The sequence below is a fragment of the Armigeres subalbatus genome, chromosome 2 (assembly GCF_024139115.2).
Source record: "Armigeres subalbatus isolate Guangzhou_Male chromosome 2, GZ_Asu_2, whole genome shotgun sequence".
Lineage (NCBI taxonomy): Eukaryota > Metazoa > Arthropoda > Insecta > Diptera > Culicidae > Armigeres > Armigeres subalbatus.
The window spans coordinates 131,300,908-131,445,086 of record NC_085140.1 but is presented as its reverse complement, the minus strand read 5'-3'; the positions used below and the strand labels follow the sequence as shown (position 1 = coordinate 131,445,086).

General features: G+C 41.3%; 1 protein-coding gene across 5 annotated transcripts; it reads left to right on the top strand.

The window, feature by feature from the left end:
• The first annotated feature begins 59,777 nt into the window (after positions 1-59,777).
• On the top strand, positions 59,778-138,119 carry LOC134210852 (calcium-transporting ATPase sarcoplasmic/endoplasmic reticulum type). 5 transcript variants are annotated; one of them, XR_009978878.1, is made up of 12 exons: positions 75,515-75,700; positions 86,281-86,424; positions 100,985-101,002; positions 122,192-122,274; positions 123,295-123,396; positions 126,848-128,914; positions 128,990-129,105; positions 129,186-129,422; positions 129,490-129,607; positions 130,112-130,229; positions 136,041-136,752; positions 137,188-138,119. XR_009978878.1 is itself a non-coding variant. In XM_062687207.1 (11 exons), exons 2-11 carry the CDS (start codon positions 86,307-86,309, stop codon positions 137,211-137,213), a joined length of 3,003 nt encoding a protein of 1,000 aa, XP_062543191.1. In that variant the 5' UTR covers positions 59,778-59,921; positions 86,281-86,306; the 3' UTR covers positions 137,214-138,119. The 5 variants fall into 5 exon arrangements, 4 of the variants coding, with proteins under 4 accessions (XP_062543191.1, XP_062543194.1, XP_062543190.1 ...); XM_062687207.1 differs by lacking the exons at positions 75,515-75,700; positions 136,041-136,752 and adding an exon at positions 59,778-59,921; XM_062687210.1 differs by lacking the exons at positions 75,515-75,700; positions 136,041-136,752 and adding an exon at positions 59,920-59,980.
• Positions 138,120-144,179: the final 6,060 nt, after the last annotated feature.

Below are 144,179 nucleotides of genomic sequence, written 5' to 3'. Positions count from 1 at the left end.
TCGGAACAGTTCCCCTAAATAGAATTTTCTACAAAACAAACATAAATTAGCAATTATAAAAGGATATTTTTCCATAAAGAAATCAAAATGGTCCACAAAAAAATACAAAATTTCCATGCATAAATCAATGTTGGCAATAAACAATAACAAAATTTTCCACAAAATAAATCTTTTTTTCACAAAAAAAAAACTAAATTTTTCCGCAATGTGACCAGATGGACCAAATATCCTCAGAGCATATTCCTATGAACTTGTTTTGCTCAATCATGAAGTTTGACACATCGAAAGACGTGTTTCCGGCTTGATCAGGCAGCGGTCATATTGCCGGACCGGGAGGTTACCCCAGTACTCCCATCAATATCTCCAGAACCATGTCCATTTTTCAAAACGATGACCAATGGCCATGAAACTTTAGGAATTTAGTGATTGCAGAAAACAGATCGAAATTCCGATGCAAGACTGCTGAGAACCATCATTTTGAAAATTTAGTTTTCCGTGAAATTGGGGGTTAGGTTTTAGTGGCATCTCCCGTTACGCTGGGATATTGATACTCTGAAGTAGTACGTAATGGTGTAAATCTGGTCATATCGCCAGGCTCGGTACAACACTGAAGCTGACAATATGACGTCCCTAACCCCCAATCCCAAGGTGTCAGATAACGGAGCCATTTTACCTTGGTGCATTACAGAGTATGATCAACCATACTGTGCTCTTGTTCTTACTATTCTTGTTAATACGGTATTTGCTGCTTAAGCATCATGCAACCATTCCAGGGGCCTGTAGCATAATCGAAATTTTACTAATAATATTAGTAGAGTACACCCAGGTTTTTGACGTAGAACTACGTCTGTCTTTTCTATATTGGGGTACACTTTACGATTGCAAAAAATCGAAAAAAAAGTCACGAAAATATGATAGACTTTGATCGTTAATATCTCAGCCTTTTCCCGATGGATTTTCAATTTTCTTGGACCATTCGATAAAGGAAGAGTCAACGCTTCGTACTCGATGTACACTAAAGTCGTTTTTACGCGGTTTGTTTTACACGAATCGCTTTTTATGCGATTTTTTTTTCACTCGAATTTCGGGATTTCTGCGGTTTTATCAGACATATTTTGGGATTTACGCGGTTTTTAAGTTGTTTTAATTTACGCGGCCCATATCCTCGCGAATAAAACGACTCCAGTGTGTTACAATATTTATGTATAATAATATTTACCATTGAAAACATGCTAACAGTTTAGCAATCGGTTTCGGTCTATCTTCAATCTCGTAAGTGCATCGCAAGCTTCTTCTTCCATAGCACTACATACTAACTGGAACTTGGCCTGCTTTTCAACTTTGTAATCTATTAGCATTTCTTTAGTTATTATTTGGAAATTTTCTATGCCCGCCATTACATTAGTATGTGTCTTATGTGGAAAATACAATTGATACACTTTGCCCAGGGTATCGAGAAAGTTTCCAAACCGAAAACATCCTAGACCGGACCGAGAATCAAACTCACCATCTCCGGATTCTGTACCTTTGTTCGCAAGGCTAACTAGAAAAAATCAAGCCAGCATATACGTCAAATTAATGCAACATACAGGTCTTTAAGCGGCGCAGTTCGTTTCTGCTAAACTTACAGTCGCGTTTCCTCTCGGAAGCTTGGGGCGTTTGACGGCAGCCTATTGATGCAAGTAGATGGGCTTGGAATCTTCTTCGCAACTAATGCCTCGAATCGAGATACAATTATCGAATGATTCATACTGTCTAGCGAGTTTTTATCAATTTATAATTTGGATATGTGATCGCTTGAGAGTGTTGTTCATCTTCGATTATTTGAGAATTTTATTTTTATCATCCTTTTCAAATGGCCGGGGTTCTGCCAAGTCGCCCCAAGCGCCAACCAAAAATTTCCAATTTTTATGCCCAAGCCATCGCTTAGCAAATTCAATTGATCACAAATCGTATCGAATATCTCTCAATCTTATAACTGAGGATATCCTAAAACTAATGTAGGTATAAATTGACATGAAATGATTTCCCTTTTTCGTTTACAAACAAAATATCAGAAGTCAGTCAAAAAGCCGCTCAGTGCGGTTTGGCTGAACCCCGACCAAATGTTGGTCTAAAAATTATATACATCACCAGACCAGGGTTTGTAATGCTCACTCAATCTCAGAAGCACAGGATAAACAACAAAAACAGATTCGCTCTGGCTGGGCTTGAAAAACGCTTGCCATGGTCTCATCGAACAGAAAAGTCGAAAACCTGTGCATTACAAACAGCTACGTAGTTCAACGTCACCTTTGCGTACAACCCGATTGGGCTGCACCTTTGAGTTTTTTGACGTAGGACTACGTCTGTGTTTTCTATATTGGGATACACTTTACGATTGCGAAAATCTGGGACCGTCACGAAAATATGATAGACTTTAAACTTCAATATCTAAGCCGTTTCTCGATGGATTTTCATTTTTTTTGGACCATTCGATCAAGGATGAGTCAACGCTTATTCGTATTTATTTGAAAATACTGATTTTTAACTATTTATTATCGATAATCGATAAAAAGTTTGGAAATAGGTCAACCAACCAATCACGTACATGCATCACTAGCACAGACATCAAAAATCAATCACTTGCGGGTTTGGATCTAATCCTCAGTTTGAACAAGGTTTCACGCAGAGCAGACGCATCAAAGCGATCGCTGCGGAGCGGACACAGCATCACGGAGGCGCTAATAACATTTTCAAAGGAAATCCATCGCATTGGTGGTGGTGCTCGATGTGTTGCTGCAGATCATTCAACCTCAACGAACCAGCATTTCATATGAAGAAAGGGTTGACCATAAAAATAGCACTGTGGCGATCCCGCACCGCCAGTGCCGATGCTGAAAATTTATTTCAAATTGTGGTGTCAGTTAGTTGGAAAGGAGCATTGGGAAAAGAATATTGGTTCTTCTCAGGACCAACATTTTATGAAAAGATAGAGTTAATTGCGAAAATGGACTGTTTCGGTGGCATCGGGTTTGGCGTGGTAGCTTGGTTGCTGTTAGTGATTCCATCCATTAAAATTTACTTCATCATCTCCCTCTGACGCGCTATCCAATTCGCTATTTACGATTGAGTTTTGCACTTTGAAGAAAGTTTATTTCGGATAGTCGGATCGGTGGCTTTTGTATAATATCAATGAAGACGCCACCTCAGTGGAAACTATCTACAGAAACCACCTATCGGTGAACGTCGCTCGGACAGACAGATGCCAAGAGATAATGTTTTGTAATATGAAGAAACTTCGTCTTGAGTCAAATTTCTGTTATTATTCCTCGCAACAATACGCATCTTAGATAACCAACATCTCATAACCAAATTCAGAATCTTGCGAAAAAATTCATAGGATTTTCAGAATCTGTCATTCTCGGAACGGTCCGTTGTCTGCGGAATCCCGATCAAAAAGGCTCGCGCGCGACGAAAAGCAGCTTTTTTATATCTAATGAAGTAATTTCATTAGCCGCGGCCCTTCGTTAATCGTTATGAGTTCACATTATATTTACACCTATATCAGATCAAAAAGGGACGGAGCTAACGGGCTTAATTTTTTGAATACAAGAAAGCTGCTTTCCAGCGCGCGCGAGCCATTTTGATCGGGATTTCGCAGAGAGCGGTTGAACAAGATTTTACGCAGAGTGGTGCGAACACAGCAGCACGAAGGCGCTCTGGTAGCATTTTCAAAGGAAAATCATCGAATTGGTGGTGAAAGTCTGCGTTGGTGGTCGTCATTCAACCTCAACAACAAATCAAAATCTTATGAGGAAATTCCATTCGACTGCTACTGACGCCATCCATTTGAACAAACTCATTGCATCATCTCCCTCCGACGCGCGCTTGTGGTTGTGCTCAGTGCTGTCATGGCAAATCATGAGCTGGTTACTCATATATTTAAAATTTTGCGCCCCTTGGAAAATCCGCCCATCAAACTTTATTGATTTGAAAATTGCGCCCCACGCCTAAATGTGAATAAATTCATTCAAGCTATCATTTTACTCCGACAACGAACTTTTATAAAAGGCTCTTAGACCCATAGTATTGTATACCAATCGACTCAGCTCAACAAACTGAACAAATGTCTTTACGTCCGCGTCCGTTGAATTTCGCCTGCACCCGACATTTTTTTTTTTTTTTTAAGTTTCGTCTCCACAAATTTAGGTATCTTCATTGAACAAACATTCCATAAAAATGCTTGTTTTCACACTCCTAAACTTTACTTCATTAACAGTTTTACGCCCATGTGTTTTAGACGTTTAAAATGCTTCTGGGTAACTTCAATCGTCTAGTGGCATGTGCTGAGAAATGTCGGTTTGATTCCTACCCTAGTAAAAAGATTTTTTTTTCGGCATCGGAAAATTTATCACTAATCAACAAAAGTGTTACATGAGAGTGCTGTCCGTTGTCTAGGCCAAGACAAATTTGTTATCGTGGTGTGTCACGGTAAAATGAAAACTAATAAGGTGTACCGGCTTTAATTTTAATTTTAAATGTTCATCAATCGACCAAAATAAACTATTCACTATAAATGCCTTAGAGCAATTAAATTGTACTCCAATTGCTACTAAGGCCGCCCTCACATGACTCACAAGACCGCCCAACTCCCAATGAAGGTCTCAGAGTAACCATAATGTACTCAAATCGAATCTGTGTCTAACTTCATGGGTTTCAGACGTTCGCTGAGCTCATTATGGATGCCTCGAATCAAACATATTGTACTAAAATTGATTCTATGTCCGCACTACAAAACTCAAAGGATCTATCAACTTACTATGAAGGCCTCAGGGTAAATCAAATCTATGTCCGCCCACTCAAGGGACTCAGATGATCACTCATTTCACAATGAACACCTCAGGCTCAGAGTAATCAAATTGTACTCAAATCGAATCTGTGTCCGCCTTCATGGGACTCAGATGATCGCTCGATTCACTATGAAAGCCTCAGAGTAACCGAATTGTACTCAAATCAAATTCATGTCCACCCACATGGGACTTAGACGATCACTCATTTAACTATGAGCACCTACGAGTAACCAAATTGTAATCAAATCGAATCTGAGTCATCCCCTCATGGGACTCTAGCGAGGGCTCAAGACACTATGAACGTCTCAAGGCAACAGTTTTGAACTCAAACTCATGATGTATCCCCCCTTATGGGACTCTGGCAAGCGCTCAATTCACTATGAACGTCTCAGTGCAACAGATTTAGACTCAAACTTATGCTGTGTTCTCCCTCATGGGACTCTGATAAGCGCTCAAGTCACTATGAACGAATCAGAGTAACAATGCTGTGTCCGCCCTTATGGGACTTATCTGCTTTTGTAAATAAAGATTCAAACGCCGATTTGACGAATCTAATGGCACTCCCACACAAACCAACACCATAACAGGTAGCCGAAGCCTTCACTTACGTGTAGATGGTGATGGTTAGCGTGGGAGTGCCATCAGATTCGTCAAATCCACGTTTGGATCTTTATTTACAAAAGCAGATAAGTCGTTATGGAAATTAGGTATTGAATTCACTATGAACGTCTCAGAGTAATAATTTTGTACTTAAATTCATGCTGTGTCCGCTCTCATGGGACTCTGGCGAGCGCTCAAGTCACTATGATCGTCTCAGTGCAACATATTTAGACTCAAACTCGTGCTGTGTTTGCCATCATGGGGCTCTGGCAAGCGCTCAAGTCACTATGAACGCCGCGCCCACGCAAAGTATCCAGTAGACTCGCCCAGGAAACAAAAAGTTGTCGAATTCCACGCCCCTCCCCCCTTGGATTGTGTCTTATGGTAAGAATATCAATCCCTCAAAATTTCAGCTCAATCGCTTGTAGCATAAGCTGCGCATTTGATTAGATGTTTTCATGGGGCTTTGAGGAAAATACACCTCCGACATTCGACATTCGATTTGGAAATTGGTTCTGATCGCTCGATTGTTGGTATGTTACAGAACAATTTCACAGAACATTGTACGATGATTAAATGAACTTTGCTATTTTTAATATTTAATATAAAATGTTGGGTACTTAATCTGCCCATGATTTTATAGTTGATATTTGGAATTACTTGAAGACAAATATCGCAAATCTTAAACAATTTACCCGTAAAAACTTAAATGAGGTTTGAGACATGCAACTTATCGATGTTATAACGATTGAATTACCGTAGTAAATACGAAAGTAAGTTAAATTAGCTGAAATTTTGAAAGGTTATTACGTCAATCATGATATCATGGGCAGTACTGTTCACATTTTACATGTAATTGAATTTAAGAAAGATTTATTGGAGTCGAGCCAGCCTAGGACTGAAAGTCTTCTTAATAAAAATACAAAAATAAAGAAACAAAAAAAGGTTTTGTTTTCTTGTTAATAGATTTGTTCATTTTAAATTAACATTTCCAAAAGCAATATGATGAAATATGGTTATTATACACGGATCGATCAAACAACCTAAATTTTGAGTTGTTTTAGTTGTCTCATTCCACCCGATGATATCAGAATCAGAAAAGGTAAACCACCTAACGATAGCAGTTCGACGGGGAATTAAAAATTGGGTTGAAGGGGTTTATCTCAAACTTAGGTTTTTTTAACCTATTCAAACCTTTCGTTAGGTGGAAACAACTTAGAATTCAGATACTTTTCTACACATGATCAAACGCAAACTCAAATCAAATACTAAAGCTCAGGCTGACCCATTCGACTGAAATTTGGCTTCCCCCAGCAACGATCTAGAATTAAGGAAATTGAACTTAATTTTGACTTCATTTTGGGTAGATGAATTTAACCATGTGGCAATGAGAATTATCTTAGGGGGGTCTGGCATACCACGATGAAAATTGTGCCTTTTTTCGGAAGAAATGTAGAAAATATATACATGCTTGCTTGTACTGAATGTATCCGCATAACAATTTCATTGAAAATTTTCATAACTTCTTTAATCAAAAATAAATTATTTTTATGAAAGAATTAGTTCAATGGCTTATGTCTCTACTCATTACTAGAGCAATCCACATATTTTTTGTAGATTTTGACCCCCTCCTCCTATGTTCCCAACGTGTTTTTTCTTGAACAAAAAACCGTACTATCACACTTCACATATTTTTGGTAGTTTTCAACCAAGTGAAAATGTTTTGATGCCAATTCAGGATTCTGTTAGCATTGGTTCCACGATGTATGATTAAACTTTCAACTTTTGTATCTTCAAGTCCAGAAAACCTTTTAATATTCAATTAGAGGTAGAAATTCTTTTCAAATATGATTTTCCCAACTATAAAAAGTTTCTACGAAATCGCAAAGTCCTGCTGCTAATAGCTGAGGTCTTTACAATATCACTTTTTTTTTTAATTTTATCCGGGTTTCTAACAATCTACTTCTATTTATTGTGGATTAAAACTATGAGACGGTTAGTAAATGTTATTAAAAAGTAGTGTACGATTGCTGTAATAAGAAATAAGTTTTAGGTTTATTAAAATAATTGAATTGATCTCACATCGGCACTGGGACCATCCCCAAGGATTCAAACAAGCGCTCATTCTACTATCTCCTTAGAGAAACCTAAATGAACTCAAAATGCTACTGTGCCCGCCCTCATGGACTCAGACGAGCAGTACAACCAAATTGATCTCATACCGACACTGCGACCGCCCCAAGGATTCAAACGAGCGCTCAATCTGCTATCTCCTTAGAGAAAATAAAAAGGAACTCAAAATACTGCTGTGCCCCCCTTTATGGACTCAGACGAGCGCTCAATCCACTATCATCACATAAGTGCAACCAAATTGAAGTCATATCGACACAGCGCCCACCCTCATGGACTCAGACGAGCGCTCAATCCACTATCATCACATAAGTGCAACCAAATTGAACTCATATCGATACTGCGCCCACACTCAATGACTCAGACGAGCGCTCAATCCACTATCATCACATAAGTGCAACCAAATTGATCTCATATCGACACTGCGCCCGCCCTCATTGACTCAGACGTGCGCTCAATCCACTATCAACACATAAGTTTAACCAAATTGATCTCATATCGACACTGCGCCCGCCCTCATTGACTCAGACGAGCGCTCAATCCACTATTATCACATAAGTGTAAACAAATTGATCACATATCAACACTGCGACCGCCCCCAAGGATTCAAATGAGCGCTCATTCTACTATCTTCTAAGAGAAACCGAATTGAACTCAAAATGCTACTGTGCCCGCCCTCATGGACTCAGATGAGCAGTACAACCAAATTGATCTTATATCGACACTGCGACCGCCCCAAGGATTCAAACGAGCGCTCAATCTGCTATCTCCTTAGAGAAACCAAATTGAACTCAAAATACTACTGTTCCCGCTCTCATGGACTCAGACGAGCGCTCAATCCACTATAATCACGTAAGTGCAACCAAATTGAACTCATATCGACACTGCGCTCGCCCTCATTGACTCAGACGAGCGCTCAATCCACTATCATCGCATAAGTGCAACCAAATTGAACTCATATCGACACAGCGGCCACCCTCATGGACTCAGACGAACGCTCAATCCACTATCATCACATAAGTGCAACCAAATTGATCTCATATCGACACTGCGACCGCCCCCAAGGATTCAAACGAGCGCTCATTTTACTATCTCCTTAGAGAAACCTAATTGTACTCAAAATGCTACTGTGCCCACCCTCATGGACTCAAACGAGCTCTCAATCCACTATCATCACATAAGTGCAACCAAATTGAACTCATATCGACACTGCGACCGCCCTCATTGACTCAGACGAGCGCTCAATCCACTATCATCACATAAGTGCAACCAAATTGAACTCATATCGACACAGCGCCCACCCTCATGGACTCAGACGAGCGCTCAATCCACTATCATCACATAAGTGCAACCAAATTGAACTCATATCGATACTGCGCCAACACTCAATGACTCAAACGAGCGCTCAATCCACTATCAACACATAAGTTTAACCAAATTGTTCTCATATCGACACTGCGACCGCCCCCAAGGATTCAAACGAGCGCTCATTCTACTATCTCCTTAGAGAAACCAAATTTAATTCAAAATGCTACTGTGCCCGCCCTCATGGACTCAGACGAGCGCTCAATCCACTATCATCCCATGAGTGCAACCAAATTGAACTCATATTGACACTGCGACCGCCCCAAGGATTCAAACGAGCGCTCATTTTACTATCTCCTTAGAGAAACCAAATTAAATTCAAAATGCTACTGTGCCCACTATCCACAAATTGAAGTCATATCGACACAGCGCCCATCCACATTGACTCAAACAATCGCTCAATCCACTATCATCACATAAGTGCAACCAAATTGAACTCATATCGACAGAGCGCCCACCCTCATTGACTCAGACGAGCAATCAATCCACTATCATCACATAAGTGCAACCAAATTGAACTCATATCGACACTGCGCCCACCCTCATTGACTCAGGCGAGCACTCAATCCACTATCATCACATAAGTGCACCCAAATTGAACTCATATCGACACTGCGCCCACCCTCATTGACTCAGACGAGCACTCAATCCACTATCATCACATAAGTGCAACCAAATTGAACTCATATCGATACTGCGCCCACCCTCATTGACTCAGACGAGCGCCCAATCCATTATCATCACATAAGTGCAACCAAATTTAAGTCATATCGACACAGTGCCCACCCACATTGACTTAAACAATCGCTCAATCCACTATCATCACATAAGTGCAACCAATTTGAACTCATATCGACACAGCGCCCACCCTCATTGACTCAGACGAGCGCTCAATCCACTATCATCACATAAGTGCAACCAAATTGAACTCAGGTCGACACTGAACGCCCTTATTGACTCAGACGAGCGCTCAATCCACTATCATCACTTAGGTGCAACCAAATTGAACTCATATCGATACTGGGGCCGCCCTCATTGATTCAGACGAGCGCTCAATCCACTAACATAACATAAGTGCAACCAAATTGAACTCATGTCGATACTGCGCCCGCCCTCATTGACTCAGACGAGCGCTCAATCCACTATCATCACATAAGTGCAACCAAATTGAACTCATATCGATACTGCCTCATTGACTCAGACGAGCGCTCAATCCACTATCATCACATAAGTGCAACCAAATTGAACTCATATCGATGCTGCGCCCGCCCTCATTGACTCAGACGAGCAATCAATCCACTATCATCACATAAGTGCAACCAAATTGAACTCATATCGATACTGAGCCCGCCCTCATTGACTCAGACGAGCAATCAATCCACTATCATCACATAAGTGCAACCAAATTGAACTCATATCGATACTGCGCCCGCCCTCATTGACTCAGACGAGCGCTCAATCCACTATAATCACATAAGTGCAACCAAATTTAACTCATATCGACACTGCGCCAGCCCTCATTGACTCAGACGAGCACTCAATCCACTATCATCACATAAGTGCAACCAAATTGAACTCATATCGACACTGCGCCCGCCCTCATTGACTCAGACGAGCGCTCAATCCATTAACATAACATAAGTGCAACCAAATTGAACTCATATCGATACTGCGCCCGCCCTCATTGACTCAGACGAACGCTCAATCCACTATCAACACATAAGTGCAACCAAATTGAACTCATATCGATACTGCGCCCACCCTCATCGACTCAGACGAGCGCTCAATTCACTATCATCACATAAGTGCAACCAAATTGAACTCATATCGATACTGCGCCCGCCCTCATTGACTCAGACGAGCGCTCAATCCAATATCATCACATAAGTGCAACCAAATTGAACTCATATCAACACTGCGACCGCCCCCAAGGATTAAAACGAGCGCTCATTCTATAACCTCATTGGAGAAACCTAATTGAATTCAGAATGCTACTGCGCCCACCCTCATGGACTCAAACGAGCGCTCAAACCACCATCATCACATAAGTGCAACCAAATTGAACTCATATCGACACTGCGCCCGCCCTCATTGACTCAGACGAGCGCTCAATCCACTATCATCACATAAGTGCCACCAAATTGAACTCATATCGATACTGCGCCCGCCCTCATTGACTCAGACGAGCACTCAATCCACTATCATCACATAAGTGCCACCAAATTGAACTCATATCGATGCTGCGCCCGCCCTCATTGACTCAGACGAGCAATCAATCCACTATGATCACATAAGTGCAACCAAATTGAACTCATATCGATACTGAGCCCGCCCTCATTGACTCAGACAAGCGCTCAATCCACTATCATCACATAACCCTAGTAACATTTTGGTTTTATGCTGGTTCCATAACACTCTTGAAGAGTAAACAATGGTCTCCAAGAGCGTCATAAAACTTAAAATGTTACTTGGGGAGTGCAACCAAATTGAACTCATATCGATACTGCGCCCACCCTCATTGACTCAGACGAGCGCTCAATCCACTATCATCACATAAGTGCAACCAAATTGAACTCATATCGATACTGCGCCCACCCTCATTGACTCAGACGAGCGCTCAATCCACTATCATCACATAAGTGCAACCAAATTGAACTCATATCGACACTGCGCCCGCCCTCATTGACTCAGACGAGCACTTAATCCACTATCATCACATAAGTGCAACCAAATTGAACTCATATCGATACTGCGCCCGCCCTCATTGACTCAGACGAGCGCTCAATCCACTATCAACACATAAGTGCAACCAAATTGAACTCATATCGATATTGCGCCCGCCCTCATTGACTCAGACGACCGCTCAATCAACTATCATCACATAAGTGCAACCAAATTGAACTCATATCGATACTGCGCCCACCCTCATTGACTCAGACGAGCACTCAATCCACTATCATCACATAAGTGCAACCAAATTGAACTCATATCGATACTGCGCCCGCCCTCATTGACTCAGACGAGCGCTTAATCCACTATCATCTCATAAGTGCAACAAAATTGAACTCATATCGATACTGCGCCCGCCCCCATTGACTCAGACGAGCGCTCAATCCACTATCATCACATAAGTGCAACCAAATTGAACTCATATCGACACTGCGCCAGCCCTCATTGACTCAGACGAGCATTCAATCCACTATCATCACATGAGTGCAACCAAATTGAACTCATATCGACACTGCGCCCACCCTCATGGACTCAGACGAGCGCTCAAACCACCATCATCACATAAGTGCAACCAAATTGAACTCATATCGATACTGAGCCCGCCCTCATTGACTCAGACAAGCGCTCAATCCACTATCATCACATAACCCTAGTAACATTTTGGTTTTATGCTGGTTCCATAACACTCTTGAAGAGTAAACAATGGTCTCCAAGAGCGTCATAAAACTTAAAATGTTACTTGGGGAGTGCAACCAAATTGAACTCATATCGATACTGCGCCCACCCTCATTGACTCAGACGAGCGCTCAATCCACTATCATCACATAAGTGCAACCAAATTGAACTCATATCGATACTGCGCCCACCCTCATTGACTCAGACGAGCGCTCAATCCACTATCATCACATAAGTGCAACCAAATTGAACTCATATCGATACTGCGCCCGCCTTCATTAACTCAGACGAGCGCTCAATCCACTATCATCACATAAGTGCAACCAAATTGAACTCATATCGATGCTGCGCCCGCCCTCATTGACTCAGACGAGCACTTAATCCACTATCATCACATAAGTGCAACCAAATTGAACTCATATCGATACTGCGCCCGCCCTCATTGACTCAGACGAGCGCTCAATCCACTATCAACACATAAGTGCAACCAAATTGAACTCATATCGATACTGCGCCCGCCCTCATTGACTCAGACGACCGCTCAATCAACTATCATCACATAAGTGCAACCAAATTGAACTCATATCGATACTGCGCCCACCCTCATTGACTCAGACGAGCACTCAATCCACTATCATCACATAAGTGCAACCAAATTGAACTCATATCGACACTGCGCCCACCCTCATTGACTCAGACGAGCGCTTAATCCACTATCATCTCATAAGTGCAACAAAATTGAACTCATATCGATACTGCGCCCGCCCCCATTGACTCAGACGAGCGCTCAATCCACTATCATCACATAAGTGCAACCAAATTGAACTCATATCGACACTGCGCCAGCCCTCATTGACTCAGACGAGCACTCAATCCACTATCATCACATAAGTGCAACCAAATTGAACTCATATCGACACTGCGCCCACCCTGCGCCCACCCTCATGGACTCAGACGAGCGCTCAAACCACCATCATCACATAAGTGCAACCAAATTGAACTCATATCGATACTGAGTCCGCCCTCATTGACTCAGACAAGCGCTCAATCCACTATCATCACATAACCATAGTAACATTTTGGTTTTGTGTTGGTTCCATAACACTCTTGAAGAGTAACCAATGGTCTCCAAGAGCGTCATAAAACTTAAAATGTTACTTGGGAGTGCAACCAAATTGAACTCATATCGATACTGCGCCCACCCTCATTGACTCCAGACGAGCGCTCAATCCACTATCATCACATAAGTGCAACCAAATTGAACTCATATCGATACTGCGCCCACCCTCATTGACTCAGACGAGCGCTCAATCCACTATCATCACATAAGTGCAACCAAATTGAACTCATATCGATACTGCGCCCGCCCTCATTGACTCAGACGAGCGCTCAATCCACTATCATCACATAAGTGCAACCAAATTGAACTCATATCGACACTGCGACCGCCCCCAAGGATTAAAACGAGCGCTCATTCTATAACCTCATTGGAGAAACCTAATTGAATTCAGAATGCTACTGCGCCCACCCTCATGGACTCAGACGAGCGCTCAAACCACCATCATCACATAAGTGCAACCAAATAGAACTCATATCGACACTGCGCCCGCCCTCATTGACTCAGACGAGCACTCAATCCACTATCACCACATAAGTGCAACCAAATTGAACTCATATCGATGCTGCGCCCGCCCTCATTGACTCAGACGAGCAATCAATCCACTATCACCACATAAGTGCAACCAAATTGAACTCATATCGATACTGCGCCCGCCCTCATTGACTCAGACGAGCGCTCAATCCACTATCAACACATAAGTGCAACCAAATTGAACTCTTATCGATGCTGCGCCCGCCCTCATTGACTCAGACGAGCAATCAATCCACTATCATCACATAAGTGCAACCAAATTGAACTCATATCGATACTGCGCCCGCCCTCATTGACTCAGACGAGCGCTCAATCCACTATCAACACATAAGTGCAACCAAATTGAACTCATATCGATGCTGCGCCCGCCCTCATTGACTCAGACGAGCGCTCAATCCACTATCATCACATAAGTGCAACCAAATTGAACTCATATCGACACTGCGCCCGCCCTCATTGACTCAGACGAGCGCTCAATCCACTATCATCACATAAGTGCAACCAAATTGAACTCATATCGATGCTGCGCCCGCCCTCATTGACTCAGACGAGCAATCAATCCACTATCATCACATAAGTGCAACCAAATTGAACTCATATCGATGCTGCGCCCGCCCTCATTGACTCAGACGAGCAATCAATCCACTATCATCACATAAGTGCAACCAAATTGAACTCATATCGATACTGAGCCCGCCCTCATTGACTCAGACAAGCGCTCAATCCACTATCATCACATAAGTGCAACCAAATTGAACTCATATCGATGCTGCGCCCGCCCTCATTGACTCAGACGAGCAATCAATCCACTATCATCACATAAGTGCAACCAAATTGAACTCATATCGATACTGCGCCCGCCCTCATTGACTCAGACGAGCGCTCAATCCACTATCAACACATAAGTGCAACCAAATTGAACTCATATCGATGCTGCGCCCGCCCTCATTGACTCAGACGAGCGCTCAATCCACTATCATCACATAAGTGCAACCAAATTGAACTCATATCGACACTGCGCCCGCCCTCATTGACTCAGACAAGCGCTCAATCCACTATCATCACATAAGTGCAACCAAATTGAACTCATATCGATGCTGCGCCCGCCCTCATTGACTCAGACGAGCAATCAATCCACTATCATCACATAAGTGCAACCAAATTGAACTCATATCGATACTGCGCCCGCCCTCATTGACTCAGACGAGCGCTCAATCCACTATCAACACATAAGTGCAACCAAATTGAACTCATATCGATGCTGCGCCCGCCCTCATTGACTCCAGACGAGCGCTCAATCCACTATCATCACATAAGTGCAACCAAATTGAACTCATATCGATGCTGCGCCCGCCCTCATTGACTCAGACGAGCAATCAATCCACTATCATCACATAAGTGCAACCAAATTGAACTCATATCGATGCTGCGCCCGCCCTCATTGACTCAGACGAGCAATCAATCCACTATCATCACATAAGTGCAACCAAATTGAACTCATATCGATACTGAGCCCGCCCTCATTGACTCAGACGAGCGCTCAATCCACTATCATCACATAAGTGCAACCAAATTGAACTCATATCGATGCTGCGCCCGCCCTCATTGACTCAGACGAGCAATCAATCCACTATCATCACATAAGTGCAACCAAATTGAACTCATATCGATACTGCGCCCACCCTCATTGACTCAGACGAGCAATCAATCCACTATCATCACATAAGTGCAACCAAATTGAACTCATATCGATACTGAGCCCGCCCTCATTGACTCAGACAAGCGCTCAATCCACTATCATCACATAAGTGCAACCAAATTGAACTCATATCGATGCTGCGCCCGCCCTCATTGACTCAGACGAGCAATCAATCCACTATCATCACATAAGTGCAACCAAATTGAACTCATATCGATACTGAGCCCGCCCTCATTGACTCAGACGAGCGCTCAATCCACTATCATCACATAAGTGCAACCAAATTGAACTCATATCGATGCTGCGCCCGCCCTCATTGACTCAGACGAGCAATCAATCCACTATCATCACATAACCCTAGTAACATTTTGGTTTTATGCTGGTTCCATAACACTCTTGAAGAGTAAACAATGGTCTCCAAGAGCGTCATAAAACTTAAAATGTTACTTGGGGAGTGCAACCAAATTGTACTCATATCGATACTGCGCCCACCCTCATTGACTCAGACGAGCGCTCAATCCACTATCATCACATAAATGCAGCCAAATTGAACTCATATCGATACTGCGCCCGCCCTCATTGACTCAGACGAGCACTTAATCCACTATCATCACATAAATGCAGCCAAATTGAACTCATATCGATACTGCGGTCGCCCTCATTGACTCAGACGAGCACTCAATCCACTATCATCACATAAGTGCAACCAAATTGAACTCATATCGATGCTGTGCCCGCCCTCATTGACTCAGACGAGCACTTAATCCACTATCATCACATAAATGCAGCCAAATTGAACTCATATCGATACTGCGCCCGCCCTCATTGACTCAGACGAGCGCTCAATCCACTATCAACACATAAGTGCAACCAAATTGAACTCATATCGATACTGCGCCCGCCCTCATTGACTCAGACGACCGCTCAATCAACTATCATCACATAAGTGCAACCAAATTGAACTCATATCGATACTGCGTCCACCCTCATTGACTCAGACGAGCACTCAATCCACTATCATCACATAAGTGCAACCAAATTGAACTCATATCGACACTGCGCCCACGCTCATTGACTCAGACGAGCGCTTAATCCACTATCATCTCATAAGTGCAACAAAATTGAACTCATATCGATACTGCGCCCGCCCCCATTGACTCAGACGAGCGCTCAATCCACTATCATCACATAAGTGCAACCAAATTTAACTCATATCGACACTGCGCCAGCCCTCATTGACTCAGACGAGCACTCAATCCACTATCATCACATGAGTGCAACCAAATTGAACTCATATCGACACTGCGCCCACCCTGCGCCCACCCTCATGGACTCAGACGAGCGCTCAAACCACCATCATCACATAAGTGCAACCAAATTGAACTCATATCGATACTGAGTCCGCCCTCATTGACTCAGACAAGCGCTCAATCCACTATCATCACATAACCCTAGTAACATTTTGGTTTTGTGCTGGTTCCATAACACTCTTGAAGAGTAAACAATGGTCTCCAAGAGCGTCATAAAACTTAAAATGTTACTTGGGGAGTGCAACCAAATTGAACTCATATCGATACTGCGCCCACCCTCATTGACTCAGACGAGCGCTCAATCCACTATCATCACATAAGTGCAACCAAATTGAACTCATATCGATACTGCGCCCACCCTCATTGACTCAGACGAGCGCTCAATCCACTATCATCACATAAGTGCAACCAAATTGAACTCATATCGATACTGCGCCCGCCCTCATTGACTCAGACGAGCGCTCAATCCACTATCATCACATAAGTGCAACCAAATTGAACTCATATCGACACTGCGACCGCACCCAAGGATTAAAACGAGCGCTCATTCTATAACATCATTGGAGAAACCTAATTGAATTCAGAATGCTACTGCGCCCACCCTCATGGACTCAGACGAGCGCTCAAACCACCATCATCACATAAGTGCAACCAAATAGAACTCATATCGACACTGCGCCCGCCCTCATTGACTCAGACGAGCACTCAATCCACTATCACCACATAAGTGCAACCAAATTGAACTCATATCGATGCTGCGCCCGCCCTCATTGACTCAGACGAGCAATCAATCCACTATCATCACATAAGTGCAACCAAATTGAACTCATATCGATACTGCGCCCACCCTCATTGACTCAGACGAGCGCTCAATCCACTATCAACACATAAGTGCAACCAAATTGAACTCTTATCGATGCTGCGCCCGCCCTCATTGACTCAGACGAGCAATCAATCCACTATCATCACATAAGTGCAACCAAATTGAACTCATATCGATACTGCGCCCGCCCTCATTGACTCAGACGAGCGCTCAATCCACTATCAACACATAAGTGCAACCAAATTGAACTCATATCGATGCTGCGCCCGCCCTCATTGACTCAGACGAGCGCTCAATCCACTATCATCACATAAGTGCAACCAAATTGAACTCATATCGACACTGCGCCCTCCCTCATTGACTCAGACGAGCGCTCAATCCACTATCATCACATAAGTGCAACCAAATTGAACTCATATCGATGCTGCGCCCGCCCTCATTGACTCAGACGAGCAATCAATCCACTATCATCACATAAGTGCAACCAAATTGAACTCATATCGATGCTGCGCCCGCCCTCATTGACTCAGACGAGCAATCAATCCACTATCATCACATAAGTGCAACCAAATTGAACTCATATCGATACTGAGCCCGCCCTCATTGACTCCAGACAAGCGCTCAATCCACTATCATCACATAAGTGCAACCAAATTGAACTCATATCGATGCTGCGCCCGCCCTCATTGACTCAGACGAGCAATCAATCCACTATCATCACATAAGTGCAACCAAATTGAACTCATATCGATACTGAGCCCGCCCTCATTGACTCAGACGAGCGCTCAATCCACTATCATCACATAAGTGCAACCAAATTGAACTCATATCGATGCTGCGCCCGCCCTCATTGACTCAGACGAGCAATCAATCCACTATCATCACATAAGTGCAACCAAATTGAACTCATATCGATACTGAGCCCGCCCTCATTGACTCAGACAAGCGCTCAATTCACTATCATCACATAAGTGCAACCAAATTGAACTCATATCGATACTGCGCCCGCCCTCATTGACTCAGACGAGCACTCAATCCACTATCATCACATAAGTGCAACCAAATTGAACTCATATCGATACTGCGCCCGCCCTCATTGACTCAGACGAGCGCTCAATCCACTATCAACACATAAGTGCAACCAAATTGAACTCATATCGATGCTGCGCCCGCCCTCATTGACTCAGACGAGCAATCAATCCACTATCATCACATAAGTGCAACCAAATTGAACTCATATCGATACTGCGCCCACCCTCATTGACTCAGACGAGCGCTCAATCCACTATCATCACATAAGTGCAACCAAATTGAACTCATATCGATACTGCGCCCGCCCTCATTGACTCAGACGAGCGCTCAATCCACTATCATCACATAAGTGCAACCAAATTGAACTCATATCGACACTGCGCCCGCCCTCATTGACTCAGATGAGCGCTCAATCCACTATCATCACATAAGTGCAACCAAATTGAACTCATATCGATACTGCGCCCACCCTCATTGACTCAGACGAGCGCTCAATCCACTATCATCACATATGTGCAACCAAATTGAACTCATATCGATAAGGCGCCCGCCCTCATTGACTCAGACGAGCACTCAATCCACTATCATCACATAAGTGCAACCAAATTGAACCCATATCGATACTGCGCCCGCCCTCATTGACTCAGACGAGCAATCAATCCACTATAATCACATAAGTGCAAACAAATTGAACTCATATCGATACTGAGCCCGCCCTCATCGACTCAGACGAGCGCTCAATCCACTATCATCACATAAGTGCAACCAAATTGAACTCATATCGATACTGCGCCCGCCCTCATTGACTCAGACGAGCACTCAATCCACTATCACCACATAAGTGCAACCAAATTGAAGTCAAATCGATACTGCGCCCGCCCTCATTGACTCAGACGAGCAATCAATCCACTATCATCACATAAGTGCAACCAAATTGAACTCATATCGACACTGCGCCCGCCCTCATTGACTCAGACGAGCACTCAATCCACTATCACCACATAAGTGCAACCAAATTGAACTCATATCGATGCTGCGCCCGCCCTCATTGACTCAGACGAGCAATCAATCCACTATCATCACATAAGTGCAACCAAATTGAACTCATATCGACACTGCGCCCGCCCTCATTGACTCAGACGAGCGCTCAATCCACTATCATCACAAAAGTGCAACCAAATTGAACTCATATCGATACTGCGACCGCCCCCAAGGATCAAAACGAGCGCTCATTCTATAATCTCATTGAAGAAACCTAATTGAATTCAGAATGCTACTGCGCCCACCCTCATGGACTCAGACGAGCGCTCAAACCACTATCATCACATAAGTGCAACCAAATTGAGCTCATATCGACACTGCGCCCACCCTTATTGACTCAGACGAGCGCTCAATCCACTATCATCACATAAATGCAACCAAATTGAAGTAATTTCGACACTGCGCCCGCCCTCATTGACTCAGACGAGCACTCAATCTACTATCATCACATAAGTGCAACCAAATTGAAGTCATTTCGACACTGCGCCCGCCCTCATTGATTCAGACGAGCGCTCAATCCACTATCATCACATAAGTGCAACCAAATTGAACTCATATCGATACTGCGCCCGCCCCCATTGACTCAGACGAGCGCTCAATCCACTATCAACACATAAGTGCAACCAAATTGAACTCATATCGATACTGCGCCCGCCCTCATTGACTCAGACGAGCGCTCAATCCACTATCATCACATAAGTGCAACCAAATTGAACTCATATCGACACTGCGACCGCCCCCAAGCATTAAAACGAGCGCTCATACTATAATCTCATTGGAGAAACCTAATTGAATTCAGAATGCTACTGCGCCCACCCTCATGGACTCAGACGAGCGCTCAAACCACTATCATCACATAAGTGCAACCAAATTGAACTCATATCGACACTGCGCCCGCCCTCATTGACTCAGACGAGCGCTCAATCCACTATCATCACAAAAGTGCAACCAAATTGAACTCATATCGATACTGCGCCCGCCCTCATTGACTCAGACGAGCGCTCAATCCACTATCATCACATAAGTGCAACCAAATTGAACTCATATCTATACTGCGCCCACCCTCATTGACTCAGACGAGCGCTCAATCCACTATCAACACATAAGTGCAACCAAATTGAACTCATATCGATACTGCGCCCGCCCTCATTGACTCAGACGAGCGCTCAATCCACTATCATCACATAAGTGCAACCAAATTGAACTCATATCGACACTGCGACCGCCCCCAAGGATTAAAACGAGCGCTCATACTATAACCTCATTGGAGAAACCTAATTGAATTCAGAATGCTACTGCGCCCACCCTCATGGACTCAGACGAGCGCTCAATTCACTATCATCACATGAGTTCAACCATATTGAACTCATATCGACACTGCGCCCGTCCGCAGACGAGCGCTCATTCTACTATCTCGTTAAAACAATCAAATTGAGCTCAGAATGCTACTGCGCCCCCCCTCATGGACTCAGACGAGCGCTCATTCTATTATCGCGTTGAAGCAACCGAATTGAACTCAAAATGATACTGCGACCGCCCTCATGGAATCCGACGAGCGCTCAATCCAAAAATAATTAAACATAATTAAGCATTCCTGCTACTTTCCTCATGTTTCCCCAGTAATTTCTAAACTAAATCTTCCGAATGCATTTTTCGCTGATTTTCGCATCCCGGAACAAACATTTCGCTTGATTCCCGCATTGGAACAGCCTCTGAATGCTGAGGATCATTTATTCGAAGCGAACCATTATGAATCGAACGCGTCCGGAAGCATTCCCGCTGCTTTCTGGATATTTCCCCCGTAATTTGTAAACAAAATCTTCCGGATGAATTTTTCGCTGATTCTCGGATCCCGGAACAAACATTTCGCTTGGTTCCCGTATTGGAACAGCCTCTGAATGCTGGGGATTGTTGATTCGAAGCGTACCATCATGAAACGAATGCGTCCGGAAGCATTCCCGCTGCTTTCCGGATGTTTCCCCCTGTGATTTGTAAACAAAATCTTCCGGATGATTTTTCGCTGATTCTCGGATCCCGGAACAAACATTTCGCTTGGTTTCCGTATTGGAACAGCCTCTGAATGCTGGGTATTGTTGATTCAAAGCGTACCATTATGAAACGAACGCGTCCGGAAGCATTCCAGCTGCTTTCCGGATGTTTCCCCCGTAATTTGTAAACAATATCTTGAGAATGCATTTTTCGCTGAATCTCGCATCCCGGAACATACAGATCGCATGGTTCCCGCATTGGAATGGCCTATGAATGCTGGGGATTGTTGATTCGAAGCGTACCATCATGAAACGAATGCGTCCGGAAGCATTCCCGCTGCTTTCCGGATGTTTCCCCCGTAATTTGTAAACAAAATCTTCCGGATGCATTTTTCGCTGAATCTCGCACCCTGCAACACACAGATCGCATGGTTCCCGCATTGGAATGGCCTATGAATGCTGGGGATTGTTGGTTCGAAGCGTACCATCATGAAACGAACGCGTCCGGAAGCATTCCCGCTGCTTTCCGGATGTTTCCCCCGTAATTTGTAAACAAAATCTTCCGGATGCATTTTTCGATGAATCTCGCAGCCCGGAACACACAGATCGCATGGTTCCTGCATTGGAATGGCCTATGAATGCTGGGGATTGTTGATTCGAAGCGTACCATCATGAAACGAACGCGTCCGGAAGCATTCCCGCTGCTTTCCGGATGTTTCCCCCGTAATTTGTAAACAAAATCTTCCGAATGCATTTTTCGATGAATCTCGCAGCTCGGAACACACAGATCGCATGGTTTCCGCATTGGAATGGCCTATGAATGCTGGGGATTGTTGATTCGAAGCGTACCATCATGAAACGAACGCGTCCGGAAGCATTCCCGCTGCTTTCCGGATGTTTCCCCCGTAATTTGTAAACAAAATCTTCCGGATGCATTTTTCGCTGATTCTCGCATCCCGGAACAAACATTTCGCTTGGTTCCCGTATTGGAACAGCCTCTGAATGCTGGGGATTGTTGATTCGAAGCGTACCATTATGAAACGAACGCGTCCGGAAGCATTCCCGCTGCTTTCCGGATGTTTCCCGTAATTTGTAAACAAAATCTTCCGGATGCATTTTTCGCTGACTCTCGCAGCCCGGAACACACAGATCGCATGGTTCCTGCATTGGAATGGCCTATGAATGCTAGGGATTGTTGATTCAAAGCGTACCATTATGAAACGAACGCGTCCGGAAGCATTCCCGCTGCTTTCCGGCTGTTTCCCCCGTAATTTGTAAACAAAATCTTCCGGATGCATTTTTCGCTGAATCTCGCAGCTCGGAACACACAGATCGCATGGTTCCTGCATTGGAATGGCCTCTGAATGCTAGGGATTGATGATTCGAAGCGTACCATCATGAAACGAACGCGACCGGAAGCGTGTCCGCTGCGTTCCGGGTGTTTCCGTAATTTGTAAACAAAATCTTCCGGATGCATTTTCGCTGAATCTCGCAGCCCGGAACACACAGATCGCATGGTTCTCGCATTGGAATGGCCTATGAATGCTAGAGATTGTTGATTCGAAGCGTACCATCATGAAACGAACGCGTCCGGAAGCATTCCCACTGCTTTCCGGATGTTTCCCCGTAATTTGTAAACAAAACTTCCGGATGCATTTTCGCTGATTCTCGCATCCCGGAACAAACATTTCGCTTGGTTCCCGTATTGGAACAGCCTCTAAATGCTGAGGATTGTTGATTCGAAGCGTACCATTATGAAACGAACGCGTCCGGAAGCATTCCCGCTGCTTTCCGGATGTTTCCCCCGTAATTTGTAAACAAAATCTTCCGGATGCATTTTTCGCTGAATCTCGCAGCCCGGAACACACAGATCGCATGGTTCCTGCATTGGAATGGCCTATGAATGCTAGGGATTGTTGATTTGAAGCGTACCATTATGAAACGAACGCGTCCGGAAGCATTCCCGCTGCTTTCCGGATGTTTCCCCCGTAATTTGTAAACAAAATCTTCCGGATGCATTTTTCGCTGAATCTCGCAGCCCGGAACACACAGATCGCTTGGTTCCCGCATTGGAACAGCCTCTAAATGCTGGGGATTGTTGATTCGAAGCGTACCATTATGAAATGAACGCGTCCGGAAGCATTCCGCTGCTTTCCGGATGATTCCCCGTAATTTGTAAACAAAATCTTCCGGATGCATTTTTCGCTGAATCTTGCAGCCCGGAACACACAGATCGCATGGTTCCGCATTGGAATGGCCTATGAATGCTGGGGATTGTTGATTCGAAGCGTACCATCATGAAACGAACGCGTCCGGAAGCATTCCGCTGCTTTCCGGATGTTTCCCCGTAATTTGTAAACAAAATCTTCCGGATGCATTTTCGCTTATTCTCGAATCCCGGAACAAACATTTCGCTTGGTTCCCGTATTGGAACAGCCTCTGAGTGCTGGGGATTGTTGATTCGAAGCGTACCATTATAAAACGAACGCGTCCGGAAGCATTCCCGCTGCTTTCCGGATGTTTTCCCCTATGATTTGTAAACAAAATCTTCCGGATGCATTTTTCGCTGAATCTCGCAGCCCGGAACACACAGATCGCTTGGTTCCCGTATTGGAACAGCCTCTAAATGCTGGGGATTGTTGATTCGAAGCGTACCATTATGAAATGAACGCGTCCGGAAGCATTCCCGCTGCTTTCCGGATGATTCCCTCGTAATTTGTAAACAAAATCTTCCGGATGCATTTTTCGCTGAATTTCGCAGCCCGGAACACACAGATCGCATGGTTCCCGCATAGGAATGGCCTATGAATGCTGGGGATTGTTGATTCGAAGCGTACCATCATGAAACGAACGCGTCCGGAAGCATTCATGCTGCTTTCTGGATGTTTCCCCCGTAATTTGTAAACAAAATCTTCCGGATGCATTTTTCGCTGATTCTCGCATCCCGGAACAAACATTTCGCTTGGTTCCCGTATTGGAACAGCCTCTGAATGCTGGGGATTGTTGATTCGAAGCGTACCATTATGAAACGAACGCGTCCGGAAGCATTCCCGCTGCTTTCCGGATGTTTCCCCCGTAATTTGTAAACAAAATCTTCCGGATGCATTTTTCGCTGAATCTCGCAGCCCGGAACACACAGATCGCATGGTTCCTGCATTGGAATGGCCTATGAATGCTAGGGATTGTTGATTCGAAGCGTACCATCATGAAACGAACGCGTCCGGAAGCATTCCCGCTGCTTTCCGGATGTTTCCCCCGTAATTTGTAAACAAAATCTTCCGGATGCATTTTTCGCTGAATCTCGCAGCCCGGAACACACAGATCGCATGGTTCTCGCATTGGAATGGCCTATGAATGCTAGAGATTGTTGATTCGAAGCGTACCATCATGAAACGAACGCGTCCGGAAGCATTCCCACTGCTCTCCGGATGTTTCCCCGTAATGTGTAAACAAAATCTTCCGGATGCATTTTTCGCGGATGCTCGCATCCCGGAACAAACATTTCGCTTGGTTCCCGTATTGGAACAGCCTCTAAATGCGGAGGATTGTTGATTCGAAGCGTACCATTATGAAACGAACGCGTCCGGAAGCATTCCGCTGCTTTCCGGATGTTTCCCGTAATTTGTAAACAAAATCTTCCGGATGCATTTTTCGCTGAATCTCGCAGCCCGGAACACACAGATCGCATGGTTCCTGCATTGGAATGGCCTATGAATGCTAGGGATTGTTGATTTGAAGCGTACCATTATGAAACGAACGCGTCCGGAAGCATTCCCGCTGCTTTCCGGATGTTTCCCCCGTAATTTGTAAACAAAATCTTCCGGATGCATTTTTCGCTGAATCTCGCAGCCCGGAACACACAGATCGCTTGGTTCCCGCATTGGAACAGCCTCTAAATGCTGGGGATTGTTGATTCGAAGCGTACCATTATGAAATGAACGCGTCCGGAAGCATTCCCGCTGCTTTCCGGATGATTCCCCCGTAATTTGTAAACAAAATCTTCCGGATGCATTTTTCGCTGAATCTCGCAGCCCGGAACACACAGATCGCATCGTTCCCGCATTGGAATGGCCTATGAATGCTGGGGATTGTTGATTCGAAGCGTACCATCATGAAACGAACGCGTCCGGAAGCATTCCCGCTGCTTTCCGGATGTTTCCCCCGTAATTTGTAAACAAAATCTTCCGGATGCATTTTTCGCTTATTCTCGAATCCCGGAACAAACATTTCGCTTGGTTCCCGTATTGGAACAGCCTCTGAATGCTGGGGATTGTTGATTCGAAGCGTACCATTATAAAACGAACGCGTCCGGAAGCATTCCCGCTGCTTTCCGGATGTTTCCCCCGTAATTTGTAAACAAAATCTTCCGGATGCATTTTTCGCTGAATCTCGCAGCCCGGAACACACAGATCGCTTGGTTCCCGTATTGGAACAGCCTCTAAATGCTGGGGATTGTTGATTCGAAGCGTACCATTATGAAATGAACGCGTCCGGAAGCATTCCCGCTGCTTTCCGGATGATTCCCTCGTAATTTGTAAACAAAATCTTCCGGATGCATTTTTCGCTGAATTTCGCAGCCCGGAACACACAGATCGCATGGTTCCCGCATTGGAATGGCCTATGAATGCTGGGGATTGTTGATTCGAAGCGTACCATTATGAAACGAACGCGTCCGGAAGCATTCCCGCTGCTTTCCGGATGTTTCCCCCGTAATTTGTAAACAAAATCTTCCGGATGCATTTTTCGCTGAATCTCGCAGCCCGGAACATACAGATCGCATGGTTCCCGCATTGGAACAGCCTCTAAATGCTGGGGATTGTTGATTCGAAGCGTACCATTATGAAACGAACGCGTCCGGAAGCATTCCCGCTGCTTTCCGGATGTTTCCCCCGTAATTTGTAAACAAAATCTTCCGGATGCATTTTTCGCTGAATCTCGCAGCCCGGAACACACAGATCGCATGGTTCCCGCATTGGAATGGCCTATGAATGCCAGGGATTGTTGATTCGAAGCGTGCCATCATGAAACGAACGCGTCCGGAAGCATTCCCGCTGCTTTCCGGATGTTTCCCCCGTAATTTGTAAACAAAATCTTCCGGATGCATTTTTCGCTGAATCTCGCAGCCCGGAACACACAGATCGCATGGTTCTCGCATTGGAATGGCCTATGAATGCTAGAGATTGTTGATTCGAAGCGTACCATCATGAAACGAACGCGTCCGGAAGCATTCCCGCTGCTTTCCGGATGTTTCCCCCGTAATTTGTAAACAAAACTTCCGGATGCATTTTCGCTGATTCTCGCATCCCGGAACAAACATTTCGCTTGGTTCCCGTATTGGAACAGCCTCTAAATGCTGAGGATTGTTGATTCGAAGCGTACCATTATGAAACGAACGCGTCCGGAAGCATTCCTGCTGCTTTCCGGATGTTTCCCCATAATTTGTAAACAAAATCTTCCGGATGCATTTTTCGCTGAATCTCGCAGCCCGGAACACACAGATCGCATGGTTCCTGCATTGGAATGGCCTATGAATGCTAGGGGATTGTTGATTTGAAGCGTACCATTATGAAACGAACGCGTCCGGAAGCATTCCGCTGCTTTCCGGATGTTTCCCGTAATTTGTAAACAAAATCTTCCGGATGCATTTTCGCTGAATCTCGCAGCCCGGAACACACAGATCGCTTGGTTCCTGCATTGGAACAGCCTCTAAATGCTGGGGATTGTTGATTCGAAGCGTACCATTATGAAATGAACGCGTCCGGAAGCATTCCTGCTGCTTTCCGGATGATTCCCCGTAATTTGTAAACAAAATCTTCCGGATGCATTTTCGCTGAATCTCGCAGCCCGGAACACACAGATCGCATGGTTCCCGCATTGGAATGGCCTATGAATGCTGGGGATTGTTGATTCGAAGCGTACCATCATGAAACGAACGCGTCCGGAAGCATTCCCGCTGCTTTCCGGATGTTTCCCCCGTAATTTGTAAACAAAATCTTCCGGATGCATTTTTCGCTTATTCTCGAATCCCGGAACAAACATTTCGCTTGGTTCCCGTATTGGAACAGCCTCTGAATGCTGGGGATTGTTGATTCGAAGCGTACCATTATAAAACGAACGCGTCCGGAAGCATTCCCGCTGCTTTCCGGATGTTTCCCCCGTAATTTGTAAACAAAATCTTCCGGATGCATTTTTCGCTGAATCTCGCAGCCCGGAACACACAGATCGCTTGTTGATTCGAAGCGTACCATTATGAAACGAACGCGTCCGGAAGCATTCCCGCTGCTTTCCGGATGTTTCCCCCGTAATTTGTAAACAAAATCTTCCGGATGCATTTTTCGCTGATTCTTGCAGCCCAAAACATACGTATAGGAGATCCTGCAAAGGGTAATCCCATAGAGGACATATTTTTAAATCTAAGGAGGCGCAAGTTAGTTAGAGGAATACATATAGGGGGGCGGAGATCCTACAGAGGACATATTTCTAAATCCACGGGGGCTCAAAAAAGTTTGAATAATACGTTCCAGGGGGCGGAAATCCCGAAGCGGACATTTTTTTTAAATCTACAGGGGCGCAAAAAATTTAGAGGAATCCTGCAGAGGACATATTTCAAAATCTACGCAAAATGGAGGAATTCGTATAGGAGGGCGGAGATCCAGCAAAGGACATATTTCTAAATCAAAGAGGACGCAAAAAAGTTTGAATAATACGTTCTAGGGGAGCGCATGGTTCCCTATTGGTTTGAACATCTACGGAGGCGCAAAATAGAGGAATTCGTATAGGAGGGCGGAGATCCTATAGAGGAAATATTTCTAAATCCACGGGGGCGCAAAAGAAAGTTTGAATAATACGTTCTAGGGGAGCGGAAATCCCGTAGAGGACATATTTTTAAAACTAAGGGGAGCAAAAAAGTTAGAGGAATGCGTGTAGGAGGGCTAAAATTATTTTTCTGGTTTAAGGCATTTTTTTCAGCTAAATCTAATAAAAAGTCATAGAATAAGCCCTCTAACCATCTTAGTATCAATGACAAAGTGGTAGATAATAGTCTAAAGAATTTACAATGTTATGAAAACTCATATGTGAATATGTACGTTATGTGGAAGATATTGATTTGGAAAATGTATTGGAGGTAACCACTTTCCCTTCGATGGGACTCGAACCCATGACCCTACAGTACGCTAGACTGGTGCTTTAACCAACTAAGCTACGAAGGACCTCCGTCGGCCTTCGCATAACCTGGCAGCTACTGAACGAGCTCGAGATTCCCAAATTGGACGCATAGTCAAATCCTCGCAATCCATTTCTCAAGCCAATACTTCCACATGTGTATTGTACACGTCCACATTAGAGGAGCGTGAGTATTTAGAATGTCTGGCGGCTATACACATTCTTCATCAGCAAGCTGATGAGCTTGGTCTGAGCTTGACGACCGACTGGCAAATAGCTTACACAACCTCACTTGATCAGTACCGTTGCTGATGAAGAATGTGTATAGCCGCCAGACATTCTAAATACTCACGCTCCTCTAATGTGGACGTGTACAATACACATGTGGAAGTATTGGCTTGAGAAATGGATTGCGAGTGATTTGACTATGCGTCCAATTTGGGAATCTCGAGCTCGTTCAGTAGTTGCTAGGTTGCGAAGGCCGACGGAGGTCCTTCTTAGCTTAGTTGGTTAAAGCACCAGTCTAGCGTACTGTAGGGTCATGGGTTCGAGTCCCATCGAAGGGAAAGTGGTTACTTCCAATACATTTTCCAAATCAATATCTTCCACATAACGTACATATTCACATATGAGTTTTCATAACATTGTAAATTAACGTCCAAGTCGGGTGGTTTAATCCCCGGAAATAGGCAATTACCTTTGATTGAACCAGTCTAAAGAAGCTATCACCGACTAATCCTTTTATTATGTGGAGTTAAATTGATGCGTTCAGATGATATTTTTACGAAAATGTCTGAAAAATCACAAATCTCGTTTGATGCACCTCTGAATCTCCATGGATTTGGCTGAAAATTGATCAGGAGACTCCATTAAAGATACTCATTGAAATAGAGCGGTGGCACTTTGAATCTGAAATACTTTTGAAAATGGTGAACAGATCTAACGTATAGGAAGGTGGAGATCCTGCAGAGGACATTTTTCAAAATCTATGGGGGCGCAAAATAGAGGAATTCGTATAGGAGAGCGGAGATCTTATAGAGGACATATTTCTAAATCCAAGGGGGCGCAAAAAAGTTAGAATAATATTAAAAGACTATTATAGTCTTTTAACCTTGTAGCATTTCCCCTAAGACGCTCTAAAATAATAAAATAATTAATCATTAGAATAATATGTTGTAGGGGAGCGGAAATCCTCCAGAGAACCTTTTTTTTTAATCTACAGGGGCGCAAAAAAGTTAGAGGAATTCATATAGGAGGGCGGAGATCCTACAGAGGACATATTTCTAAATCCAGGGGGGCGCAAAAAAGTTTGAATAATACGTTCTAGGGGAGCGGAAATCCCGTAGAGGACATATTTTGAAATCTATGGGGGCGCAAAAAAGTTGAAGAAATTCGTATAGGAGGGCGGAGATCCTGCAGAGGACATATTTTCATATCTACGGGGGCGCAAAAAAGTTTGAATAATACGTTCTAGGGGGCGGAAATCCTGAAACGGAAAATTTTCTTAAAATCTACAGGGCGCGAAAAAGTAAGAGGAATACATATGGGAGGGCGGAGATCCAGCAGAGGGCATATTTCTAAATTAATGAGGGCGCAATAATGTTCGAATAATACATTTTATGGGGAGGAAATCCCGAAGCGGACAACTTTTTTAAATCTACAGGGGCGCAAAAAAAGTTAAAGGAATACGTATAGGAGGGCGGAGATCCTTCAGAGGACATATTTCTAAATCTACGGGGGCGCAAACAATTCGAATAATACGTTTAAGGGGAGCGGAAATCCCGTAGAGGACATATTTTGAAATCTACGGGGGCGCAAAAAGTTCGAATAATACGTTCTAGGGGGCGGATATCTCGAAGCTGACAATTTTTTCAAATCTACAGGGCGCAAAAAGTAAGAGGAATACATACAGGAGGGCAGAGATCATGCAGAGGACATATTTCTAAATCCACGGAGCGCAAAAAAGTTTGAATAATATGTTCTAGGGTAGCGGAAATCCCGTAGAGGACATATTTTGAAATTTACGGGGGCGCAAAAAAGTTGAAGAAATTCGTATAGGAGGGCGGAGATCCTGCAGAGGACATATTTTCATATCCACGGGGGCGCAAAAAAGTTCGAATAATACGTTCTAGGGGGCGAAATCCCGAAGCGAAAAATTTTCTTAAAATCTACAGGGCGCAAAAAAAGTAAGAGGAATACATATAGGAGGGCGGAGATCCAGCAGAGGGCATATTTCTAAATTAATGAGGGCGCAATAATGTTCGAATAATACATTTTATGGGGAGGAAATCCCGAAGCGGACAATTTTTTTTAATCTACAGGGGCGCAAAAAAAGTTAAAAGAACACGTATAGAAGGGCGGAGATCCTTCAGAGGACATATTTCTAAATCTACGGGGGGCGCAAATAGTTCGAATAATACGTTCTAGGGGAGCGGAAATCCCGTAGAGGACATATTTTGAAATCTATGGGGGCGCAAAAAAGTTGAAGAAATTCGTATAGGAGGGCGGAGTTCCTGCAGAGGACATATTTTCATATCCACGGGGGGCAAAAAAGTTCGAATAATACGTTCTAGGAGGCGGAAATCCCGAAACGGAAAATTTTCTTAAAATCTACAGGGCGCAAAAAAAGTAAGAGGAATACATATAGGAGGGCGGAGATCCAGCAGAGGGCATATTTCTATATTAATGAGGGCGCAATAATGTTCGAATAATACATTTTATGGGGCGGAGATCCCGAAACGGACATTTTTTTTAAATCTACAGGGGCGCAAAAAAAGTTAAAGGAACACGTATAGGAGGGCGAAGATCCTTCAGAGGACATATTTCTAAATCTACGGGGACGCAAACAGTTCGAATAATACGTTTTAGGGGAGCGGAAATCCCATAGAGGACATATTTTGAAATCTATGGGGGCGCAAAAAAGTTGAAGAAATTCGTATAGGAGGGCGGAGATCCTGCAGAGGACATATTTTCATATCCACGGGGGCGCAAAAAAGTTCGAATAATACGTTCTAGGGGCGGAAATCCTGAAGCGGAAAATTTTCAAAATCTACAGGGCGCAAAAAAGTAAGAGGAATCCATATAGGAGGGCGGAGATCCAGCAGAGGGCATATTTCTAAATTAATGAGGGCGCAATAATGTTCGAATAATACATTTTATGGGGAGGAAATCCCGAAGCGGACAATTTTTTTTAATCTACGGGGGCGCAAAAAAAGTTAAAAGAACACGTATAGAAGGGCGGAGATCCTTCAGAGGACATATTTCTAAATCTACGGGGGGCGCAAATAGTTCGAATAATACGTTCTAGGGGAGCGGAAATCCCGTAGAGGACACATTTTGAAATCTATGGGGGCGCAAAAAAGTTGAAGAAATTCGTATAGGAGGGCGGAGATCCTGCAGAGGACATATTTTCATATCCACGGGGGCGCAAAAAAGTTCGAATAATACGTTCTAGGGGGCGGAAATCCCGAAGCGGAAAATTTTCTTAAAATCTACAGGGCGCAAAAAAAGTAAGAGGAATACATATAGGAGGGCGGAGATCCAGCAGAGGGCATATTTCTAAATAAATGAGGGCGCAATAATGTTCGAATAATACATTTTATGGGGCGGAAATCCCGAAGCGGACAATTTTTTTTGATCTACAGGGGCGCAAAAAAAGTTAATGGAACACGTATAGGAGGGCGGAGATCCTTCAGAGTACATATTTCTAAATCTACGGGGGCGCAAACAGTTCGAATAATACGTTTTAGGGGAGCGGAAATCCCGTAGAGGACATATTTTGAAATCTACGGGGGCGCAAAAAAGTTCGAATAATACGTTCTAGGGGGCGGATATCCCGAAGCTGACAATTTTTTTAAAATCTACAGGGCGCAAAAAAGTAAGAGGAATACATATAGGAGGGCAGAGATCATGCAGACGTCATATTTCTAATTCTACGGGGGCGCAAAAAAGTTTGAATAATACGTTCTCGGGGGCGGAGATCCAAAAGCGGACAATTTTTTTTAATTCTACCAGGGCGCAAAAAAAAGTTAGAGGAACACCTATAGGAGGGTGGAGATCCTGCAGAGGACATATTTCTAAGTCCACGGGGGCGCAAAAAAGTTTGAATAATACGTTTCAGGGTAGCGGAAATCCCGTAGAGGACACATTTTGAAATCTACGGGGGCGCAAAAAAAGTAAGAGGAATACATATAGGAGGGCAGAGATCCAGCAGAGGGCATATTTTCATATCCACGGGGCGCAAAAAGTTCGAATAATACGTTTTAGGGCGGAAATCCCGAAGCGGAAAATTTTCTTAAAATCTACAGGGCGCAAAAAAGTAAGAGGAATACATATAGGAAGGCGGAGATCCAGCAGAGGGCATATTTCTAAATTAATGAGGGCGCAATAATGTTCGAATAATACATTTTATGGGGCGGAAATCCCGAAGCGGACATTTTTTTTTTAATTCACAGGGGCGAAAAAAAAGTTTAAGGAACACGTATAGGAGGGCGGAGATCCTTCAGAGGACATATTTCTAAATCTACGGGGGCGCAAAAAGTTCGAATAATACGTTTTAGGGGCGGAGATCCTACAGAGGACATATTTTGAAATCTACGGGGCGCAAAAAGTTCGAATAATACGTTCTAGGGGGCGGATATCCTGAAGCTCACAATTTTTAAAATCTACAGGGCGCAAAAAAGTAAGAGGAATACATATAGGAGGGCGGAGACCCTTCAGAGTACATATTTCTAAATGCACGGGGGCGCAAAAAAGTTTGAATGATACGTTCTAGGGGTGGAAATCCCGAAGCGGACAATTTTTTTAAATTCTACCAGGGCGCAAAAAAAGTTAGAGGAACACTTATAGGAGGATGGAGATCCTGCAGAGGACATATTTCTAAATCTACGGGGGCGCAAACAGTTCGAATAATACGTTTTAGGGGAGCGGAAATCCCGTGGAGGACATATTTTGAAATCTTAGGGGCGCAAAAAAGTTAGAGGAATACGTATAGGATGGCGGAGATTCTGCAGAGGATACATTTCTAAATCCTCGGGGGCGCAAAAAAGTTCGAACAATACGGAAATCGGAAGCGGATTTTTTTTTGTTTAAATCAACAGTTATGCAAAAAAAAGTTAGAGGAATACGTATAGGAGTACGGAGGACATATTTCTAATTCTATGGGGGCTTGAAAAGTTCGAAAATTACGTTCTAGGGGAGCGGAAATCCCGTAGAGGACATATTTTGAAATCTTAGGGGGTGCAAATAAATTAGAGGAATACGTATAGGAGGGCGGAGATCCTGCAGAGGACCTATTTCTAAATCCACGGGGGCGCAAAAAGTTTGAATGATACCTTCTATGAAGGCGGAAACCCTGAAGAGGATTTGTTTTCAATCTACAGGGGCGCAAAAAAGTTAGAGGAATACGTATAAAATTCCAAAATCTACTAGGGCGCAAAAAAAATAGAATAATACGTTCTAGGGGATGGGAATCGCGTAGAGAACTTTTTTTTAATCTACGGTGGCGCAAATCAGTTAGAGGAATACATATAGGAGGGCGGAGATCCTACAGAGGACATATTTCAAAATCTACAGGGGCACAAAATAGAGAAATTCGTATAGGAGGGCGGAGGTCCTTCAGAGTACATATTTCTAAATCCACGGGGGCGCAAAAAAGTTTGAATGATACGTTCTAGGGGAGCGGAAATTCCGTAGAGAACATATTTTGATTTCTAAGGGCCGCAAAAAAGTTAGAGAAATAAGTATAGGAGGGCGGAGATCCTGTAAGGAAATATTTCAAAATGTACGGGGGCGCAAACAGTTCGAAAAATACGTTTTAAGAGAGCAGAAATCCCATAGAGGACATATTTTGAAATCTAAGGGGGCGCAAAAAAGTTAGAGTAATACATATAGGGGTGGAAATCCTATAGAGGACATATTTCTAAATCCACGGGGGCGAAAAAAAGTTCTAATAATACGTTCTAGGAGAGCGGAAATCCCGTGGAAGACATGTTTTTAAATCTGCAGGGGCGCAAAAAAAGTTAGAGGATCACGTATGGGAGGGCGGAGATCCTACCGAGGACATATTTTTAAATCTACAGGGGCGCTAACAGTTCGAGTAATACGTTTTTGGGGAGCGGAAATCCCGTAGAGGACATATTTTGAAATCTACGGGGGCGCAAAAAAAGTTAGAGGAATACGTATAGGAGGGCGGAGATATTTAAATAAATAAATTCTACGGGGGCGCAAAAAAGTTCAAATAATACGTTCTAGATCCCGTAGAGGATTTTTTTTTTAATCTAAGGAGGCGCAAATCAGTTAGAGGGATTCGTATAGGAGGGCGGAGATCCTGCAGAGGACATATTTCAAAATCTACGGGGGTGCAAAATGTTCGAATAATACGTTCTAGGGGAGCGGGAATCCCGAATAGGATACATGGAGAATATAAGGGGGAACGATTTCAGAATGGTAGGAGCAGTAAAAGCGATCTTAGAGAGCGGACAATTTTTCAGAAGAAAATTATTTTTCGTTTCGGTGAAAAGAGGGCAAAAAAAAATTTTTTTTTTGATCCCGAGAGCTGGTTACTCAGTGAGTAACTTGGAGTAACCACCATGACAGCACTGGTTGTGCTACCAAAGGGCAACTTTCTGTCGTCGCCAAACGATGGTAACCCGGGAAAAATCGATATCATTTCTAATGACTAACGAAACAAAACCAAAGAATCTTGCCAGAAAATTTCACTTTTTCGTCGACGACGGCCAAATCGATGAAGACGCCATCTTAGTGAAAAATGTCGTTTAGCTGCCTTAGTTTTTCAAATGGCACATTATTAAAAACAATAAATCTTTCCAAAATCGTCATTGTAGTTTAAACAGCCGAACAGTCTGTTTGTCTGGGTAAACAATTTTTCCAACGGTCAAAACCTGTTTATAATTTATTCTTGAAGTCCCGCTCACTTGCCACCAACGCTATAGAAAACGATGCATGTACGCTTCCATCGCGTGCGGAAGTCGAACGTTGCAAATTAATATATTTGTGTTTGGTTTCGCGCCACCTCCGATTCTGCTTATTTTTCCTTTATTCCGGACATTTTTGAGCATAATGTCTTCTAGGATTCTGATGATATCCACTGAAAGATAGGCGAGTGGCTTCAGTGGCGACCGATGAGTCGTTCCTTTTCCATGGTTGGTTCATCCAACTGGGAGCTACTTTCAGTTTCTTGATTCGGTTGACCTCCGAGCAGTGTGCACAATGCTAATAAATTTACACAAACTATGATGAAAAATACCCTCCATTTCGTATAGCTACGTAGTTCAACGTCACCTTTGCGTACAACCCGATTGGGCTGCACCTTTGAGTTTTTTTTACACGGGTTGGTTTTAGTCGTTTGAGACCTTCAGCGTCAACAATGAAATAATGAGTTAACCCCACGAAAAAAATCACAAAAAATCAAAGAAAATTCAGGTGGTATTTAAAAAGCTGTGAAAGTTCGGGTTAACCGGGAAATTAATGAATTCCAACCGTGTGAAAAAACCTGGGTGTAGCTTGTAGCTTGTATTTTTTCCGTTGCATAATAAATCTACAAGTATGATTTTTTGTCGAAATTCCAATCAGTATAGCTTTGTTTAGAAAAAATCCGATTTTGATAAAACCGACTCTTTTACTATTCTGTCCCCTACCAAAATCGTAGATCGGTCCTTTGGCACCGGAGATGTACCGGGTTTTGTTAATATGTATGTATGTTATGTATGTTAATAATGATGCTGGGTCATTAGGCCGAATGGCCATTAGGCCGAATTAGAAGTACGAGGTAAGAAGTGAGAAATGACGAGTGAGACGTGAGAAGGGAGTAGTGAGAAGTGAAAAAGGAGAAGTTAAAAGAAGTGAGAAGTACGAAGTGAGAAATGAGAAGCGAGAAGTAATAAGTGAGAAGTGAGAAGTGATAAGTGAAAAGTGAAAAGTGAGATGTGAGAAGAGAGAAGTTAGAAGTAGGAAGTGAGAGGTCAGAAGTGAGAAGTGAGAAGTGAGAAGTGAAAAATGAGCAGTGAGGAGTGAGAAGTGAGAAGTGAGAGGTGAGAAGTGTGAGGTAAGAAGTGAGTAATGAGAAGAAAGAAGGAAGAAATATGAGAAAAGAAGAAAAAGAGATGGAAGAAAAAAAGGTGAGAAAAGGAAGAGAAAAGAGTGAAGGAAAAAAAGAAGATAAAATGTAGAAAGAAGGTAGAAAGGAAAAAAAGTAGAAAGAAGGAAGAAAACATGAAGAAAAAGAAAGAAAAAAGAAGCAACAATACAGAATGAAGAAAGAAAAAGAAAGAAAGAAAAAAGAGGAAAGAACGAAGGAAGAAATAAAAAAGAAAGAAGGATGAAAGAAGAAAAAAAATACAAGGAAGAAAATATGGAGCAAAAAAGAAGGAAGAAACAATGAAGAAATAAAGAAGAAAAAAGGAAGAAAAAAAGAAGAAAGAGGGAAGAAAGAAGGAAGAAAGAAAGGAAAAAGAAGCCTGAAAGAATAAAGAAGGAAGAAAGAAGAAAGAAAGAAGAGAGAATGAAGGAAGAAAGGGGGAAGAAAAAGGGAAGAAAGAAGGAAGAAAAAGGGAAGAAAAAATGAAGAAAGAAAGACAAAAAAGAAGAAATAAAGTGGAAAGAAGGAAAAAAGAAGGATGAAAGAAAGAACGAAGAAAGAAAGAAGGAAGAAAGAAGGAAGAACGAAGGGAGAAAGAAGGAAGAAAGAAAGAAAAAAGAAGGGAGAAAGGATGAAAGAAGGAAAACAGAAGGAAAAAAGAAGAAAGAAAGAAGAAAGAAGGAAAATAGGAAAAAACAAGAAAGAAAGACAGAAGAAAGAAGGAAGAAAGAAGCTGGAAAGAAAGAAGTAAGAGGGAAGAAAGAAGGAAGAAAGAAGCATGAAGGGATGAAGAAAGAAGTAAGAAAGAGGGAAAAATAAGGAAGAAAGAAGGAAGAAAGAAGTAAGAAGGATGAAAGAAGGAGGAAATAAAGAAGAAAGAGGGAAGAAAGAAAGAAGAAAGAAGGTAAAAGAAGGAAAAAAGAAGAAAGAAAGAAGAAAGAAAGAAAGAAGAGAGAAGGAAGAAATAAGGAAAAAAGCGAGAAGAAAGAAGGAAGAGGGATGAAGAAAGTAAAATAAACTAAGGAGGAAGAAAGAAGAATGGAGTAGGAAAAAATGAAGAACTGACTTCTTACTTCCTATTCGGCCTAATGGCCATTTGGCCTAATGACCTTCGGCCTAATAACCTTCGGCCTACCCAACTAACATTTAATGACAATGTAAATGTTATTTAAACTCGTCTATACATATGATCACATATGGTCAAGAACTTCAATTCAAGTCTTAAACCAGCAAATCTGGCGAATCTATTCAGCTGTTTTTGACGTGCATGCACAACTACTTTATAGCATGTTATACAATTTTTTCTCAATCTTTAGTAATATAATTAGTAATATAATTCGCTTCAATGGCGCTTATTCAGATTTTTTGAATCTGTTAAATAAGTTTTATACAGCCACTGAATTCAATTTGATTAAATATAATCTGAGAGAAGACTAAATTTCGGATTTTTTTTTTTTGTGAAAACTGAAATATCAATTTTGTTGCTACCTAGATTCGAACTCCGGATCTGCTGATTCAATGGCTGTTGCTCTGTCATCACCGTCACTTTGACATATGTAAATAACAAAGAAAATTATGGTTGTACCTCTTCGCATACCCAATAGGTTGTTATACTAACGCTATTTTCAGTTTCGTGCTGTATAAACGTTATAAAGAGTCCTACGTGCTGCTTTTAGCACATAAGCTTGAATATTATACTTTCAGCATAATTTCAACTATTATTCAAACATCTATCAGTATGTTCTGTTGGCTAGTTTTTATGCATCATCAATCGCTGAAATTGTTTTTAGACTAAATTTTCTCAACTTGCATACAGTATCATCCGCTGCTAACCGTCAACAGAAATATTGCTTCTAAATGGCTTGCTTTCTTACACTATCTGCTAGCATAAATGACAGCGCTTTGTCAGTTGCTATAAGAGCAGGTGAATACCTTTGAAGCTGCATTACAGAAATCAATAGTCCATACACAGCTCCGGCAACAAAAATCGAATGTAAACATTGCGGTTTTGACGTTCCATACTGATAAGCTATTGAAAGAAGCAGTATAAGGTTTATTTAAACGTTGTGCAATCTTCAAAGATACATAAGTTGCCTAAAAGCTTCGTTGGTTCATTTATAGCGCCATTACGCTATATTGTTGGTGCTATAAAAAGAGCGAAAACGTTTTCAATGTGAATGCTACTCATCGTAATATGGGAAGTTGCTAACAAGCAACACAAATGCATACATGAGCTCTTAACCGATAAGCTGGATTGCTAATTCAGACAGAGCTGTTTTATGACTATATCAAAGCTGCATAAACGATAAAAGATGAAATATATGTGGCACAAACTGACTAGCTGATAGATATTTGGGTAATAGTCGAGTTGAAGTTTAAGGGATTATTTGCGGAGGCTTTTCTTTTATTCAGTATTGGCTGCTTTTATTCGAATGTTATACAGCCTAAGGCTAGAAGTTGAAGCTTTTAGCACCAAAATTGTTAGTTGGGTAATAGCCTGATACCGGTAATAATCGGAATGTTAATAACGCATTTACGTTTACTTTCATATTTTTTTATGATTTTTCCAGAAACTAGAACTAATATACCAACCATTGCTGGCTGTAGATCTATAATCCATGAAAAATACGGAGAGATATGGCCATTTCCGTAAAAAAAACTGTTCTGGGAGCATGCTGAAATGATAACAGATCGGAATAAGGCGTATATGGGATTCTTCATGGCTTTACGAGACGATGATTTTATATTCTTCTCCTCCTCCTTCTTCTTCTCCTCTTCTTCTTCTCCTTCTTCTTGTATGTTTCTACGTTCCAACTGGAACTTGGCCTGCTTTTCAACTTAGTATTCTATTAGCAGTTCCTCAGTTATTAATTAAAAGCTTTATATGCTCGCCATTCCATGAGTATGTATCTTGTGTGGCAAGTACAATGGATACAGTATGCCCAGGGAGTCGAGAATGTTTCCCACTGAAAACATCCTAGGCCTGTCCGAGAATCGAACTCGCCATCTCCGGATTGGCAATCCTATGCCTTTGCTAGCAAGGTTACTGGATACCCAGACGATGATTACATTACATTACGATGAAACATTTCCAGAATGATAGTGTCCACTGCCACCCTTATAGCAGGTTTCAGTGCCTTTCGTGGAGGGCCGGTTTTGGAACCATCTGAACCATGCATATATGGGTGTCAAATTTCATGTTTTTCTAAGAGGATGAATGTAGAACCCATATAAAAGATACATTTTGAGGATTGTAAGACTCACTGGCCAATTTGTAACAGGTTCCGAAAGATCTGCGAAAGTGACATATGTTCAGGGTGTATGGACAATCCCTGACCGTTTTCACTGAAATGGCCACATTTCTGCGTATACCTGATGGATTTTCGATCTACAGCCAGCATTGGTCTGTATATTAGCTCTAGTTTCTGGGGCAAGCATAAAACATGATGGAAGTAAACGTCACATAAAATGACAAGCAGAAGTAGAAAAGCATTTTTAACACACCCTTGGAAAATCCGGAACATCTCCGGTTGCCAAGGGCAAATCTGAGGAGTTGTATAAAAACAGAATACTAGAAGAGCTTTTGTGTCCGATGGTCCCAGTTGTATCAACCTTTTTGTCTAACCCCTGTATTTGGGCTGAAACCCCCATACAAACTTCAAATCAAATCCGCCAGCTTATGCAACAAGCGATTGAGTTGAAATTTTCAGAGATTGATTTCCTCACCCAAAGGCATAATCCCCGTAGAATTCGACAACTTTTCCTATCCTGGGCCAGTCTACTGTATATTCATCACATTTGACATGCCTAAATCGAAAATCAGCATTTTGGTAGTTTTGGTCACTCCTTTGTATGGAGCTGTTGTATTGTGCAGTTCGACCTTTGTCGGCGAATATCAATCCGGGAATTTAACTTGCAGACTCATCATCTGTTTGTAGATTTCAAGGTAGCGTACGACTCAGTGAAACGGAACGAACTGTGTCATGTAATGCTAGAACATGGTTCGCCAGCAAAGCTTATTGGGCTGATTCGTGCGACGCTGAATGGATCCAAATCAAGCGTCAGAATATCTCCGATTCGTTCGTGACGTTAGATGGATTGAAGCAGAACGGTGCGCTCTCTAATCTGCTATTCAACATGCAATTCGAAGATCTGGTATGCAAAGAAACGGAATCATCATCAACAAGTCTAACATGCTCCTTGGTTTTGCGGATGGCATCGACATCTTTGGTGTAGATCGCAGAGCAGTGGAAGAGGCTCTCGTGCCTTTTAAACGGGAAACTGAAAGAACAGGATTGCTCATAAACTCTGTCAAAACTAAGTACTTGGTGGCTAGTGAAACCTCATAGTGGGTGAAATTTCAATACAGGAGTAAAGGCAAAGTACTCACCGCATTTTTCGCAATTTATTTACTTTTGACTACTTCCACGCAAGGACGGATTTGAGTGAAAGGAACCACAAAGTGAGTTGATTCGTAGTTCCGTGTGCGCATTTCGAACGGGCTTAAGGTCACTCCTGACGGAATCCTACTTTCAAAGTGCTCGCGTTTTCGGGGGCACACCACTCGATACGGAAGCAACGCACAACTGTCATTTTTATTTGTTTACGCATGCTGCGACGCAGCAAAACTAAATCAACAAAAATAACAGTTGTGCGTTGCTTCCGTATCGAGTGGTGTGCCCCCGAAAACGCGAGCACTTTGAAACTTGGATTCCGTCAGGAGTGACCTTAAAGATGCCCCCTAAACTCGAACTGCAATGTATTTTTGGGCGTAATAAACATTAGGCAGCTCATAGAACAGCCTATGACATGAAGTAGGCAGACTTATGCCTAACGTCCACTGTCCTACTTATGCTTAACGTTGCGAAACCGTTTTCAATAACAACATCTATATAAATTTAGGAGAAATAGCAGCATTGACTCAGAAAATAAATCTAATCTGAAACAATTTGCTCCCATGAGTAGTAATCAAGTCAAGGGAGTCAACTATACTGCCGGTAATCGCATATTTTCCCATAATTACTGAGTTTGCTTTTCATATGCTGCCATAATATGGCAAATTAACGTATACTCCAATTTACAACATACCTACGTGTTTTTCATTTTTCTGTTACAGAGCTCGTTGAATACTACTCGTTAATAATATTATTAGAAAATGGCGTATACGCCACCTTTTTAGATTACGGCAGTATGGGGCAAATATGCGATTACAGGCAGTATAGTGTAGAGCAAAACAATTCGTTTTCTAGATCTGCATTCAAATAATAAATGTCCAAAGTATGCATCATGATAAAACCACGTGTACTGTACTGGTCGAAGGGAAAAGAATCTTATCCAATCAACTTGACATTGTTGTCACAACATTCTGTACGCTGTTCGTTTTCGCTCATTGATCCAAAACCACGGCGCACTTATGGCATACTTCATTAGCAATGCTTACGAACGCAAGCCAAAGTACTGCTTATTTTATATTGTAATGCGTAACTTGTCATTCGATCAGAAATATTGACTTGGAAAATATAAAAATGCTGACCCCAATTAGTATCCATTGAATCATTTAATAATCGGAGATGGTACATTTTGCTACACAGTATACTTTCCTTTGTTAAAGAACACCACAAAACCAAGTCGTTGCGAAGTGCGATCTTTTGACGTAATTCTGCCATCTTTATCGCCCAAACAGCTTCCAACGGATATGGGTATGTACGCACATTGCACACAAGTGCCAACCAACATTCCGAAGCTGTCGTTCGTTTACGGGAAAACTGAGCCAAAACTGACCAGCCAGCGGGTCGGTTATTAAAAAGTGCTCAAAGTACCTTCTCTCCTGCATTTCAACTGCCGATCATCCACTGATTAATGGCCCGAAATGATCACTTGATTAATGACCCCTCACTGAAACGGCTTGTTTGCCGTTGGGTGTATTTTCCAACGCAGTTCATTGACAGTTGTTCTAAGAAAAGCCATCCGGCGCGGTGTGGTGCGGCGTCTTGACATTGCCATTGGGATCCGTTCGGTGTTGAGGTCAGCACAGGATGACTCAAGACTAATGATATACTTTTGACACGTGTTGTCTAACGACGAATAAGCAATTTCGAGCATGTTCATACACTTCGATATAGCGGCTCGGGTGCGCTTGCTTTTCCTGGGAGTTTTCAGTTTTGAAGTACATTGTTCACGTCATGGAGCTTCATAAATATAATAATTTAGACGCATATTTTAGACCGGATAAAATTAGAATTCTAAAATTACTATCTCTTTGGAGATCGTTGGGAAATATGCAATGAAAATCGTGTCCGTTCGTAGTCATCGCCTTCAAATCTATTGTCAAAATGATTCTTATTAGAGTGACGGTGAATCTATCAAATATGTTAGCATCAAATAAATCATAACGTTTTTTTTTATTATTCGAGTTTTTAGTAACACACTCGGTAACGATTTTTTTTTCTGCTGAATGATGCTACTCAAGGAATAACCTATGGAAAACAAATTACGAACTTGTATGCATGTTTTGAATAATGAAACAGATTTTAACCATATTTTCAAAGTTCATTACTCGAAAAACGATTTTTTTTTTCAATTTAACATTTATGAATCGATTTGTCCTGTTAGTTGATGATAGCAACTAACGTAGATCATCAGTGTGGATTAAACAACAGTACGGACGCGTTTTATTTTCCATCATAGCTCAACGTTGCTCTATGAAACGCCGGAAGTGACCGCTAAAAGGACAAACGGCCGAGGTCTACCCAAAAGAGCAGACAACGCCCCGCAAAGAAGAGCCGTAATTTATTATTTCACACTGACATAGGATCCACTTGGGATCAGCAGTTATCCGATTATTTTGAGCAACCGGTTAAATTCTTTTCCTGGATGCTTCAGTCTCAGATCTACACAATCAACTATTTTGCGTAGGCTAGCGATATTTTCGTCTGGTCGCAACGATCGCACGCATTAGTCGCTGCTCGCGTAGTAAATCCTTGGGAATAAACTCCTTACACGTGTTACAACGAGGCGTGGAAGCTAATCTGTCCAATCCCTTTAACCATTGTACCGCCCCGATTGTTACCGAAATTAACGTGATTGCATAGATGACGTAAAATATATTTAAATTTTTTGTTTTACATTAGTCAATGATTGTTTTTATATGAAGATATAAATAGTTTCAACTTTTTTTGGAGTATTTACTTTTTTAATGTCTGAAACCTGTACCGTTTGTCGTTGAGTGATTCGAAATAGATAGAAAAGTTTAACGGTTCATACGCCTCATATGCGATCATGGATAGTAAATGTGTGTAATAAAATCCTCCACTCAGGAGAAACATCAACGTGTTTAAAATATTTGGAATGTAGCCAAGCAGCTGACGGTGCAGCATGATTTCTAGTCACTGCAAACACGCTGTGAGAATATTTTGTGTAGTGATATTAGTCGAATACGAAATACCAAAGCCAAATGGATTTCTCACACACTACAAAAGTTGTAAAAAACTACTCCTGCGATAGTCAATAGCTCACTATTCACTATTATAAAACATTGAAGTCGCTTGACCTTATAAACGAAGTGTTATCAAGATGTGTAAGACGCAACACGTTTTGAATATTCCAAGTTAAAATGATACTTAAATTAAACTTTACTGATTGTTGGCATACATTCTCTACTGGAATATTTCCGCCTTGTAGCTTATTATTCCTGGAGCATTTCCACAGTTATTTACTGTACAGTTTCTAAACCAAGTTATTATTTTTGCATTAGAGACTAGCATGACGGTAATCTTGTTTAGAGGAAAGTAAAACAAGTTTTAAATTCGAAAATATTATAGGTTACTTCGGGAATCGAACCCAGCAACTTCAGCATGGTTAAGGGTGATCAATAAGTTCAGATACACTTTCAAAATATTTACAATGATATGAAAATGATAATATCATCGTTCAAACTTAGACGTACATTTTTTTATGTTTTTATTAGCGAGGCTGTCAGCCCAAGGCTGGCTCGTCTCTTCAAAGTCGTACATGTTCATGATTACATTAGAGGCGAACGTATAGATTTGATAGTTCCGTTAGGATACGGCAGGCATGAAGAATGTTGTTTATAGAAATCGAATTCTTTCTAGAATTTCTCCAAAAAATATTTTAAGAAATTGCTCTGGTACCGTCAACTGGGGGGAAGATGATCATTTTTAAGACAAAACATACAATAACAATGTGTGTTTACATTTTAAATCGAAACAAATATTTTCAAAACATGTACTGCTCTACGTTGCAATAATCAACAACTTCAGTTTTCTGAAATGCGTTCGCATTTATTAAAATAAATTAAATTATCACACATTTTTTTAGTAATCTGGTTTGGGGTGAAGTTGATCAAGACAGCTCTACTAAAATAATTATGACCTAGTAGTCAAAATACACTAGGTTATTTGTATGAATGTTGAATTTACTACGTAAAGAAGTCTACGAAGTCAATATTTGAAACAAAAATGGCGTCATTTATGACTATCTCTCTCTTTCTTCCACAAAATACATTTTCATGATTATAATCGAAAAACTGGGATTTCTGCCTAGCGGTAACATTACTTGAACGGAGAATATTGTTGACTACCGTTTCATAAGAAAATTTGGCACTTTTGACTGACACATCAAATGATCATCTTCACCTCAATGATCATCTTCCCCCCAGTTGACGGTACATTCTTTCTTAAATTTGATTTCACGAGCTTCTTCAAAAATTCTCCCCGAAATTTATCCAGGAATTGCCACGAAAATTACTTCAAGCATTGTTTTGAAAATACCTACCCTAAGTAATTTCTCCAAAACTAAATTTCCTCCGGAAATTCGTTTTCAAATTCCCCCATAAAATCCTCAAGGAGCTGCTTTGGGAAATTTCTCTCTCAGAAAGAGAATCCTCGATGGAATTATTATGGAATTATCGAAGAAGCTCAGGAGAAGCTCGTAAAATCCACTCGATTTTTTTTCCAAAATTTGTCAAATCAAAACTTGCGTATTTCTCCTGGAATTTTTTTAACAACTTTTCTGGATTTTTTCGACAGTTTCTCCTGGAAGTCCATTGGGAAGTTCACTCTAAGCTACGTTACTTCAAGAAGTCATCCGAAAATTCCTCATCAGTCAACTGAAGGACTTCTTGAGGCAATTCCTAGAGAATTTCTGGAATAAATTCCTGGTTTGAATCCCTGGATGAATCTTCGGATAACTTCTTGAAGTAATTTCCGATGTAATTTAGAGTGAACTTCCCAATGGACTCCGCAAAACACTCTGAACGAATATAGGTCGCCGCCGTTCCACATTGACTATTTAAACGCTCATCAGACCGGTACTTCTTAACGGACACGAGACCTGGACTATGCTTGTGAAGGACCAACGCGCAAAAAATTGATTTTGCTCCACAGCGCTCATCTGATTCTTTATCATGTTTTGAGTGTCTTCTGAAAATTATAGCTAATTTGGATTAAAACTGATTTAGCACAAGCCGTTTCAAGTTTACATGCAAACTTCAGATGAGTGCTGTGGAGCAAATTCGATTTTTTGAACCACCCTAGTGCTAATACATCAAAGCCACAAATCAGCCATCTTGGAAACCACGTGCTTTTTCTAGTGATTTTTCAAGAGCACGAATTGAGAGAACCACAACACCCATGGGGTTGAAAAATCCGCAGATCGTTTGCTTACTTTTGCTAAACAATCGACTTTATTTTCAGCACTATACGAAAATTGTTACGCTAAATTTGAACTTTTAATAATATGAGTAGAAATTTGAAATTCACCACATGGCTTGATTGTATAATCACCTTAAGTTTTCGAAAGGAAAGTGCTGCATACCATCTATGGTGAGGTGCAGATAAGGAACGGTACACGTTACCACAGATATTGATTTGGGACTAATCATTATTTCTTAGATGGGAGCAATGTACAATAGTCGAGATTTGTCCTGGCCACGTCTTTGCGAATGCTGGACGTTGTTAAGTTAGACGCCTACTTAAGAAAGATGCAGAGAACTCTACGACCTCTCATAGGTGCCACGGGAAGTTTTGGAATTATCATTGTGAAAGGTTATAACAGTAGGAATCGTTTTGGTAGAACGTGAAACACAGAAAGAACAAAGATAGAAATACAAAGTAGGAAAGGGACGAGTCTGGTTTTTATAAGTATCGATATGGAAATTCTTCTTCTTCTTCTCCTATATCTTCTTTTTTTATATACATAAAACTGAATTTCTGTCTGTCTGGCCCTTTTAGACTCGAAAACTACTGAACCGATCAGTTTGAAATTTTGTGTACAGCGGATTTTTTGACCAGGAAAGGTTCTTAAGACAGCTCAAGACCACTCCCCCTCTGAAAAGAGGGGCTCCCATACAAATGAAACACAAATTTCTACATAACTCAGGAACAAATCAAGCAAATGGAACCAAATTCGGCATGTGGCGGTTTTTGAAGACAAGAAATGTTTCTATGAAGGATCGAGACCCCTCCCAGCTCTAGAAGTGGGGGCTACCATGCAAATGAAACCAAAATTTCTGCATAACTTGAGAGTAGACCTCTTCATGTTTTCAAAAAGTATCAAAAATTCAACCGGTCAGCCAAGAATCACAATTCTTATGCTAAAATAAGTCTCCTGTCAAATTTTCAGCTAATTCGGATAAAATTTAGAGGTGGCTCAAGTCTATTTAGTGTTTTTGGGCTATTTTCAATTTTGGAAAAAAAAATCTAACAAGAAATATAAACGTCGAAAACTATCGCAACAACCTCTATACGGAAGCTTTTGGTGTGCTCTACAAGTCTTGTGAACATTGCGATTCGTTCCGTTCACGTTTTGTCCATGTTAAAGTGATTTTCAAGCTTTTAAGTGCATAAAAATACTGTTTCCCCCAAAAGTCGTTCTACAAAATTCTTGAGTTTATGACAAATGATTGTTAATTTATTATATTATAGTTCATCTTTTTTCCCTGGAAATTTGGGTAATATAATTGCCCATGTGCGATTTGCCGTTAAATTCTTAAAAATTAGAAGCTGAACATTTGTCATAAATTTGCACGCTGAGATTTCTCCAAACAAGTTGTTCAAATAAAAAAGCTTCGATTTCACTTGTTACTACAATGCGCTCAATGTTAAAAGCATGCAGACATATGATGAATTTAACAAAATTTGGAAGTCGTTTTTTGTAAGCATCAAATATCATACGATTTAATTTATGTTTTGTTTGAACAACTTGCTTGAAGAAATCCTAACGTGCAAATTTATTACAAATGTTCAGCATCTGATTTTTAAGAATTTAACGGTAAATCGCACATAGGCAATTATGTTACTCAAATTTCTAGGGAAAAAAGAGGAATAATAATATAGTAAATTAACAATCATTAGTCATAAACTCAAGAATTTTGTAGAACAACGACTTTTAGGGGAAACAGTATTTATGCACTTAATAGCTTGAAAATCGTTGTAACATGGACAAAACGTGAACGGAACGAATCGCAATGTTCACAAGACTTGTAGAGCACACCAAAAGCTTCCGTATAGAGGTTGTTGCCATAGTTTTCGACGTTTATATCTCTTGGTAGATTTTTTCCAAAATTGAAAATAGCCCAGAACACTAAATCGACTTGAGCCACCTCGAAATTTTATCCGAATTAGCTGAAAATTTGACAGGAGACTTATTTTAGCATAAGAATTGTGATGCTGGGCTGACCAATTGAATTTTTGATACTTTTTGAAAACATGAAGAGGTCTACTTGAGAGCTTATGAAACAAATGGAACCGAATTTGGCATGTGGAGGTTTTTGAAGACAATACATGTTTCTATGATAATTCGTGACTCCTCCCCGCTCTAGGAGGGAGGCTCTCATACAAATTATACACACGTTTCTGCATGACTCTGAAAATAATCAAGCAAATGGAACCAAATTTGGCATGTGCAGGTTTTTAAAGACAAGAAATACTTCTATGATAATTCGAAAGCCATCCCCGCTGTAGAATGCGGGGGGGGGCTCCTATACAAATTAAACACTAATTTCTATATAACTCGAGAATTAATCAAGCAAATGGAATCCAATATGACATGCGAGAAAAAAAGTTTTGACGTTTGCTCTGCCAAATGCTATCGAATCGCAGAACAAACATTAAAACTTAAGTTGTGAATACAAAATAAATGTTTATGCTAATTTATTAATTTTAAACGAGACGAAGTCTGCTAGTGTAAAAATAAGTTTTGCTTTCAAATAACAGCTCATGTTTAAAAGAAGGCATCAGCCTATACAAAAAATGCAAATTTCTTAATATTTAATATGTTGTTGGAGTTATGACAAATGACCGCATTAGGTTAAACGACTATTAGGTCAACCGACCATCAGGCCAAACTTCTTTAGGCCGAACAACCATTAGGCTAAACTACCTTAAACTAAACGGCATACTAACCATTCGGTTGAACCGGTCCCGTTGCGGCACCTGTGGAGACAGTTCGGTTTCCTTTGTTCGCAATAGTCAATTGTGCTTCATTGTTAGCTGGCTGCACTGGATTTGGTGCAGCGGTTGTGATAGGTGTGTGCAGAATGTTTAACCCGCACGTTGGACAAGTTTGCTGCAGCTGTAACACAATCACAATCACAAGCATGTGGTGTGGTATGGAAAGGGTGGCCACAAGGAAGTTTCTTCGAATTGCTAATCATATCTTCGGCACAAATAATGCAGATTTTGTCAGAAAGTTGCAGTTCCTCTGGAGTAGCGTAGGGGCAAAGAGTATTAATGTGGCAAATAGCTCTTCGCGATGAGAGAGATTTTCTGAGTTTTCTTCTTGTGTAGTACATAGGTCCGACAAGCTCAATCGTCTCTAATCCACAAACCCTATTATTAAACTACGTCCTATTTTCTTCTCCCAACTCTCTTCTATGAAATTCACCTAGAAATACATTTTGAAAATACGCACTCCTATATACAAAAACCCAGATTGATCCACCTAGCGGTGATGATGCCTTTCTCGCTCATTGTAAAATGTTTCGAGAAAATCGTGGATCGTGGAGAAACCATATCAAAACCGTCATAAAATCGGGTGTAGACGAAATCAGGGGCAGATAAAATTTTAACATGCTAAAAATCGAGTCATCACTGTATCTTGTACATATTCGTTCATGGAATGATGCTATGGCAGTTTCATTGCAAAGAATTGAAAATAGTAGTTTGTGCAACTAGTTGCAAAAAGATGATTTTTTCAGCACGAGTTGTACGTTTATCCAACGAGGCTTGCCGAGTTAGATAAATACTACTAGTGCTGAAAAAATTGAATTTTGCAACGAGTTGCACACGCTATTTTTTGCAATGACGAAAAATGGGCTTGAATATGATAAATCTGTACCAAAATGGTACAATTTTATTTACTTCACATGATCAATCTTGCCAAGAAATCATGTTGCTGCAGATAAATAGATTCCATGTTATCGTGCCACATTAGGTGCTCGACAGACCATTAAGCGATAAATAAACCTGCCTTTGGAGAATTTGATGTCATGCTCACCAAATTATTTAATTTATTACGTGACACAGAGAATACACTGTTTGAACACTCACCCAAGCCAATTGAGCTAAATGTGGTCATGTAACTATTGTTCTAATGCTGGTTTTCCATTATAGCACCCAAATGAGTGCTATAATGGATTTCATGCAACCCATTTGAGTTGCACAATGTTTATTAAAGCACCCATGTCATTGGTATGGAAAAGTAGGCCGTTTTATCACTCAAATGCCAACTGTAAACCAGGTATTATGATCAGAAATTGCAAAATATTTTTTTTTGAGTTAAATTGTAAACAAATAATTAATCGAATGCCTGAATGCGTCCATTTTTGAAAGAATTAAAACTAAAAATAGTGAACTATTCAAATTACACATGATCCAAAAACTAAAAAAAATCACGGCATCTTCGAAATATTGAGAATGTAGTTAAAACTATTTTGAGAGCCTATTCCGAGTACAAGCTTTATCAGGATAAAGCTATAATAAGAACGCTCTTGATGTCAAAATTGTCGTGTAACATCTCCTAATCTAAACAAACCAGTGGCGCCGGGAGTGGGTGGGACAAGAAGGACATGTCCTACGCATGAATGTTGCTGGGTAGGACAGTCAAGGCATTGTCCTACCCATGATTATGGTAAGCACATATCATCTAGATAATTATTTCAGTTGCAATACTGTCTGATAGGCCTTATTTTTAGGTCTACAAAAATGTCATCAAATATTATGCAGCTTGGCGTAAGTAGTTTTGTATGAAGTCATTACCTGACTATATCCATGCATTACCAATGAGGATATCAGAGTTCAAACACTCATAAAGGTTTCTGGGATCCTTAAGAATCATTCTGGAAATTACTTTCTACTCCAAGAAGTAAATTTTAATCTCAAAAGTGCTCAAAGATGTCCCAACGTTTTCAAGAGGCAAAAAAGAAGTTGTAGGAATCTGAAATTGTGAATATTTCAAAATTTACAAAATTTTTAGCAATTTATTATAATTATTTGAAGCATACAGGAAAAAGTTTTGCAGAAATAGGTATGGAATTGGAAATCTTAGGAAATACCTGCATAAAATCTCGTTTGCAGAAGTTCTGAACTCCCCAAAAGATTATTTGATGATCACACGATTCCCAGGTAGTTCGCTACGATCTATAAAAAAATCTGAAATATATTAAAAAGACTAAGAAGTGAGTAATTATTTCTAGCAACCATTAAACACTTCGAGAAAATTGTGAGATCCGTTCTGGGACCTTGTAAACATTTCCGAAAATCAGAAACGAGAATGGGCTGTAGGACACAAAGATCAAAGGGCAAACAATTAAAAACAAGATATCGAATGGATAGAAGGTGGAAGAGGGATTAGTTCGAATTTACAAAATTTAAAAATCTTGAGTTTTGTGTACTGATGATTAGGACAATATTTTCAGCAATGACTTTGGAAAGAAGCTTCGTCGCGCCATGTGTTTTTTTCATATAGTCGCAAGACAGTGAAGTTGAATAATTAGTGTTTGATGGTTCGTGCACTTTTAATATGCGTAGTTTCTGTCGAAATAAACTTTTCACAAGCAACTGGAGTGCGTGGGGTACGTGATGGAATATGCAATTGCTTATCAGGCGACGCGAAACACATTAAGTGCGCGCGTTATTTTTTTAGCGCATTGAGTTATTGAGTCGGTTTTTGTATTTATGTCTGTGAAGTAGCGCAGCCCAATGAAATTTTTTTAAGCTTTCCAAGGCGACTTCTTATACACTACCATCCCAGCTAAACTACTACCCTTCTCTCTCCTTATCTTACATTGTTTGTGAACATTATCGTTTCGATGAAAAGAGTAAGCACGAAATGCACATTCATTCTAGTTGGAAATGCAATAGTTCTAGATCAACATTTGAAAGGGGCGTAACAGCCAAAATTTATTCCTTCTGATTCTTCGTCTACATAATATATGTGGACGAAGAATGAGAAGGAATAAATTTTGGCTGTTACGCCCTTTTCAAATGTTGGTCTAGAAATGTCGTGAAAATCAATTTAAAAAATCACAAATTATGTGAGGTTTCTGCCCGGAAGATATTTTGAAGTACTAATATTTTTGATTTGCACGGATTTCTCAACATCTGATTTTTTACCCAAATCGGCGTTTCCCCTATTTGTCCTACCCACGACTTGGAATGTGGATGCGCCTCTGAAACAAACTATAAGCGTCACCTATTAGAAAACCAAGATTGTTCAAACATATGTAGCAAGCATTTTTGACAAACTACATCCTATTTAAATTATTATTACGACGTATTTCATCATTACCGGATAATAGTAAAAGAGTAAAAAATGGACTACCTGATAACTTTCCCTCAAAAACCACAAACGCTCATTAATAATGAAATTTATTTGTTTAACGATAATTCAATCTACGGACAAAATTAGCTCAAATCCTATTCTCGGTTACGTATGAGAAGCTTATGGTAGATAGAAGTGGGTTACTCAGGAAACTAACTGTAAGACTTGATACTTTGAATTTCCCTGATTAAAGAAGAACTCGTCATCTCCTAACTCACAAACCAATTGAGTTGCTTACTCTGATATATGTGTAATTAGTCCTACAAAGGATTTCAAAATTACATCAACCGAGCTAGCGATTTTGGGATTTCAAGGTTTTAATTATATCCACGGAAATCAAATTGAACATGAGTTATGAATGGTATTATTCGAATGATTTAAGATAAACGCAATCGAAAAATGCTCATTTCTATGAACATTGAACATTCTCTTTATGGAATATTTCTGTTCCAAAAAGCGTGATATGTGACAATTTTCAATCTGTATTTGTCGATGACATTTGACTTCAATAGCTACGAATTCATGTAAAAAACCTGACAGCAGAATAGAACTGCTATCGACTACGCGGCTTTTTCTACTCAGATCTCTCTTTGAACGTGCTCGAAAAGTAAGTTAGTTCTTAATACCTAATATTCAAGCAAAAATTTTTATGGTTAATTTAATACAAAACAATGGGCAAATAATGAAACAGGATTCGCCGTCCTATACAACTTGTTGTGAGTAAACAAGTTAAGACCAAGTGTCCCAAAACTAAGTGATGCATTTTACGAATAAAAAATTATTTCTTGGGCTTCTTATAAAAAGTTTTTTTTTTGTAAAAAAATATATTGGCTAAAACTTTCGAGCCCAGAGTCCGATCAACCCAATTTTCAATGGGAAACAATCGGAACACAATTTGTTGCGAGCAAATCGGCTGATGAAAACTGATTGAAAAGTTGGCCTGACTTTCCACGCCTTAAAAATGTATTTCGACCATAGTTTCTGAACTTTTGCGAAACAATCGGTAAAGGATAAGTGCCAAAACAGTGAGCTAGTTTTTTTCACTCGTCTTCGTCAAAAGAAAAAGTATTTTGATCATAAATTCTGAGCCCATAGTCAGATCTGGCCAGTTTTCAATAGGAAACAATGGAACAGGATTCTGCGTAGAATGCATTTTCGGTTAAGGGTAAATGTCTGAAAAATGGGCTAGACTTTCCACTTGTTGTTGCCCTTAAAAAAAGTATTTTGACCATAACTTCTGAGCCGGTTAACACCCTTAACTTAAGGGCAAGTGTCTGAAAAGTGGGCTAGACATACACACACACACACACACACACACACACACACACACACACACACACACACACACACACACACACACACACACACACACACACACACATACACACAGACATCACCTCGACTCGTCGAGCTGAGTCGATCGGTATATAACACTATGGGTCAAAAAGTTTGTTTTTGGAGCGAGCATACAGCCTTTACGTATACTTTGTATACGAGAGCGGCAAAAATGACTAGAAACTATTAATCTCGGTCCAAAATCAAAGCGCGAAAACAATGTTACAATGTTTTGGAAATTCTAATATCATCTTACAAACTTAGACTTATAGGGTAGGTATGCCAATCATCGCAGGTTTCCTTTCCTGCTCCCTAGAACAAATATAAAAACCGCATAAAAATTTGTTATGGTCCCCAAAATTGCTTAATCCATAATAGGAACGCACGTACCAGTAGTGGCACTCTCTTCATATTGGTTCCTTTTATGGGAAATCTCATTGCTTTCTTATAGGATTGGCCATAATGGGACCACTAGTCCAACAACTGGCGGAAAGAACGACAAAAAATAAACAAAATCAATTTTTACAATTATTCTTTATTTGTTTTGGAGTATTGGAGTATTAAATTGAAGGTGTTATCGTCTCATCTGAATACAGTTTACTGATCATAACATGTTTTGTGATGATATCTCGCTTAACTTTTCAAAAGGACCTAAGTAACATTTTTCATGAATTAATTTGAGTACTGCAATCAAAAACTTTCATGATGTCCTGTTGATTGCGCTATTCAAATTAATTCATAAAAAAATGTGGACTGTGGACTCGATCGAATCCAATTTTCATGATGTTTTGCTTAAAACCCCCAAATTTCCTCTCGTGTTAAACGTTTCGGTTTTCTCACATTGAATTATCATTATGTTTACCTTCATTAAATTAATTGCAAAGTTTTCGTCGATTTCGATTGCATTGTATAAATTAACCTACCGAATGTATAATTAATCCATGCCATTCACTTATATTGAATTCGTCGATATATTTAAAACGATACAAGAAAATCGAAATTTGCTTGAATTGAGCTATAATTAGTTTATCTATACGTGTACTCTCACGTCTACGCTCAAAATGTTCAAAACCTCTCTCAATGCAAAGGATATTTTTTGACAGCTTACTTTGGAGATTTTTTGACAGTCGTTTCCGCAGCCCATAGATTCTTAGTGATGAAATTTTACCACAGGACACCCTGAATATATTATACAAAAATAGTCAAAACAACAAACAACATGTAATATCGTCTGCATTTTATCTCCATAGTAGTTATCATACTATTCAAGAAGTTGAATGTCTAATTAAAGAAAAATATTTTCCAAATGTTAAGTAGTTCCGACTAATTAATTGACCTTTTCCTTCAAAAATTGTATCTCGTTTTATTGTTTCAGTCGGATCTATGGCTTATTTAGGGTCAATTTTCCAAAAGAACCCATATTTTTTAAAGGCTCTAACTATTTTAAAAATCGAAAACAAAAACCAAAAAAGTGTTGCACGTGTGAACCGGCCTGAAAAATTCAACCGATGTTCGTTCAAAATCAGGCCAATCTTAAAAAACAGCACTTTTTCGAGTTTTGTTTAATTTTTTTTTAAATACTTAGAGGCGTCAAAAAATATGGGTTCTTTGGAAAAGTTGACCGTATACAAATTTTTGACGAGAAAGGTCAATATTCTAGTTTCCCATAACGCTAGTAGATAACTTTTACGTTGTGTGCTACACAGTAAGATCTACCAAACCGAGCCCTAGCTTAAGGCAATAAGTTGTGGTAATAAGATTTCATCGTACTTAGTCCTCGCTACGAATTGCAATCTCTAAATTATCATTACCCTGCAGATGGTTGAAAGACTCGAATTCCCTTCGTTTGAGGCTAAACTGTATGAAGCAGAAGTAACTTTTCAAGCAATTAGTTAAATAACCTCGATGTACAGGCTGAACTGATTGCTAGAAAAAAAATCGAGTTAGGGGTTCAAATACGTACTAACTATTCATGAACTAGTGAACAATGGAACACACGAAAATTCTTGTTACTGAACAAATTCTTTAGCTAGAAATAGTTTTGTAGATAGAGATAAAAGCCGGGTTTGTAGCTTTACTGGTGATATTCTAGAAGCTAGGCAAGGATGTGGCTAGGGCTCCGATGCATGGCCAAATAACAGCATTCTTCTTCTTCTTATTGGCATTACATCCCCACACTGGGACAGAGCCGCCTCGCAGCTTAGTGTTCATTAAGCACTTCCACAGTTATTAACTGCGAGGTTTCTAAGTCAGGTTACCATTTTTGCATTTGTATATCATGAGGCTAACACGATGATACTTTTATGCCCAGGGAAGTCGAGACAATTTCCAATCCGAAAATTGCCTAGACCGGCACCGGAAATCGAACCCAGCCACCCTCAGCATGGTCTTGCTTTGTAGCCGCGCTTCTTACCGCACAGCTAAGGAGCATTACTGTTCTGTTTTCTCAACAAGTGATTAGCGCCTTTAAGGAGATTGTTCTCTCACGGTGCCCCGGTAGACCGTTATTATAAAATAAAAATGTCCATCAAAACCAAGTACATGGCTCGATTCCTATGGTAATTCTGCACCTCTGGACCAATTTTTAAAAAAATCCCTAGGAGGAATCTCAAGAAATCTTGATTTGAAGTTTTTAATTAAGAAATTTTAAAAGAATCTATATTTTAATTCAATAATATCCCCAAAATACCTTCAAAGCCGTCCAAAAAGTGATCCAAGTTGTTTTCAACCAGTTTGCATTTGTTGCCTTTATTACAATTATAAATTTATACAACTGATTAAGCTCACCTAACTGACTTAGGTATGTTTTTTGTATGGCTTGAAGCCGTCTATCTTCAAGAATGCTACCTCTCGTTTAGAACCATTCATGAATTCACGTGCAGGCTGCAGATTCTTTGTTGAATGCCATTCAGATTAAAGATTGTATTTTTTTATCGTATTCACAAATGTTTTCGAGCATCAGAAATAAAGATTGGAGTATGGAAAAAATTGATGAAAATACTAACAGCTTAAAGATTTGTTTAAAGTAGTGTAGTTGTTTAGCATTATATAACAGGTTAGATCTTCGTCAGATGCTGTAACAATTGAATTGACGTAGTTTTATCATATTCTGAGATTTCCCCGCAAAAGGATCATGGGACTGGTAAAGACTCCAAAGATGGCGGTAAGGAAAAGCTACGATTTTCAAGAGTGAGCTCGTGAGAGAACCATGGAAAACAACAGGAAAAATGCACAAGAGAAAGAAAAAAAAATTACAAGCTTTGTGCATATTCTTTTGGGTTTTTGGTTACGACGAAGATAAAATATTCAATTTTTGAACTTTTAAAAACACTTTAATAAAGAAACAAAATGAGCCTTTGCTTATCTCCGTCACTACACATCTAGTTCGGAATTGTTAATACGATTTTAAAGTTGCTCGAGAAGCGCCATGTTGAGAAAATTTATGCCCGAACCAAGTACAGATGAGGCATCAACAAATTGCATAAAGTTCACTAGAATCCCGATCTTTCGGATTACGTCTTTACTCTGCTTAAACATTAACAATTTTCTAATTAATATTTCAATCAGCAGGTTCTGAATGATTTCAAAAAAGTGTACGCAAGATACAGAAAAGCCGCAGCTTCCATTCACGTCAAAGTGCCATATCTTGAGTTCTGTAGAGGTACCGGAATAGGTTTTGGCTTACATATCAAACATGCTTTTTCTAGTCCGTTGATTAGAACTTTGACGAGATTTGGCAGCAAAGATCGGTTAATAAGTGCTGTGATCGAGTATAACAGCTTCTAACTACTATTATTCTACACGAACTCTGGTCTTACTTCTCTCCATTATGAACATAAACACTAAATTAAACTCAATTAAGAGTTTGGGGGGTTTTTGTCTCGGTTGAAAAGCAAATTTTGTTTTGTCTCATTTAAGAGCTTTGTTTTGTCCTGTGTACAGAGGAACAGGCCGTTTTACCTAGTATGGAAGCAGACTACCTATTACCTACCAGACTACTAATTAAAGTTAATTTTTACCTAAACATTGAAAGCAACACTTAACTCGAGCAAGTTAGCCATACAAAAACATACTTAAGTCAGTTAGGTAAGATACGTCAGTTGTAAATATTTATAGTTTTAATAACGGCAACGCGTGCTTGGGCCATCTTTGGCGTTGAGCAAGAGAATGGTGTGTGGCGGCGAAAGATGAAACAAGAGCTCGCCCAGCTCTACGGCGAACCCAGTACCCAGAAGGTAACTAAAGCTGGAAGGGTACGATGGGCAAGGCATATTTCAAGAATGCCGGACAGCAACCCTGCAAAGTTGATGATTACTTCCGACCGGCAGGTACAAGAAGAATTGAAGGACATCTATCTAGGTGGAATAATCAGGCTTTTTGGTGATATTTTTGGATTCTTATATGGATTCTTTTGAAATTTCTTGACTAAAAACTTCAAATCAAGATTTCTCGAGATTCCTCCTAGGGATTTTTTTAAAAATTGGTCCAGAGGTGCAGAATTACCACAGGAATCGAGCCCTGTACTTGGTTTTGATGGACATTTTTATTTTATAATAACGGTCTACCGGGGCACCGTGTCTCTGTGAAGGGTCTAAGTAGTGGGACCTCGTCATGACACTCTTGACAAAACAAAACAAAAACTGTATCGAAACCAAGATCGAAACTGCTACTGCATTGCTTCTCAATAGTAATGAAGTAATTCGACATGCACTTATACACTGAGGATTCGGGGAATGCTACAATAGATCTAATAACTGGTCGCAGTGGCACACCCGAACAGGAAAAAAAATCGGTTTTAAATCATTAGCTGGCAGGAATGTGTAATAATTATCCCTTACAGATATGTCCAAAACAGTAGTTTAAAAATGTTTATTATATTATTATATTTTGGCACTTTTATCATGCGATTTGCTCACAACAAATTGCGTTCGTTGAAGATTCTTGATTATAAGATTAACTAGATTAACCCTAACAAGATTGCTAGAACAAGTGGTACGAAAAAAATAATTGCCGTGAAATTCAATTTATTATAAATATTGAAATATTAGAATATTTAAACCTCTGATTTATCGAAAAGCAAGTTAATTAAGAGATTCTTTTGCGGGGCGTTACACAAACAATGTAATATGGAACAATGTTGTTTAAGGAGCAAAACAAGTTTTAGTATGTTATCTGAAATGCAATAAAACCGTTTCAAAACATTTACTGACCATTAAAATGGAGACACACACCTGTCCCCACAGTAACCCAGGATGAAAGCCGGAGTCGCAGTTAATCTCACAAGAAGAAGATCATCTTCAAGCCCGATGCTGCTTCCCGCTGCGCATATGAATGTGCTGGTGTGCGACCACAACCAATTCGAATCCCGAACCGGTGACGCTGAGGCAACCCGGCATCCAAGATTTTCCACCATGGTGGAAAATCTACCGCGCGCCGGTATTGGTGAATTCGCGACGCTACCCCACCGCGCGACGGCTCCTCCCGTGCGCCCCAGAGTCGCCGCCCCTTGGTGGGGTTCTCTCGAAGTCTCGACGCCGCCGGGCGGAAAATTTATAAAAGGACACGCAACATCCAAACCGTTGCCGATTGTCTCGACCTTTCAGAACAGGTCAGTTGCTTGGTTTGGTTTGCTCTGCTAGGTTCTGCCTCGATCACAGTGCTACTAGCGTGCGTGCGAGATCGCATAGGAGAAAATTGGAAACGTGATTTCTAGTGGTTGGTGCCGCTCCGGTAACGATCGGAGCACGTGGTGTGTGGTGGATCATTATTGCTCCGTTCGGGAGTTTGGTAGTGTTTATCGCTTGATGGATTATTGATGGGGGGCAATTAGTAGAAACAAGGAACAACATCAAAACACAGCTGGACGTGAGGAAGACTTTGTGGTTCGGAGAAGATGTTTGGGTTGGAAAGGAACAGAAAATTGGTCCCACAAGTGACATCGTCAAGTGACAGTGTGCAATACATGAACAGCTGAAGAGTTTGTGGAGAGGATTGTGACCAAATTTGAACATGGGAGTTGAAAAACGGTGCACACACATCAATAGCATATTGGGAGCAGATAATCCGAAAATAGAAGTCAGCAGGATCAACCAGCCCAAGTTGGGCATCTTCCGGTTATGAAATACCATAGATTTAGAAATCACTTCTCACCAAATCGTATGTATGGAAAAAAAATCACTGTCAACTCAATGAATTATTGCGACAAAGAATAAATGGGAAAAGGACTCTATTTTGTTGTAATCAGTGTTGGGCATTCGCATTAGTGTTAGCATGATTCGTAATCTGACATTGGATCAACCTCCAAAAGTAGTGAATAACCACAGATGTTAATGGTAAACTTTAATAGCCATTAGCATGTGAACAGGTGCAAAACGCGCAGTGAAATGCTCGAAGTTCACTAAAGCTAATCTTCTATTCATCAGTCCCCAACTGCTCGAACGATCATCACGAGTGTCCAAGGAAAATTCAGTGCGAACGAAATCATTTCCTCTCACAAGGAGAAAATGGACATTATGCAACGGTGGCCGTCCAACAGAGTCTCGCTGCTTGACAGCTACGTCTGTTCGCTGGCATCGAGTTTTCCGGTACCCCGCCACCTTCAAAGTGGTGACAGTCTCCAAGTGATGACTGCGGACGTAGAGGAAGCTCACTCAAAGTCACCCACGGTGGCAACCGTGAAAAATGAAAATTTTCTTCTTTTAATAAAAACACAACGGCTTGAGATAACAACAAGCTTAAAATATTTTCCCCGTTCGACGAATTTCTCCCGCAAGCGATCCCGCCGCGTCCGCTCGGAACGGTTCTGCCCCGCCGAGCCAAATGGGCAGAGAGCTCCGGTCAAGCGAACACTATGATCCATTTCGCGCGGTGCGCGGAGGTCTATTTTTAACCCCCGAGCAGAGCGCGGCAGGTCCTTTGTCAACTTCTTTCGGCGTTAGGCTGCCCCAAAGCGATGGCCGTCCCATGCGCGAACCGAACTCGGTAATGCCCTCTTCGAAGAAGGGGGGGGGGGTGCGATGGTCAGCTTATTCGGACAAATGCGACGCAACAAGAGAAATAAAAAAATGAAATGGAAGAAGACGCCACTCGGTGACCACGGTGGCGATGGCCAAATAGCGCGCAAAGAATGGCATAACGGCGTAATGTGTCTCGGCTTATTTTTAGCTATTTATTCACATCGTAAATTCGTTACGCAATGCCGGTGTGAATTTTGTACTGGCGTGTCCGAGTGATCAAAACCAGCGGGCCGACGTGGAACGGCAGGACAGAGTGATCAACCTTTGGGATAATGGCTATGATGTTTGGAATTGATTACATTCGAAAGGAAAAGGCTTTGTGACAATTTGTAACAAGATAGATTACTTTCGTAAATAATTCCAAAATCATGGAACTCGTTTCTGTGGATAGGTTTTCAAAACTTCGATATTTATCATTATGATGATCAATCAACGTGATACAAGTGTTGTCCTGATCGATGAAACAATCAGCCTTTAGTTAACTTATTCTGGTTAGTCAAAATATGTCCCACAATTTGTATAATTTTTAGGAAAAACTGTTAGATTTTTAAACAATTCTGTATAAGAGCATACCAAAACCTACATACGAACTGGGCAATGGGCATATGCGAAAATGCTAGATTCTTACATTCTATGAGATCTTATAATTTTGCAAGCTTTTCTTACAATATTTGTTTGTGACCGTAATTTTTTTGTATAAGAATCTAATAATATTGCATATGCCGAATTCTTATAGAGGTTTTGGTAGGTTCTTATACAGAATTGTTAGAAAATCTAACTATCGCTGGTTGGGTGTTTGTGCTACATGCAAATTGTCATAGTTTTACTCTTGAGCATACGAAATAAACGAAATTAACAATAATTTGTACTTTTATGGTCTAGCTAGAAATTACATCAAAATTTATCATAAAAGCACAAAACTAAAAACCTATGGCCTTTACGAAATAGTGATCGAGAAAGGCATCAAAAAATTTAGTCACATTAGATGATCTGTTAGTTTTTTTCTTACGACATCTAAGAATGTCTTTCTTATTAAATAATGAGGAATCGTCAATAAAAAAAAGCCTCTTTTTTGCTTACAGTTTTTAAAACTCAATTCAAACCCAATGAAGGATCCGGATTTATACAAACATTGTGCATTAATCAATTAATTAATTGTGAATTGATATTACCTGGTCATCAGTTAGCCTTGTGAGGAAAGGTGTAGAATTGCCAATCCAGAGATCTGGAGTCTAATTCTCGGTCCGGGGAAGGACCATATGTTATAGGCGACAGCGATCAAGACTTAAATCATTCCATTGCCGTAGGTTTTTTAAAATTCCATTCCACTTGTTAAGTTTTCCTTTCGACTACGAATTATTTGAAATTTCAGTATACATTTGAATCTAATTATGCAGTACCCTCCGTTTCCTAATAGGCGAATGCGTCCACCGCTTATATTTGATGGTAATTCAGATATTCGACAGAGTACCCAGCAGTTATCTTATCCTCCTTGCATATATGAGAAATCTATATACATAAAAATGAATTTCTGTCTGTCTGACCCTTATAGACTCGGAAACTACTGAACCGATCGGCGTGAAAATTTACATGCATAGGTTTTTGGGGTCGGGGAAGGTTCTTAAGATAGTTTGAGACCCCTCCCCCTTTTGGAAAGGGGGGCTCCCATACAAATGGAACACACATTTCTGCTTAACTCGAGAACTAATAAAAGAATAAATCAATTTTAGGCGAAACAAAGTTCGTCGGGTCTGCTAGTAAACAAATAAATTAATGAATAATTCTCAAAATATTTTCACCCTAAGAAATTAACGTTATGAAAACTAATTGTCCTTGTATATCAAAATAACATTAATTATGTAAAGCAATAGTTGTCACGGGCCAGGGTTTTTCGGCTACACTTTTTTGTGAACTATTTGAGTTTCCATGTTTCAATATAAACTGTATCAGAAAGAAGTTATTTTGACGTGGGGGTAGGACTGAAATACAATATGCAGCTCCGTAGCATGTGGTTGGCCAGGTTTGGCCCCCGCCAAAGGCGACAGGCCTTAGGGGGGGGGGGGGGCACCGAAATCCAGAATTGCACTATGGAAAATGATGTCAAATATCATCAAGTTCCATTTACGCGGTTGGATACAACTTCGATTGATTGTAAATTTTTTTTGAGGTTAAGTCATTGTTTTATTGCTGCTGAGGGTCTCAAACGCCTAAAATCTTTTCCGTCAGGTATCAGAACGTTGGCTCAGGTAGAATCTTCACTGATTTTTTTATCATTTACCTGATGTGAAAAATAGCCAGGAACAGGAAATACAAATGAAAAGAAGAATGGAACAAGTTTCTGGCGAAGAAGCCCTTGATGAGGACTTCAATACGCCAAAGGCGAAACACAGAGTAGACTATAAAAAACGCGTATAATGTTTGTTCGTGACTAAGAAATCTAAGTCGTTTTCAAATAATAATTCTCGGAAGAAGTGATAGGGAGTTTGTTTTGATATATTATTATAAATTCGGACCATAACGATCGCATTTGATCCAGTGACATTTTCGATTCCTTTAAACCAGACAATTGTATGAGGGTGAAAGAACAAGCAATCCCGTTGAATATTCGATGATATTTTGAATTTGATTTTTTTTTCTTTTGGGTCTATTAAATCTGGTAACGCTTTAAACGAGGAACCTATCTAAATTCATGCTGAATACGAGAATTTGCATCGGAGGATTTCAGTAATGATGGCAACTGATCTACTTCAAAGTTGAAATTTATTTACTTAACCAAGTCTACCAATGCCACCAAACTATCGGTAGACCCACTCTAGGAATTGATATATCATGATCCAAATACAGTCGCGATTCGCTGGTTGGGCCACGACCTCGGCCCAACTAACGAATTCGGTTTTTTAGTTGGGTCAACTGACAGCCATTTGAACACGTGTATTTCGACTTGAACATCACAAATGATGTCCAGTGACGCCCAATCCCGTTTTCCGTGTTTACATTGGCCCAACCAGCGGAGGCCCAACTAAAAAGTGACCCAAGTATTAAGATCCCAACCAGCGAATCCCGACTGTAGGTCTGTAATTGTTTTTTTCTTTATTCTACTTGGTCCAATCGCTATCCTATTTCTACCTGTTCTCACCAAAGTTTAATTTCATTCAAAGTCCAGTAGTTTTACTCAAAAGTTGGCTTTTTCAGTCTGAAGAATCTGGACAATGTTTTTTTTTACTTTCGCGATGTTGCAGTTGCTGTATGTTAACAAGCAAACCCAATCTTAAAATATTTTTTCCAAAATATTAGAAAAAAAAGCATGCTTGAACAGCACCCTCTCCACCACTGATCAAACGATAGACGATAGACTATATGAACCATGAAAAAGGTCGGCCAAAACGTTGGGCAAGTAAATAATACATTATCCTGATTCTTTAGACTGAGAAAGCCAACTTCCGATCATATCCAGTCGAAAACACCCTATCAAGTCCAGTACTTCTTTCAAATCACCGTCCATTATGGCGATGGCCTAGCTTGATCCACTAGCGCGTGAATTCACAACAAGGAAGTCTGGATTTTTGTATCAGTAACACATTCACTACCGGATCTAATTTTTCTTATTTACGTAGATTTATTTCACAAGACAGTTAGTTTCCACCAGACGAACTTTGCTAAAGACATCATCTTTACAAATTTCAAATTTAAAAATTTAAAAAAAAAACCCCATGTGTTGGAATATCTCAAGTAGTCTAAAATAATGATTTCATATATACCACCACCTAGCGGTCAAGTTATAAACTAACCAATGCCTCATGCCAAAGCACACGCCTTCCTTTTTGAGAAGATGCCGTTCAACATGGTCCTTCGAAATTTGTTTATTGTTTTATTTCATTTTTGATTTAGTTTTTAAACAAATGACTAATTTTAGCTGAGATTGTTTTGAATTTTAATGATTTTGTTGATTTTAAAACGGTTGTGTTCCTACAAATTTTATATAGATACTATTTTTAATCTCATGTCATTTTTTTCTAATTTAACATTTCTGTTGGGATCTTCTTCTTCTTCTGCTTCTTATTAGCATTACATCTTTTGGGATATTTGTAGAAAGATTTGAAATTATTTCGACAAATTTATCATTTTTTATTGTCGGTGAAACTCAATTGTTTTTTACCTAAACATATTTTCAAAATTTCATGTCCTTTGTTGTTAAAGTTGTACCGAAAGGCTATCATTTCATTCCAAAATCGAACTTTTTATAGAAGTCTCGGAGACCCATGATGTTATATACCAATCGACTCAGCTCGTCAAACTGAACAAATGTCTGTCTGTCCGTGTGTATGTGTGTGTGCACGAAAACCGAAAAACATTAGCCACGTTTTCATATAGTAATTCTTTACCGATTTTCTCGCAACAAGTTGCATTCGACAGGGGACAAAGCCTTATTGATCACTATTGAATTTGATAACGATCGACCATTGCGTTTAAAAGTTATTAAGAAAATGGAATCGAACTATATAAGCGCCATATAAGGTTGGTGTCTTGGCTAAATGCGAGAAAGGCAGTATCACCACTCGGTGAATTAAGTTGGGTTTTTATTAGCGATTTTATAATTTTTTGTAAAACTTTGATAAATCGATATTTTTAAAAAAAATTTAACCAAAGAACTGTTTTTGTTTCAAGTTTTAAGATAATTTATATTCTTACTTTCTACGATATTTGACGAAATTTTTCTATGTTTTACAAAAACTTCCGAAATTAAAATAACGTTAAACTACGTAGGGCAAAAGACCCAATAGTGGAGGAACTAAGCTAGTTGAACCACCATTTGTTCGTTCACACCAATTCTGTACTTTATTTCGCTTACCTTAAGTATGTATTCGAAAGCTTCTCAATTATATTTCAATCTAAAAATGGTCGAATCGCAGTAGAATCCATCGTTGTTACCTAAAATGATACCTCCAATTATTGGTGCAATGTTCCAATAGTTGCGGTATTTTTTAATTTGTGTTCCTATAGTTGCGAATCCCATTGTTTTCATATGATACTCGCAACTATGGGAACACTACCGCAATTATTGGTGCAAAGCAGAGACAAAGATAAGGTATTTTAGTGATACTTTACCGATTTTGATGCGATTTCCAACCTGTTTTATTTTATTTCACATAATGACAGGTCAACAAATTGAATATTCACATGGGTTGCTGCGTTTAATACGTAGATTATGTGAAAACAACACTACCGCAACTATAGGAGCACCCACGACTATGGGAACCTTTACCCTAGCTAGGTCTATAGTCTTAAAGTTTGTATGTCTTTGATCCATTAATATTTCACTCTTTCAAAATCTGAGTAGAAACCTTTTCTTGTTCTGCTACCGTCGTCATCGTTACGAATGAATTTTCTGCGTCGACCATCACCGATGACTGCATCCGATGCCGATGGTTCACCTACCTCTTCCTGGTTCTGCTACCGTAGCTATTGTTGCATTTTCTGCAGCCAGTTCCGCTCTGAGTTCGTAAATCTGAATTGAAACTGAGCGTCTGCACCTGAAGTCCCGCCTCTATAGTAAACGTTATGGTTGCAAATAATTCGATTGTGTGTGCTCCAAATTTTTGAATTGGGTAAATCCATTCTGTGCTCACTGATGGGTTGCGGCTAATGATTTTAAGGTTCCTCAAAACACACGAGATGCGACTGTTGCTACTGGTGGCGACGGTAACTGTGACTCTGTCGCTGGGTCGCTATAAGCCATGGTTCCATTGGAGCATCCATACCAACGTGACGGACAACCGCAGTAGCCCAGATGCCTATTGATTTTGCTGGGAAACGGTTTTTTAAAGGAAATTGTGTTTCAAACCGTTTCCTAGCGAAATCAAATGGAATTTGTTGGGCATGTAAGTCGACTTACCCTAGAAGCATTTTTTTTTAATCTTTATTAGAATCATTTTTCTTTTCTGCTACAGTTCATCACTTAACCTAGCAGCCAGGGATGGGAAAAATCAAATTTTCAAATAATCGAGGATGACAAAAACTCTCACGCGATAACATATCCAAATAATCAATTGATAAAAGCTCGTTAGCGAGTGAGAAGCGTTCGATAATTGCATCTCGATTAAAAGCATTTGCCGTTACTTTCTGATTTTTTTTCTACACATAACATCGAAGCACAATGCCAAACATCATTTATCGGGACCGCTTTGCGATTTGGGCGTAACTTATTTTGTAAACAAACATTGGAAGGCGAATTCCTGCTAAAACAAGCATTTCATGAGGAAACCACGGTATGGATCCGACAGATTAAGCTTTTCTCTACCAGATAAGGGGATTAGTTTAGGATGAAAACGCTTGCATTCTCCGGAATTCATGAAGCAATGTTTGTTTACAAAATAAGTTACGCCCAAATCGCAAATCAGTCCCGATATGTGATATAGTGAACGTTGTTGACGTTAAATTGGTTTTGGTAAGGTTTACATTAAGATGATAATTTTTTGTATCCAGTTTTCCGCGAGCGATAATGGCCGCCAGCTTGCTTGCGTTTCAGTCTCTGATTTGACGTGTCTGGAGGTCAACTGCACCCACCGCTCCGAGCATTCTGACCAATGTTGCGTATAAGAAGGTGCTGATTCAGTGAATTTAAGCCTTCTTATATACCACATTGATCAAAATGCTCGAATGGTGGGTGCGGTTGACCTCCAGAAACGTCAAATCAAAGACTAACCCGCAGGCAAGCTGGCGGCCATTACCGCTCGCGGAAAACTGGATATGATCAATTGATTCCAAAAGACTTGTGCAGCGGTTCATCGAATTCACTCACCAGATGGATTTTGACGTTTGAGCGGGTCGTCCTCTCGAACAAAAGTTCATTTTGCGTTCATTATGCGACCCGCTCAAATGTCATAATTTCTGGTGGGAGTTTATTTTGCGTTAGTCTATATTTGAAAAGTTATCGTCAACGACAACCCGCCTACTTTTCTCACCTGAGAAGTTATCAATTGATAATTCCAATCATTATCGTATGAAAATTATTCAGCACAACCCTGCTAGCAGCACAATTCGGTACGATTTGATTCCTGCAACTCAAATGTATCTGAATTCAGTTGTAACAACAACCTCTATGCCACATTGTGTGCTGCTTGGGTAGCAAATGCCCTATCCAGTTTTCCGCGAGCGGTAATGGCCGCCAGCTTGCCTGCGGGTCAATCTCTGATTTGACGTTTGTGGAGGTCAACTGTACCCACCGCTCCGAGCAATCTGTCCAATGTGGCATATAAGAAGGTGCTGATTCAGTGAATTCAAGCCTTCTTATATATCACATTGATCAAAATGCTTGAAAGGTGGGTACAGTTGACCTCCAGAAACGTCAAATCAGAGACTAACCCGCAGGCAAGCTGGCGGCCATTATCGCTCGCGAAAAACTGGATTACGTCACGTATGTCAGGAATGCTTTTACTTTATTGAATATCAGGAAGTTGCTTTCTCGTGCTCATGCGTCATTTTGCTCGAGATTCCACGGAGAGCAAATGCAGCAATGAATCACTGGAGTTCATGCCTCAGTTACCAACGCAGCTACCAGTGGCAATTAGGTTCTGCAGCATGACGTCACGAATGAATTCGGTCCTCGTCAAATGAACTTTTTGACAGTTCAGTAGTACTTTCCACTGACTCCGACAAAGTTCGAGTTCGTGATTGGTTGGCTGCCCCCGAGTCCAACGCGAAGTACTACTAATCTGTCATCAGTTTGAGGTTAGATACAGACGCTGCAGAACCTAATGAAAACAAAGATGAAGTACCCGTAATGAAGCCATTTGAAACCGATGATTTAGCATGGGAAGGTCTGCGGGGCCCATCGTTGAGCTAGTGGTGGCAATAGCGGACGGTAGTCATACTAACAAGCTGCGCAGGCGAGACGAAGCGAAGAAAGTGGCACAGAACGCATTCTCTGCAGCAGCAAAGAAGTTTGCGAGCGCTGCCATCAAGCAGAAGACAACTAAGAATTTGAAGGGAAAATATGGCTTAGAAAGCTGCTTCGGCTGTAAATCCGTCACTGCTGATACGAAGTAGAGCTTTTTCGATCAATAATCATGATTCGTACTTTTAAGGACTTCAAATTTTGTTACTAAAAGAGTAATCATTAGCCAACAAAAATCATCCTTCAGACACAGATACCGAACTGTGTGATTCTGTTTTATTCTTTGAAGAAAACTTCTTCCTCATAAAATCTTCTTTAAGTAAAATGCTGGTCCTGAAAAGGTCCAATTTATTTTCAATCATGTGCCTTTCCCAACATAGGACAAACGAAAATCAGATCTCCCTCGTGGCGTATAAACTTTCTGCAGTAGTGGTTTCGTACTTTAATGAAAATTACTGGCAAGTCAACTCTCTTTTGTGTAAATGCTGGAACTGAAAAAGTCCGATTTTTTTTCCAATATGCGCCTTTCAATTTAATAACAGCAGTCAAACGAAGAACTGAATTTCATGCAGGAACCACTACACCGATACAGATAGTTTACCGCTGGGTCACTATCGACGGAATCGTTGCGATGGTGCTTTAGCTTGCTATGAAATCTTGATCAAACGAACGATTGCAACCAAACTTGTAAACTGTATGAATTTGATGTCTGTGTTTGCAATGCACGTATGGGATTGATTGCCAATTTTCAAGAGTAAATAATTGGGTGCACCAAAACTCATGAAATTTTGGACTTGGGCTCAATTTTTATAATAGATTCAACATATTTAATAAACTCAATACCCCTAAAACCCAATTGCAAATCAGTATTTTAATACATTGGATATGAACCGTTGACTCTTCCTTGATCGAATGGTCCAAGAAAATTGAAAATCCATCGAGAAACGGCAGAGATATTATCGTTCAACGTCTATCAAATTTTAGTGACGCTTTTCGATTTTCGCAATCTGAAAGCATACCCCGATATAGAAAACACAGGTGTTGTAGTCCTACGTCAAAAAAATCCAGCGAAATTTTTAGTTTTTTTTTTTAATTTTCGTTTACATCGATTATTTTTCCATATTTACAGAAAAAAATCTATGCTCCGATAGGGAATTGTCGGGGATTGGCTGGATTATCAACGAATGCACGGAAATCAAGTAATCCTCTAATTGAAAAGTTTTGCTCTCCGGGGAGAAATCAATGCTTCCCGACAGAAAAACCCAAACTTGAGCATAACATCGATCCATAAAATCGTCTAAAAAGGGGGCGGGGGAGAAATTTCGCAATAAACTGATCAAAATTCAGTTAGGCGACACCAATACTCGATCGCTGTCAAACAACAGATCTACTTAGAAACAGCAGTTCTCTTCTGGATGATGAACGATCGCAGAACGCGTGGCATATTATGAAAGCGACTGTTTTCGTATTCCTGTTATACAGGAGTTGGTCAATTGGTGTTAAAATGAGGAAACGATATTAGCAAAGTTGGGGAATAATCCTCCCTAGCTGACCTTGTTCGGATTATGGTTGAAAAGTAGAGGACCGGGTTGGAATGCAAGGGAGGCCCAAGCTGGTATCCACCTCTGATGAAACAGACGAAGACTGATAGGCTTACAGCTCAGCCAAAGCATCTCGATTGCTCGTTGCTCAACTGAACTCTGTATCCCGCAAATTTCACAAACGGTGCAGAATGGTCCACCGCCAAAACTATGTGAAAATCGGGTTTGGCCGGTGCGGAGACGGGGGATGACTTTCTGGTATTAAATACTAGGCATGCCTAAGATCCTTTGACTTTCCGTAACTGCGAAGTGCTGGTAGCTTCCCATTGGTTCTCCAATTCTGTCGGACAATCTCCATGATCCGCTAGAATTCATGACGTTAGCCAGGGTAACAGATGTCTTGAAAATCTGGCCACGAAGCCAAAATGTCCTCAGTAACGTTCCCTGGTACCTACAGTGCCCTGGGATTCAGGCTAAGGGATTCTGGGATTCAACGCTGTTTTCGAGTTGATGGATTTGCATCAAAATTTGAATGCCGCGCCGTATTGCTACGCTTATAGATCGTAAATCCAATAAATGGGATGTCTCTCATGTTACAACCGGATTATTTATTGCGTAAATTTTCGAAAAGAATTAATATTGGCCTGTTAGACTATTCACCGTCTCCGGCGTAAATCAACCCTGAGCAATGTTATTGAACATAAATTTACTTATTTGTGTTAATCAAACCCATGAATCTGTTCCTATAACGAAGAAACATTTTGTTTTCCCCAAATCGATAGATTGACCCTAACATACTGCCATGTTTATGTCTACCAAGAAAACGTCATTCGAAGACGAGCAAAGATTTATTTATATTCGATAAAAACAAATACCATCGATTCACGCCCGCACCTGAACTGGGTCAAACACATGCAGCCGAAGGCATCGTTCAATTTTTACTGCGTCGAGACCAAACCCAGCACAAGAAACGTGATTTGAAATAGCGATGAGAAACGCATCTGTTGCACCCGCAGCAACAAACCGCACAAATCTGCCACTAAGTAAACACACAACCGTGCAGAACTATGGTGTGGTTCCTCTTTCGTGTTTATCCGGCATAGAGCAAGATAAAACACTCACTCCCCACGGAGATAAACTGAAGTAGATTCGCGTCCGTGTAGACGCACTGCTGGTAGTGCGTCATACTACGCGTGCCGGTTTTTCGAACATCGACCACCATCACCGGTTCCGATCGGATTGGTTTCGGTGTGGTCCATTAGGAAGTGCTATCCGATGTGAAGGATCAGCAGCTCTTCAGTTTACGGCTCACCACGCATGCTGTTTTCCCACATTACATTCGACCGATGAGAAATGGGGGGTAAATCGAATGCGTGAATTCCAAGTACTGTATGCGGATCAGGAAAGTGAAACAGTCGGGGACGTAAGTCGATTTGATTTAACCGGCCGGTAATTCGAAATCTCATCGATTCGCTGTTAAACTGTGTGACGATATTCTTTTTGATTCGTCCACGTAAGAAGTACCTTCCCGATGTTGCATTCGACCCACTACTCCCCGCTCGACCAATAACATCGAATAACTCAATTTGAACGTTTTAACGATAATTCACTTTTTATTTCCCTGAACGGCTCTTCTATTCTCCCAATCATTCACCGACCCGCTCGCAGTTTCCGGATCCCAAAATAATGGATCCTAAAACTGAAAAGTGTATTTAGCGCACATTTCCACATGGAATTCATTAGTTCGAGCGGGCACTACCCGGCGAATTTTTCAGCTCACTTCTCGATTCCTTCGTCGTCGACGACGACGACGACATTGGCTGGGTTGGAAATGCAATAAATAAATCTTCGACGCTAATTATAAATTTTACTTCGCTCATTAAAATATCGTTCGATTTTACTTGGCGAACGTCGGCCGTCGCCGTTGGGCGATCTCTGGATTTGATGCTTTTGTCCGATCGAAAAACCGTGCAGAATTAAGGACGGATTTAAACTGCGGACAAGTGCCCTGCACGGTGCATTCACTTTTTGCCACTTGTTTGGACATTCGCAGCGCGAAATTGAGCGTAGCCAACGTGTGTCATGGAGACGCGTGGTCTGAGGTGCTGCCAATTGACAAATCGTAGTTGGAACTGGGCGGGTTCGGGAACTTCATCGAACGGTAGAGTAAGCAGGGGCAAAAGTCGGCCATTACTTTTCAACCCCAAACAAAATTCCTCCCACTGGTAGTTCAAATATTCTGACATTTAAATGGATCCGTTGCCAAATAATGCACTATTGGATCGTACAGTCGTAGAACGAATAGCGCAGTGTATAATTATTTGGTTGGTCGTTTTTATTTATAGGCAAATTGCCATGGGGAAAAAAAGCGAGGGGCGGCGGATCTTTATTTTGCTTCATCCATTGGCATCGCAACCGAATTTGCCAAAATGCATCTTTCAACACTCGGACACGTGCTGCTATGAGCTATGGCGAGTGGATTGTGCAGCCAGCGAGGGATAAAATAATGCCCACTCATCCGAGAAAATCGATCAAGGATGAATGCAGTGAAAAGTGACTTGACTGCCAATGCAATGCTTCGATAGGGAGGGGGTAACAAAACAACAACTTGTTGATGGTAGTAGTGGTGCGGTAGTTCCTCGCACCAAAAAAGCGGGTTAAATTTTCTGGAAAAATGCTCCGAACCATGGTCCATTTGGCACGGGACCAGATTTTCTCGGAAGGTCGCTGAAGTGGGAAAACTGAAATGGAGTGCGTGCAATCAGTGCAATAGTGCTACAAATGTAGGTGCTATGTGCCTTCTTGGAGGGTGTGAATTTTTGGAAGAAGTGCAACGGACAGTGATGACATTGGTTGTGTGTTGGTAGCTCTCATATGGCCAGTCAAGTTCAGTGCAAATGCCAAAGTTTGTATTTAATCAATTGGAAACCAAAACACGCAAAGATGGTTTTCACTAGAAAGCAGTCTCCCAAACGTTCTTTTGAGCTGTGTGGTAACTTAATAGTGGTGGAAACAATATTGTTTGTTCCGCTTGTTGAAAAAACAACAACATTCGGAGTTTTCCTAATGCCGATTACAGTATTTTTTTTACTGTCGAAAATGTCAGCTAAATAAAAAAAATACTTACCGCTTCCCATTAAAATAATTTATTTTTGTCTTTTAAACTTTTACCGAGTTCCGCAAAGTTGAGCTCTTAGCAATAAATATTTTACCAAGCCCTCTGTCAAAGTTTTGTTGCCGAAAATCAGCTAACGAACATCATCTACAAACTCGATTTACATGTGATAGCGCGTTCAATAACAAATGTAGAAATATTTTAGAATAATGTAGGAACGAACTCGCCAAACAGCTGTACTTTTCTTCACCTCTCTATCAAAAACTATGTTATGTATTTACGAACACTAATATCATAGAATAACAAAATTCTAGATAAACAAAAATGAATATAAATCAACAAATGTATATTTCTGTGTTTTTTTAATATTTAAAAAAAATCTTTGCACTTCATTTGATCACGTACATACATTTTCCGCCTTGCCATTTTTGCGATTTCAGTTCTTTAAAACTCAAAAATAAAATCCTAACAGTGCTCACTAGAGGCACCGCATTTTTTGCAAATATCATCGACTAACACACGTTTGTCAATAATCGTAAACGTACTAACGATCCGATCCAATTAATTTAAATTCCAATCAATAACTAATTTTACTTGCAAAATGTTTGGCTCGTTTCGACGAAGCGGTCAACGAATGACCGACCTTTCCAGCTTCCAACAATGTAAATAGGAAGCGGTCTCATGTTGTCAAAGCCTAAGCCAAAATGCTTCAAACAACAATAGATGTAGGCGGCATGATGTACGCAAGGTTAGACTTGCTGACTGGCATGTGTTTCGTGTAAAAATACCAGATTGGAAAGCGAAATTGCTCAAGACAAGTATTTGCCGTACAACCGATGTTTGCCAAGAAAAAAAAACAACTTTTGTGAAAGTTTTTCATTTTCACCCTCTTTGATGCATTTGACATGTAGTCTCAATCTCTTTCGACACTAATGATGATTGCCGCCGCCAGTACAAGTTTTCTCACCGTACCAGAAGCAGCCTCGCGGTACAAAATATGGCGGGAACAGCTTTTTCGTTGCTATTTTTAAACATTTTGCATCAACCACTGTTCACCGTTCCCTTTTGACCGCGGCGAGGACCTTGCGAGAATGAGAGTGAAAAAGTACCAATTCCCTTTCCGTCGTCACTCCCGAATGTGAGGAAAATTATTTATTTTAAAAATAATGTGTATACGTTTAATCTTATATTACCAGCGCGACCCTGGGACTGAGTAAAAATAATTACCACGAGATCATTAAAAACGGCTTTGCGAGACTGTTGGAACTCACTCCCACGGTTTCAACCGGCGTTGGACTCACCGTCCAATCCCGGCAAAACACGGCGCGCGCTCTCCATACGATCCTAACGTTGACATTGAGCACTAGGCGAGACGAGTGAGTGACCAAATTTTTCCCCGGGGGTTACAATTGGAAAAACCATCCGGGATTGTTGTCTAGCCAGGGCCCTCTGACAAAATGTAACACTCCTTTCCATCGTCCAATGGTGGTGGAAACTCATTCTCGCGAAAATTCCTCTCTCGATGGATCATGATCGTATGTCGTCCGAGAGCTGCGCACGCCGGATTTTTTCACCAATCGGGAAAACCGCCAACTGCGCAAGTGGCAATTTTCACGGCGATCCTTGCGACCGAAGGTGAACGCTTAGTCGTTCACGATATCTTCGCTAGTGCGCTGCTTGCCGTCATCAGTAACCTTAGCCTGGCTCGCTCGCTACTGGCTGGGTCTAAGGACTGTTATATAATCGCACTATTTTGTAGTGGATTTCCGTTTCATTTGGTCAAGTCAACCAGTGCGACACGGATAGTGCCTTCGGAACGGTGTAAGTTTGATGGAGTTTTACCAGAAGTGACGCTTTAGCTCTTTACTGATTTTAAGTAATTGTGATAGCATTGATTTGCGATAATCTGTGATATTGAACTACTTGGTGATTTTTCAAGTGAATCGAAGCGATCAATGTTGTGTGAGGTTGATAATTCTTGAACTGTTAGCTAATTGGAGAACAAGAAGCCTTGGCGGTGAAACTAATTTGATATTAAGGTTCGGTTGTGTTCACATCGGTTTGACAGTAAATCACACGGAATAAAAATCATAACTTTATAAATAGCTCTCAACCACTCAAGTGATCTCCGGGGAAACTGTTGGTCACCCAGAAAATAGAAGAAGTGCTCTAAATAAATCTTAGCTATACAAGGCTTGATGAAGATCGCAATTCGAACGCTTTCTTCTGGTTCCAATTCGAACATTACTTCTTTGACTCAACCGTTCCCAATCTATCTGATAATTGCGATAAGACAACATTGATGTGATGCTCACTGTGATTTTTTTTTGGATATTACAACGGTCCACAACGAGCGCAAAAAAGCAGCAAACACATGCAAAAATATTTTCTCAAACAGAAGACAACCTAAAAAAGTTACAAAAATATATACCAAACCATCCTCCGCGCGAGGGTCTAGAAATAGAACCGACCAGGTGATCGTTCCATTTTTATACACCAATCATAGGTCGATACGTGTTTGCTTGAGTATTATACTTCCCATGCGATCGAATATTCTCATCAAAGTTTCCAAGAAACCCCCTGAAATAAGATGCATTTACTCCGAGCAGCGCTGTCAGTCAAAGTATATTTCAGAAAAACGACTCGGGCACAGTTTTCCATCAGCTCAACAATTCACTCGGACGGTCCGTTAGTAATTAAATGCTGGATTAAATAGTTTCCATTTGCAATGGCATCGTTGGCTCTTAATTGCGCACTTTGACGTGTTTACATATATGTAGCACCAACTACCAATCGTAAATCGTAGGAAATAAAAACCTCATAACAAGACGCAGGAAATTTTCTTTCCCAATAACTGTATTGATTTATTCTAAATAGCCGCTCGGGGAAAAAAATCAAACGTTTCCTATCTCAACGGGAATAGATCCAGTTCGACGTGGAGAGCGAGAACGAAAAGATGAATGATCTATATTTAATAATGTTGGCGTTGCCATTGAGTACGGATGAAAAACTTAAAACCGCGCATTTGTAGAAAAGGAGAAGAAGACGAATGGAAATGCTGTCAATTTACAATTCAAGACTAATAAACAAATAACCTTTGGCATAAACCAAACACGCATTTTCACGACTATTCGCTTTTATTTGGACAATACTGCACTTGTTTGTATTCTAATGCATTTCGGGGTGGCACAACAGAACGAATTGATTTTAAAATCAATATACAAAAATACCGATAATGGCTTTTACAATTTTCTATAAAATGTTTTTATTACATGTACATCTAGAGCTTTACAAGAATTCAAAGCAGATCTAAAGGCGATCGTTTACACTTGAGTTATAAGCCAAGAGCAGTTGGTCGATCGTACAAAAGGCGATGCACGCGGTTCTTACGAATTTTAATATATTTTTAGAGGATCATGTCGCTACACAGATCACTGGTATTTAAGTTAGCACAAATTTCCTTCAAGAAGCTTTTAACTAAACTAATTGGAAACCGCTGTGATGCCAGGCAACATGTCGCATTAATCAGTATTTCACTATTTAACGATGATGGCGTCATTAAAATGATGCTATTTCAGAAGAATACAAGAGAACGAAATTATTTATACACTTTTCAATTTTGAGTTGGATGTCTGTTTTCTGTAACTGATAAACAGACAATATTTGAATAATTGCGTCTATGATATAAAAATTCAAAATAAAATCTTTTGCAATCAGAACTCTTTTATCAAGTTCTTACACTATCAGTACTGAATCCAATTGACAAAATATAAGCACTATCGTGACTTGATTTAAAACATTCCGTTACTTTTTGAACTTACTTTGCTTCGTAACACTAATAGCCAATTGAGATTACGAGATTTATCATTATTATTTATTATTTTAGAGTTTTTCAGAGAAGTTGAATAGTTGTTTACATTCAGTTGTTATTGATTAATTTTATTTTATAATAGAAATTTTGGGATGAATATCGAATTAATCCTAAATATGAGAAGTTATCGCTGACCTCAAGGTGCATGCTTGTGAAATGATATCAAATGAAATCCAGTTGGGGTTATGATTTGAAAATGATTTTGCAAAACACTGAATTTATTCCAAACAAAGTAGCAATAGTAATAGTATTGAATACTTCGTAAAAAAAAACAAATAGTATACAATGAACTCGTGATTCGGTTGAGAGGACTATTTCTGTAACGTACGGAAAAGCATTCGCTAAACAATCAATGTCTCAATATAGCATCGTCCACCTTTGCTCTTGAGTCGTACCAAAATAAAGCCACATTTGCGTCAAACGACGAATGCGATGTCAACATTGAACAGCATTTGAGTTTGATTACTGTGCAATATTCTCAATCCAGTTGAAAACCGGAATTGGGGGATAGCGAAGTTGGATTTTTCTCACAATCCGTACGTTAAACCTAACTTCGGAAGTGGTGCGCTGTTTTCATATCGCGAAAAGCTATTCAGCGCACCACTTCCGAAGTTTGGTTTAACGTTCGGATTGTGAGAAAAATCCAACTTCGCTAGCACCCAATTTCGGGTTTCAACTGGATTGAGTATAATGTTTATCCATCAACCTCATTTTAGTTAGTGCCTAGGTTAGTGCTTTCCTTAGGCTATGAAATTTATAACACTTGCATGTTTTTATTAGTTTTATATTCAAGATATCTGATTATAAACTAAACATTTACAACCCAGATGTCATGATTTTGATATTTTTAAAGCTTCATTTATAATTTGATAAATCATCTACAGGAAAACTATTGAAACACAACAAAATTTCAATCAACCAACGGTTAAATCGAAACAAAATATGTTTCCTTTTAATTCCGGGAGATGACGACTTCGAAGCTTCGAACGTCAAAATCAGGTACTAATTCAAAAGGACGTATGTGATTTCGTAAACAAATATTAAAACGACGATTTTTCCAATCTAATAGCACTCCCACGCAAACCATCACCACAGACAGGTAGGGGAAGCCTTCGACTACCTGTTAGTGGTGTTGGTTTGCGTGGGCGTGCTATCAGATTGGACAAATCGACGTTTGAATTTTTGTTTACAAAATCACATACGTCCTTTTGAATAAGTAACCGAGAAATATAAAATGCATGGCACAGCCCTGCAAATGACAAACTGTACCGTTACTCCGCGCTTCCCACCCGCGCGGACTGCAACAATCACCTGGACGACACTAACACAACCGCAAATCCACCTTGTCATCGCGACAACAAGGTGCATTCACAGCTGGGCAGCTGATGAATAGCTCCCTTCCCTTCTCTGTCGCTTGCATCCGGATTGTGGTGGCTGCTCGCTCACAGCTCGGCTCACTTTTGCCCAAATAGGACAATGCGTTCAGTGTTCGAATGTGGTGGTGCGTGTTTATGAGGCTGCACAAGGCTTCGCTCTCGCGATCATGGTCACGACGAAGGTCTGTTGGGAGAGAGCCCATACGAATACCGTTACAAAAATGTAAATTGCAAATTGCGGAGCATCACTTCATGATGTTAATTTAAAAAAAATAGGTAGTCATAATATTTTAGAAGCGAAACAAAATAATAATTGTAATAACAATAATACTAGAATTATGGCAGTAACTAGTTTCAAACTCGATGTCAAATGAACGTAATAATTACGATCTTGACTTAATTTTTTTGAACTCCGAATATGCCTTTCATTCAAACTAGTTTGCTCAAATGTGTCCAACAGAAAGAATAAATTTCAATCTAGCTGGTAGTAAAGTCAGTTGATAGAAATATGGTAGCTAGAGAGAGAATAAGCTCAAAACGGTTAAATACAATGACGCCCATTTGAAAAAAGTTCCTAAAATTTTAGATCTTCAAATATTATTTCAATTACTATTCAGTATGAAAATATTAGATTGTAGGAATAAAAACGAATTTCGCATTCTACTGAAAACATCATCAGTGATCCATTTAGTCCAATAGTAAGAGAAGGTGGTCGATTGTCGGCACCCTTTTGTTTTTAGTCATAACTTTCCTATATTTGCACAATATGGTGATATTTCTATTCCAATGGAAGCCTATAGGAATAAGCTAATAACTGGTGAAGAGTTTTGATTTACTCCATGTATTGAAAAAAAATTATTAACAATTGTTAAGCGCGAGGTTAAGCGTTGATTTTATGTCATTCTGAAAAAGGTGGTCGGTAATCGGGACCCCCAAAAACTCACTCAAAATTGAAAAATATGAATTGAGGGTGTTATGGCTGAAAATATCAAGATTTATTTTGGTAATAGTAACGAAATTTATTGCATTTAAGTACATTATACACATTTTATCAAGATTTTAAAAAATGTTGTTTTTGCTTACAATTTTTCTTAAGGCTCCGTAAGACGTTGCAAGCTAATCACTCGTGCTAGCGAATGATTTCTGAGAGCACTCGCAATTGCAGTCACACGTAGTAGTTTTTCACTTTAAGCAAATGTCAGATTTACTCTCATGCAAATATAAACAAAAGCGAAAAACTTGTTTTTCAGCCACAAAATCTAATTTCATTCCTATTTTTGCAGTGCAACACTGCCACCTAAAAACGTTTTCACTTTTGCGATTGAGAAATTTGCTAGTGCTGCATTAGCAAGCGCAATTTCGTTTCTGCGAGTTGAAAACTTTTAACGCTTAGCAGTCACACATTGCAAGCGAGCATTTGCTCAAGAGTTGTCATTTGTTTGCATGCAATCACTTTCAGTGTAGTCAGACAGGCAAATTTTTGACAGCTGTCACTTTCTGCTAGCAAAATGCTCGTTGCGAGTGATTTGCTTGCAACGCCTGAGGGCACCTTTATAGCTTGAAATCAGGCAATAAACTGATGATTTGCATTGATATTTCACCGTTTCCACCTGGGTGCTGACAACCAAAATTATTAGCCTTTTATAAAAGTAAAAATTCTAGTTTAACTGCGACCGCTCGACCGACCGTGGCATTCAATGTTGAATCACAAAATAGAGCAAATTTGCTTTGTAAATACTTAATACACTTACCTATCCGATCATTTTACTTTGATTTATAACACTTGGCAAATGACACAAAAAAAACTTTGGAGTGGGTTTTCATTTAATAATAAAATGTTTGGCTCTGTAAAATGAAACAAAAAGTGCTTCAGAAATGAGCATAACAAGATCGTGCTTAGATAGCACACGTATGACATATGTCAAAATGACAATATCTGTTTTCTGTTCTGGTGGCAACAACCAACCATTGCCCGCAATCGACCACCTTCCCCTCTCCGCAGAACAAATTAATTGAACCGTTGGAATTGCTTTGAGCATTATTCCATGAATTCCGCAGAACAAACTTCAAATAAATTGAACCGTTGGAATTGCTTTGAGCATTATTCCATTGCACTGGAAAGGCAAGTAGGCAACAATAAAAGAGAATAAATTGTCCAAAAGTTGTTTCAACTGAAATTCCTAAAGTTTCAGAAACTTTGGATTCGAAAGAAGAATATAATTCAGATTTGTTACGTCTATTAATGAAAAAAGCGACCCCACCTCAGATGCTGTCAAGATGATCATCTCTGTAGATAAAATAATTTGGATCTCTTTTGATGGAGAGTCCGGATATGAAATAAGTTTCATAATCGAAGTCATAAAATATTTCTTTGATAAATAAAAAATTAACTTCTTGTTTTCGAAGGCAATTCCAATCGACGGACATTTGAATTTCACTGAAACAACTATATCCAAAACTGCCCCCAAACCACCGTTCGATCCATTTCAGAACTGTTTTTTTTTTTCTGATTTGGCTAGGGATCTGACACAAATCACTTAATGCTGCGAGGAAGTCAGCACAGAGAAACAGACGTCTCACTTAGAACAAAAAGCAATCCAAATCATCGTCACGGAAACATTATCGCCCAATGCTAAATACACTCTGATTGGACAATCGGCAACCAGATGGCGGTAGTGAGCAAACGTCAAACACTAGCAAAATTGATGGAAGCGCCATCGGTGGCCGATCGACCACCTACAAAAATTTTTATTTATTGATGAAAATTTTGATGAAGAGAGCGAAAAAAAAAATGATTGGAAAAAGTAATGTAAGGCGAAGAAATAGGAGATTTTCCTACATACTAAATATATAAAAATGGCTACTCGAGTAGATGAATAAGTGTCCAAAATAAATTTTCTTCTTTCAGGTTTAATTTGTTACAATTTTTTCAAAATTTCAAAAAAGTGTACATTAGAACGGTAAAATTAGAAGAAAAAAATCAACTGGAAAATTTAGCTGAAACAAATCTCGAGAGGTAGAGGCATTTTTCGCGGGACATTTGTGGGACTTCGAAATCAATGATGAAAAATTTGAGAAGCAAAAAGACACTGGAGCTGAAAGTTGTCGTGATGCTGCTGCTGAAGGGTGACAACATTCTGAAACGTTAACGTTGAAAAAACACAGTATACCAGAACAATGGTTCCAACGCACTTTTTTTGGCAGGTTTGGTATTCGTAAGTGCAATCTAAATTTGGAAAGTTTTTGCTGACTCAGTTTTGCCCTAGAAAAATTCGATAAAATTTTGTTTGTAATTTATTGACACATCTATGTCCTAGTCCTATAGTTCCTTTAGATTGGATTTTTCTTGATCATACTTGGTTCAATAGTGAATCCGAACGTCGATCAACCCACTGCAAAGCTAAATTTTATTGACCCAAATAGGTTCAGTAGTGGCTCCGAAAAAATATAGACCCATTCCAGAGTAAATTTTTTTCTTCTTCTTCCGGAAGCGATTCTGGCCATCGATCGACACGCTTCAGAGTTGGATTATGTTGACTTATCTGGGATGAAAGTGGGGGCTCCAATTAGCCAAGCGAGCATAGGCGTAGGATTGCCAATCCGGAGATGGCGCGTTCTATTCTTGATCTCGGAAAAAAGTTCAACTTTGCCGAATTTCGGTAAAATTATAACGAAATTTCGGCAAAAGAATTACCGAATTTCGGTAAAAGAATTACCGAATTTCGGTAAAAGAATTACCTAATTTCGGTAAAAAAAGAACCGAAATCTCGGCTGTTGGAATCTCGGCGAAATGTTTGCTGAGGTCGGTAAAATAAATAATTAAAGTGTGTTGGTCCGGCCTAGGATGTTTTCGGGTGGGAAACATTCTCGGCTCTGTGCTAATAGAACAAGTTGGAAAGCAGGTCAAGTTCCAGTTGGAATGAAGAGCCATTGAAAAAGAAGTATGGATTACCGTTCCAAAATAACTTGAGTTATTTAACTATATGAACTAACTTTGGCTAGTTTCTGTCGAATTACAACAGTTTGAAATTAACTTCAATTTAATTTAAATAAACTTTATTTATTTTTTTCACATTTATTTATCTATTCAGAAGTTGAAGTTTGCCTTTTTTATGAATTTAAAACGCTTGATTAGAGCACCGTTTCCATCATTCTCTTTTGCGATGGTCGCCTTCGTCCCGTTGTTGCATCAAGACGCGTGCGTGTGTGCGTGCAAGCAGGCACTTCTGTCGTGGCCTTTTCTCTCCCGCTGCTAGTCGCCAGTCAGTTCGCTGTTCAGTTCAGTTCCTGAAATCGCTTGCTTTGTGCCACCAACCGACGAGTTACTGACCAACACACACTGTCCAGAATCAACGGTAGCCTGCTCTCTGTTCGTTCCGTTGCGTCGCGGACTCGCTCGGTAGTGTAGTGGTTGTGGGTCGTCGTTCTATACGTGTTGGTTGCATCGGATTTCCACACTGTAGTTCATTTCGCGGATCGCCAGCAGGTTCAGTTCAGTTTTGCTTCAGACCTACATCGCCGCCAAGCAATTTCAGTGCCTCGTGCTGCGCTCTTCCTCTCACTTGGGTACACAAAATCGGTCACAGCAAGCCGCCACCGCCGCTGCCGTCGTTGCACACTCGTTTCGTTCCCGGTGCCATCGCGCGCCTGCTGCTTCCAATTGCTCCCCTCAGAAGACCAGATTCGTAGATCCGCGAGAACCAGGTTGTCGCGTTTTGGCCTACTACAAACTGCCTCCACCGAAATCCTGTCGGGAAATTTTATCACCGTGGTTCAAAATGGAGCAGCAAGCGTTCTGAAAGATGACGTTCGCGTTTTGTAGTTCGGTGATCGGATTGACGTTTTTCAGTAAAACTTTATGATAGAATTTCGCACCATCACCACCGTAGTAAGCAGCAGTACAAACCCGGGGTTGTCATCGTCGTGTTTTTAGTGTGTGCCGTGGCTGCTGTCAGTGCTTCCAGTATTGGGGGGCAGAAGCAAGCAAGACACAGCGAGAGTGCGTGGAGTGATTCGCAAAAAAAAATTGAAGGAAAATTGAACGGCGAGTTTCTCGCAGTGCGTGAGTGAGAAGTAGCCTACTTTTGGATACAGTGCGAGAGTTTATTGGAAGGATTGCAACAGTAGAGAACCAAGAATTCCCGTCATAATCTAGTAGTTCTAGGCATTTAAGATTTTAAGCCATCTTTGATATAAAAAGTTATCGTAGTTTTCTGTGTCAATTCCGTAGAACGGAAGCGCAGCGCGCTGTGAGCAGAACGCAGTGTGCGAGCTAGTCGGTGTGGAACTGGTTCTCGTTTTGCTCGCTGATCGCAATACACAAATCACCACGTAAGTGTTTACGGAATCGTACGATAGAACGGGGAGGTGGAACATTCGTTTGCGTCGCACCGTGTGTGGTGGCAAGTCCAGAGGGAGGTGTCGCGAAGAAGGCTTCCATAGCTTATCGCTTCGTGTACTCTCCAGGATGGGAGAATGGCTTCGAGATACCGATTTGGCGACGATGACTGATAATTATTTAGGCAAATTTGGTGCAATTACTCCGGTGAAGTGCTTTGCCGACAGTTTTTAAGGTTATGGTCGTCGTCACTCCGTTCGGTCGTTTGCCTTTTTCCTTTATATTATTTGCCTGCTCACCATTCACTTTATTGGTTCGCTGGCTGCTTGCGTGTAGTTTTTCTTCGGACACCAACACTGAGAAAATATATTGTGAATTGTGGTGCTTACATTGGTAGCAGCTATTTTGTGGGCAAGGTGATCGGCCGCCGGCCAGGTAAAGCTCACTTGTGCAGCTGTGTCTTGAAATGCCGGCATTGGGCAACGATCAAACTTTGTGCTGCAGTCAATGCGCTTTGGCCTGGTGCGTTGTCATTAATCGTCTGTTGGACACGTTGGGTAGAAACAGCCCTGTGCAGATGCTCAAGGATAATGTTATTACTTGGCTCAAGGCTACCATTGTAAACAAACAGCTGTTTATCCTTAAAATATTACCGACAGGATATTCCCAATCCCCAGATTCTTTTCCAAGTCGCACAATTGAATGACCAGAAGGTCCCAATCCCAACACGCTTTTTTATATAATCATTATTGATTCAATATAAATTATATACTAACTGGTTATCGTTAAAAAGAACTTATTTTGTAAACAAACATTGCTTCATGAATTCCGAAGAATGCAAGCGTTTTCATCCTAAACTAATTCCCTTATCTGGTAGAGGAAAGCTTAATCTGTCGGATCCATACCGTGGTTTCCTCATAAAATGCTTGTTTTAGCAGGAATTCGCCTTCCAATGTTTGTTTACAAAATAAGTTACGCCCAAATCGCAAAGCGGTCCCGAATTACAATTACAATTATTCCATAATGGACCAACATAAAACCCAAATGTTATTGAGAAAATGACGACAGTTTGTAATTGAATAGCTTTTTATAAAATATATTACAAATCTATGTAATTCCAATTATTTAGTTTTCCATTTTGTATAACATTTTTTATGTAAATTTCCTTGCCCTGAAAATAAGGTCTGTACCTACAAAATCACGTAAAACTGAATGAATAAAATTACAAATTATCCATATTTCGAGTAAAATTCTTATTTAAACAACTTAACTGCTCAACTAAATGCTGAATGAGTTATTTTAGGATAGACAATTGTTTAGCTAAACTAAATGCATACAATTCTGCACACCCTCATTTGAATTACAATTGACAATTCCTTACTGCATCACCCGATCCGCATCCCCCACAAGCACCGTGATCTGATTTACATCCCAGAATTGCTGCATAAATTTATCGAACTGTGATTTTTGTTTGTGCAACAAATATCCGCTCCCGCGCTACGAAAGAAACGACTCGTGTTTCACCGACTTGTGTAATGACTCGCTAATGATGTGTGTGCACCTTTTCCTCCCAGATGGGGGAAAGCAAAGCGAACGTGTCACTTCGGCCGGCAACGCAATCAGCACATTATCAATGTCGCAGATTCGCCTTGAGCCACGCCACCACCACCACCACCAGTGTTACAGACAGCGAAACTGTTGAATCACGTTCTTCAATTTATCTCCTATCATGGCTCTGATTTCCTATCTCTGAATGCATTGTTCAACAACAGTACGATAGATTTTTAATCGCCGATTTCCCAATCCTTCCTTACAGAACTGCCGGTTACTAGCTAATTCACCATGGAGGACGGCCATAGCAAGTCCGTCGAAGAAGTGGTCAGCCACTTCCGAGTGGATCCAGAACGGGGTCTTTCTCTCGACCAAATCAAGGAATACCAGAAGAAGTATGGACCTAATGGTGAGTGAAAGATGGTTTTCTTTTATTTTCGTGAACAAATTATCATTATTTAGGGAAATTTTGCCTCCTATCGAAACGAGCGATCGCCGGTTCGTGTGTTGCGATGAGTTAGTAAATGATTCATTCCGTTGCGCACCGATGTACCAAACCACCTACGTGTTAAAAATCGAAACCGTGATATACCTGGGGAACGGCTATTAGGGTGGGTACAGTAAAAAACTTCTTAGATAGCGTCATATATTTAGTCATGTGTTGAAAGTAAAATTAAGGTACGCCTTAGCTCCATGCACAGATTTTTCATAACGTAAAAGAATTTCACACCTTAAATTTTGAGTTCTTAACTCACTTCTCCAGGTCCCGCTTGTACGATGCACCTCACGACGATTTCCAAGTCTGTTGTAGAGAAAAAAACTCGGTAAAAAACTGGTAAACTCGATATCAATATTCTGTCAAGTTTGCTATATTCTTGTGATTGCTCAGTTTCAACAATGCCAATGTGGCTTCTATTTTTACTGTGCAGCGCAGCTTGAATACGCAACGCACTTCCCATGCCGATTTACGTCATTCGTTGGTTTCGCTCCGCAGTAGTCACTGTGTCAGATTTCCAACCGAGTTCTTACCTACCTACACCGCCATTCGACGTCGTGTTTCTCTTTTGCTTTTTCTCTATCAATACAAGGCAACATCCACCCAATCCCTCACACTGTTGCGCGATCCTTCTGGTCTAGACTGGGCATTTGTTTGCTTGTAACCTGACTGGTGTTCGTTGATCACGATCGCGGGCGCAATCGCTCCTTCACCCACCCAAGTTTGAGACATTGAATAGCGGTGCGCACCAACCCAAACCCTTTTGCATTTCCCACCTTACACACGTGAGTGCGCGCGCGGATAGGTCGCGTGGATTCATATTCTGATTAGGATCGCGATCGACGATAACTTGTTACAGTTCTAACGGCTTTGTCTGTCGCAGTTCTGACTCCAGTACAAAGCAGAATCAAATCGATAGAATAGTATCTAACATTGATTCAAGCTAACTTATTAAGGGCATGGAAATTGAAGCTTTATGCGCGTTTGCAAGCGACCGATATATTAAATTACTGTGTTGGTCGGGCCCTAATGGAACTACGGATCGCTGTTGCTGCCATCCATCAATTCGGGAAAGTGCGTGAATATACTCCGCATAGACCGTGATTTATTGGATACGATTCAGTATTTGCGACGGTCGAAAATAATGTTCGTCCCCTTAGCGTGAAGTTTTGTATAAACAAACAATGTCGTTGGAATTAGGAAGTGCTTAATTTTTACACTTACAGTACACTTTTGCTATTTAGAACATTGAGCGAATTCCTTTTGTTCGAATTCATAAAATGTAGTTGTCTGAGTCCATAATGATTTTTCTTATTACAACATTTGGTATTCTATCGAGATTTAACGAATTTATTCTGTGCTGTAAGCTTTGTTAAAATTTATTCTAGTTGATCAAACTATCGGCAAGGTTCTGTTCTGAAAACAAACAACGAACACGCAACCATTCCGTGTGCCCGTCTACCAGAGCACAGGACAAGCTATTTATTCTGTGCATTCAATATTCATATTTCTTCCTTCCTGCTGCCACTACTGACTACACTCTACCAGACGATCTTGTTGTCCCCTGTGAGCCCTGAGCATCGTTAGTATTTAGCTATCACACCGCCAGCTCCACACTGCTCTGTGGATTGTGGATAGATAGAAGTGTGAAAGCTGTGGTAGACCAGTAGTGTGGGAGTGGGAAAATTTTAAAAAGACCCATCCACCACCAACTGCTATGCTATCGCCGGTCGCCGTCTCCCACGAGCTTGTCATAACTTAATTAATAACTTTCTTCTCGTTGGGTAGCCCGTTGGTTGGCGGCTTGTAGAATCGCGAAGTGAAAATTTCCACCGATTAGCAGTGAAACGTGTACAAGCCGTTTCCACCGTGATTGAAGTTTTCTATATTTTTAGCCTCCTACTAATAAAATTAAATTTATGAAGGCTTGAATCGGTTCTTCTGGAATCATGTGAAGTGTATGGCTAACCGTCCCTGAATTCGGATAGAGTTTGCTGAGTAAAGTCACGTAAAATGCTCATTTGTCGTTGTTTGACACGCCAACTCTCGAGCAGAGGAAACACAATCCATGATTTTTTTTCCTGATATATTCAAGTGGTGGATAAAATATTATTTGTCAGCTTGTTATTTATTTTAAAAAATAATGTCGGTATAACATTCTTTTTCTGTATGAAATGCTTTAGGCTTTCACATAATTTACGTTTATTACCTTTTTAGATGCTTCTGTTCAGTGTCTCCCATAGGCATTTCTTACAGACAAATGGATTGTATTTAAAGAAGATATAGTTTCTTCCGTTTCTATTCTTCAATAAAGTATTTCATCGTTCAACAAAATTTTATCATATTTTCAGCATCCTTTTTCTCATCCGGTTCCATTCAAATTTATTTGCCGTAAAGCTTCATTCGTTCCAGCCATCAATCAGGGCAGATAGAGTACGAACAGGATGTTTAACGCGGAGATAGCACGTCTCTCACCTGTGTCAAGTGACGGTAAATCCCTTATTTACCGAGCCTAACCTGCACGCAACTGCTCCCTCCGCTAGCTCAACAGAAAGCAAACACAGAGCCGGCAGCTATCAGTCAGACGACGGACGGTCGACCAGTCTCGTGTCAGTCACGGATCAGCTGTTTGCCGCTGTGGCTTCTCCTATCATTTTATTGCTCGATACCGCGTGGTAGATTCCGCTCCAGTGGACAAACTTCCATATTACTAATTACTGCTTGACAAGATGAAGCTAATTCATTCAATCAATTAGAAACACAAAAACCTACTCGTATATACGACCGCTGTTGTTCGGTCGTCTTCTTCATCGGTATCGGTTTGGTGGAAAACCGTGTTACCCATCGGCGACCAACCGTATGTACTATCGGGCGAAGCTTATCAATTGAGTAAATACCACGAGGTACTCCCTGTAGCAAATGCGACGACGAAGCGCACGGAGGGCTGATAACGTAATTGAATAGGAACTGAATTGGCAATATAAAGCCAGACCACGCGAGATACGGATGTGTTACTTCGTAGTAGTCGTTCATCAATACAAGAACGCGGGTAAACAGTCTGTTAACATCCCGCGATCGGGCGACCATGCGGTCGGGTCGGTATGACGTCGTTCTAGATTTGGAGGTGGTTTCGAGCAAAATAATGTAACTTCAAGGACGCTTCCTGAAACCTCATGTGGAATTGCGAGTTTCACCTTTATCAGCTTGGTAAAAAAAACGCCGTCAGTTCAGCTTTTATTTACGTATTTTACGGTCTTTCACTTTTGAAATGGTGATATCATTGAATCCAATCGACTAGACGTTTTTTAATCGTACTTGTATTGAAAAACGCAGACCTTCAATCATATATTCAGAGCGTGATTAATGAATCAAATTTCATCATCCTCCACGAATTTGTAAGTGAAATCATCCACTCAAAAATAAGTTCAATCATGCAGCTGACTCAAGTATGTTTTCAAAGAATATTGTTAGCGACTCAGTCAAAAACGCATATTTTTATCTGGTTTTTATAAAACCGAAATACTACCAACCGTGCGTTTGTGTGTCCATTTGTTACACCACCAACCACATATAATTTATGATTGGCGTCAAGGCCTTCCGAACCAGAAGATCCAAGGGATCGCAACCGGGCACGAAATTGCAATAATTCAGCTGTTTTCAACAAGGGAATGAGCCTCCCTTTTCTCTGACAGCCGGTGCGCAGTTAGTCTACCAACAAGTTATTATCTACACACAGATCAAAAGATTTCGCATTTCGCGTTCGAAACCCAACGATCGATCCGCGCGAATCACCATCCCAGAGTGATGCCCATCATGATCGCAAAAACAGACCACAGCTCCTCACAAGTGTTGTGGGGAGGATGACGTGTTCGAGCGAAGATCAAAGGGTCTTCCCCCCTCCCGGTGTACGTGCGTACGTACCAAGCAGATGGGTTTATTTTAAACTCATTTGTCTTACGGTTGCGGTGTGGCCTGTTCCTGTAACGCCCGTTGCAATGTGAAAACACTTGCATGATTGATCCCGTCCATCCCGGGGAGATGCTGCACACGTGCTTTCCGTAACTCTGTAGACGCGATATTGCGCCGCACTTGGTTTTCTCCATGACGTCACTCACGGAGGGAAGGGAAACGCTTCGATCGTATGTAACAAATCATGCGAATGCCGGATTAATGTTCCTAACATTTCTCATGCTTTCGGCACCGTTGTAAATATTGCAGCTTCTCGCTTCTATGCTCCCCCTCCCCCTTCGTATTTACAGCGCCTGGCCGAGATTGGCTTGCGTGTGCGATCCACCTCCGATCAGCGAATTTATTCTCAAGAGCCATGTAATTATAAACAGACATCTTAATACCTCTTCGATCCGAGCTAGCTCGAGCGAGCAGCGAAATGGGAGCCGCTGGATAAGCCAAACGGGAGCAATAATTTTTATTTTAGGAATACAATAAAATTTCCTTTATGAAGTCTCTGGCTCCGGAATTGGTGCTCGCAGATATTTTGTGTAGCTTGGGAAGGTCAGTTCGATGAAAATATTACTTACTGCCGTTTCGATGCTGCTGCAGTGATCCATATTGTCTGGTGGATCTGGATTCCGAATTCGGACAGCGGAGAAAAGCTGTTTCCTACAAAAATAATAAATACAGAAAAGATGTACTGCTTGAACTCTAACACAGGAGGATTAACTTCTTCGACTTGAGTGAGATATGTTTCGTAGAGTTAACCCAGCCGGCTAATGCTTTTGGCAGATGCTCGATGTGTGCCACTGCCACACTGTAAATAAAGTTGAGCGTAGGTTGTGAGATTAGATGAGCCTCAGCCTGATTCATCCGGATTCAGGTTGGGTTTTATTGTTTCAGTCATTTTAGAGCAGCTATGAATACCATTGTCTCTGTCATCGCGTTGATGATGAACATGAAGGACGTAGGAACTTGATGCAGCACAAGAGTGCCATCTCAGTTCTGCTTTGCTTTATCACTTCAACGTTTTTAGCATTATTGAGGGCAACCAAAGGGTGCATCCAATGGAAACGTCTCGTGAAAATTGGCTATTTTTTTAAGTCTTTTCATGTCAAGTTTCAGTATGAAACTAGTCGTCACTTTTTTGAAACGTATTTTAAGGACGCTACCGAAGACGTTGAGCACCGTGTATAGTTGGAATGTTTCTTTCACCCTTGAACAATAGCTGGGGTGGGCGGTTTGGAAGTCGACGACGACGACGACGTTACTCGTGTGCCTCCTGTGCCAGAGGACAATGTCAAGTGATATTCAAAGGGCTTCTGCTTTGGCAAACTGCTGTTACAAGACAATCACGGCTGAAGCCATGTACGCACACCAAACGGGGAAGTGCATTTGCCACCGTTCCTAAGTATGCTACAAAGTGTTAGATCCCGATGGGGGGCGGGGAGCGCATTCCATGCCAAGTGCAATCCAATTGAATTCGTTCGTTGCACTCCGTTTTGGCGGAAGCTTCTTCAATGCGACTTGGCTCTTGGAGTGGTATGTAGAATGAATTTAGGTCTCGTTGACAAGGCCGAAGAAGGAATAATTGAAATCTTGGCACAGTTTTAGGACAATTGTTTTCTACGATGGATCAAGGATTTGAATGAATTTGAATTTAAAAAATAGTTCAGAAGCTTTTTTTTTAGAAATTATTAGCTTTTTGCCTGCACACTTCAAACAATAGTTTCTTTACGAATTTCTTCTCCCAAATGTCTAGTATGAGAATTTTTGAGATTTTACCAAGAAATTCTAATGTAATTACGGAAATTCTCTATTTATCATGTTATGAAACTTTGTTCAAGAATTTCTCCAGAGGATTTTCTTCCGAGTAACATTTCTTGGTTTCCCTATAAGTTTTATTACAGTTTTTATATGATTTTTGCCTTTCTCGTATACTAAGTTTACGTAAAGGCTATATGTTCGCTCCAAAAATGAACTTTTTATAGGAGGCCCGGAGACCCATAGTGTTATATACCACTTATCCTCAACCGATTATCTCGCAACAAGTTGCATTCGATTGTTTCCTATTGAAAATTGGCATTATCGGACTATGGGATCGGAAGTTATAGCCAAAATACTTTTTTCACGGAATAATCGCGTAAAAAAGTGTCATCTCATTTTTCATTCATTTCATTTTCATTTTTTCATTCTTTAACCGATAATGTTTTATAATGCACGAGAAAGGCAGCATCACCGCTAGGTGGATTAATCAGGGTTTTTTAAGTCAAAAATACGTACATTTTACTTTAAAATATTTAAAATGTTTCTTTAAAAAATCCACCATCGAAATATTTTGAATATTCTCTTTTTCTCTAGATTTTTCATAAGAAAACTCTCCACATTATTTTCCTATTTAAATTAAGTACCGGCCGCACAAAGGAGAACAAGATATTTTGGATAGTCGCGTGATCAATTTGCGAGCTTTTTAAAAACACGATCGAACACGCTCTAATTAATTCACTTAACGGCCGCACAAAGCAGAACAAACTATTTTGGATGATTGCATAAAGTAGGACCGGATATTCCGGATTATCGCGTGATAGTTCTACGTGCTTATCGAAAATACAATCATACGTGCACTTAATTTATTGTTCTGCATGCTTTTCGAAAACGCGATAAAACGCACTCCAATTAATTTACTTAAGCCGCACAATTCAGAACAAAGTATTCCGGATGATCGCGCGATCGTTCTGCGTGCTATCGAAAACACGACAAACATGCTCTAATTAATTTACTTTAATTTTTTGTCTTTATTATAGAGATTTGCAGCCCTCGGCTATCTCATCTCTGAGTTAATTTACTTATCGGTCGCAAAAATCAGTACAAATTATTTCGGATGATTGCGCGATCGTTCTGTGTGCTTATCGACAACACAATCAAACACGCATTTATTATTTTTCCTTACCGGCAACAAAACAGAAAAACATAATATTTCGAATGATCGCTTGATCATTCTCCGCGATTATCGAATGCACGATCAAACGTACTCTAATTAATTTATTTACCGATTGCACAAATCAGAACAAATTATTTCGGATGTTCACACGATCGTTCTCCGTGCTCATCGAAAACACGATCAAACGTGCATTTATTAATTTCCTTACAGGACGCACAAAGCAGAGCGAAATATTTCTGTGTGATTATCGAAAACACAATCGAACGCGCACCTATTTTTGTACTTACCGGTCGCACAAAGCAGAATAAAATATTTTGGATGATCGCGCGATTGTACTGCGTGCTTATCGAAAATACGATAAAACTCGCACTATTTGATTTACTTATCGGCAACACTAAGCAGAACAAAATATTTCGGATGATCGAAGGATAGTTCTGTGTGCTGTATTTTTTTTCAAACAAGTTCAATTAGATCTTCCTTTTACTAAAAAACTAAAAAGGAAATAAGTTTATCTTAGCTCCTACGACTTAAGTACAAAAGATTCCCAATTTTCATTCCGGAACTGTAGATTTATTCGGTTTTTCTTGGGATTCGGAATAATGAAGAAAATCACCCTAAAGTATGAAGAAACATTTCTGAAAGTGAAGAATAGATTCTCCCTGGAAGGCCTCTTGGCATTCGGAAGCAATTTCTGGATCCAACAAAACCGACTTTATTGCTTAAGTAGTAATTACTAATTAGAAGCAAGAATCAAATCTTTATTTGTGTAACCACAACAGAAAGGTTTCAAAATCTGGTTCTTGAAGTCTTTTGGATGACTTTTTGGGAATCGAATGAAAAGCTCAAAGGGATTTTCGCATCTCTATGGGATTCGAGTGTTTATGTTTTCTGGATTCAAGAAAAAAGGATGTTTTCCGATGCTTTTTTTTAAAGAAAACGTTAAGAAATTTGAAGACAAATGACGTTCAGCAGAGGTGTTTCTCAGAATCAATTCAATTTCTCTCTTCCTCTTACTTCAGTTCTCTCACATTCTGAATAGAATCCTCTGGTGAACGCGCAGATAGTTCTCCAGAGAGTTCTGAAAAGAATCAACCTATTCCGTCAACCATATTTTTAACGCCTCTAAGTATTTTTAAAAATTTCCTGGATTTGCCTAAGAGTTGCCCTATTTTGAACAAACATCGGGTGAATTTTTCAGACCGGTTCACACGTGCAGCACTTTTTCAGTTTTTGTTTTCGACTTTTAAAATAGTTAGAGGCTTGAAAAATATGGGTTCTTCGGGAAAGTTGATCTTAAATAAGCCAAAGAATCTACTTAGACAATAAAACGCGATTCAATTTTGACGGGAAAGGTCAATTCTGATGATGATTCTATGCCTCGAATGTCACTAACCAGAACGCCAGTACCCCGAAAGCCTATTGCCCCGAATAGCCCGAACGGCCACTACCCCGAATTATTGTTACACCGAAATGGTCGAAAAAAAATGTACCCACTCGCTCACTTTATTACTTTATTAGATTGCGTTTCAATAATGAAGTTCTTTCTTCTTCATTAAAAAGGCTTTCAGCCCTTGGCTGGTTCACCTCTGGAAAAATAATGAAGTTGGAAATATGAACTAATCATTCAAATATAACATATTCAAAATAATTAAAGTATGATTCATTCACTCACCCGTCTTATTCCGGGCTACTGCGTTGTTTAAAAGAAGGAAACATTTACTTTTTCGCCTCATCCCCGCCAAATGCGTGTTTTAAAAGAAGTTTTTTTACTCTTCCACCTTATTCCGGGCAAATGCGTGCTTTTAAAAGAAGGAGGCATTCACTCTTTCGCATTATTCCGGGCAAGTGCGTACTTTAAAAGGTGTCATTTACTCCCCCACTTTATTCCGGGAAGATCCGTGCTTTTAAAGAAGAAAGCATTATTCTGGAGAAGCGGATGCTTTAAAAGAAGGTGTCATTCACTCTTTCACATTAGTTGGGGCAAATGCGTGCTTTAAAAGTCGGAGGAGGCATTCACTCTATCGCATTAAGAGCTCCTCACATATAATTCGTTTGCGTTGCGTTTGACAGTTTTCCCATGAGAAATGTGCCGAACGCAACGCAAACGTATCCTATGTGCGGGCCTCTTTATTCTGGGCAAGCACGTGTTTTAAAGGGTGTCATTTACTCTTCCACCTTATTCCGGGCAGATGCGTGCTTTAAAAGAAGGAGAAATTCATTCTTCCGCATTATTTCAGGCGAGCGCGTGCTTTCAAAGAAGGTGTAATTTATTCTAACTCCTTTTTCCGGGCAGATGCGTGTTTTAAAAGAAGGAAGTATTCACTCTTTTGCATTATTCCGGACAAGCAGGTGCTTTAAAAAAGGTGTCATTTACTCTTTCGCATTAGTTCGGGCAATTGCGTGCTTTAAAAGAAGGAGGCATTCACTCTCCCATATTATTCCGGGCAAGTGAATAATTAGTTAGTAGGTTAGTGTCATAGAACTACTTACTTACTTATGGATCCTGTACACCTCCGGTGGTGCAAAGGGCCGACTTGAAAGATCTCCATCCTGAGCGATGCCCGGCTATCGCTTTAACCTGTTGCCAGGTTAGATTTCGGTCGACTTCTTTTATTTCTTTATTGAGGCTTCGCCGCCATGAGCCTCTGGGTCTGCCTCTGCTGCGATGTCCCGCTGGGTTCCAGTCTAATGCTTGCTTACAGATTTCGTTTCCGCCCCTACGTAGAGTGTGGCCGACCCAGCCCCACTTCCGATCCCGAATTTCTGTTGTTATCGGCCTCTGGTGACAACGACGATGGAGCTCGTTGTTTGAGATCCAGTGTCATAGAACCCTGATGATATTTTGCTAAGAATCCTCCTAGATCTCAAGAAGATAATCCTCCTGAGATTCAAAAAAGAGAACAAACTCTTGGAATTTGGAATCCAATCTTTCTAGGGTTTCCAGTGGGATTCTTTGCTGCCAATAATTTTACAGCCATCTAGAAAGAATTAAAAAATAATATTACCATCCTGACAGAACAAAAGCAAACTAAATTCTTCAAAGATATTCAAAAAAATGATCACCAAAATAGTAATTTGTGCAACTACTGGCAAAAAGATGATTTTTTCTGCACTACTTGTACATTGCCGAGTTGTATAAATATTACGAGTGCTGAAAAAATCAAAGTGATCTTTTACCTACTTATGTTACACGGATGTTACACTAAACGCAGCTTTTCAAAGCGTACAGTTCGATATTTACTATGCGGCATGCGCAATCCCCTGTCAAGTTAATACAGATCTTCACCGCTAGATGTCAGATCACATGATTTTGATTCATTTTAAAATTTGCATTTAGTATGCTTATGGGACTTTTCATCTGCTGACAAATGCTTAACAAATGTGAAAAAGTATTGAATAAAGAATGCGTGTGATTACCAAGTAGTTATCAAGTTTTGTGAATACAAAATTTAAGAAACTTTAGCATAAAATAACGGTTTGAATTATTACATGACGTATAATTTTTAGTTTTTACGATTGCGACTGCCATTCAAGTATTCGAAAGCATCATAGGAATGTCAACAAAGTCTCTTTAATTATGATAAACCACGCTAATAGCTTACTAGACTGTCTGTACGATCGACGATGCCCTTCATACATCAACAGGCAATAAAAGATCACTGACGGTATCTCATTTAGCACTCATTTCATAAAAAGCAACAAATATATGCGACATCATTGGCAGTTGATTTACATCCCGTCAACTACGCATGTCAACGATCATTACCGGAACTGCGACTACAATAATCTGCGCATCGTCGTCTAACGTCGTAGAATGGGAAGAGTTCGCAAATTACAACGGAATAGGAAAAGCAGTTGACATTTTACACGCACACCCGCGATCGCACACATGATCGCAAACCATAGCTCCCCAGCATCGATCTGCGATCGATCGATCGATCGCTCGATCGAAGCCTTCGCCACATACTGTCAAGTCAGTTGCCAATGTCATGGCCTTTTCCGACTGAATTTATCCGACGGCTTCTAGTTCCTTCCTGTCGTACCCTGACCCGTAGTTTAGTAACTCCTTGCAAAGCGATCGTAAAACAGCCGTCAACCAATATATAGTAGCGCCGGAGTCTCCGTGGGGACAAATTATTCATTTGGGGCAACCGGCACATGGCATTGGCACGGTTAGGAAGGAGTTATAAATAAAATTATAAATTCACACCAGTTCGACGACAAACAGACTGCCGTTGCTGCTTCTCGCCGTCGCCGTCGTAATCGTCGTCAGAACGCTTTGAAGTTTTGTTGGCAGTCACGCACTTGCACCCAACCGCAACCACCGTATGTACTCGGATCGTACTGATCGACTGCATCTGCTCCCGCTGCACACCATCCCAGTGCAGTGCGAACGGTGCAGGTAGGTTGTCGTGCTATCGGAATTAATGACAGGCTGTGCGAAGAGGGGTCAGCTTTGACGTAAGCAGCCACCCCACCACCACCACGGCGCACCGTTGACGGGTTTTATACGCTGGTGATCATGATCATGTCGTCGCCGTTGATCGTCCCTTGGAGGCGAGAATGCACGCGTTGTGGTCGTTAACCGTGACTGGGAATCGACGAGCGCCGGGTCGGCTTTTCCTGAGGTAGAACAAACCTTGCGAAACATTTGAAAAAAGGGTAATTTCCGAAAGTCAAAATGTTTTATAATTTACATATTCTGAGTGAAAATCGTGAAATACTGTCTTAAGAGTATCTACAACGAGCTTAACATTGATTGCCAATGACAATCCGTTTCCGACTGTTACGCGATGAATGATGAACACATAAACGCAATACATACCCAGCTGTTTATGTTATTGTTTGTAGTGGCGCCTTACAAAATTTTACGGACGCACGATCGTCTTTTCGCCTTTGGATGCAAACAAAAGTGATGACGTTAATGCTTCAGGTTCTCCTTTGTTCTCTCCAGCCAACAATGAAACGAATCAGACCAAATTTAACAAATTTTTAATTTTCGGATTTGCCCGGAATTTATGATTGAATGATAGAACCTCACGCAGGATATCAAATTCAGTCAACACGTGGGACGACACTTCGAATATTTCACGAATTCCAATTGACGTTTATATACGACAATCATAACCAAGTCCACCTGTTGTCCCAAATGCGTGTGGAAACCGTAAAGTTTAATCTAAAACGAGAAAAGCGTAAAATGTGAATTACTCAGAATGGGGGCTGCGAAGGTGGTGGTGTATGATCAACAAAACGGATTGATTATCCGTTGGAGAAAATATCCTAGGAGAAAATAATGATCTCTACCGAGGCCGACGCGATGATTAACAGTAGCATAACGGTCGGAGTTGACAAAATTGCTACGACGACATCGCAAAAGCCTACTGATTTCCGATTAGATCTTGATGTGCGCCTCTTTGCCATCGGCCATCCCTGTACAAACGTTTCGATTTGTTTACATTCTGCTACTGGGGTGGCGGTTGGGTTCTTTTTGGCAAATTGCCTGCCCAACGGCAAACGACGGAAATAGCTGATCCGATAGCTAGGTGGTGAGACAACACAGCTCGCGCATTAGATCAACCCGTAGTGGGGCGAGGGGGGTCGATAAGGACAAAACCTTGCACCGTGTAATTTCTCAAATCCAACCTGGGATCGCTCTATCAGCGCACATCCCACCCGGGGTCGGTAAATATTTATTTTCGGGATAAACGGCGGACGCGCAACCCTACTGGGACGGATCTCGGTACAGGTGCGCCTTGTCACTTCAAGTGTCGCATCAAAGGTGAGGCGATGTTGTTCCACTGTTCTGTTGAAAATTTTGGCAAACGCTGTTTATTAATAGCGAAAAATGGATGTGATTAGGATCAAACTCGTTACATATTACTTATTAGATCTCTCCTCCAATTTGCTCTGCGAACGAAAACGTAGGTTTGTCGACCCAAAGACGGCGAGTTTGATTTTGATTTGGTTTATGATCTTTTCGGACATGATCCTAGCGTCTGATGGGCCTGTTCCAGTAGAACTTTTGTTTTCTAGAATTTTTCAAAGGTTTTGCAAACCATAGTTTGCAGCACCATATTTACTTTTTATTTCAATTTCAAGTTACATTAATTTAAGACAATGTAAATAAAACGAAATGTAGATAATAAACAAATTCCACCAAAAGAGAAAAACATTCTGAATACCACAGAATCATCCCTATCCTTACTTTACAAATTCATCCATTTAAAAGGTTCTGTGATGAAAACGCAAACGAGAGTATCAACCAACGTGCATTTTACAAAGCACTTGAACGTGAACAAGATTTAGGTCACACTGCATTGTGTTTAAACAATGATTAAAAAGTCATCACTTTGAGATAATTGGTTAAAGTTTTATTATCGAATTTTACGATCTCACAAAGGATCCATTAAAAGGTATTTCAAATAAACAGTAATGAATGTAGTCTCATTCTCTGCATGTTTGCATCGTTACTACAATGTTGAAAAAAAAAAATATCAGAGTAAAGTGAGGAGAAGCTATGATGGTGTGAAATTAATTTCCGGTTTTCCAAGTAAACCGTTTCTGCCCACAAGCGATATATTGCAGTACACCTTCCACTTGTATTGTCTTCTGAAGATCAAATCAATGCACATCTTTCCACAGTGGCATTCCAATCCCTTCAAGATTAATAGCCATCAAGCCCTACCGAATTATCGGAAGGCAGACCCACAATAATTCGATATCGTCATGCAAATATTGCAATACGTTTATTTATAAACACCAAAACCAACACACAACCGGCACCGCGCAGTATGCCCCCGCGGTGCTGCGACGCTTAGCCGGTTCCTGGAAGAGATCCCCATCAAACCCTTTCCGCCCAACTCCATCTGGTCTTATGTTCGGCAGCGACGAGCCGAGATTGCCGATTGTGGAAAAACGCAAACCCCGACGAACAAATTAGCTTTTCCTCGCCGCGCCGCGCGTGCGGGAAAAAGAGAGAGAGATCAATGCACGTTGGTTCGCCGTTGTGCGTGTGACGTGTGTTTGCTTGGTTTGGGGAATGTTTTCATAAGAAGATTTCATCCCACACTCGTCAGCGCCAGCGGCCGGGTGTTGGACCACACCGGGCACCGCGCCGCCGCTGATTGACTGTTGGGTTGCCTCGATATAAACTCGCCGAACCGTGTCCCGAGGGAATGTTGGCAGGAGAATATCAAACTCATCTAGTCTATAGGATTGTTATTCTTAGAGCCAATCATATGTTACTGATCGGTAGAGGTTTGGCAACACTGCTTCGCGCCTGACGTCAAACCGTAGGATGGTGTGAATTTCCCGTCCCAGCGCGCTCTTAAACTGTGGAAAATTTCAAGCTCCAAATATTTCCATATCTCTGTGCAAACCCGCAAAAGGGAAGCTCCAAACCACCGGATCTAGGTCAGTTATCGCACCGAACCGAGAGCTCTTTCGACGATAGGAGGCAAAATTCCAGAGCACACTTGTGCTCTGGAGCGGTACCATATAAGTAAATAGTGACCAACAACCGACGACTTTATTTACCTGCTGTGACTAATGCTATTTTATCTGTTTTTATCTATCTTACAGAACTCCCAGCTGAAGAGGGTAAGTTAACCGGCTGGAATCGGTTCTGTGCGGGGCCGACCTCGCCGCACAAGAGTGCGACAGTGACCTATTGTGATAAAGGGGTCGTCCGTCATTATCTTGACTGACTAAAAGTAAGTTATCATTGTCGTCGTCGTCATCGTCCGTTTTCGTGTCGTTTTCGAATAGAATGGTGAGGAGTAGGGGCTTCGGAAGTATTACACGAAATTATTTGGATTTGTATCGTGTGTAAGTCACGGTTGATGGACATGGTATAATCTGGTTTATCAATTATTAATTCTTGATTACTATAATAGCAGCATTTTAGGAATTAAAATCGATGTTGACTTTGGGTTTGTTCTCTTGCTCAGCCCGATGTTTATTAATTTTCAAATAGAGTTCATTGTGCTCTGCCATTGGTAGAGTATTTCAAGATTTTTCATGGACAAAATAAGATTTCCCCCTGAAAATAAGAAATGTTTCATAAAAAATTGCCGATACAGAAATCAGAGTAGAAGCAAAAAATAGCAATTTCTTCAAATATTTTTTTATTACTTTTATTACTTAAGTTTTCCAGTAAATTTTAGAGTTCATCACTAGGGGAACTGTTCCGTTTTCCATCTCACTGAACATATATTCATCTCATCGCAAAACAAAAAAATACAGCACCAATTTCGTTGCTTCTTTTGGTGAAAAAATCACAAAAATAAGAAACAAACCAAAATCCTTTTCATTGCTTTGTTTTTGATGGGATGGAAATAGGAGCTTTGGGATGAAGTACCGAACCGTTCCCCTATATCCCTAAATAATACAAAGTCGTCGTTTTCTACTTTTTTCACTCTTTTTTGGAAATTTTTGTAACTGTTTATTGCTAATATTGATTTATTTATGGAAATTTTATTCTATTCTATATTTAATTGAATGGAAATTTTTTATATTTCATAGAAAATGTTTACGTTAAAGAGAATTTTGTAAAAATCAAAAAGATATCTATCTATTTATATTTATTTATTGTAACTACCATAATTTCTTTATTGGCTATTTCCTATTTTTTTATGCAAAATCTTCAATTTTTAATGAAAATTTTATTTAGCTGTCATTTTATGTAGGTTAATGGAATTGATCCACTAGTTAGTAGCATGTTTTAAATCTTTATTAATGTGAATTTCTACATTATTGGCTAAACATTTTAATTTAGGTTTTTTTTTAAAGAATTTGAACAAACGTGTTCACTGCCTTCTTAATGTCACGTCCAAAGGTTTGTACAAGAATTTCAATAGAAGTTTCGCCAAAAAATTTTCAGGGTTCTCATCCAAAGCTAAACGAACTCTGTAAAGCTCCAAGGTCTCGAAAACATTTTTTTTCGATAAACAGTATTCGAGTGCTGTTTTATTTTTCTAAAACAATTCCTGTACAAAACGTTCTCTGGCGTCGCTATGTTTGGCTCGATTGCTTGATTTTTCCATTTGAGCCGAATCTTGAACACACCTTCAAATCGTTGCAACTATTTTCCCAAAAAATGCTGAATCTCGTCAAATCCTTACTCAAATCTTTGAAAACTTCCTTCAGGCTTAACGGTTATGATATCATTTTCTGGAGATGAACATAAACTATAAAAAATACTAAATCTTCTTCTACATTGTTCACGTAAAGACACCGATCCACGTAGGAAGGTTGAATCCATTTTGATATCGTATTTCAAAAATTTCTTTAGTGGAAGCTAGATAACAAATGTGAGCATGTTTTGAGATACTAATAGACCACTTATATGCATGTATGTGTGCGTATGTATGCAAATTCCAAAATTTACTACCATATAAATCTCGCTCATTTTTAAGGTATTAAACATCATTAGTTTTACAAAATTAGGCAGCCATAAGGCAAAATATATGTTATTATTGAACGCTATTGAGTTTCGTTCAGATCAATGACTGATTAAGTTAGTTCTGGATTAATTATTATCAAGGTTTCTGGAAATTACGAGTACACATGCTGCCAGCGTTACGATAGTATCTAACCAACCATGTTACCACATGTTACAATAGCTATTCAATCCGACGAGCGCCTGATAGATAGTCAACCTGACGTACAGTGCGGAATCATTCGTTTTGTTGTCACTCAACCCATGGAATCCGCCTTTTGGTAGGCAATTAATTTGTCATTTACACTTTCAATCGCCGTGGGAGGTTGAGTAGTTTTATCTCGTTTTAAATACTGGAGTCTGAAAATACTGAGTCTGAAAAATATTTTAAATATTTTTTAATTAACACTCCTCCGACCGTGCCTCCCAAACAGTCGGAACGCTATTTTCAAATCGCTATATCTCAGCCGTTAATGAACCGATTTGAACAATTTAGGGACTCACAAATTTTCCCGTCCATCAAGATTTGTCTGAGATGTTGAGACCTCCGATCGGACCAAAAATGACCTCTGTGGACCTCCAAACGTCGGAGCAAGTCGTGATTTTCATACAAATTGAGTGGTTGGTGCTCACCAGCTTGATGTTCATGCTAATATTAGTAAGATATTTCGAAATCCGTGAGATTTAGAAAGTGGCCGTCTTCTACAATTTTGTTCAGGAGGCCAAAGCCATACTGTCGCTGATCATATTATTTCGGAACTCGTCCGCTTGGCGGCGCTAGTGTATATGAGAAAGATCGCTGTGTCAAATATTTCGAAATCTGTAAGATTTAGAAAGCTGCCGTCTTCTACAATCTTGTTCAGAAGTGCATAACCATACTGTCGCGGATCATATTATTTGGGAACTCGTCCGCTTGGCGGCGCTAGTGTATATGAGAAAGATCGCTGGGTCAAATATTTCGAAATCTGTAAGATTTAGAAAGCTGCCGTCTTCTACAATCTTGTTCAGAAGTGTAAAACCATACTGTCGCAGATCATATTATTTCGGAACTCGTCCGCTTGACGGCGCTAGTGTATATGAGAAAGATCGCTGGGTCAAATATTTCGAAATCTGTAAGATTTAGAAAGCTGCCGTCTTCTACAATCTTGTTCAGAAGTGTAAAACCATACTGTCGCAGATCATATTATTTCGGAACTCGTCCGCTTGACGGCGCTAGTGTATATGGGAATACTCGATGGGTCAAATATTTCGGATACGAAAGATTTAGAAATCTGACGTCTTCTACAATTTTGTTCAGGAGTGTAAAACCATACTGTCGCATATCATATTATTTCGGAACTCGTCCGCTTGGCGGCGCTAGTGTATATGGGAATGCCCGTTGGGTCAAATATTTCGGAATACGAAAGATTTAGAAAGCTGACGTCTTCTACAATTTTGTTCAGGAGTGTAAAACCATACTGTCGCATATCATATTATTTCGGAACTCGTCCGCTTAGCGGCGCTAGTGTATATGAGAATGCCCGTTGGGTCAAATATTTCGGAGTCTGTAGGATTTGGGAAGCTGCCGTCTTCTACAATCTTGTTCAGGAGTGTAAAACCATACTGTCGCATATCATATTATTTCGGAACTCGTCCGCTTGGCGGCGCTACTGTATATGAGAAAGATCGCTGGGTCAAATATTTCTGAATACGAAAGATTTAGAAAGCTGCCGTCTTCTACAATTTTGTTCAGGAGTGTAAAACCATACTGTCGCAGATCATATTATTTCGGAACTCGTCCGCTTGGCGGCGCTAGTGTATATGAGAATGCCTGTTGGGTCAAATATTTCGGAGTCTGTAGGATTTGGGAAGCTGCCGTCTTCTACAATCTTGTTCAGGAGTGCAGAACCATACTGTCGCAGATCATATTATTTCGGAACTCGTCCGTTTGGTGGCGCTAGTGTATATGGGAATGCCCGTTGGTTCAAATATTTCGGAGTCTGTAGGATTTGGGAAGCTGCCGTCTTCTACAATCTTGTTCAGGAGTACATAACCATACTGTCGCAGATCATATTATTTCGGAACTCGTCCGCTTGGCGGCGCTAGTGTATATGGGAATGCCCGTTGGGTCAAATATTTCGGAGTCTGTAGGATTTGGGAAGCTGCCGTGTTCTACAATCTTGTTCAGGAGTACATAACCATACTGTCGCAGATCATATTATTTCGGAACTCGTCCGCTTGGCGGCGCTAGTGTATATGGGAATGCTCGTTGGGTCAAATATTTCGGAGTCTGTAGGATTTGGGAAGCTGCCGTCTTCTACAATCTTGTTCAGGAGTACATAACCATACTGTCGCAGATCATATTATTTCGGAACTCGTCCGCTTGGCGGCGCTAGTGTATATGGGAATGCCCGTTGGGTCAAATATTTCGGAGTCTGTAGGATTTGGGAAGCTGCCGTGTTCTACAATCTTGTTCAGGAGTGTAAAACCATACTGTCGCATATCATATTATTTCGGAACTCGTCCGCTTGGCGGCGCTACTGTATATGAGAAAGATCGCTGGGTCAAATATTTCTGAATACGAAAGATTTAGAAAGCTGACGTCTTCTACAATTTTGTTCAGGAGTGTAAAACCATACTGTCAAAGATCATATTATTTCGGAACTCGTCCGCTTGGCAGCGCTAGTGTATATGACAAAGATCGCTGGGTCAAATATTTCGGAGTCTGTAGGATTTGGGAAGCTGCCGTCTTTTACAATTTTGTTCAGGAGGCCAAAACCATACTGTTGCAGATCATATTATTTCGGAACTCGTCCGCTTGGTGGCGCTAGTGTATATGGGAATGCCCGTTGGGTCAAATATTTCGGAGTCTGTAGGATTTGGGAAGCTGCCGTGTTCTACAATCTTGTTCAGGAGTACATAACCATACTGTCGCAGATCATATTATTTCGGAACTCGTCCGCTTGGCGGCGCTAGTGTATATGACAAAGATCGCTGGGTCAAATATTTCGGAGTCTGTAGGATTTGGGAAGCTGCCGTCTTTTACAATTTTGTTCAGGAGGTCAAAACCATACTGTTGCAGATCATATTATTTTGGAACTCGTCCGCTTGGCGACGCTAGTGTATATGGGAATACTCGTTGGGTTGAATATTTCGGAATTCGTAAGATTTAGAAAGCTGCCTTCTTCTACAATTTTGTTCATGAGCCAAAATCATACTGCCGCAGATCATATTATTTCGTATCTCTTTCGCTTGGCGGCGCTACTGAATATGAGAACGATCGCTGGGTCAAATATTTCGGAATCCGTAAGATTTAGAAAGCTATCGTCTTTTACAATTTTGTTCAGGAGACAAAAACCATACTGTTGAAGATTATATTATTTTGGAACTCGTCCGCTTGGCGACGCTAGTGTATATGAGAATACTCATTTGGTCGAATATTTTGGAATTCGCAAGATTCAAAAAAATGTCATCTTTTACAATTTTGTTGAGGAGGCCAAAACCATACTGTCGCACAGGTTGTCCTACGCTCAGGGAAAAAATTCTGCTCTTTGGTTTTACTCCATCTGAACGATTTTATAGCCATAACTGAGTAAGTTTAACTGATAGAGAGATATTTGAATTTTCTAAATGTTATAGCAAACTGTCAAAAAAATTCACACCAGGAATTCCTCCGGAAGTTCCCCGAGGAGTTCCTTCGGAAGTTCCCCGAGGAGTTCCTTCGGAAGTTCCCCGAGGAGTTCCTTCGGAAGTTCCCCAGGAATTCCTCCAAAAGTTCCTCCAGGAATTCCTCCGGAAGTTCCTCCAGGAATTCCTCCGCAAGTTCCTCCAGGAATTCGTCGGCAAATTCCTCCAGGAATTCCTTCGTAAGTTCCTCCAGGAATTCCTTCGTAAGTTCCTCCAGGAATTCCTTCGGAAGATCCTCCAGGAATTCCTCCGGAAGTACCTCCAGGAATTCCTCCGCAAGTTCCTCCAGGAACTCCTCCGGAAGTTCCTCCAGGAACTCCTCCGGAAGTTCCTCCAGGAACTCCTCCGGAAGTTCCTCCAGGAACTCCTCCGGAAGTTCCTCCAGGAACTCCTCCGGAAGTTCCTCCAGGAATTCCTCCGGAAGTTCCTCCAGGAATTCCTCCGGAAGTTCCTCCAGGAATTCCTCCGGAAGTTCCTCCAGGAATTCCTCCGGAAGTTCCTCCAGGAATTCCTCCGGAAGTTCCTCCAGGAATTCCTCCGGAAGTTCATCCAGGAATTCCTCCGGAAGTTCCTCCAGGAATTCCTCCGGAAGTTCCTCCAGGAATTCCTCCGGAAGTTCCTCCAGGAATTCCTCCGGAAGTTCATCCAGGAATTCCTCCGGAAGTTCATCCAGGAATTCCTCCGGAAGTTCCTCCAGGAATTCCTCCGGAAGTTCCTCCAGGAATTCCTCCGGAAGTTCCTCCAGGAATTCCTCCGGAAGTTCCTCCAGGAATTCCTCCGGAAGTTCCTCCAGGAATTCCTCCGGAAGTTCCTCCAGGAATTCCTCCGGAAGTTCCTCCAGGAATTCTTCCGGAAGTTCCTCCAGGAATTCCTCCAGAAGTTCCTCCAGGAATTCCTCCGGAAGTTCCTCCAGGAATTCCTCCGGAAGTTCCTCCAGGAATTCCTCCGGAACTTCCTCCAGGAATTCCTCCGGAAGTTCCTCCAGGAATTCCTCCGGAAGTTCCTCCAGGAATTCCTCCGGAAGTTCCTCCAGGAATTCCTCCGGAAGTTCCTCCAGGAATTCCTCCGGAAGTTCCTCCAGGAATTCCTCCGGAAGTTCCTCCAGGAATTCCTCCACAAGTTCCTCCAGGAAATCCTTCGTGAATTCCTCCAGGAATTCCTTCGGAAGTTCCTCCAGGAATTCCTTCGGAAGTTCCTCCAGGAATTCCTTCGGAAGTTCCTCCAGGAATTCCTTCGGAAGTTCCTCCAGGAATTCCTCCGGAAGTTCCTCCAGGAATTCCTCCGGAAGTTCCTCCAGGAATTCCTCCGGAAGTTCCTCCAGGAATTCCTCCGGAAGTTCCTCCAGGAATTCCTCCGAAGTTCCTCCAGGAATTCCTCCGGAAGTTCCTCCAGGAATTCCTCCGGAAGTTCCTCCAGGAATTCCTCCGGAAGTTCCTCCAGGAATTCCTCCGAAGTTCCTCCAGGAATTCCTCCGGAAGTTCCTCCAGGAATTCCTCCGGAAGTTCCTCCAGGAATTCCTCCGGAAGTTCCTCCAGGAATTCCTCCGGAAGTTCCTCCAGGAATTCCTCCGAAGTTCCTCCAGGAATTCCTCCGAAGTTCCTCCAGGAATTCCTCCGGAAGTTCCTCCAGGAATTCCTCCGGAAGTTCCTCCAGGAATTCCTCCGGAAGTTCCTCCAGGAATTCCTCCGAAGTTCCTCCAGGAATTCCTCCGGAAGTTCCTCCAGGAATTCCTCCGGAAGTTCCTCCAGGAATTCCTCCGGAAGTTCCTCCAGGAATTCCTCCGGAAGTTCCTCCAGGAATTCCTCCGAAGTTCCTCCAGGAATTCCTCCGAAGTTCCTCCAGGAATTCCTCCGAAGTTCCTCCAGGAATTCCTCCGGAAGTTCCTCCAGGAATTCCTCCGGAAGTTCCTCCAGGAATTCCTCCGGAAGTTCCTCCAGGAATTCCTCCGGAAGTTCCTCCAGGAATTCCTCCGGAAGTTCCTCCAGGAATTCCTCCGAAGTTCCTCCAGGAATTCCTCCGGAAGTTCCTCCAGGAATTCCTCCGGAAGTTCCTCCAGGAATTCCTCCGGAAGTTCCTCCAGGAATTCCTCCGGAAGTTCCTCCAGGAATTCCTCCGAAGTTCCTCCAGGAATTCCTCCGGAAGTTCCTCCAGGAATTCCTCCGGAAGTTCCTCCAGGAATTCCTCGGAAGTTCCTCCAGGAATTCCTCCGGAAGTTCCTCCAGGAATTCCTCCGGAAGTTCCTCCAGGAATTCCTCCGGAAGTTCCTCCAGGAATTCCTCCGGAAGTTCCTCCAGGAATTCCTCCGGAAGTTCCTCCAGGAATTCCTCCGGAAGTTCCTCCAGGAATTCCTCCGGAAGTTCCTCCAGGAATTCCTCCGGAAGTTCCTCCAGGAATTCCTCCGGAAGTTCCTCCAGGAATTCCTCCGGAAGTTCCTCCAGGAATTCCTCCGGAAGTTCCTCCAGGAATTCCTCCGGAAGTTCCTCCAGGAATTCCTCCGGAAGTTCCTCCAGGAATTCCTCGGAAGTTCCTCCAGGAATTCCTCCGGAAGTTCCTCCAGGAATTCCTCCGGAAGTTCCTCCAGGAATTCCTCCGGAAGTTCCTCCAGGAATTCCTCCGGAAGTTCCTCCAGGAATTCCTCCGGAAGTTCCTCCAGGAATTCCTCCGGAAGTTCCTCCAGGAATTCTTCCGGAAGTTCCTCCAGGAATTCCTCCGGAAGTTCCTCCAGGAATTCCTCCGGAAGTTCCTCCAGGAATTCCTCCGGATGTTCCTCCAGGAATTCCTCCGGAAGTTCCTCCAGGAATTCCTCCGGAAGTTCCTCCAGGAATTCCTCCGGAAATTCCTCCAGGAATTCCTCCGGAAGTCCCTCCAGGAATTCCTCCGGAAGTTGCTCCAGGAATTCCTGCGGAAGATCCTCCAGGAATTCCTGCGGAAGTTCCTCCAGGAATACTTCCGGAAGTTATTCCAGGAATACCTCCGAAAGTTCCTCCAAGAATTCCTCCGGAAGTTCCTCCAGGAATTCCTCCGGAAGTTCCTCCAGGAACTCCTCCGGAAGTTCCTCCAGGAATTCCTCCGGAAGTTCCTCCAGGAATTCCTCCGGAAGTTCCTCCAGGAATTCCTCCGGAAGTTCCTCCAGGAATTCCTCCGGAAGTTCCTCCAGGAATTTCGCCGGAAGTTCCTCCAGGAATTTCGCCGGAAGTTCCTCCAGGAATTTCGCCGGAAGTTCCTACAGGAATTTCGCCGGAAGTTCCTCCAGGAATTCCTCCGAAGTTCCTCCAGGAATTTCTCCGGAAGTTGCTCCGGGAATGCTTCCGGAAGTTCCTCCGTCCTTCATCCAGTAATTCCTCCAAAAGCTCGCCCAGGAATTCCTCCAGAAGTTCATCCAGAAATTCCTCTGGAAGTGGCGCGGCAGCCAGTTTTGACCTACTGAACAAATTGAGCAAATTTCAACTTTCTAAGTTTCACGGATCCCAAAATATCAAACCCAATGAGTATTCCCATATACACTAGCTCCGTGTAGCGATGCTGGAGCTTGAACCGATGCAGCTGCCGCTGCCAGTCGCTTGTACGGCTGCAGCGGTGGGAGTATTGGAATCGCACGACGGCGAGCCGAGATGGCTAGAAAGTTCACCTCGTTGATTACAGGAACACGGTTCTTCTTCGGAATGGTCCTGGTGGAAGCCTTCTTCCGGATTTCCAGGAATTTGGCTCGCTTTGGGCAGCCCTTTGTGGTGGCCCGATGTGTATCGCCACAGTTGGCGCACTTGGAATCGCCAGCTCCATCTTGTCGCACTCGTCGGTCGGATGGGATTCGCCACACTTGTTGCAGCACGGCTTCATGCGGCAGTTCCGAGTGCCGTGCCCGAAGTTGAAGCAGTTGGTGCATTGCGTGACATCGCGGTGCACTGGCCGATATCGTTCCCCAGTCAACGACGGTGTAATTTATAACGCCAACCAGCTTCAGGTCCTGGATCAGGTAAAGCTGGTAGCGATATCTCCTCGCCTTGTCGTGACGAGCGATCTTGTGCACGGCTACTGGCTTCAGTCCGCAACTTTCAAGCTCTGTTCGGAGCTCTTTCTCCTTCATGTCGTGGAGTCGTCGCAGCAAAGCCTTGAGCGGCTTCGTGCCGGGGTGGTCATGAGTGTAGTACTTATACTTGTGGACCTCGAGGAACTCCACGACGGATTGATGATGGTCCTTGTTTGCCGGCATCACTTTTACGCCCTCGCTGCAGAGCCGAAAAGTACATTTCAGCCCCTTAGCGATCAGCTGGCGAATTTTTGGGCGTAAATCCCGCGGATCGCTCTTCACAAACACGGGCGGGCACTTCTACTTCCGCTCCGGTTGCACCTGCGGCAGCTGCGATTGGTGCTTCTTCTTTTTTTTTGGCGGATTGTCGGCGTCATCAAGCGGCAACGGCGAGAACACGTTGCTCTGCAAAAGCTGCTTGGAGGGCTTACCCGCGCCTCCAAGAGCAGTGCGCTTAGGCACTATTCCAGCGACCGAATCGGCCACCGAGTCTCCCATGACGGGTCCGGGAGAAAATAACGCCAACGCGACGAAGCGAAAACGTAAACAGCGAACGAACGAGAAAAAACACTTGGAAAAAATGCGCGAGCTAAAAACACGTTCGTACGTGCTGCTGTCTCAAACTGGAATTGAGCGATCGATTTTTAGGAAAATGTTCAAGCTGTTACGTCTGTTCGTCTGTGGTTTTAGCCTCCTGAACAAAACTGTAGAAGACGCCAGCTTTCTTCATCTTTCGGATTTCAAAATATTTGAACGAGTATTCCCATATACACTAGCGCCGCCAAGCGGACGAGTTCCGAAATAATATGATCTGCGACAGTATGGTTCTGCACTCCTGAACAAGATTGTAGAAGATGGCAGCTTTCCAAATCCTACAGATTCCGAAATATTTGTCCCAACGGGCATTCCCGTATACACTAGCGCCGCTAAGCGGAAGAGTTTCGAAATTATATTATCTTTGACAGTATGGTTTTACACTCCTGAACAAAATTGTAGAAGACGTCAGCTTTCTAAATCTTTCGGATTCCGAAAAATTTGACCCAACGAGCTTTCTCATATACACTATTGCCGCCAGGCGGACGAGTTCCGCCTCCTGAACAAATTTGTAGAAGACGTCAGCTTTCTAAATCTTTCGTATTCTGAAATATTTAACCCAACGAGTATTCCCATATACACTAGCGCCGCCAAACGGATGAGTCCGAAATAATATGATCTGCGACAGTATGGTTTTACACTCCTGAACAAGATTGTAGAAGACGGCAGCTTCCCAAATCCTACAGACTCCGAAATATTTGACCCAACGGGCATTCTCATATACACTAGCGCCGCCAAGTGGACGAGTTCCGAAATAATATGATCTTTGACAGTATGGTTTTACACTCCTGAACAAGATTGTAGAAGACGGTAGCTTTCCAGTCCTACAGTTTCCGAAATATTTGACCCAACGGGCATTCCCATATACACTAGCGCCGCTAAGCGGACGAGTTCCGAAATAATATGATCTGCGACAGTATGGTTTTACAATCCTGAACAAGATTGTAGAACACGGCAGCTTCCCAAATCCTACAAACTCCGAAATATTTGACCCAGCGATCTTTGCCATATACACTAGCGCCGCCAAGCGGACGAGTTCCGAAATAATATGATCTGCGACAGTATGGTTATGCACTCCTGAACAAGATTGTAGAACACGGCAGCTTCCCAAATCCTACAGACTCCGAAATATTTGACCCAACGGGCATTCCCATATACACTAGCGCCGCCAAGCGGACGAGTTAGCTTAGCTTAGCTTAGCTTTGACTGACTACACATATCTATGGTTGCTACTCCGTGATTGACCAGAATCAGTGAAATTGCACAAAGAATCAACTGAATGATTGACTGGGATTGTTCAAGCATTCTCAGTGTGCAAGTTTCAGTGACTCTAAAATTCAAATGATCAATAACGGCGCCGGCCACGTCCTTGTAGTCAGTTAGGAAGAAGGAAGGAATATTAGTAGGTGGTTTTTGCTATTTGAAGACCGTGTTTACCTCTGCGTCTCCACAAAACCACAGGAAGGATTATCAGTTAATTGGTAGGCATCGTTGGATCTGGATTCACTCTGATAAGCGATACGACCGTGTCATTCTTTATACACAGTGATTTTACCTAGCCATGAATCGGGCGCGAAAAGTAGTACAAACTAACTACCGGCCTACCGGGCGCGCAATGCAGAACACAATATTTCGTCCGATCGCGCCATCGTTCTGCTGTCCGAAACAAGAGAAATCTCGCACTGAACTGATTTTTATTACCGGCCGCGCAAAGCAGAACACAATATTTCGTCCGATCGCGCCATCGTTCTGCTATCCGAAACAAGAGAAATCTCGCACTGAACTGATTTTTATTACCGGCCGCGCAAAGCAGAACACAATATTTCGTCTTCGTCCGATCGTGCCATCGTTCTGCTGTCCGAAACAAGAGAAATCTCGCACTGAACTGATTTTTATTACCGGCCGCGCAAAGCAGAACACAATATTTCGTCCGATCGCGCCATCGTTCTGCTATCCGAAACAAGAGAAATCTCGCACTGAACTCACTAGCGCCGCCAAGCGGACGAGTTCCGAAATAATATGATCTGCGACAGTATGGTTTTACACTCCTGAACAAGATTGTAGAACACAACAGCTTTCCAAATCCTACAGATTCCGAAATATTTGACCCAACGGGCATTCCCATATACACTAGCGCCGCTAGGCGGAAGAGTTCCGAAATTATATCATCTTTGACAGTATGGTTTTACACTCCTGAACAAAATTGTAGAAGACGTCAGCTTTCTAAATCTTTCGTATTCCGAAATATTTGACCCAACGGGCATTCCCATATACACTAGCGCCGCCAAGCGGACGAGTTCCGAAATAATATGATATGCGACAGTATGGTTTTACACTCCTGAACAAAATTGTAGAAGACGTCAGATTTCTAAATCTTTCGTATTCAGAAATATTTGACCCAGCGATCTTTCTCATATACAGTAGCGCCGCCAAGCGGACGAGTTCCGAAATAATATGATCTGCGACAGTATGGTTCTACACTCCTGAACAAGATTGTAGAAGACGGTAGCTTTCCAGTCCTACAGTTTCCGAAATATTTGACCCAACGGGCATTCCCATATATCCGATCGCGCCATCGTTCTGCTATCCGAAACAAGAGAAATCTCGCACTGAACTGATTTTTATTACCGGCCGCGCAATGCAGAACACAATATTTCGTCCGATCGCGCCATCGTTCTGCTGTCCGAAACAAGAGAAATCTCGCACTGAACTGATTTTTATTACCGGCCGCGCAAAGCAGAACACAATATTTCGTCCGATCGCGCCATCGTTCTGCTATCCGAAACAAGAGAAATCTCGCACTGAACTCACTAGCGCCGCCAAGCGGACGAGTTCCGAAATAATATGATCTGCGACAGTATGGTTTTACACTCCTGAACAGCTTTCCAAATCCTACAGATTCCGAAATATTTGACCCAACGGGCATTCCCATATACACTAGCGCCGCTAGGCGGAAGAGTTCCGAAATTATATCATCTTTGACAGTATGGTTTTACACTCCTGAACAAAATTGTAGAAGACGTCAGCTTTCTAAATCTTTCGTATTCCGAAATATTTGACCCAACGGGCATTCCCATATACACTAGCGCCGCCAAGCGGACGAGTTCCGAAATAATATGATATGCGACAGTATGGTTTTACACTCCTGAACAAAATTGTAGAAGACGTCAGATTTCTAAATCTTTCGTATTCAGAAATATTTGACCCAGCGATCTTTCTCATATACAGTAGCGCCGCCAAGCGGACGAGTTCCGAAATAATATGATCTGCGACAGTATGGTTTTACACTTCTGAACAAGATTGCAGAAGACGGCAGCTTTCTAAATCTTACAGATTTCGAAATATTTGACCCAGCGATCTTTCTCATATACACTAGCGCCGCCAAGCGGACGAGTTCCGAAATAATATAATCAGCGACAGTATGGCTTTGGCCTCCTGAACAAAATTGTAGAAGACGGCAACTTTCTAAATCTCACGGATTTCGAAATATCTTACTAATATTAGCATGAACATCAAGCTGGTGAGCACCAACCACGCAATTTGTATGAAAATCACGACTTGCTCCGACGTTTTGAGGTCCACAGAGGTCATTTTTGGTCCGATCGGAGGTCTCAACATCTTAGACAAATCTTGATGGACGGGAAAATTTGTGAGTCCCTAAATTGTTCAAATCGGTTCACTAACGGCTGAGATATAGCGATTTGAAAATAGTGTCTTTCGAGGCATGGTCGTTCGTGTAAGTAAAACCTATCACGGTCGGAGGAGTGTTAAGGAAGGGTCAAAATCTCACTGTAGGTGGATTAATCTGGGTTTTTTTTCTGGATAACACCAGATCTCGACGTTTTATGCATTTCTGAGACATTTGACAATTTTGATTTCTAAAAAAAAAATAAGTCCTAAAACTTTTTTAAGTCCCAGTCATTTTTTTCATTTTTTTTAGGTGGCACCAGATCTTGACGTTTCATGCATTTCTGAAACATTTGGCATCAAAAAAAAAATCGATTACGACATTTCTGTGCACTACCTCCCTCTCCCTTTTCGATTTTTTTCGCGTTTCAAAAAAGTCAAACTTTGACCGCTTTGGTCAAACCCTTAACGAAGTCCGATTATACCTACTATACAGTCGTTTCCGGGACGTTTTTCAAATATTTTTTTTTTCACTCCTCCGTTTCGTCCTTCTGTGGTCTTCCGAAGTTCACGCTTCACCATGGCCGAAAAGGTTTCGATTGGACGCAGTTGGTGGGTTCATGTCTCTCGGCTCAAAATCTACAGAATTGGCCGCATGCCACTCTTGCTCGGTTTTGCCGTGAATGACGTGAAGCTAAATCGGGTCCAAACGACGGTTTTGATCCAGTTGTCTCAAAACAACGGCAAAAGTATAAATTTCGCTTTTAATGGTGCCTTTGGCGCACAAAATTCCTTTCGCGAACGGTTTGCTGATTTTCCCTCATCTCGACCAGAATCTCACTGACAACTGCACAGATCTAGAATCTTAAAATGGGCGTTGATTCTGGCCTTGAATTTCGGAACGGCGATTGCGCATGGCAGATTCTAATATGGGTCCAGGTATGGGTCAATGTTTGTCTGATGCTGGCTGTACTTGGTTGCCCTTTGAAACAGGCTTTGGCCTTCGAGACGTGCCTTACTGAGTAATCCAGCGGATTAATAGTAGGGGTAGGTGTTCCTGCCTGCAACTACTTTTGAATTCGGTTTGAGGTGTGGCACGGAGCCCCATCTTGTTGAAAAACATTTGGCTAAGGGTCGTACTGCTTTTTGATCCTGATGTAAGTCTCAGTGTTTACTTTATCGCCTGGAATGAACACCGAGTTTACATCCAAATACCATAACGCTAGCATGATGCTTGGTCAGATACACATTTTTATGCTCATTGACCACATCTTGCACCGGGAAAGAACTAATATAGCGATCGGTTCTAGATTTTGATACGGGATCGACAGTCAACATGCTCTCGACGGTGAAAAGGATTACCCCCTTTCGACCCGCAATCTTCCTTGCCGTGCTCGTTTGTTATTTTCCTTTTTGAAGTATGTGTAGATTAGGGTGCCAATGGAATGTATGGGAACAATTTGACCATTGAACTTTAAAAACGGGTAGTGCTCAAAAGTTTCATCTTCTCGAAAAAAGTTCAAAATGCAAAATTTCAGGTCATTCGGATTTCGTTAAGTGTTTGACCAAAGCGGTCACAGTTTGACTATTTGACGTCAAAGACGAAACACAGAGTACACTGTGAAAAACGCATAATGCGAATCCATACAGGTGACAATTTGTTATATACATATTCATAACCCCACCCTTATTTACCTTCAAGTTGAGATTAAATAAGAGTAGCCGATTATCTCGGAGAAGCAAAAAGTCAACTACGCCATAGCTCCGGTTAGCGCAGCAAGGGCTAAATACTGTGAAGGGTGCCCTGGTGCTTCACAGGCTCCGTTTGCGTTTAGGTTCTTATTCAACTCCCCTAACCATTCATTCGTAGGCACGGTAAGCATAAAGCCGCATCACGCCGAGAATTAGGGATCACCTGTATGGTGGACTTTTACCACTGAAACAGGCAATCCGTAATGTTATTCTTAGCCAGATAACCAGCAGCCGAAACCCCACGGCTATCTAGGCTGTTCGCGGAGATAAGTTGACATTGACTTTACGTCAACTCTCAATGTGGCCGAACAGCCAACGAAAGCGTTTCTACTACGTTTAGCTGATGGTTGCTGTCAATTCTTTTGACGATGTAATACGTCATTTTATTTTCTCCAGCTGTCGAGTGATTTGTCTTCTTGAGGCTGTTAACACATTTTTCAGTAAAAATCTTTTTCCTCTTTCGTTGTTGTACTAAATTCCTTTTGAAGATTGAAGATTGCTGGACATTTTTGCAGCTCCAAAAAGTTTTTTTGTTGTTTCGGTGGTTTCTATTATTCCTTTTTTTTTAAGGTGCACGCAATCAGTTGATCCGTTTCCGTTATTGTTTCCTGAATTCGTATGTCAATCTTGTCTCGCAACTCATTGACCGATTTCAGCCAAGTCCTCAATCTAAGCATCTTGATTAGTTTCTTCCGAGCCCTTTCCGACATCTCAAGTTGAAGCAATCATTCCACTTTCTTTTATTGCTCGTCCTATCACAACCTTGATGGCCTTCTCCGCAGTTGATACATTTGAGCATGAGCATGAGCATTACTGACCTCTCATGGTTGCTACTCCGTTATTGCCAGGTGAGCTGTAATTACACATTATATAACCAATGGATGATAGTTGGGACTAAAATCATCCTAAAAGTGTAAAAATAAAGCAATATCGGCGCCGGCCATGGACAAATGCAGGTCTATTGAAAAATAGGTTGGAAAATGTTGACGTGATACTCGCTTTGATAGAAGGCAACGAGACATTTGCACTTCCACGAGAAATCACTGTTGTTGGATGTTGGATGTATAGCGTAGGGAGTGTAGCGAGATTCATTTTGATAAACGGTATACCGGGTATAACGTGTAGTTCGACCGCACAAAGCACAAGCTTCAAAAACACGTTTGAACGTTCGATCACGCACAAAAAAATTACGCGAATCTATTAGTTTTGTGAGCGCACGAAACAGATCAAAATGACGCGAATTTCGAGATCGTTCTGCTCTCCAAAAACACGTTTGTGCGCTCGATCATGCACTAAAAATTTCTGCGGATTACGAGATCGTTCTGCATTCCAAAAATGATCAGGCACTTATTAATCTACTTTTTCGACCGCACCAAGAACAAAATTATGCGGATCTTGAGATAGTTCTGCATTCCAAAAACATATTTCATCAATTAATTGTCTTTTTCGACATCATAAAGCAGAACAAAACAATGCGGATCTCGAGATAGTTCTTCACCGCAAATCACATTCGATCACGCACTAAACTTGCCAAAGTAGAACAAAATAGCTCAAATATCGAGATCGTCCTGTGCTTCGAAAACACGTTCGAACTAATTAGTAGCAGAAAAAATGCCGCGGATCTTAAGATCGATCTGCACTCCAAAAACACGTTCGATCACGCACTAATTTTCTTTTTCGACCGCACAAAGCAGAACAAAAATTCGCGGATCTCGAGATCGTTCTGCATTCCACTGTCGCAAGAGCCCATCGCGATTTCCAATTGGAACTACAGTTTATGTACACACTTAGTTTTTTTTTTACCGGGATCTCAGCAAAATGTTGAACTTTTACCGAGATTCGCACAGCCGCGCCCCAGCAAACATGTTTTTTGCCGAGAATTCTGTCAAAATTGCTGACAATCTGCAAATATTTTGCTGAAAATCAGCTAACAAACGTCATTTTTGCAGAAATAAAAACTAAGTGGATAGTAAGGCTCGATTTATAAGATGAGAAAGGTCTAATATCATCAAATTTCCTATCGTCGATATTATAATATGTTTGAAAACTTCCAACCAGTAGCCCATTGTCTCGAAGTCTTTCTTTTGGGATGTGTAGCGCTCAGGAATCCGTCGAATGCCGTTCGCTGGTATTGTTTGTACTGCCGATGCGAGTCGAACTGATTATTTCGCCGCAATTAAAGTTCTGTCCAAACTGCATCATTCTTGGAAGTTCTACGTTGTTTCTGTTGCGGTTTATCCTTCCAATATCTAATATTGGAGATTTAACTTTACACAAAACTTGATAACCAGTTTCGATATTCTGCAAACAGCTTCCCAATGATAATTTTTTTCTGGGGATCTTGTAGCTCTTAAAGCTCATGGAATGGTTTCCAGGGCGTTGTGGGGATCGTGCACCGTCAACACAAGCATGATAATGAGATAAACCGGTAAAAAGTCTTCAACTTCGCAAACTAGAAGTCTAAATGATTCCGGGATGTTTCGAGCTTTGAAGCTCTTTTGGTACATCCTGGTGATCTTCGTTAGATGTTCTTCACCTTGATCATCGTCTTCTTGTTCTTCAATGGCTCTACATTCCAACTGGAATCTGGCCTGCTCTTCAACTTATTCTATGAGAATTTCCTCAGATATTAATCGAAAGCTTTTCTATGCCCAGGATTCTCCTTAGTACGTATCTTTTTCCGGATTGGCAATCCTACGTCTTTGCCCGCAAAGCTACTGCAGATCCCTGATCGTAGCGTTGGCAGTTAAATTTTTCCGAGTATTCTCGTTGTCGAATTCTTTCAGTATCCCTTTCACAAAACTGATAGTTCGCAGCATTGCATACAAGATAGAATATTGGTGCGTGTATCTTTAAGTTGTATTTCTGGAACTAAACCTTTTTTTCCAGTTGTGGAAACTTCCGCTCCAGAATTGCTTTTTAATCTCAGTTCGAGGTTTGAGGAATACTTCTTCGTATAGGGTCTGTAAGTTCTAACGTGTTTCGCGTTTTTCCCTTCGTGGGGTCTTGAACTTTTCAAGCAGATTATTTGTGGATTTCAAAAGAAAAACCAAGGTACCTGTAGATCTCGATTTCGGATACTTTAAGCAAAACTAAAATCATGTCAGAAGGATGGCGATTTTTGTGTTTAAATATTGAACGGCAATACCTAAGAAAATCGCAACAAAAAACAATTATACTTCGTGTGTCTTTTGCATAGGCAGTTCCCAACGCATATGCAGGATAACGTTTGCCAGTTGCTCAAATAATCCTTTTTGTTACTGTTGATAGATGTCACCTTCGTCTTGTAAACGTCACTTAAAGAAGGTGTCAATCGAGGTTAGCCAAATTTGGACGTTCTCCTATTTCACCTTCTGCTAGAGGTGCTCCCATTTAATGCACCATTTTAATCCATCCCATTAGCAATCATATTTCCGACGTGAACCTTGCGCACTGTTCCGACATCCCATTGCTTATCGACGACCATCAGAGTGCGCCGTCTTAGCAAATTAGCGCCAAACAAGCAGTCTCGGACGTCTCGGTAGTGCGGCGGTGGCTCTCTCGCGTTTCTCCCTCGCAGCTCAACTCCACTCCAGCCCGGTCGTCGTCGGTCGCAGAACAAACAGATGGGATGTGTTTCTCCGTTCGCAATTAGCGCACAAAAGTCGTTCGACGCCTGACGGCAGCCTCCTCCTGATGGTGCTGCTGGCCGCGTGCTCAACACAAAGGAACCCATACTTGGCTCTAAAACAATCACCGATGATGATTATTGAGCAAACGGATACGGCTGCGGGCAAATGCGCGATGATGTGTTGTGTGTTGCACGGGGCGCGTCGACGTCATCGTCTTCGGTGGGTGATTATGACTGCCGCTCACACTGTTTTTGGTGCTGCACTCAGCAGCAGCAACAGCAACACGTAACAAATAAAAGTCCCGATCGATTCACCTCATGGTGATGCCACCTTTCTCGCCACATCATCGATTTTCAGTTAGCGTGGTTTGAAATTGTGTCGATCGTTACCAAAGTAAGTTCGGAAATCTTTAAACGTTATTTTTCGGGCTCCAGGAATTGGACGCATTTCTCAATATTTTAAAATTTGTCCAACAAATTGTTCGAAAAAGTAGAAACATTTTGATTAGTTAAATAGGAGCATTATTGAATTTGTCGTCGTGCTAACTTACAGCTTTTCTGAACGTGCACTGATGGACACCAACGACAGAAAAGGGTGTCACGTAAATATAAACGACATACGGAACAGCCGTTTCACCTTATTTTTTTTTGCAACCGGTATGCAAAGTTCGACCGTGACTTTATTCGCCAGCTCCAGCCAACGTTGGAGTTGGACGCCTCGTATTCCGGCATGGTGGTCGCTCGCGGTATATTTCTTTTGCAAACCGGCTGATTGCAAGGAATTTCACCGTTCCCACAAAACAAGTTTTTGCACATATGCTCCCGTGTAAACAAAGTATAAATCAATGCAATATTTACCGCTGGGACTGCAACTGCGCCGAAGGCAGGCCTGTTGCTTTGTGTCCCCTGGCTTCAAAAGGTGGGAGGGAGAGCCTAACCTAGCCCGAAGATCTTTTCAACTTTTCCGGCGACCTGTGCGCCACTGAGCCTTGAAATTCTGAACCACCAACAAACTTCTGTAACTATGTATGTCGAGTTTGGGGAAAACCACACATACGATGGTTGCCTCCCCATCATCATCATCATCCAGGCTTGCACATTTTCATTTTCAGCGAAAGCGAATGAACCGAGAATATGGGACACGGCGACACAGTAGCACTTTATACCTGCGGTGACCTGTTTTCCGGAACCATCACCACCGCCCGGTGCAAGCGCGGGTGTGTGCAATCAATCAAAATAGATTGGACTCGGTTGCGAGAAAGGGCGGAAAAAGGCCCGGAACGAGCATATAGGGAGACACGTTTTCCACTGACTGTGGACATGTTTGTTTTGTTGCAGGACACGGTGCTAATTACATGGGTCATGCACATGAGCGTTAGTATGGCTCTGATTAGAAGAAGTGCATTCTCCCGAAAGACTGTTTCAGTCATAAGTCAACGTGCGAACTTTGTACGTGAACGAGGATTGCTTTGATTGTCTTTTAATCAAATATCAAGGTCAGGTGGTTTTTACTTTTTGATCGATATTATCTTGAGCTGAGTATCATAACGGCATTCAGCACTAATACAAAATAAATAAATTAACTGCGAGGTCTAAGCCACGATGATACTTTTATGCTCAGGGAAGTCGAGACAATTTCCAAACTATTTTTGCATTCGTATATCATGAGGCTAACACGATGATACTTTTATGCCCAGGGATGTCGAGACAATTTCCAAACCGGAAATTTGCCTAGACCGGCACCGGAAATCGAACCCAGCCACCCTCAGCATGGTATTGCTTTTTAGCCGCGCGTCTTACCGCTAGGCTAAGAAGCGTCCCATTTTACATTAATAAAGTATGTTGACAATAATGCCCACATCAATAAGTACTCTGAATTAGCTGATATTTCAACTCAACATTTAGAATATAAAGAACTTAACTAATTATTAAAAACAAAAGAGTTATTCTAGATTGACTTCAACGACGACAATGATAACGAATAATCACCACAGGTCAGTCCGCATTTCTACTCTTTAAATTTTATTCTGTATTTTCTATGTTTTAACTTCTTGTTCTTTTACTTCTCCACAGGAAAAACAATCTGGCAATTAGTTCTGGAACAGTTTGATGATCTGTTAGTTAAGATTCTGCTGCTTGCTGCTATCATTTCCTTTGTAAGTATTAAACCTTCCAGCATCCTTTTCGACTTTGACGTACAGACGATACTCAACTTCAGATGTTGCCGGTTTTCACTTTCATTGATTCCCACTGCAGGATAATTATGCCCTAGAGAACCCCCACCAACGCAATAATCCCACCGGGAAAAGATGATTTAACTTTAATACGTGCCACATTATGTTTCGCTACTAAAATCGATTTTGCTTCTCTTCCTTCAATTGTCCCGAATCTAATACAGCAAAACACGTTTTTCGCTCCTTCTATTCGACCGCTAATGATTCGCAACTGTTCTACCGTGGCAGTTTCAATAATCTCAAGTGTCCCATTAGGATTAGTTTCGAATCGAACGGAATGACGCATCGGTCCCATAAGGCGAAGGCGTTATTGGTAATTAAATCCCGGTACGGTCCAATGGGTTTTCTTCGGGAGTCTATAATTTCCAATCGAATACTCGGTATGTGGAGAATCAGTAAATGCCAAGAGCGATCTCACACGACGACGTCACCTGTGGAAGGCCACAGTACGCAAAAAAACAGATATCAAATCTGTCAGCCAACCGTCGTCGCCGTCTGTCCGTTCATCCATCGTCGTCATCGCCGCTCGACATTTTGCGCGTTTTCTGTCATGGATTTTTTCGTAGGAAATTGAAAGTTTACTACATCTCTATTCTTGGCGCTCGAGTGTGATAAATGGCAGCGGTGTTTTATGTGGCCACCGCCTGCCCACTCCAACTCAAAGAGTTTTGACGTCTTGCGTTTTTTTTATTCGGGGATGGAGGCGTTGAGAAAATCTGGTCCGTTCTCCCGTCACGCTCAACTCAACGATTCGTCCACCTCCGTCGTCGTTTCAAGTTCAAGGAAAAAATGTCGCTATTTTTTGCGCAAAGGTGGTTATGGTTTTCGTCAAACACTTTCTTTGATCTCTTGACTTGACGACTGTTACATAATAAGACTTTACAGCGAAATTTCTTGATTTAAAAATGAAAACATCACTAAAGCATCCTTCTTTCTTTTTAGGTCCTGGCCCTTTTTGAAGAGCATGAAGGTGTTGAAGCCTTTGTGGAACCCCTGGTCATTTTGCTCATTCTGATCGCCAACGCTTGCGTCGGTGTGTGGCAGGTAAGCAGAGAAACATCATTTCATTATTATCACCTCATCATGCGAACAAAACGGAAAATAAGGAAGAATCATAACAAGAATCCCTCGAAGCGAAATGTATAAAAATATAAAACCGAACTTGTTCCACTGGTCAGGTATAAAACGACCTTTACGTGTCAGTAAAATCAATCAAAAAGCTCAACTAACTGTTTTAAAGAATTTAGGAGAAAATCAACTGTAGCAACTATTATCAACGAGTTTAGAAATTTGTATAATAATTTATTTATATTTTCTTTCATTTCACTTTTCTTGTTAAGAGGATTAGAAGAAAAGGAAAAAATAATGGATCTATGAATAACATTTTTCATGAGATTTCTTTCAAAAATCGAGCTCTCGTTTAGCATTTTTTAAACAGCCTTTTAAAGATGTTTTTATAAACACATAGAGGAAAATGGCTGACATAGCGATGTTGAAGATTAGGTTTAGAATAAGGTCTTGGAAGGCTGCCTGACTATAGAATGAAGAAAACGTCCAAAGCCGATGTCTATTCAATCCAGAATCAAAATATCACATCGACGGCGTAGATTTTGCGTTTTTCGCAATTTTAGCAAATTAATTTAGGTTTTCGTCAGGTGGTGTATTTTCGGCCAATTCTCATTCCTTGTAGCGATTATCGTGAAGTTTGAGCAACTAAGTAACTTATTTAAACATTAAACACATGAAAACGAAATTATTGCAACCTGATAAAAGTACGATTAAAACAGAATATGAGAAATGCTTTTAGACGAATTCCTTCCAGAAATACAGACTCTTGGGAGCACAGTAAAATTCCTTCATGGGATTCATAAGTTTCTATTCACGCAATTCAATGAATAACCTTTTCGAAGTTGAGATAACTTCGCTCGGGATATCAAACACAATCTTTCTAGGAGTTCGAATTATTTCTCAAAATTCAGACGAATTTATTTTAAGAATTCATTCGAATCTTTTCCGCAATTTCAGATATTTTACAGCAGGTTGGCGGATTTTCTACTTTGTGAATTATTTTTACTTTAACGGCTGTTTCATCACCGTCGTCTAGGGATGCTGGAAAGACATCTTCCAAAAAGGGGGAGAGGTCACATGGCTAAGGAGAGGAGATAGTAAAGGGTAAAACCCACTTTTTCTCCAGGTCTTTCTCAGATTTGACTTCTTTGAGATGCATCCATAGTGGCTGCTTCATAATAGCTCAGTATTTTTCGATCGCCCTTAGTTCTAATGTGTTGGGTACGATGTCATGTCCTCGGGTGCGAAAGTGACTCCATTGGCTTCGTTCAACTCCAGGACAACATTTTAATAGTGGCACGAAGCTTCAACAAAGGAAGCAGACACATTTATAGACACTCTCCATTTGAAGTCCCGGTATTGACGAATGGCGCACTCCGTTTGCCACATGAGCGAATCGCTTGCCAAATCATGTATTTCTTGGCAATGGAAGTTTTTGTTGCCTTAATCCTTCAGGAACACCAAACTTGTGCTGGGCGATGTTGAACAGCAGCCCCGGAGTCTGTCGGAAGCCCGCCTTAACGTAGGTCTCGTCATCCATGATGCGGCAATGAAGCTTCGTCAGCATCTGGGTCTGGGTGTAGTTTCCGGGTCCGTGACTTTCCCACCGTATTTTGCCGTTCGTCACGATTTGGAGCCTTCTGCACTTTGTACGTATACAGTCCCTCTCGGCTCTTGGCTCTCTGAACGAAAGACTTGGACAGATTCAATTTTTTGGGCACATCCCTGACCGAAGCATTAGGATTCCACTTAATCGCTTTCACGACACGTTTGTGATCCCGATAACTAATAGAACAAACATCCATTTTGATCGGATTTCCCCTTCCGTCCGATGCGCAGAGTTTCGTAGTAACGTTTAATTACACGACTCACTCGTTGACTGGACGATTTCGAATTGTTTTCCTATGTCCCGATGAGAGAATTGAGGATTTTCCAGTTGCTTCCGCAAAATCAATGTGCGCATTTTTCAATTCTCGAAACACTGACAGCAGTATGTAAACAATACACTCTAAACTACGTATACTCAAATTTTAAAGAAAAAAATTTGTACACATACACACATACACACATACACACACACACACATACATCCACACATACAGACATCACCTCAATTCGTCGAGCTGAGTCGATCGGTATATAAGAATCGGCCCTCCGGGCCTCCTATCAAAATTTTGTTTTTGAAGCAGTATTATAGCCTTTACGTACACTTAGTGTACGAGAAAGGCAAAACACCCAGTGGGTAATTTTCCACATTGGTTTTTGATGATGCAACTTGGGAGTCTCGCTTGTTGCATATAACAAAATCATAGGCAATAAAAATTTGAAACAAGATTAACAGAGTGTGTAGCGGAATCATGTTTGTGTAGAAAATTCGTTCATTGATTGTTACTTTTTGCGGGCTTTTTGGTGCAACGCAGGTGGAAAAGGGTCCTCTACCGGTGGAAGTGTATTGTTGCGGGGAGAGGATGCAGTGAGGTGCTAGACTAGACTTGATTTTAGAGCCCCGAATCTTTCAGGAAACGAATGACGGCGGTAGTAGTAGTAGTGATTATGCGTTGTTTCTGAGGTCTCTGCTGGAACCGGTGTGATGTGTTATCTTGCGGGGCCTAACGAGCTTAAGGTTGCTCTCGATACACTCAATTTTGAGTTCTGTTGATTGCCTTACCCCCAATCCGGTCCAGTTAAAAGCCTTTGAGAGAGCCAGTATGATTATTTCCGTGTGCGGCAGAGATTTATTCTGAAATTATTATTTTTTACGAATAATGAAAAAGTTAACATTTGGGAATCTTTTCAAAAAATGCACAGAGCTCACTTCATAAATTTCTAATTGCATAAAAACACCACGGTTTTGTTTTTCCCGTGGTAGAGTCTTCAAAATTTGTGAGATGAATGTGGCATTTGTTAGATCTACTGCTTGTTTGAAAACCCAAAGTTCCTTCAAGAGTACATTTTTCGCTCAAGCAGCTCAGTGAAGCTGATTAAGCGAATAACGTACTCTTAAAGGAATTTTGGTTACTTTGAAAGGCCTCTTGGTTGACGAGAAAATTTCATTCCAAAAAATGGAAACATACAAAAAAAAAACTCCAAAATCATTTAAGCCGGCATCTCAGCGAAAGTTACATTTTATTCACGGCAAAACTCGAGCAAATGAATGACTAAGAATCAGCTTACCAAAAATGTCGTTTGTGTTAAAATCTCGTTATTTCATTTTACTGACCACACAGCTGTGCAGGTTGCACCTTGCAGAATGAAATGAAAAGAAGAAGAGAATGAAAAATCGAATGTATACAATGAATTGGATTCCGAAATTTGAACAAATAATAAAATCGATTGCCACCAAATCATCATACCTAGTCCCATTAATTCCAACACATGGTCCAAATTAATCACACAACGTTCTCCCCCTTTTTTTTCTCCCAACCAGGAACGTAATGCCGAATCCGCCATCGAAGCCCTGAAGGAGTACGAGCCCGAGATGGGCAAGGTCGTCCGCGGCGACAAGTCCGGCGTCCAGAAGGTGCGCGCCAAGGAGATCGTGCCCGGTGACGTCGTTGAGGTGTCCGTCGGTGACAAGATCCCCGCCGATATCCGTCTGATCAAGATCTACTCCACCACCATCCGTATCGATCAGTCCATCCTGACTGGTGAGTCCGTGTCCGTGATCAAGCACACCGACGCCATCCCGGATCCCCGCGCCGTCAACCAGGACAAGAAGAACATCCTGTTCTCCGGTACCAACGTTGCCGCCGGTAAGGCCCGTGGTGTTGTCATCGGAACCGGTCTGAACACCGCCATCGGTAAGATCCGTACCGAGATGTCGGAAACCGAGGAAATCAAGACCCCACTGCAGCAGAAGCTCGATGAGTTCGGTGAGCAGCTGTCCAAGGTTATCTCCCTGATCTGTATTGCCGTCTGGGCCATCAACATTGGTCACTTCAACGATCCAGCTCACGGTGGCTCGTGGATCAAGGGTGCCGTCTACTATTTCAAGATCGCCGTCGCTCTGGCTGTCGCTGCCATCCCTGAAGGTCTCCCCGCTGTCATCACCACTTGTTTGGCTTTGGGTACCCGCCGTATGGCCAAGAAGAACGCCATTGTCCGCTCCCTGCCATCCGTCGAAACCCTGGGTTGTACCTCGGTTATCTGCTCTGATAAGACTGGTACGCTGACCACCAACCAGATGTCCGTCTCGCGTATGTTCGTCTTCGAGAAGGTTGAAGGCAATGACAGCAGCTTCACTGAATTTGAAATCTCCGGATCGACTTACGAACCCATTGGTGATCTGACCCTGAAGGGACAGAGGGTTAAGGCCGCTGACTACGAAGTCCTGCAGGAATTGGGAACTATCTGCATCATGTGCAATGACTCCGCTATTGATTTCAACGAAGTTAAGAAGGTCTTTGAAAAGGTCGGTGAAGCCACCGAAACTGCCCTGATCGTTCTGGCTGAGAAGATCAACCCCTTCAACGTTACCAAGCAGGGTCTGGACCGTCGCTCGGCTGCTATCTGCGTCCGTCAGGAAATTGAAACCAAGTGGAAGAAGGAATTCACCCTGGAATTCTCTCGCGATCGTAAATCCATGTCCAGCTACTGTACCCCACTCAAGTCCTCCAAGCTTGGAACCGGACCAAAACTGTTCTGCAAGGGTGCCCCAGAAGGTGTCCTGGATCGTTGTACTCATGCCCGTGTCGGAACCACCAAGGTGCCACTGACCTCGACTCTGAAGAACCGCATTTTGGACCTGACCCGTCAATATGGTACCGGTCGCGATACCCTCCGTTGCTTGGCCCTGGCCACCGCTGATAACCCAATGAAGCCAGATGATATGGATCTGAACGATTCGACCAAGTTCTACACTTATGAAGTCAACCTAACCTTCGTCGGTGTTGTTGGTATGTTGGATCCCCCACGTAAGGAAGTCTTCGACTCGATTGTTCGTTGCCGTGCCGCTGGTATTCGCGTTATTGTCATCACTGGTGACAACAAGGCTACTGCTGAAGCTATCTGCCGTCGTATTGGCGTGTTCACCGAAGAGGAAGACACCACCGGCAAATCATACTCTGGACGTGAATTCGATGATCTGCCAGTCAGCGAACAGCGCGAAGCTTGCGCCCGTGCCCGTCTGTTCTCCCGTGTCGAACCCGCCCACAAGTCCAAGATCGTCGAGTACCTGCAAAGCATGAACGAAATCTCCGCTATGACTGGTGATGGTGTCAACGACGCCCCCGCCCTGAAGAAGGCCGAAATCGGTATTGCCATGGGTTCCGGTACCGCCGTCGCCAAGTCCGCCTCCGAGATGGTGTTGGCTGACGATAACTTCTCCTCCATTGTCGCCGCCGTCGAGGAAGGCCGTGCCATCTACAACAACATGAAGCAGTTCATCCGTTATCTGATTTCCTCCAACATCGGTGAGGTCGTGTCCATCTTCTTGACTGCTGCCCTTGGTCTGCCAGAGGCTCTGATCCCCGTCCAGCTGCTGTGGGTCAACTTGGTAAGGCGTAGTCGGCTGATGCCGGTGCAGGATGGGAGGGAACTGATTTTTTAATATTTTTTTCTTCTGGTGTAGGTTACTGACGGTCTGCCAGCTACCGCCCTCGGCTTCAACCCACCAGATTTGGACATCATGGACAAACCACCACGCAAGGCTGATGAAGGTCTGATCTCCGGCTGGCTGTTCTTCCGGTAGGTTGATGAAGTGGTTTTGATATCAGCTCGAGGCGTAACTAACGGAAGGCTTTTACTTTTCTGTCAAATCGAAATAGTTACATGGCTATTGGTGGTTACGTCGGTGCCGCTACCGTCGGTGGTGCTGCCTGGTGGTTCATGTTCTCCGATCACGGCCCACAGCTGACCTACTGGCAGCTGACTCACCATCTGTCCTGCATCGGTGGTGGAGACGAATTCAAGGGACTGGACTGCAAGATCTTCGGTGATCCTCATCCGATGACCATGGCCCTGTCTGTTCTGGTCACCATTGAGATGTTGAACGCCATGAACAGGTGCGTTGGTTTACAGGGAACAGTGTTTGGAGAGGGTCTAATGTGGTGTTTTCCTTTTCATTTACAGCTTGTCTGAGAACCAGTCTCTGGTCACCATGCCCCCATGGTCGAACATGTGGCTCATTGGATCCATGTGCCTCTCGTTCGCCCTGCACTTCGTCATCCTGTATGTCGATGTCCTTTCCGTAAGTATTCCAACATGAGAGGCATTGTTGAAAATATTCCACAATTATGAAGAAAAGTAGTAGCCAGTAAACTGCGAAGGCTATACTTGCGGATTAAGAATTCTTTCCGAGTTCTTTACAGGTATCGAGGAACAGAAAGGATAGCTAACGTGTAATTCTTGTTTATCAAGCACCGCTGCTTCTCCGGTCCTGTTTCTTTCGCAGTTAAACCTGGGTATCATATGGTATCAGTACTCATCCGCCATTAACAAATCGTTCCAGCTCCACTAGCGAATATTCAAATTGTTAAAATGTTTGAAGTTTATTCTTTTCCAACACGGGTGTTACTCCTAATGATGGCAGTAGGTCACTGGATAGTTGCGACTATAAGACTAAAGCGTAGCTTACGCATCATCCTTACTTATCATATACCACTGCAACTCCATGGCTATCACGGGAAGGGTCCTGTTTCTTTCGAAATGAAAATTGACCATTACAATATTTGCCTTGTCTTTTATTCCACAGACCGTGTTCCAGGTTACCCCGCTGAACGCAGACGAATGGCTCACTGTGATGAAGTTCTCGCTGCCAGTAGTGTTGCTCGATGAAATCCTCAAGTTTGTCGCCAGAAGGATCTCCGACGGTGAGAGCTATATCCAAACTATGCATTGGCTAGTGTTAGCGTGGGCAGTGTTCTTTGCTTACATTATATGGGGTCCATACTAAACAAACACAACACAGAAATGCAATCAAACCCGAAAACAGAACAACAACCGAAAACGCGACTAATAGGCGGTTTATGTAACAAATGCTACAAGAAAAAGCTGAATTGCGCGCGGCAAGGCGATCCAGACGGGATAGTAAAAGGGGAATCTTTAGGAAACAAAAGTCATTCTCGGGCCGATGGCCGTTGCAACTGTAGCTTCCCTCGATATTGGTTGGCCATTTTGCGCTTGAATTTGTTATTTTTCGGCCGACATCGGTATGGAGGAAATCTACGTTTGCAAGGTTGCCAGCCCGAGAGAAAAGCATGGAGCTTTTTGCTCCCAGATAAGTTTAATTCGCACGGAGCGGGGGCGTGATCGAGACGAAACGAGTGATTTTTTAGCGAAACTGAACGTGAAATCTGATGATAATTGTTAAGTGATTCTTGATTGCTATTGATTGTTGAATGTTCTTTTAAACTACTACATTCATAAGATTTCCCTTATATTTTTTTAGTTGTTTACTACTTATATGTTCGTAACGTTTATGTTTGTACATTTCTATCTCGGTATCGCGCGTTTACTGCATAGGATTTGTTTCTGTTTTTTTAATCTCAAACAAAGCAATGGGCCCCATAGAGAAGTGTTTTCTTCTAAATCAAAACACCCCTTTTGCGATTAACCTCTATTTCTATACATTATGAAAGGAAAGCAGCATGTTAACCGTAAATCATTATACAACGTTGCTATACAATCGTATATATTTATATACATTTCATCCAAAAAAAGATTTAAGATTGTACATTGTAATGCAATACTATTAATAATATATTATACACCAATACACAAACAGAAATTTGCAGAGAAGCAAAAACAAACTGCTTGAAACAGTCGTCCACTTCCAAATAACCAAAAAATACAAGTCTATCACATCTCATATGCAACAGAAACCCTCTAACCCTCCCCACGATACAAATAAACACGAAAACAAGAAATAGGTACTACTTATGGCAGTGATAGTGACTGAGTTCTATCTTAATAAGCTCGAGTTGAATGTGTTTGAGTGATCTTCTTTTTACTTTCGTTTGTAATTTTCCTCATCATCATACCTAACCCTACACTGCGATAAAATCTTCCTCTTTTAATAAGACCCATCGATCGAACCCAATTAGCCAACGGAACATAATTTATTTTTAATCTAAAAAAAAACAACCCGCGCATCGAGCACGCAAGACGAATGTTTGTTTCCTTGAATCGAAATGGTCGACTAATATAGTTTTCGTTACACCACTTGGGGATTACTTCCCCGAACGGCGATCAGCAGGATATTTTTTTCTGAAAATAGACACTTTTGTTTTCCTATTACTAATACGCAGACATTTAACTTTCCTGAGACACTTTTGAACTAGCATCGTTTGTTGTGTGAATCTTTTAGAGCATGATGAATAAATCCAACAAATCGAATCTTCCATAAAATAAACGGAAACCATCTGAACAGCAGTCATTATCGGAATTTGGAAAGCACTGTTATTAAACACGGGGGAATAGTTACTGATCATTCCTACAGTGGGCGTTAGTGATGTAAAACTGAGCAGCGTTGTCTTTTCGAAACCCTATCGAACAGAAGCAAAATTAAAGACTTAAAATTCTACCCTGCCCTAACCCAGTCTTATCGAATTTTACACACTACTAGTCTATACTACTGAGCAGTCAGAAACAAATAAGTGCTAGACGTAAATCGCACATAAATTTTTCAACTTTTCTATCACTACTTACAAATAGTCGTACTATCTGTAAACTCGTCTATCTTCTATATAATATTAAAAGAAAACAATGTTTTTAAAGCCGACATCTTCGTTTTCTTTATAATGTCGATTGTTACGCATACTCCTGAATTGTTGTTAAATTAACCTATTGCGGTACCAGTTTTAAATATTTTGAAGCTTGTTTAATTAAATGTATTTTACAAGTCCTGAAGACGAGTTCGCAGCACTACTAAAGTCTGTCTACGTTAAATTTCGGACAATTAGATAATGTTGAAATGACTTGTCGCCATTTCATCAATTTGGACGAGAATGGAAACATGCTAAAACAGCACATAAAGCTTAGAGACTTAGCAGTCATGGAAAATAATTATCTCAATGGTTTGTGAAAATTTTCCAAAATCACGTTGGAAGATGGGTGTCCAAAATTTAACGCAAACAGTCATTAGTTTTGATCGAAACACGCATATCTGGCAAGTTGAAGGAGGTAATAAACTAGAAAAAGTCTTTCTACTTTGAATTATTTTCGGTAGATTACACAACTTCAAGGAAGTAGACAATGTTTCGCTAGTTTATTATTTTTTTTAATATTGTCAGAATTGAGTGAAAAAGTAGAATTATATACATAGAAGAGAACAAACTTGCCTTCTTGACTTGTACGAATGTTTCTTAATTATTTATTGCAGTAGCATGGACTTGAAAGATTAGATCTGTCGTAATTGATAGAAAATTGTCAAATCCTCACAAACGATAAACATTTTGTGTGTGCCTCAGAAAAGGGTAGTAGAACAAAAGTAAAATCCATCCAAACGTTAACTCGTCGCTATAAATGTCGTTGTTCGTGTTGTTCTTGCAACAACCGAAACGAGAGGATGTACAACATGCTTAGTAGGCTTTGATTTTATTCGCTTCAAGATAATTTGGCCCATGAAATTTTCGGCATTATTACTTACTATGTTCTAACATCGGAAACATAATCCGTTTATTAAAAAATTGCGTGTCTCTTTTGCTCATTCTTAATTTCTTCCTGATGGTTGGTTAGACGATTCTAAATGTCTAGCAAAATTTAATCATTTTGTGCATTTTTTATGCACGCAACCCGCGCTGTAAATAGCGATGATCGTATATATACTAATGGCGACAGTGCTGGAAAAAAATCAAGTTAGCATAATTAGATAATAAATTTATACACAAAATAAAATTATTTTTGCATAATTTTATAGTTTTCTTGCGATTCGGTGAAACTAAAGTAGGAAAAATAAAACACAATAGACCCGTCAATGCACGTATACATAAAAAGCAGCAGAAGTTTGAGAAATGTGATGTAAATTCATGAATAACTTAATACCCAACAGTTACACTAAATACACATTTACGATCATGAAAAGCCTACACATATGAAAAAATCCTAAAAGGGAGAAGATCAAATGAGTAAAATAGTTGTTATTATTATTCCCCGGTATTTGTTGACGAAAGCAAGTAAGCTCTATAAAGTAGTATAGAAATAATAAAAAACAAAGGTAGACCGAACGCACTTCAAATTTGCGCTCCGGTGTTATGAAATATTATAGAGGACAACAAATGAAAAAGAGATATGACTGTATGAAGTTTGTTCAATAATAGTTTTTTACTCCAACTATTTAATGAAAAAAAAACGAAATCAAGCAAATATGATTTTCATTACTGTAGTGAATGAACAAAGTGTAATGACTACTGAATGTCTTCATAACAAGTGAGAGAGAAAGGTCATCGATGAAGACATTAAAAACTGAAAAACCTAGAAAAAATGCATTTTAAATATATTTAAAACATTAACAAAAACAGTAGGCGAGTTTGTTTACTTTTTTCACTAACCCCACCATAACCCAAGTTCGAAGCTTTTTCTCCTTCTCTAGCCGCACAATGTCAGTCACACACCTGCGGGAACGGAAAAACCGAAATCCGTCGGTCGGGAGATGGCAACGTGGAAAAATGCCCAACAGCGCCGTCTCCCGATCAGCACTACTAAACACCGCGCCAGACACCCACATAGACAACCATCAACACAGAAATCGCTTATGGACATCAAAGTTGCCAATAATAAGTGCTTTTTGAATGCGATCGTAGCAAGCGGGCCGGTTTCTAAGATGACACCCCACGAAACCGATCCGCAGTGCCTTTCTATAAAACGCAAGCAGAACAATAGTGAATGAAAGAGTGCCTCTTGACTTGTGCATGGATTGAAAAGAAAATCATTTTTAAAAAAAATCAACCCAACGAAGTTCGAACATGTATACCACGTGTGCCGCATCTCTACATCCATCTCGTCTACTTTTCCATCATGACTCATCCGATTTTGTCATACATTCCTTGCGATGAACTCTTTCATCCTCAGTAAGTACATTTTCGCATTCCATGTTCAATGTGTTAAGGAAATTAAACAACTGTAAATAAGTATTTGAACAGAAGGTATTAGTCGTAGAATTATGGATATTTATGTGCTACATTTCAACATTCGTGACTATCATTTCTAATAGTGAATGTTACATTTTAGTCATGTCACAATAAAATTAGCTCAAGTAGTAATAACTTATGCTTTACAAAGGATGTCAGAAAACATAATTTAGAATGCCACTAATTTAAAATTGCTTTTATTCTGCGGTTGTATCAATTTTTGTTATTGAATATCAATCTAAATTTTGGGAAAATTTTGATCAAATTTTATCAATTGGTCGGCATTGTCCAGCGGCTGCACTGTACTGCACTAGCGCCACTCGAGGATGCTCAAAACAATAGTCGCTTCAACTGGTTGACGAAGAACTGTCTGCTACTGCAGTTAAAAGAAATTTTTTGTCCGATTGCCCGGATGTGATACCGTTTTGTTTCATATTCCGAAACCCGTTTTAAGCGGCGAATTGGTTTGTAATCAACAACAATAAATTGGTGTTTTATGTTCGCTAAAGTTTTCAAATTTTAATAAAATTTTAAATATGATTAATGCTAGGAATGGACTTTTTCCGTCAACATGTTTTATTCACTCAATAGATTTTTTTTAATCAACTTTCCCAAAAAAACATATTCTATGACAACTTCAACTATTTTTTTAAAATTCATCGAGAACGTTTCTGATGTAGAATGCGTTACAGGCCTAAGGTTCGCCTGATTTCTGATCAACACCAGGTTTCCCATTTTTTTGTTCTAGATTTTCAAAATAGTTTTAGGCGTCAAAAATATGGATTCTTTAGGAAAGTTGACCTTAACTTATTATCTAAGAATCAATGAGACAATAAAGCAATATAAAATGTTTGACAGGAAAGGCTTAGTACGACCCATTGAATAAATCGAAAATGTAATAGCTAACTTTTTTTAATAACCGAGCGCAAGCTTTCAGCAACAAAATTAGCAAAAATAAAGCGCTATATATTTAATTAACGAAAGGTATCTGATGTAAGTTTTTTCAGAAATGCTAACTTTTATAAAATAAGTAATTGGTGCCATTGATGCATGATTTTGTCAATACGCGTACCAATTGTTTTCTAAAAAAAATCAAATTACTATTTGCTATTCAAAATTGATGTGCCACCTTAAGCATGCTCAAATTAGGTAATTTATTATATTTTTTTAATCTAAAAAGTAACGTCGAACGAAAATCAATCATATATTATATTTATTTTATATAACAAGATTTATAACCGTTTGAATTTCGGTAAAATAAAAAGAATTAGTCTTTGAAAAAATTGCGCTGATCTCTAATCTGCTTTAAATGATTGGCTACACATTTTTTTCTCTCCAAACATTTTGTATAATGCTAAACTGAATGAGCACCTGAATCGTCAGCACAAATAATAGCTAGTTTTTAGAAGTGGCAGTTATTTTTTTGTATTTGCAGAACTTTGATACCAGTAACCTAATTCGCACATCTGAGTAGTGTTACTAGAAACGGTCATCCTTGACTCAACGAATTGATAATTGAATATTTTCCTTTATTCTTTCTTTTCCGTACCACAGCCAACCCCGATTTCCATTAAGTCACCAAGAAAACAGCTTCATCAGCTTCCTATTGTTTCATCAGTTCGACTGTTCATCACTGAATAAAAACATCCAGAACCAAATAAAATCACAGCCATCCAAGAACCCCGCGCTCAATCGACAATGTCTATGATGCATGCTTCAACAAACCGAACACCACCATCCTATTACTTCCTGTGCCAAGGCTACCCCCTTTCTGTTGTGTGCGTCCCCCTCTATTATGCCCGATGTTTTAACAACAAGACCCCAAAACGATTCATCGGGTGCACTAGAAGGATCTAGGAACCGGCCATCGAAGCGCGGGGTCACGTGGCGATCGCGAGGACTTGACAGCGATCGTTTTCTGTTTCCATCGGAACCAATGCTCAACAACTGAACGCAGGGAAACAGGTCAACGCGTACGCTGTCCTGGAGCAAAGATCTAACCAACCTCGGGAAAAAAGCCCAACTCTTTCCTTTTATTTGTGTCCCACATCAACTTCATCTATCACGTTCTGTGTTATTGTTGTTGTTGTTCCTTCACCTACTACGAAGAATCATCTGATGAACACAGACAACCCTACATCAACTTTACCGTTTACTTTCAACCCTACAAACTGCTTGCCATCATACAGCGACAATTTAGAATTATGTTAGAAAGTTTTAAGAGTGATATACTTCTAAGCAGATGAAGGACAATCTAAGCAAACAAGTAAACCTATTTATTTTATCTTATTTCACAGATGAGTTGTTTTGAAACATTTTCTTTTCTATGCCCTATGAAAAAACGCTTAGTTGAAAATTTTGCTAAATTGTAATATCCCTTTTTCCTTAATTCCAAATTCTTTTTCAAAACGCTTTGACTTCCGTATCTCGTATCAAGCCAAGCTTATTAGTTCTGAACTGATTGACTGGAACGACTGTGACAAATATAACTTGGCTTGTGACGATTCAACCGCTTCCAACCGAATCATTTTCCACGCTTTCTTGTCTTTCACGAACAGCCAAATCCTTTGGCTATTGTTTGTATGTTTTAATATAAGAGACACTTTGGTGCCCTGCACCAAAACCAATCGAAAACCATCGCTCTGCGCACAATAAACTTAATGAATTTTTATTTCTCTCTTTTCCGCTCCGTACCCCGTAGGCGAAGTTATTAAGTCCTGGAACTAAGAAGCTCTAGTGGCTTTTATAACAACTGCTTGTACTCGACAAAATCGTGTTTCTTTCAGCAAACAAGAAATCAACGTAAAAATGCAATAATAAATGAATAAAAAAAAGTCGAAACAATAAAACCAACAAAAAACTTAACCTACAGCATCGTTATTCATTGAATCTAGGAGGGAGGCGTACATCTGTTTCTCTCACTAGAAAGTATTAAAGCTGAATACCAAATACAAAAAAAATGTCTGGTTTCCAACAACTAATCATGAAATGAGTTGACTTTCTTTTTCTAATTTTTACTGAAAGTTAAATTTGAATTATCTCCACCAAAGGGAAAAAAACAGCAATATATTAAAGAGCGTGTTCCAAGCAAAAATATTTAAAATGTTTTGCCGAAGTTTTCTTAACGTCGTAGATCAGAACCAGACCATTTGAAGTTATTATCCTTGGGGTAGAGTAGAACAACAGCGACTTTTACTTTTTCTAGTGAAAATGAACAATTGAAGACATTTTTTCTCTCATTTATTAACGCTTAAGTTTCATTTCCTCGAACTGTATCTTCTGTCTTTTTAGTTATTCTTTTGTTCAGTCCTTTGAATATTTGTTACCTTGTATCGATTTAGTTAATTTATTTTTTTTATAAAATACGAGACCATGTAAATAAGTTAATTAAATAAAATAAACAAAGGTTGAAAAGAGAGACATCGTCTTCTTGTTGAGTTGTAGTCGTCGAAATTACACTTAAAAAGTTAGATATTTTACAAAATGAATAAACTTAATTTAACAAAAGTAAAAACATTGTGTGACGTTGACCGCCATCTTTAATTTTATGTCATTTCATCTTTGTTTAAATAAAAAAGTATAAAACAAGTTAAAGTTTCTCGAAAAGAAAACAAATAAAAATCGTTAAAAATATCCGCCTAGATCTTTAACTCGTCAAAGTTTCAGTCGTCCCAGTTATTGGATCCGATTTATTGGATTAGTCATTTCCCTCCACTTTTTTATGCTAAATATGTTCTACATTATTTGAGGGCGCGGTGTATACAGTTAGATCTCCCGCAAAGCCGAGTGTAGGGGGAAGGATGCCGCCCGGGAGCCGATTGTGGATTCGGAGCGTCGATCACCGAAATTCGTTCATGACACGTCATATTCAGAGTGGTTCACAAGAAAGCCAAATAATCGAATCATATGCAACATTCGTGGCTAAATAGAAATATTTAGTTTTATAGATGTACTTTAAATGACAAATTTGAATGATTAAAAGACTTGTCGGAAATAAAACGATAATTGAGTTATTTTATCAATGAAAGAAATCATGTTGTTTTTCGTTTTGTTCACGATAATCCACGAAGTCCACGATACAATGCCTGCGGATTTCTCTACTGGAATCATTTACCAGTGAGCTCAAGAACAAGAACTAATCGAACATCTCGGTTTCGTCACCAACTTGTGATGAGTTAACCTCTTCCTATCATGTACTTCGTTTTTGACGTGTCGATTACTAGTCTGCTCCGATTAGATTTCCTCTTCAGTTTTCACCTTCATGAATTTAATATGTGCCTAATATGAAAGTCTTCATCGGCGTAGCCTATTTTATCGATCGCACCATTCTTTTCCAGACAACGCTTTTATGGGGGGGTGGGGGGGGGGGGGGGTTCTGGGTGGGTTGAAGTTTCAGCCACGATGATTTTGGCACACTCCTCGTCGATCTTCCTTACAACTTTTATAATTTACTTGCTGGCTTCTTGGAAGCTTGGCCTGTTTTACCCACAAACCGCCGAATCGCCATCAAGCATGATTGAGTTAACAGGCTATATGCACTACCTCGAGGTTTTTTTCACGCCTTGAGCAAGGGTAAACGGAAATCTGCAAACAGACACCTGAGGAGGTTAACTCAGGTAGTGTGGGATAGGTATGTTATATAAATCTTACCCGACCCACTAAAACCAAAGCCCTTTCCCAGTCCGTACCCCCCCCCGCCCGCGATTGAGCAATACATCAGGGGAGGACTGTTGAGAACGATCATGCCTACACTAACGCACTCGACGTTATAACACCAAAATCGACTTCAAGAGTGGTAACCTCATCAACCGTCGATCGCAAACTATGATAGTAACCTATCGGTCTGTATAATAAACTCGCATAGGAGACGAACACCCCGACAACAAACACCGCTGTGAACCGCAATGATCTCTATATCTACATACGGAGGTCCCCGCAGCCCAACCGTGACGTTTTTGTTGTCGGGGTGAGCATGGTGTTCACTGCATCACAGTAGTCTCTACTGCAGCTGCTGGTTTTGTTCTAGACGCCACCAGCGCTGTAGCTTTGACATAATCTGTTGAGGTTGAGACGCTGTGTTCACCGCATTCCATATGAACTCTTCTCGACATATCCTTGTCCGGGGTTGTATCCATGCCGCTGACAAGCAGCATGGTATTACGTTCAACATCGAGTCGCGGGCATGCAAACATCACATGCTCTGCCGATTCTACCTCACCTAAACATTCCGGGTACACCGCAGAATCTGCGAACCCGAACCTATTCATTTTTATTTATTCAGACTAAGGCCGAAGTGACCTGTGCGGTATATAAGAGTCTACTCCATTCAACTCGGTCCATGGCTACACGTCGCCAACCACGCAGTCTACGGAGGGTCCGCAAGTCATCTTCCACCTGATCGATCCACCTTGCCCGCTGCGCACCTCACCTTCTTGTGCCCGTCGGATCGTTGTCGAGAACCATTTTCACCGGGTTACTGTCCGACGTTCTGGCTACGTGCCCGGCCCAGCGCAGTCGTCCGATTTTCGCGGTGTGAACGATGGATGGTTCTCTCAACAACTGATGCAACTCGTGGTTCATTCGCCTTCTCCACGTACCGTCCGCCATCTGCACCTCACCATAGATGGAATGCAGCACTTTCCTTTCGAAAACTGTGCACGTTGGTCCGCCACGGGCATCGTCCAGGTCTCGTGTCCGTAGAGGACTACCGGTCTAATGAGCGTTTTCTAGATTGTCAGTTTGGTACGGCGGCGAACTCTATTCGATCGGAGCGCTATGCGTCTCCGAATTTCTCTGCTGGTATCATTTTCGGCAGTCACCAGTGAGCCCAAGTACACAAATTCTTCTACCACCTCGATTTCGTCACCACCGATGCAAACTCGCGGTGGGTGGCTCATATTGTCTTCTCTTGAACCATCTTCCTATCATGTACTTCGTCTTCGACGTGTTGATGACTAGTCCGATCCGCTTGGCTTCCCTCTTCAGTCTGATGTAGGCTTCCTCCATCTTCTCAAAGTAACGTGCCATAATATCTATGTTGTCGGCGAAGCCAAATAGCTGGACGGACTTATTGAAAATTGTACCACTCGTGTTAAACCCTGCTCTTCGTATTACCCCTTCCAAAGCGATGTTGAAATGCAGACACGAAAGACCATCACCTTGCCGTAATCCTCTGCGGGTTTCGAAGGGACTCGGGAATGCCCCTGAAATTCGAACTACGCACATCACCCGATCCATCGTCGCTTTGATCAACCGTGTCAGTTTATCCGGAAATCCGTGTTCGTGCATTAGCTGCCATAGCTGGTCCCGATCAATTGTATTATATGCGGCTTTGAAGTCGATGAATAGATGATGTGTGGGCACGTTGTATTCGCGGCATTTCTGCAGTACCTTGCGAATGGCGAACACCTGGTCTGTGGTGGAGCGTTCGTCCATAAAACCCGCCTGGTACTGCCCCACGAACTCCCTTGCAATTGGTGCTAGTCGACGGCATAAAATTTGGGAGAGTACCTTGTAGGCAGCGTTCAGCAATGTGATTGCGCGGTAGTTGCTACAATCCAGCTTATCGTCCTTTTTGTAGATGGGACACACGACACCTTCCATCCACTCCTGCGGCAAAACTTCATCCTCCCAAATCTTGGTAATGACCCAGTGCAGCGCTGTAGCCAGTGCTTCACCACCGTGTTTAGGAGAGCTACCTGGTAGTTGGTCAACCCCAGGGGCTTTCTTGTTCTTCAGCCGGCCAATCTCCTCCTGGATTTCCTGGAGATCCGGAGTCGGTAAAATTATGTTCTGCGCGCGTTCTCCCAGGTCCATCACAGGGTTGTTAACGTTAATCAACGATTAACGCCGTTGACGTTAATTTTCTCTTGGTTCAACGTCAACGCCGTTGCGTTGAACTACTTGGATTGTAAAGTTAACGTTAACGGCGTGCGTTGATTCAACGTCAACGGACATCGGTAATCTGCTCGTTAGTTTTTTCTCCTTAGCTCCTGCCCAATAAACAATCAGGTCGTTTCTAAGCCAATGCGGTATCCATGGGTCATAGATTTTTTCATTATCAATCGTAGTTCACCACCGAAAAGCCAATGACAGTCTTATTAATATTTCCATTCAAGCCAGATCAAGATTTATCATGGAAAAATAATATGCGATTGAAACTAATGAAATGACAACTTGTACATCTTCAGGAGGTCATTCAATATGCGAGCAGTTAAAACATATGTGTGGGCTGCTGGTGTTAGATGCATTCATGGATACCAAACTTGACAACTTCGAGAAATGAAAATAAAGTTATGCGCAATACAAGAATATGAGAAAAGTGTATCTATTTGTTTATTGCATTCATTGAAAATACTAAGCGAAAAAGATCTTTCATTGGGCATATCGTTATGTCATGAATACAGTTTCATGGTGACATCTTTCATTAAATACAAAATTCGGGTTTATGAGTTAATAATATTGATAATATGATAAAACTGTATTCATAAAAATGGATTTCTGTCTGTCTAACCTTTATAGACTCGGAAACTACTTAAACGATCAGCGTGAAAATTTGTATGTAGAGGTTTTTGTGGCCGGGGAAGGTTCTTAAGGTGGTTCGAGACCTCTCCCCCTTTGGAAAGGGGGGCTCCCATACCAATGAAATACTAATTTCTGCACAACTCGAGAACTAATCAGAGAATAAATCAATTTTAGATGAAACGAAGTTCGACGAGTCTGCTAGTCTCTTATTGGCAGATAAAAGTGAGTTTAAAAATGAAGGATCATCATTCGATAAATTGATGATTAATGCATTATATGCACTGTTTCTTGTCTTTGAAATGGTAGATTATGTTTGGTAATGAAAACCCTGCTTTAATTCTCACAATTAAAGTAAATTTTGATTCCTGTTTTGAAATATTTTTTTCGAAACCTAACTTCACTTTTAATTGCCAATACATTGTTATCTTGTGACATATACCGTCATCTGACTAATGAAAGTAGATGAGTAATGAAGTTCTATCATTGAAAACAAATTTTACATGATCTTAAATTTTTTTTAAATTTTTTTGTGTATCATAAGGCGATTTTTATGTCTCAAAAAATTTTACATATGTTGACAAACAAAAACTCTTGCCAATAAAAGAACAAAAATCCTTAAAAAAACGTGTAAAATAACGAAGCCGTTAACGTTTAATTAACGGAGATCGTTACTGTTACCGTTGATAAACGTTTTATAAAGGTTAACGAAAATATCGTTGATCGTTGAAATTAACGTTAACGAATTAACGAAACGGCGTTAATCGTTAATTAACGTTAACAACCCTGGTCCATCACCATACCGCCATCTTCGTCTGTCACATCGCCATTCAGGTGTTCTTCGTAGTGCTGCCGCCACCTTTGGATCACCTCACGCTCGTTCGTAAGAAGGTTCTCGTTTATGTCCTTACACATATCAGGCTGTGGCACGTGACCCTTACGTGAACGGTTTACCTTCTCATAGAACTTTCGCGAGTTATTAGCGTGGTACAGTTGCTCCGTCTCTTAACGGTCTCGATCTTCCTGCTGGCGCTTTTTCCTCCGCAAAATCGAGTTTTGTCTTTTCCACGCCAATTTATATCGTGCCTCGTTCGCCCTCGTACGGTGTTGCAGCAATCTCGCCCATGCTGCATTCTTCTCTTCCACATTCGCCGTCATACCAGTCGTTTTTCTGATCCGGGAGCACCGTGCCAAGTGCAGCGGTTGCGGTGCTACCAATGGTGGATTGAATATCTCTCCAGCCATCTTCAAGAGACGCTGCACATAGCTGCTCTTCCGTTGGAAGTGCCACTTCCAGCTGCTGCGCGTATTCTTGGGCTAGTCTACCGTCTTGTAGCCGCCCAATGTTAAGCCGCGGCGTCCGACGCGTGTTGTACACCGTCGAGAGTTTTGAGCGCAGGCATACTGCAACGAGGTAGTGGTCGGATTCAATATTCGCACTGCGGTAAGTGCGGACGTTCGTGTTGTCGGAGAAGAATTTACCGTCGATTAGAACGTGGTCGATTTGGTTTTCCGTTTCTTGGTTAGGTGATCTCCATGTGGCCTTGTGGATATTTTTGCGGGGAAAGAAGGTGCTTCGAACTACCATTCCGCGGGAGGCTGCGAAGTTTATGCATCTTTGGCCGTTGTCATTCGATACGGTGTGCAGACTATCCGGACCGATGACCGGCCTATACATTTCCTCCCTCCCTACCTGTGCGTTCGTGTCACCGATGACGATTTTGACGTCCCGCAGTAGGCATCCATCGTATGTCTGCTCCAGCTGTGCGTAGAACGCTTCTTTCTCGTCTTCGGGTCTCCCTTCGTGTGGGCAGTGCACGTTGATGATGCTATAGTTGAAGAAACGGCCTTTAATCCTCAGCTTGCACATCCTTGCGTTGATTGGCTGCCACCCAATCACGCGTTGGCGCATCTTACCCAGCATTATGAAGCCGGTTCCCAGCTCGTTGGTGGTGCCATAGCTTTTGTAGAAGGTAGCCGCTCGATGCCCGCTTTTCCACACTTTCTGTCCTGTCCTCCTGCAGCGCCACGACGTCGAAGTTGCGGGGATGTAATTCATCGTAGATCATTCTGACGCAACCTGCGAAACCTAGCGACTTGCAATTCCATGTTCCAAGCTTTCAATCGTGATCCTGTATTCGTCGCCTAGGTCTTTGCCGATTATATCGAGTC

Bases quoted from the DNA above. Each gene is read 5' to 3' on its own strand.
- LOC134210852 (XM_062687207.1), top strand. From the start codon at position 86,307: ATGGAGGACGGCCATAGCAAGTCCGTCGAAGAAGTGGTCAGCCACTTC. The intron at 122,275-123,294 runs GTAAGTATTAAA...CTTTCTTTTTAG, and splicing joins TTGCTGCTATCATTTCCTTT to GTCCTGGCCCTTTTTGAAGA. The intron at 128,915-128,989 runs GTAAGGCGTAGT...CTTCTGGTGTAG, and splicing joins AGCTGCTGTGGGTCAACTTG to GTTACTGACGGTCTGCCAGC.